Below are 144,179 nucleotides of genomic sequence, written 5' to 3'. Positions count from 1 at the left end.
AGTATCATTTTGGTCATATATCCATGAATCTATTTCTGGACTCTCCCTTCTGTTCCATTAGACAATTTGCTATCCTTATGCCAATGCCATCCTGTCTTAATGCTAAGTCTTGATATCTGATAGAATAAGTTTTCTTATCTTGTTCTTCAAGAGTGTTTTGGCTATTTCTGTTTTATTTCTCTTCTACATAATTTTAGAATTGGCTTGTTAATTTCCATATTTAAAAAAGCTGCTGGGATTTTGAATTGAAATTTCACTGGATATATAGATCAATTTAGGAAGACCTAACAACTTTACAATTTTGAATCTTCCAGTCCTTGAACATGGTACATCCCTCTATTTATTCAGATCTTTATATCCTTTCAGTAATGTTTCTCTGTGAAGGTTTTTATGATAATTTCTTAACTTAGGGTTCCTACATAGTTACATGTGGGGCAGGTTTGAAGTTTCAGTTTGATAAGATGATATATTTTCTTCTAAGAATGGTCCCAGGTTATGGCAAACTTACTCATAGCTATCCTGGGTTGGTAGCCTGTATGTGTTTGATTCCTTTTTCTTTTCCTGTTTTTCTTTTTTTTTTTTTTTTTTTGTTGTTGTTTTTGAGACAGAGTTTCACTCTTGTTGCCCAGGCTGGAGTGCAATGGCACAATCTTGGCTCACTGCAACCTCTGCCTCCCAGTTCAAGCGAGTCTCCTGCCTCAGCCTCCTGAGGAGCTGGGATTACAGGCACCTGCCACCAGGCCCAGCTAATTTTTATATTTTTAGTAGAAACAGAGTTTCACTATGTTGGCCAGGCTGGTCTCGAACTCCTGACCTCAGGCGATCCACCCGCCTTGGCCTCCCAAAGTGCTGGGATTACAGGCATGAGCCACCACATCTGGCCCTGATTCCTTTTTCACTGATAGCCATTTTAAGCTCCCAGCCTCTTGCAGAAGCTGTTCATAGCGCTTACCTCTAAAATGAGACTGAAGCAAAGGGTAGGTGGAAAAAGGAGCCCTCCATAGAGTCTTTTATAGTTATTTGTATAGTTGGATTTGTTATTTGATGACAATTAATACAACTTAAATTACCTGTAAAATTTAATAGCCAACCATTTCCGCTCCCCTAGCTTAAGCTCCCAAACTTTGGCAACCTTCTCGGTCTTCTCCTTTCTTCGCCGGCTCATCACCTGTGCTCCAGCACCTAGCTTTCTTTGATTTGTCTTTGTTCCTTGAGAGTGCCATTCTTCTTTTCACCTGAGGGCCTTTGCATTTCTTGTTCTCTAGGTCTGTAATGTTCTTCACATTTTTGCCTAGCTAGCTTTAACTCATCCTTCCGTGGCTCTCAAGTTCTACAACTCATCCTCAGAGCAGCCTTCCATGAATTTCAGACAGGGTCATGTCCCCTGGTATGTGCTCTTCTAATATCTTATATTTCTCTCTTGCACCATTTACCACACTTTTAATTAAATAATTAATTTTGAAAGTAGTTGTATAATTCCAGATGTGAGCTTCATGTTTGGTCAGGCAGTATGACTGTCTCATTTGCTGATTAATTCCAGGACCTAGCAGAGTGCCTCATACATCATAGGCCTTTGAGAAACACTTATTGAAGGAATCAACAAGTAAGGGAATAAGATTTTTTAAAGTATACGTCATACATTTGTTACCAACAACCCCCTCAACTCCAAAATTGGGCACAAGGATTGAAAATAAAAAATTCATTGCACTGCTTAGTAAAGCATTACTAGTAACTTTCATTAAAAATGGACAAACTTTGTTAAAAATTTATGAAGCCTTCAGATGATTTGGTTACAGATATTTGTAATATGTGCATTTAAAACTATATGTTAACTGATATAATGAAATATGATTTGAGGAAATGACTCAGCAAATGATTCTACAGACATCCTTGTGAGCGTTCATAATCTGAATCAAACAGCAAAATGAGGTCACCAAATGTACCAACAGGGGGAAAATAACTTTCTAATGAAGGCCTAAAGATATCTGTGAAAACTATTCTCTGAAGCGAGTTGGGAGATCTCATTCAAAATTATTGCAAGAGGGTCAAATGTAAGAATCTTGGGAAATCACATTTCAGAGAATGTATAAAAATCTAAATACACTTTCACATTTTCCAGATTTTGCTCAATCAAAATTCAGGACAGAAAGTCCTAATAGGAGATCTTGGGTACCCCCATCTGCTCCTAATGAACAAGAAGTATGTTAAAGACCAAAATTATTGGCATAATAATCCGTTACATATAAATCACATGTAGTGTAATCTTTATTTTTCTTATGAAAAAATCATGTTTAACAATGGCAAAAAAGTACACATAGGCTGTTTTATATAGCTGTAAAAGTTTATATCTGAATAGATCTAACATGATGCTGCTATACTCAGAATTCATTTTATGAGAACATGCAAGTAAAGTACTTTTTCTAATGTACATAAAGATACCTAATTAACAAGGCACATTGTACTAATGACTAGGAAAAGTAGCTTTTTCTCCCCCACCACCCTAAGAATTCTTGTCATGATTTCCCTTTTGCAGTAAAATTTTAAGAAGCAATTGGCAATTTAGGAGGTAACAGGGTATCTTTTGGTAAAATCTTGAATTGTTGAGCTCTTAGGACTGATCTCTCTTTGGGAGTGTCTTTTCTTTGCATGGGGCTCCTAGAGATGTGTGCAGATTTGCTTATTAAGTGTTTAGTGGGTATTAGATCACACATGAATGTGTTCTGATCAGCTCAGCCTAGCCACAGTGAGCAGCTTTGTGGCTAGCAAAAGAGAAAGAGCAGTTGATTTGTACCCAGCTGCTGTCACCTTGGTGATGTACCAGATAGCAAGCAGGCAGATGTTGGTTTGTTGCCTTTGTCGTCTTTCCTCCTAAAACAGTATTGGCTTTCCCATATGAACACAGCTGTGAGTTTCTTGTGTGTTGTTGTTTGTTTTTTGGTATGAATTGTCATCTTTGATTTTTTTTAACCCCCACACTCCCCCAGACAAGTCAAAACCTCCAGGTGAGTGAGTTTTTGGGGAGAATCTTGAGTATAGTTTCTGATTCCCCTAAACCTCTTCATGGAACCTTAGGGATCTTAGGCTCCTGGATTGGGAAATTTGAATTCTTTTTCTGTTTCTGTTTTGTGCAGTGCAGACAATGTGGTTCTGTAGTCCCCTATACTTGGAGTGAGTTCTGAGGATACCATCTGTAAAACTTCTCCTCTAGAATCCCCACTGCCTGAAGTCTGTAAAGGCCCTCTGCCCACGAACAAAGGAGGGACTTAATAACCCACTAAGGATTTTGGTAGGAAAAGGTAATTATTTCCCGAGATGAGTGCTGCCTGGGAGACTCTTCTGCTATCCCCAGGAGTCCCTTCCTCTATGCTCATTTCTAGGCTCCTATCATCCAACATCTTCAACTTCAGATGCAAGCTGGTCTCTTACTGCCTCCCTGGAGTTTTATTGTTGGACAATTTCCTGTCCATGGATCCTCATGAGATTATGCTGAAATTTCATTCCCAATGTCATCAGGAGTGAAACCAACCAAAATTGAACTCTAGAGAATGTGCTTTAATATATAAGAACACAGCTAAGTAATTGCTGTGTTGATCAGAGGAGGAAATCATTCACTATAAAATGCTATAGGAAAGACAACTCATTTTTAAGCAAGTTCATAACGGGAATTGCCTAAACAGAATTAAACTTTTATGGATTTTTTTAAAGAATCTATTCATCAGACTTAAATGAAACATTTCATTTCACTTAACTAAAAGGGCAGAAATTTTTGATGTCTCAATTACACAGGAAATGTGTTATGCACATGTTCATCAGAGTTTAATGGATGACTTCAGTTGTAAAAAAAGTTCGGCCATGTTGAGACTCTTGCTCAATGATCCCTGGTGAAATCCCCTTCTTGCTACTCACTCTGTAATCAGATGTTACATCTATCGACCCAATTCTTTTGAATGGTTTCTAAAAAGGAGAGGCCATTAGTTCAAATGTGCCATTTTCGCCTGTCAAAAGGCACTTTGCAAACGAACATTACACTCTAGGAAGCAGAGCTCTTCCATTCTCAGAAAAAAGTGATGATAATTGGAATTTGCATGTGTTTCTTTTTTGAGAGACAGACCACAGAGTTTGTTTATGACTATCTTTAGCACCAACGGGAAGCTCATGATGAAATGGAGGGGAAAAGAGTTAAAATGTTTTAAAACTCATAGGAAATATGTTCCAAATGATCCAGGGGCTTTTAAAAGTCCATTTTAAAAACATGAGAATGATGTAGCATGGGGTTGTTTTTTCGGTAGCAGGGAAGGGCATCACTTTGCTAACTGCACTTTCTGGCCCTGGGATCAGCTGCTCATTATTTGTCTGAAGAATAACTGGGTGGGACCAAGGCTGCAGTCTTTAGCAGTGGAAAAGGTGATTCTTTGTGAAAAACTTAACTAGTTGGTAGAAAGGTCAAATCAGGAATGCTGACTCCTTAGCAGCCTAACCCTAACCTCAACACTAACTTGGTTTTTAAACAAGGTAGGTTTTTTTTTGTTTTGTTTTTGAGACAGAGTCCCCTCTGTTGCCCATGCTGGAGTGCAGTGATACGATCTTGGCTCACTGCAACCTCCGCCTCCCAGGTTCAAGTGATTCTCCTGCCTTGGCAGGAGTAGCTGGGACTACAGGCATCCGCCACTGTGCCCAGCTAATTTTTGTGTTTTTAGTAGAGATGGGGCTTTGCCATGTTGGATAGGCTGGTCTTGAACTCCTGGCCTCAAGCAATCCACCCACCTCAGTCTCCCAAAGTGCTAGAATTACAGGCATGAGCCACCTCAACCAGCCTAAACAAGATAGTTTTTATATGAATAATCTTAGATGATAGGTAAGTGTTCACAAGCATGTTTTCAAACATTCGTATCAGCCCTTAAGGGGGTACCAAGCAGTCTTCACTCTCTTACTTCCTCTAAGTCTCAGATCTGCACTTTAAGTTATCCCCATCAGTCAGAATAGGCCAGGTTATGCTGCTGCAACAAAAAAGCCTACCACCATGTGGTGTTGGTTTAGGGACTGCTGGTGGATGAAAAGAAAACCATTACCTGAGGCAGGAAGAATGTTTTTCTTTTTTTTTTCCCTGTGCCCTGGGGACAGACAATGTTTGAGATGGTGGCTGCTCTGTCTCCTGAGCTCCTAGAGTGAGATGAGCAGCACACTCTAGCTGAACTGCAATGCAAATAAACTTAATTTTATAGCCAGTAAGATTCAGCAGCATAACGTGACTTATCCTGACTACTACAATATTTAGTGTAATTTTACAGATAAACAGACAAATTCTCATAGAGGTTAAACAGCTATCCCAAGACTCTAGGCAAGGGCAGGGAAACCATGTACAGCTTCTCTCTAACACATCGGGCTGACTCTTCCTTTGTGTCTGGCAGAGCCATGAAAGATCCGTTTTTTCCATCAGCTACTGAATTCTCATTCTAATGAAGTCATTCTGATCCCATGTGCCTCTGGGAATGAACGTGGTCTTTTGCAGACAGAAACATAACTTTTTTTTATTTGTTTGTTTAGCATTGCAGGTAGGATGACCAACCATCCTGGTTTGCTGAGGGATTTCCCAGGCATGGGAGCATCAGTGGTAAAATAAGGAAAGTCCCAGGCAAATTAGGTTGAGTTGGTCATCCTAATTGCTGAAGTGATTTCTCCTAGTAACACTTAGGAATTATGCAGCCTGGATTCCCACTGCACCTTGTAATTCTTTCCATTATAATATTTATCACATTGTGTTTTAAATGACTCAGACCGTTCAGTGTCTATCTGTACACAAAGCCCTGAACTCCTGAGACCAAGAACTATTTCTTTTCCATTTTGTATTTCTAATACCTTGTATGGTGCCTGCCACTTCAAAAGAACACAATAAATATTTATTGAATGGATGAATGAATGCTATTTCTCTGTCGTTTTTCATTCCAAAAACTGGTGTGATGTAATTAGCTTTCTCCTTTGAGAATTGATTCTACCTAGATACTAATTTAACTATAAAGAAAGGTAGGAATCTTTCTTAGCTGCAGCTACAAGCTTGCATAAAGCTTTCAGTGTGACCCATAGTGTAAAATTATATAAACTCAGCACTGGATTTCAGCATAAACTGATTCCTTTTAGACTGACTGAATAATTGAATCTCCTTGTTTGGCATTTGTTTAAAGAGAGAAGGTCATGGGACAAATGGTGGATATTTGAGGCTATGGAAACATATGTTATAAATTTGGTTTAGCTGTTTCTGGTAACTGGCATTATTGTGACTGAAGACCCAGGCTTCCCCAGTCTGCCCTCCACCCTCGGGAATGCATAACTAGATGCTTTTCAAAAACCAGAGCAGAAAGAAAATCGCCATGGGCACGCCTCACGGATGGACTGCATTCATGCCCAGTTAAGGAAAGCAAGCAGAGGACTGAGATACTTGCTCCAGAGAGTCAGACCCAGGGCTCATCCAGTTGAATCTTTTCATAACAGGCCTAAGAGGTGTGCTGAGAAAGAGCTTGGTGGTTCTTGACTCTACTTACAGATTAACTCCTCAGACATCTTTGCTAATCACCCACAGAGGCTCTTTCCTAAGTGACTAAGCTTTTCTGAGAAGTCACTTGAATTCTATGAAGAGGCCCTCCGGATTGGTGGGAAAATCATGGAACCTGTTTTAAGGGGACTTAAAAAAAATCCCCATCCTCAGTTTCCTCGTCTGTAAAATGGGTTTCATTTTACTTACCTTTCTTACTTCGCAAGATAGTTCGTGAAGGTCAAAGGAGATTACATCAGTGAAAACAGTTTGAAGATTGTAAAATGCAGAAAGAATATAAGATAATATATATTTTCTGCCTCTATTAATTCACCTGATTCTTTCCCCATCCTATAACAAACCTTTCCTAAGCTTGCCTTCTGCTTTAGAACTTCCTTTTATTTATCCCAATATTTTTCTCACCACAGAAAGAGAAGAAACGTTTGCTGTGTGCTTTGTATGTGCACTGTCTTCATAACAAACTTGTGATGCAGGTACATTATCAGAATTTTACATACAGGTACAAGTTCGTGGTGGTTTGGTAGCTTGTCCGAGGTCATGCATGCAGCCAGATCTTGGGTTTAGACTCAATTGTGCCTATCTTATAGGCCATGCATTTTCCATCCACCACACAACCTTTGAAGTTTTAAAGGGTTCCTCTCCATTTTTTTTTTTTTTTGATCCTGGATTTGGTATACAAGTTCACCTTGGGCTTGATCACAGCATTTTGATTTTCTAGAGTTTGATCATATTCTTCATCTTCTGTCACTCCAGCCTGAAATGTCCTGCTCTTTATTCTGGCAGTCCTCTCCATTTTCTGGACTTTTATACTTGCTTTTATTTGGACCTTTCTTGAGATGTAAGAGCTAAGGCTACATGTAGTAGTCCAGGTGAGGCACTCCAGCGTTGGGTACCAGGATAGGATAATGTTTCCAGATGTATTTTCAATATTCAACATGATGCCGAGATATCATTTTTCTTTTGGCTGAAGCAAGGCAATTCCAGCAGAATGTCCTCTGGCATAGCCAGCAACCATGTGGCCAGCCCATTGGGAACATAATGTTTTGAGGTTGCTAAAATCCATTCATTTATTTATTCAACGAGTGCTTTAAAATACTTATGCCAATCTCTATTCTAGTTGCTGTGGATAGGGTAAAATAAAACACCTCAAGTCCCTGTTTTCTTAGAGTGTATTAAGAAGTATGGAAAGACAGTCGATGAATACAAAAATGTATATGACACATGGCAAGGGATATGCAGAAAAATGAAACTGGGGAAAGGGAATAAAGGAGGAGTGGGCAGCAAACTTGCTTTTTAAAAATAAGATGGTTAGGTATATTCCTGATAAGGTGACATTTGGGCAGAAATTTGAACGAAGCAGAGGTCATCTCAGGGAAGAACAGCCCAGGCAGAGAACAGCAAGAGCAAAGGTCTTGGGGAAGCTATTTGCCATGTTTAAGGTTATGCCAGTGTACTTGGATCAAAGTGAGAGTGGAAGGGATTGGGGGAGATGAGGTAAGAGATAAGGCAAGAGCATCAGGATCAAAGAGAGACAGATGATGTATGGTCTTGTAAATTATGGCTAGGACTTTGGGTTTTATCCTGTGTGAAATAGGAAGCCATTATAGTATTATGAGCAAAGAACTGGCCTGATCCAACTGAATATTTTAAGAACTTACTCAGACTGCTTTGTGGTGAGAGGCATGGTGGAGGCAGGGAGGCCAGTTAGACAGCTGTTGTAATATTCCAGGTGAGAGATGATGGTGGCCTAGATCAGGATGATGGTGGAGGTAAGGGCAAAATGTGGTTGGATCCTGGATATAGACTGGATAAGAGAGAAAGAGAAAAGCCAATGATAACTCCCAGTTTTCAGCCTGAGAAACTGGACACACTGGGTGAACACAGTTACATTTTATTCAGATGAGGTATACTGTGGGAGGCACATGTTTTGTGTATATGTGTGTGTGTGTATGTTTCTATGTGGGGGTAGGGAATCAGGAGTTCTATTTTATATATTTTAAGTTTATGTCCAAGTAGGGATATCAAATAGGCAGCTAGATGTGAGTATGAAGTGTTCTGGGTAGAGGTCAGGGTTGGAGTTATACATTTGAGATCTTTCAAGTCTTTGGGTGAAATGAGATCACCTAGATAAATAGAGAAGTAGATAAAAAAGAGATCACAGGACTGAATCTTGGAGCACTACAACCTACCATTTAGAACTTGAGGAAATAGATGGAACCAGTAAAGAAGTGTAGTTTCTTAGAAAGCTGTTTTGGTGGTTGTATGGCAGCAGCTACCGTAAATACTGATGTATATATTGGAGAACTGCTTCCAAAGTGGAACAGGATCATTGTGAAAAAGCACAAATAAAAAAAGAGACTTTTTTCTTATCATTGAAAAATCTGGGCCAGGTGCAGTGGCTCAGGCCTATAATCTCAGCACTTTGGGAGGCCGGAGCTAGAGGATTGCTTGAGCCCAGGAGTTCAAGACCAGTCTGGGCAACATAGTGAGACCTGGTCTCTATTATTAAAAAAAAAAAGAAAAAAAATCTTTAGAAGATAGGCCAGTTACTCCCAGAAGAGAAAATTAGGTTGAATTAGTTCAGGTTAGGGAAATTTGCTTAACTGACTAGAAAGCAAAGGGATTATGTATTCCTGGGAATGTAAGGAAGGATAGAAACAAAGTTCCACAACTCTTGATACCACAGATATGCAAGTTATAAGTACATGCATTTATAAATTCACAAATCAGACATATCAGGATATGCATATTAACAGAATCATCTACACAATGCGTATAAATACAGTTTGGCCTTCGGAATACTTTTTTTTTTCAGTGGCAATTGGTGTTAAGTTTCCTAAGTCACACAAAGAGAGATTATTTAACTCGGCGGGGTGCGGTGGCTCACACTTGTAATCCCAGCACTTTGGGAGGTCAAGATGGGTGGATCACTTGAGGCCAGAGTTCAAGACCAGTCTGGCCAACATGGCAAAACTCCATCTCTAAAAAATATACAACAACAAAAAATTAGCCGGGTGTGATGGTGTGCATTCATAGTCCCAGCTACTCGGGAGGCTGAAGCATGAGAATCACTTGAACCTGGGAGGCAGATGTTGCAGGTTGCAGTGAGTGCAGATAGTGTCACTGCAGTATACCCTGGGTGACAGACAGAGACTTTGTCTCAAAAAAAAAAAAAAAAAAAAAAAGAAAAGAAAGATTATTTAACTCATGATGTATCTCAAGTGTGGGCCTAATTTTTCAATTTTTTATTTTTTAAAAATGCATCGCAAGCTGTTTTATTTCAGTGTATGGGAGTGTTTGACAGAGCAACATTTTTGTAAGCAAACCTTGACAATATATCGCATGAGTGTCCAATCTTTTGGCTTCCCGGGTCCACATTGGAAGAAGAAGAATCGTCTTGGGCTACACATAAAATACACGAACATTGACGATAGCTGATGAGCTACAAAAGAAAAAAACTGCACAAAAAAATCTCATAATGTTTTAAGAAAATTTATGAACTTGCATTGGGCTGCATTCAAAGCTGTCCTGGGCCGCATGTGCCAGCCGTGGGCTGGACAAGCTTGTATTAGAGCGTGTTTCTTTCTTCATTGGTACTTATTGGTAGAAGATGAGATATCCAGCAATAAAAGGCAAATGTAAGCATGGTTTCTCTAAGATGCATCATAAGCTGTTTTCTTTCAAGAACGGAAGTGTTTGACAGAGAAACAACTTTGTAAGCAAATCTTGAGAACATGTTATTAGAACATGTTTCTATCTCCATTGGTTCATATTACATGGCTTTACCTATGGAGCTATAAAAGGCAAATGTAAGTATGCTTCCTTTTTTTTTTTTTTGGAGAACTGAATCAAACAGATTTTATTCAACTTTTTAGATGAGGAAAACAAATGATACGAAATAAGTCATAAGAAATACTTTCTTATACCACTGTCTCAAACCACTTTCAGTGTTTTACAAAGTGCTCACACAGCAAATACGAAAGACTTCAATACACTCTTCCTTTGTAACTTTTTGCCATAAATGCAACACTAACAAACATACACATTTCTTCTGTATCAATCTTAAAAGTTGAATTACTAATTTTTATGATGTTACTCATAGATATTTTTATTCATATACTTTTAATGACATCATTGCCAACACATACATTATTTTCTTTAACTTTATTTTTACATTAAGCCAACATCTGTCATGCAGCTATCAAAAATCTTAGAGTAAATTACACAGGTTTGTAGTCCAATTTAGACTTTAGCTTGTTAGAATCAGCCACTTTTCTTTTTTTTTTTCTTTTTTTTAATTTATTTTTTCTTTTTCTTCTTCTTATTATTATACTTTAGGCTCTATGGTACATGTGCGCAACGTGCAGGTAAGTTACATATGTATACATGTGCCATGCTGGTGCGCTGCACCCACCAACTCGTCATCTAGCATTAGGTATATCTCCCAATGCTATCCCTCCCCCCTCCCCCCACCCCACAACAGTCCCCGAAGTGTGATGTTCCCCTTCCTGTGACCATGTGTTCTCATTGTTCAGTTCCCACCTATAAGTGAGAATATGCGGTGTTTGGTTTTTTGTTCTTGCGATAGTTTACTGAGAATGATGATTTCCAATTTCATCCATGTCCCTACAAAGGACGTGAACTCATCATTTTTTATGGCTGCATAGTATTCCATGGTGTATATGTGCCACATTTTCTTAATCCAGTCTATCATTGTTGGACATCTGGGTTGGTTCCAAGTCTTTGCTATTGTGAATAATGCTGCAATAAACATACGTGTGCATGTGTCTTTATAGCAGCATGATTTATAGTCCTTTGGGTATATACCCAGTAATGGGATGGCTGGGTCGAATGGAATTTCTAGTTCTAGATCCCTGAGGAATCGCCACACTGACTTCCACAAGGGTTGAACTAGTTTACAGTCCCACCAACAGTGTAAAAGTGTTCCTATTTCTCCACATCCTCTCCAGCACCTGTTGTTTCCTGACTTTTTAATGATTGCCATTCTAACTGGTGTGAGATGGTATCTCATTGTGGTTTTGATTTGCATTTCTCTGATGGCCAGTGATGGTGAGCATTTTTTCATGTGTTTTTTGGCTGCATAAATGTCTTCTTTTGAGAAGTGTCTGTTCATGTCCTTCGCCCACTTTTTGATGGGGTTGTTTGTTTTTTTCTTGTAAATTTGTTGGAGTTCATTGTAGATTCTGGATATTAGCCCTTTGTCAGATGAGTAGGTTGCAAAAATTTTCTCCCATTTTGTAGGTTGCCTGTTCACTCTGATGGTAGTTTCCTTTGCTGTGCAGAAGCTCTTTAGTTTAATTAGATCCCATTTGTCAATTTTGGCTTTTGTTGCCATTGCTTTTGGTGTTTTAGACATGAAGTCCTTGCCCATGCCTATGTCCTGAATGGTATTGCCTAGGTTTTCTTCTAGGGTTTTTATGGTTTTAGGTCTAACATTTAAGTCTTTAATCCATCTTGAATTGATTTTTTATAAGGTGTAAGGAAGGGATCCAGTTTCAGCTTTCTACATATGGCTAGCCAGTTTTCCCAGCACCATTTATTAAATAGGGAATCCTTTCCCCATTTCTTGTTTTTGTCAGGTTTGTCAAAGATCAGATAGTTGTAGATATGTGGCATTACTTCTGACGGCTCTGTTCTGTTCCATTGATCTATATCTCTGTTTTGGTACCAGTACCATGCTGTTTTGGTTACTGTAGCCTTGTAGTATAGTTTGAAGTCAGGTAGCGTGATGCCTCCAGCTTTGTTCTTTTGGCTTAGGATTGACTTGGCAATGCGGGCTCTTTTTTGGTTCCATATGAACTTTAAAGTAGTTTTTTCCAATTCTGTGAAGAAAGTCATTGGTAACTTGATGGGGATGGCATTGAATCTGTAAATTACCTTGGGAAGGATGGCCATTTTCATGATATTGAGAATCAGCCACTTTTCTTACTGCTTTCATGAAGTCTTCCTGTACTACAAAATCATGATCAGCACGAATTGCGAACATGCCTGCTTCAGTACAAACATTTCTCAGGTCTACTCCATTAAAGCCATCTGAAAGCTTCACAATTGCTTCCTAATCTCTCTCACCACGCTTTGTAATGGGACCTGCATGGATTTTCAGTAGGTCTAATCTTGCTTGTTCATATGGCAAATCAATATGTATTTTTCTATCTAATCTTCCCGGATGCAGCAAAGCAGGATCCAGTGTGTCCGGTCTGTTTGTAGTCATGATCATTTTAACTCTATGCAGAGTATCAAATCCATCCATTTGATTCAGTAACTCCATTAAAGTATTCTGAATCTCTCTGTCAGCTGAAGTACCCTCAGAAAACGGACAACCACCAATAGCATCTATTTCATCCATAAAAATGATGCATGGTTGATGGTTTCTGGGATAATTAAACATTTCTCTGATCAAACAAGCACTTTCACCAACATACTTGTCTACAATAGAACTAGATACAACCTTTAAGAAATTGTAGTCCGGCTGGCTAGGAACAGCTTGTGCCAAGAGTGTTTTTCCCATACCTGGTGGTCTGTGTAACAAACAGCATTTTGGAGGCATTATTCCTACCTGCTGAAATAACTCTGAGTTTGTAAGAGGTAATTCTATCACCTCTCTTAATTCCCAGATCTGTTCTGATAGCCCTCCAATCTCAGAATAAGAAACATTCCAGGGGTCCTCATGAGACATGTTATAAACCAGTGGATCCACCTCTCTTGGCAAATATCTCGTGACAGTTAGTGTAGTCATATCCAAAGCGACTCCTGTTCCTGGCTTCAGCTTACTTTTGTCAAGCTGTCGACGACAACCCACAACATATCTTGGTCCATTTGTAGCTTTAACAATGAATTTTGCTTCAGTTATCTGTTTAAGCACTTCACCCACAATCTGCCCAACACTTTGTAGGGCCTTCAGATCATTTTCAGACTTTTCATACTGCTTGGTAAGTTCTTTTAATTGTTCCCTTAACTCGTTAAGACAGCCGTCGATCTCCTTGTGCTCAAGCAGCTCTTGCAGTAGTCCTGAATGAAGCACCTTACCTCTAGGGTCCGCCATGATGAGAAGCTGCTTCGTTTTTTTAATGATATATTTAGTGCGTGTAAGTGCAGCTTTTTTACATGGATATACTGTGTCGTAGTGAACTCTCGATTGTTAGCGTAGCCATCACCTGAATAGTGTAAATTGTACCCATTAAGTAATTTATCATTCCTCACCCCCTCCCACCCCAATTTTCAATTTCAGTCATGTTCTTAAGAGTTTTTGCAATTGCAATTCTTGTCTGTGCAACTAACTCATCTGATAGATAGACAATCAAAGCAGATGTATAAGAAGAGTGAAATATTAACAGATTCTGAAAAAGCATAGTCTCCTTTTATCCTGTGGACCCTTGCACCCCCTCCCTTCCCCTAGTGCTGCATCCCAAATTTGGCCAGCTAGAGGTAGGTCTCCAGTTCCCAAGGGGAAGTAGAGTCAGAGAACAAAGATATTGTTCCCAGTTAAGTTTGAAATGTCTTGATCTTCGCAGAAGACAGATTTAAAGAACAGGTCAGGCACGGGCTCACACCTGTAATCCCAGCACTTTGGAAGTTCCAGGCAGGCAGATCACCTGAGGTCAGGAGTTGAAGACCAGCGTGGCCAACATGGTGAAACTCCGTCTCTATTAAAAATACAAAAAATTAGCCAGGTGTGGTGGCACAAGCCTGTAGTCCCAGCTACTTGGGAGGCTGAGGCATGAGAATCACTTGAACCTGGGAGGCGGAGGTTGCAGTGAACCGACATCACACCACTGCACCAGCCTGGGTGACAGAGCAAGACTCTGTCTGAAAAAAAAAAAACCAAAAAAACAAAAGAATAATAGCAGAGAGATTGAACTCCTGTGGGCTGGCTCATTGGGGAAGAATTGGAGAGGCCGAGACACTGATGCAGTGTTAGAAGGGACTCTCCCCTGCAGGCCTACTTCATTTTCTGAAGATGTGAATGGGGTGAATGTCATTTCTCCAAACATCACATATACTCAAGCTGCATCCTCTAAGTTCTAGAAAAAGCTCATTGTCTTCTCTGGCTTAGTTTCAGAGAAGCTCTATGACAAGTTTGTCACCAGCGGAACAACCAGGATGTCCAGTTGCCTATTGTGCTGAGGGAGAGTTGGGGCTTTGTGGAAGAACAGTGGTTGGGAGCCCTGTCTATGGATCACTGTCTTTAGGAGGAAGGCTCTTCTTGCTCCCCTTCCATGTGGTAGTAGGATGGGCTGAGGCTGCCCCTGCTTGGGAGAGGCTGCTGTCCTTGGCAGACCAAGAAAGGATCAGCTGAGCCTTCTTTTGGATGTCTTCATCTTTTCATAGTTTTTTGAAGGGAGCCTTCTTTGTGCCCACAAACATAGATTTAGTACCCGCTTCTTTGTGCTCCAATACTGTCTCCATTACAGGACTTACTGCACCATCCACTTGTCTCTCCCCTACTAGACTTGTGAGCCCTTCGAGAACAAAGACCAAGTTACATTTGTCCTTATATACCACCCCAGGATGGTGCCTAGGTCATGGTAGGCGAGCTATAATTATATGCTATGTTATAAAGAAAAACAAATGCATTCACTCTCTATGATGTTGAGTGCTGTGTTACCTGGTTGGGGTAACTGGAATAAGTAGAGGAGAGTGCAGGCCTATGCAATACAATGCGTTCTGTTCAACAGATGTTAAGGAACAATAACTGCAGCCACCTACAGTGTGTCTTCTCATCTTTATTTCTTTTCCTTCAGATAACAGATTGAGGCCTATTTCCCCAGAAGGATGGATAATTGCAAGATTATCCATCTTACAATCTGTTAGCTAGTCCCCTTCTTCCTAAGACTTTTCCTGTCATCACTGTGACTGTAGCCTTGCCTTAAGTACATTTTATAGTTAGTTCCCTCTTTTGGCCACATTGTGTTCTTTGAAATCATGTCTTTGTAAAATAGAACATTTTCTCCTGTAGTGACAAGGTTGTAATTAAAACTAAAGGCTGACCAAAGACTCAGTATCAAATAAAATATAGTCATGATCAATAACATGTCAAAAAGACAAACCTGCAACTACAGTCCTCTAAAACAATTTAAAATAGTAAAATCACATCCCAAGTCCTATATAAAAGTCATAAGCACACATTGGTTATACAAAGATACATGGAATTATGTCAATGTATGTAAAAACATAAAATTACATCCTACTCTATCATAAATTTTTCCTAAAACTAATACACATTAAGATTATGTTTTTAACACATTAATGAATAACAATTTATTCTGCTTTTAAATTAAAAATGGAGTATTGGAAGATGATTTAGATAGTTCAAGTCTCTTTTTAAAAAAGTCAAGTCTAAGTAAGTTTGAAGTTATGTTCCTTTTGCCCTTTGTAGGTTGTCCTCTTCAAAGTGGAGGCCTTCGAAGTGATTCAAGTGATTCCATAGTTGCACCCAAATTAGTAGGCTCAAGAAATGTTTCTTGTTGTTTATGACAATGATGGTGTTTCTTTCCTCTTCTGAAAAGCTCACCCAATATTTCTAATCTTTTTCTTTCCTTCTCTTTTTCTTTATTTAAAGCTAAAGTCATAGTTGCTCAGTAGAAGACCAAACCGGAGCTAGGCAAGGACATGAAATGGCCTTAAATCCCTCAGGCTCTGCTTCCTTCTGTGAGTGATTCTTCCCTGATTTAATTTTTATTGTAGAAGCAATAATACAATTGCTGATTGTGAGCAAACTCCACAAAAAGAACTTCAAAACATCTGGGACAAGATTTCTAAGAGGTCTGGGTGACCCTGCATAAAATTCAGTAAAACAATTCAATCAACATTTATTGAAGGCCTACTGTGTTCCAGGTCTGATGTGGGGCTCAGGAGATGCTGAGGCAAAGGGAACATAACTTGGCCTTCAAGGAGCCCCTGTGAAGCGTGGGTGTTAGGGAAACTGCACCTAAGTCTAGTTGTGAGAACTTCCTACAGAACGGTAGCAGACTTGGGTCATGTTCTCTGGGGTCTTCTCGTCATATGACTACCAGGTTTGTGAATGAAACTGATCTACAATCATGTCTGGTAAGAGGAAGGATATTTAGAAACTGTTATCCCATAAGCCTCTGTGTTTTCTTTCTTTCTTTTTTTTTTTGAGACTGAGTCTCACTGTCACCTAGGCTGGAGTGCAGTGGCACGATCTTGGCTCACTGCAACCTCCACCTCCTGGAGCGATTCTCCTGGCTCATCCTCCAGAGTAGCTGGGATTACAGGTGCCCACCACCATGTCCAGCTAATTTTTGTATTTTTAGTAGAGATAGAATTACACTGTGTTGGCCAGGCTTGTCTCGAACTTTAGACTTCAAGAGATCTGCCTGCCTTGGCCTCCCAAAGTGCTGGGATTACAGGCATGAGTCACTGCGCCTGACCAGCCTCTGTGTTTTCTAGTGAAATTTGAGGATTGGAATTTGCTTCATGTTTAATTAAGAAAACTCTCATAATCCCATTGAAAACATAAATAAGATTATCATAATGTTGGGTAAAGGCTGATAATATAGCCAGATAAAGAAATAAAAGGGTGAAACAGTAATGAGGAAATGAGCCCCTTGGTCTTGAATTGTGGAACGTATTGAGTAATTGTTTAAAGAGAACCAGATTGGCTGGGCGCAGTGGCTCATGCCTGTAATCCAAGCACTTTGGGAGACCAAGGCGGGTGGATCACCTGAGGTCAGGAGTTTGAAACGAGTCTGGCCAACATGGTGAAACCCCCGTCTCTACTAAAAATACAAAAGTTAGCCAGACGTGGTGGTGAACACCTGTAATCCCAGCTACTTGGGAGGCTGAGGCAGGAGAATCGCTTGAACCCAGGAGGCAGAGGTTGCAGTGAGCCATGATAGCTCCACTGCACTCCAGCCTGGGTGACAAGAGCAAAACTCCGTCTCAAAAAAAAAAAAAAAAAAAAAAAGAAGGAAACAGATTGGAGAGCCTAGGCTGGATTTACATAATTTAACCAATATTTTCCCTCAGAGTTTTTAAGGGTTTTTTTTCAGGAGACAGTAAGATGCATACTTCAATGAAAATAATATACATCTGTGTGCATGGTAGTTTTCTGGGAAAAACAACTGGCATCAGGGATAAGATTATTTTCAAATAATGTGTCAAAAAACAAGACATGGAAGCAAAGAATGAATGAGTGCAATTCACGTGTTAATGCTTACATGGAATTCTGTTTGTCTGGAAAGTTGTTGCTGTGTGGTAGACTTATCTGCTTTTTTTGCCTTATAAAATAATTCTCAAGTGACTTTTTGATAAGTGTGAATACAATTAGAAACAAGACCCCAAAGGTTTTCTATTTCTCTGGAGCTATATAGCCCTGCATTTGAAACCATTACTCTAAGCTTGTTACATATATATTTTTTGCACAGAATACATTTCTAAAAATAGGATATGACCTCAGCAGAAAATTAAGCAAAAACATGTGGTTGTCTTCATAAGCATAATGCTTTAGAAGTCAAAATATATGCAAATAAACCAGAAGGAGACCTGAGAGCTACCTCTGCCCCCATGTCTCCATTGCAGTCTCTTCCTAACTCTTCTACTGTCCTGCCTCTGCTCCCTCCAGTTCAGCTTGCACGTGGCCTCCCAGGTAATTTGAACAGGACAGACCTCTCCTGCACCAGCCCCTTCAGTGGCTCCCTTTTGTGCTCAGTAAAGGCCAAACTCTTTAGCATGGCATGTGAGACCTCTGTAATCTGGCCTTTGAGGCTCATCTCCCCCCATTATCCAGCACACACATCCCCTGTATTCTCATCATACTGCACCCTTCATGGAGCATGCCATGTAAATACCTTTACGCTTTTGCATAGAATATACCTTCTGCCTAAAAAGCAGTTCATATGTCACTTCTGAGACATCCTTTCTAATTCTTTCAGGAAAGGAATGAGGTCCCTCTCTGCGTAAATGATCTCTATACCATCACTTGTCAAAACGCTTTATCATTATTTGTCAAAACAGAACCTTCTTTTTATGTCTCAATTGCTACTAAGACCCTGAAGTTTGAGACTGAAAATATGGGTGCTATGTACTACCATAATTCCAACATGAAATGCTAGACCGCAAGTACTGGGATTCAAAGACCTGTTTTGTGAGATCATTATCTATTTCTGGGACATAAAAGAGTTGAAGAGTCACAGGGAGAGGGATGATTTCTTCCAAGAGCTTCGACTATAGGTAGTTTGTTTCTCTCCCTCTACCCACAATGAGGGACTGGAGGAAGAGACTTTCCTTTCTCTTTGAGTCAAGCAAGAGGGCTTCAGCAGGAGCATTCAAGAGAAAAACAGAAGTCTCATGGAGTGTGAGGGCTTCAGTTCTGTGCCTGAGAATATTGAGGTAAAAAGACTGGGGCTGGAGCCACCTGTCTGATGGCAGAGCACAGGGAGACAGACATTCGCTGGGAATAAGCTGCACTTTCATTCATAAAAGCTGACAAGACTGCATGAGTGTTTCTCATTGACCGGACATGGACTCACCAACACAAAACAGCCTGGAGCTATTTTTGGACCCTGCCCAAGAGGACAGCCAGAAGACAGGGAACTGTGACTTCAGTAGAGTAGGTATGAATGTGGATAGCTAGGGCCACAAAGAGGAATGAGAAGGCAGAAGACAGGCATTGCCCACATCAAGGGGCTTTTGAGAAGACTCCAGTGGGCATACCTCTGTGGATCCCACAAAAGCACCCATGATAGGAAGGGTCAGCTCCAACATCCTCTGAGGCCAGAGAGCACCAATGCTCGCAAGAGTGCTTGACAGGAAGAAACCTCTTGCTGTTTCTCTCTGTCTTTCCCAGCTCCAGCCCTGAAAGAGCCAGAGTGTGGTGGGTTGTGGGGAACAGAGGAAAGGAAACGCACAGGGGAAGGATATAGAGGAGAATCTGACCATGGCTCTTCTTTCCCATTGCCTTCTCTCCAGCCTGAGGCAGCCCAAGTCAGGGAGCTGAGAAACTTTAACTTTGAGTGACAATTAAATTATTAAACTGAACTGAAAGCTTACTGTTCTTGTGACTAACAGATACAAGGAATTTGCACTAAGAGTATTCAAAAGAGTTTATGGAAGCTGCCCAAGATTTCTTCCACTTTCCATGTAGGGAAGTTCACAGAATGGGATTAGACAACTAGCAGAGAGAAAGACTAGAGTTTCTACCTGCCAAACCCCAGCCCTAGTTTGGAGACCTACTTATTCAATGTACCAGTGACATTTGTTTATTAATTTGTTGCCTCTTCATACTGAGAGCTTCTTGGGGATAGAAACTCATATATTATATTCATCTTTATAAACCTTAATGAAGCAGTATCTGCCACATAGAAAATGTTTGTTGAATGAATAAATGAACAAATTAATTGATAAATGGGAGTGATACAGTATAGTGATTCAGGGTCCAAAGCTGGGCTTTGCCACTGATTAGTTGTGGGTTCTTTGGTCAATTTCTTAACCGTGAAAGACTTGATTTACTTACCTTTTAAAGTGGCAAGAAAATAGTACTTACCTCATCAGATTTATTTGAGAATTAGTTGTGAGGTACTATATTGAAAATGCTTAGCACAGCGGCTAGTACACAATAAATGTTCAATAAATGTAAGTTGTAATGTCATTTTGCTGTTGTTGGATTTGGAGTTGCACAGATTAGTATGTAATGACCACTCCCCAAACCCAGCTGAGCCTGGTGTCCTTGATCTTGATAGTATGCCCTTGACCCCAATTAGGCCTGGTGGTCTTGATGCCTGGATCTCCCTGTTTCATCTCCTCAAGGAAGAAACTTTGTTTTCTGCTGGGCTGAGGAAGGGCAGTTACTTTGCTCCATTGGGTAGCAAAGAGTTCTGGCTGGTGGACAAACTGCTCTTACATGGACACTCAAATAACCCTCTGCTTTCTAGAGATATCTGGGACCTCTCATTCCTGAGTCTTTCTGGAGTTCTATAGCACAGGTCAGCCATCTTCTAAGCTCCTCCCAAAGCTGTTTCAGCTTCCTTGGCTTTGCTAAATCAGTTATCACTGACACTTCAGCTTCTGATATTTTCTTGTTTTTGCTTCTTCTTTGTCCTTGTGTGTACCTATACCTTTAACAAAGTCTTTTACCGTAATTCGGGCAGAGGGTAGGGGAGACTGGGAAAAAGCTACAATAAATATGAGTGTTCAATCTGCCATGTATAGCCTGAAGTATATGTAACTTTAGTAATACGAAAAAATAGTGGTAGTTGTAAAAAGAATTTATTTAGAGATATAAAATGTACTTGTCCATATTTTTATACATTTAAAGTTAATAATACAAAGAAATGTGTGCTATTTTGCAAAATAAACCACGTAGAAAATAAACACATTGGTGTTTTGATGAAGTAGCAATCACAAAGAGGCTGAGGTTATTAGAGAAGGCTTCATGGCAGAGGTAGCAATTTTCCTGGGCTCTGAATAATGGGTAGAATTTGGTTTTATTAAGGATAGAAAATGGGTCTATAACTCATTTATATATTAGCAGTCATGTGTAATTCAGGGTTTTATCTACTGTAGCAGCATTGCCTTGAGCTTCTCAAAATGGCTTTTCTGTTATCCTTCCTTTTGATAAGAGACAAATCCTCATTCTTGGAGAACAAAGCCAGCTCAACAGAGGGAAGCAGAGCTTGAAGACAGAGAACAGATGACAAGACCCCAGCCAAAGCCAGAATGCCCTTTGGCTTCCAACGTGCAAGAGCCAGTAACTTATCCTTCTTCCCTCCCCCTTTTATTTTTGCTTAAGCTAGTTTTAGTTGGATTTCAGTCATTTGCATCAGAAAGAGTCCCAACTAATATGACAGGGTAATGAGACTATATTTAACTTGAAATTGTATTATTATTTATTTATTTATTGAGATGGAGTCTCACTCTGTCGCTCAGGCTGGAGTGCAGTGGCACGATCTTGGCTCACTGCAGCCTCCGCCTCCTGGATTTAAGCAATTCTCCCAGCTCAGTCCTCCAAGTAGCTGGGAGGCGAGCACCACCAATGCTCAGCTGATTTTTGTATTTTTAGTAGAGACGGGGTTTCACTATGTTGGCCAGGCTGGTGTCAAACTCCTGACTTCAAGTGATCCGCCTGCCTCGGCCTCCCAAAGTACTGGGATCACAGGCGTGAGCCACCATGCCTGGCCTTAACTTGGATTTTAGAACACAGTGGGCAGAGCTAGAACTCAATTTATAGTCTAACTTAAAATTACAGCTTGCAGATTGTTTCTCATTACATTTATTGCTGGTAGATAATTCTTATCCTTTGACTCAAGGCAGAATGGAAACAGACTTGTGTCTGCGTTTTTCCCTTTGGAGCTTGTTATTTTTCTCATAACAGATGAATTATTTGTAAGCAAAAATTAAAGATAAAAATCAATTCCCATCATCTTAAAAAAATGTGGTGAGCGTGTCCCTAGAGTTACGAGAGTTTCAGAGTAATTTATCTGCAGAGTGCTGCTGGAAGGCAGAGCCCACCAATTCCCCACGGTTCAGGGTTAAGGGAACTGATCCTTTAATGCTTATAAATCAGAAGTTTTTGCTGCAGCAACCAGGGAAAATATAGCAAATCTTTAGGTGACATGGCAAATAACTTAATTATAGATAATTAGTAAATAACTACACACTATGGGTCTACTACTGTTTTCAGTGCTGTTTACGTATTACTAAAAACCAAAGGATGAAGTACTGTTACTGTCATCATCCCCATTTGCCAGATGAGAAAACTGAAGCACAAAGTTAAGCCAGGATAGGCCCTCTGGCAGTCTGATGCCAGCATGACATGCTCTTGATCATTGCACTACACTGCTCTAGGTTTTAGTCAATTTACAGAATTTTAAGTGTATATGCTCTAGGTTTTAGTCAACTTCCAGAACTTTAAATGCATAAAAATACGGACATGTGCATTTTATGTCTCCTTTGTTGTATAGCAAGTCTCAGGTCTACACTGACAAACCAAGAGATTGGGGTTTAAGTCAAAAGACAGTATTACTCAAATAATCAGGAAAAGGGGGAAAATCAATTTCTGCCTGAAATGCATTCCTCTATTTGTTTTAGTGGTAGCCACATGAATTTTCTTAGTTAGATTTTAAATATTGTTACTACAAGGCTGGGCGTGGTGGCTCAAACCTGTAATCCCAGCACTTTGGGAGACTGAGGCAGGTGGATCACTTGAGGTCAGGAGTTCAAGACCAGCTTGGCCAACATGGTAAAAGTCTGTCTCTACTAAAAATACAAAAATTAGCCGGGCATGGTGGTACATGCCTATAGTCCCAGCTAGTCAGGGGGCTGAGGCAGTAGAATTGCTTGAACCTGGGAGGCAGAGGTTGCAGTGAACTGGGATTGTTAATAATTTGTTAAGTCATTGTAGTATAATAAGAAAGATATTCGGTGAGCTCCTAAAACCTCTGGAATTTCCTGAGTGAGGAGGGTGATAAGAGCATCTTTTGTTCTAATGAGGTGACTTTGGGAGGCCCATAGTTTCAGGATGGGAGCTGGTCCCCAGAAAGACCAAGCCTTGTTTAGAAGCCTGGAACTTTTTTAGCCTTACCTCCCAACCTCCAGGGAGAGGAGAGAGGCTGGAGATTGAGTTAATCACCAATGGCTGCAATCACACCTATGTAATAAGATATCCATAGAAACCTCTAATGATGGGGTTTGGTAAGCATGTTGAGGTGCTGGGAGGATAGCATACCCTGAAAGGGCATGGAATCTCTGTGTCCTTCCCTTCCCCCATACCTTGCCCTAAGCATCTCTTCCATCTGGCTATTCCTGAGTGGTACCTTTTACAATAAACTAGTAACAATAAGTAAAACATTTTTCTGGGTACTGAGAGTCATTTTAGCAAATTATTGAATCTAAGTGGGGGGGGTCAGGGGAACCCCTGAATTTATAGTCAGTCTAGCAGAAATGTGGGTAGCCTGGGCATTCCACTGAGAGCTGGCATCTGAAGGGAGGACAATCTTATGGGACTGAACCCTTAATCTGTGGGGTCTGGTGCTAACTCTGGGAGTCAGTGTCAGAATTGAATTGAATTGTTGGAAGAAACACCACATATTTGGTTTCTGGTGGAAAGAAACCCCACTCATTTGGTGTCAGAAAACATGGGATTTGCTAGAACAGCACTTACTAATATTTGGTTTGGGAAGAGAAAGGATGAAAGGGTGGGAATGAGGAAAACTTTGATCCCTAGATGGCTACCTAGTCACCCATGGTATGAAACTGCAGTCTCGTTGTGATCAGTTACTAAAGGTAGAAGTTAGGCCGGGTGTGGTGGTTCACATCTATAATCCCAGCAGTTTGGGAGGCCGAGGCGGGCACATCACCTGAGGTCAAAACTTCGAGACCAGCCTGGTCAGCATGGTAAAACCCTGTCTTTACTAAAAATACAAAAATTAGCTGGACATGGTGGTATGCGCTTGTAATCCCAGTTACTCGGGAGGCTGAGGCAGAAGAATCTCTTGAACCCAGGAGGTGGAGGTTGCGGTGAGCTGAGATTGCGCCACTGCACTCCAGCCTGGGCAACAAGAGTGAAACTCCGTCACCAAAAAAAAAAAAAAAAAATGCTAAAGGTAAAAGTTACTAGTGGAATTTTGAAATGGTGGTAGACCTAAATTCCAAGGAGTTGGCAATTGGATTCGTAAGACAATGCAAAATAGTAACAAGCATCCTAAATCTACAATCTCTTGGTTATTGTTATTTGTAATAGCTAAAACGAAAGTAAAAGTGTGAGTGCTGGGTCGAACTTTGATGGTGGAGTAGGCTCAGATTTTGGTTGGTCTGAGCTTCAGTTACTAGCCTCAAAACCACCCCTAAAGGGGAAACTTATGCTGAGAAAGTAACTCTAAATCCTCTGGTCACCAAGAAGGTAGACCACATGGGGGAAAGACAAAACCAAAAAACTACTTAAGCCAACGGTATGGCGTGAAGGAGTTGTCTCATTTTGTGGATCAGTTGTCATCAGCTTCCCAAAAAACCTTTACTAAAATGGATTGTGAGAGTGACAAATTTAGGGGCATTTTTTTTGGTTTTAAATGCTGCAGAGTGCAAGAGCAAGTTTGGTTAATACAGGACCTGCAGCTGACTATGGAACAATGGCAGATGGCTAGACATCATCCAGACACACAGGAGGTTATTCTTGAGAAAACTGGCATCCTGGTGGTCTGGATAAAAGCCACTGTAAGATGTAATTACCCAAAGATGGGGGACTGTTCAACTCTCTCTACAAAGGCCAGATAGAACACCCAAGATGAAGCGGCTGATGTTTTGTAGGCAAGCTATGTCAGATTGACTTTATGATGACCAAGATATTCATCCGGGAATATGCCTGTTACCCAGGACATGGTAAATACTGTGAGTAAGGGGGCCCTTCTTACATGGGCACCCCATGTAATCCTACTGCTGCAAAACTGAACAATAGTTTGAGTAGAACAAGTGTCTGGCGCCTAATGTGTGCTCTCAAATTGGTTTGAATCTTAGATACTTGTTCCAGATCCTGGTAGCAATGAACAAAACAGACAATTCATGGTCCCCATGGAGCTAATACTTTGATGTTCTATTACAGAAATGGACATGGGATGGAGATACCTGATATATTCAGAGAACTAAAGGCTCCTTCATTGCCAAAGGAATCTTGGGAATTTACAGCCGTAATTCTACATTGTAATTATGGATGGAGCTTTATATTGGGTGGAGGTCAGTAGGACTGTTGGAATGCCAAAGTTGGCTCCCTCAGTTTGTCTTTGAGCTATCGGTACACCTGTGCCACAATTTAGAAAAACTGATGATAGTTTACTTTTATTTTAAAATTTATCTTACAAGTATTTCATCTGTTATGAGAGCAAAACACATTCCAGAGGGGAAAATGCACACATTCCTGTACTCCATGTCCGAGAAAGCAAAGTGAATACTTTCTGCTGCCAATATGCTTAATTAGGGTAGACAAGGGAGACAGTACCACTTAAAATTATGTTTTTGTGAAGTCACATAAGGAAATGGACATAATATTGAGTGGTCAGAAATCTATGTTCTAGAAATTTACAAAAATGCACTGGGTCTGTTTTATAAGAAGAGGAGTTAAAAGAAACATGAGTGGGAGTTAAGTATTATTATAAAATGTTCTGTAGATTTAATAATGTGGTTCTTTAAAATTTGTCATTCCTGCACAGCAGGGAGATAAGACAATTATTTTTGGTGCTTTATGAGTATTGTTTAAATTATTCAGTATTCTCTTTTATAGCTAAATTGCTGAAGTAAAAATATATCAGAAAATTAATGTACTTTTATTTATACAATAACAATACCTTATAACTAAGTATGAGCTGATCACACTTAGGTGCTCTTTCATCAAATACTCCTAATGATTTGAAATATAAATTATAATTGATATCACTTTAGGTATGAGAAAATTATGGTTCAAGAAGGTTTTATGATTTTCCCAAGATGCAAGTCGTGTCGTTGGGACCAGAACTTTGGAATTCTGACTAGAGATTTTGAGCTGGATAGATGTAGTGATCAAGAGAATGAGTGCTAATGTCAGTTGGATCTGGGGTTGTTCCCCAGCTGTATCCTTACTAATTACTTAGCCTCTCAATCCTCCAATTTCCTCTTCTGAAAATGGGGATAATATGACCTACCTCATAGCCTGGTAGTGAGGATTAAATGAGATAATTACTAAATGTGAAGTGCTTACTTGGCACATAGTATATATATGTTCAATTAAGTATTGCAAATATTATTGATAAAGAATAAAGTGGAAAATAAAAATAATGACTTAATATTGTCTTCTTATTTGGAAGAAAACAATAGATTAAAACAGTGGAGGCCGGGCATGGTGGCTCATACCTGTAATCCCAGCACTTTGGGAGGCCAAGGCAGGAGGATCGCTTGATTCCAGGAGTTTGAGACCAGCCTGGGCAACATAGTTGAGAGCACGTCTCCACCAAAAAAAAAAAAAATTAAAAATTAACCAGATGTGGTGGTGTGTACCTGTAGTCCCAGCTACCCAGCTACTGGAGGTGGGGGACGCCCAAGAAGGAAGGATTGCTTGAGCCCAGGAGGTTGAGGCTGCAGTGAGCCATGATGGAGCCACTGCATTCCAGCCTGGGTGACAAGAATGAGATCTTGCCTCAAAAACAAACGAACAACAGCAACAACACAACAAAAGCCTAAAAAGCAAAAGAACAGTGATTCTCAACTGGAGGCAATTTAGTCCCCCACCCCGACAGGATATTTGATAATGTCTGTAAACATTTTTGGTTGTCACAAATGGAAAGGTGCTACTGGTGTCTAGCTGGTAGAGGCCAAAGCTGTCAGAAAACATCCTACAATGCACAGGGCGGGCCCCACAACAAAGAATTATCTGGTCCAAGTGTCAGCAGTGCTGAGGTTGAGAAGCCCTGCATTAAAACAACAAGAATTCATTGAGTATACTTAAAAAATTGTATTTGTTTTTGTTTTTTTGATAGAGATGGGGGCCTTGCTATGTTGCTCAGGCTGGTCTTGAACTCCTGGTCTTAAGCAGTCCTCCCTCCTTGGCCTCCTAAAGTGCTGGGATTATAAGCATGGGCCTCCACACCCAGCCCTTATTGAGTAACTTTTAATGAGCCAAGTAAACATCACTTCTCTAAGCACAGAAGAATTTGAAAATAGGAGACAATATATTATCTTTGCGAGTATAGGACACAAAAATTACTGTAAGGAAATGACATAGTTTATGTTGGACGTATGAATAGAATGATAATCTAGAGTTTTTGATAAGAAAGAAAAGTTACCAGTTAAGTTCTTTGTGGCTAAGAGGTGACAGTTTTCAAAACTGACAGTTTATAGTTTATTTTAAAAATATAAATTTTCATGTGATAGGATCACTTAAATTCATCAGCAAATGGCCTCCTTCGCTAGCTTTCCATCATTCATTGAATGCTTTTCAATAGCCAGGGCTTTAGTAACACCAGTAAGATATGATTTGATGAAAATAAATTATAGAAATTTGTATTTAAGTGAGGGCTGGATGCGGTGGCTAACGCCTGTAATCCAGCACTTTGGGAGGCCCAGGCGGGTGTATCACTTGAGGTCAGGAGTTTGAGACCAGCTTTGCCAACATGGTGAAACCCCATCTCTACTAAAAATACAAAAATTAGCTGGGTGTGGTGGCACATGCCTGTAATCCCAACTACTCAGGAGGCTGAGGCAAGAGAATCACTTGAACCTGGGAGGTGGAGATTGCAGTGAACCAAGATCGCACCACTGCACTCCAGCCTGAGAAACAGAGGGAGACTCTGTCTCAAAAAAAAAAAAAAAAAAAAAAAAGAAATTAAGTAACTAAGCGAGAAATTAACTAAGTAAGAAAGTAACTAAGTGGGAAAACAGTGTAATTTAGATGTATTAGTATTAAGACCAAAATGCACTATTCTCCTACTTAGAAATCAGGAGACTCAGTACTTTTCACAGTGATCTTAGCTTCCCTTAATTTGAATATCTTAAAACTAATTATATTATGAAAATGGAATCCCACATACCAATTCATTTAGAGGTATTGATTAAGATGAACTAATTTCTCTAGATTTATAATCTGAATAATTTATTATTATGCAATACACCCCACATTAATGGCTTCTACAAAGTAAAAGCAAAAAACTAATCTTTCACCAACTTCTACTCATGTTTGAAGAACTTCCTGTATATATGCCAAAATCAGTCACCACAGAGCCCAGTGATATCAGATTATATAATGTGCTGGTGTAGAGAGCAGATATAAAGGGGTATTTTTTCAATTTTTGTGGGTATGTAGTAGATGTATATATTTATAGGGCATATGAGATGTTTTGATACAGGCAGGCAGTATTATAATGATCACTTCATGGAAAATGTGGTATCTGTCTCCTCAAGTATTTATACTTTGTGTTACAAACGATCCAGTTATACTCTTTTAGTTATTTTAAAGTGTACAATTAAATTATTATATACTGTAGTCACCCTATTGTGCTGTCACATAGTAGGTCTTATTCATTCTTTTTTTGTACCCATTAACCACCCCCACTTTCCCTCCCACCCCCCAACTACCCTTCCCAGCCTCTGGTGACCATTCTTCTACTTTCTATCTCTATGAGTTCAATTGTTTTTATTTTAGATCCCACATGTGAGAACGTGTGATGTTTGTCTTTCTGTGCCTGGGTTATTTCACTTATCATAATCATCTCCAGTTCCATCCATGTTGTTGCAAATGACAGGATTTCATTCTTTTTTTTACAGCTGAATAGTATTCCATTGTGTATAAGTACCACATTTTCTTTATCCATTCATGTGTTGACGGACACTTAGGTTGGTTCCAAGTCTTGGCTATTGTGAATAGTGCTGCAATAAACATGGGAGTGCAGGTATCTCTTTGTTATACTGACTTCCTTTCTTTTTGGTAATATGCCCAGTAGTGGGATTGCTGGATTATATAATAGCTTTAGTTTTAGTTTTGAGGAACCTCCAAATCTCCATAGTATTTGTACTAATTTACATTCCCACCGACAGTGCATGAGGGTTCCCTTTTCTCCACATTCTTGCCAGCATTTGTTACTGCCTGTTTGGATAAAAGCCATTTTAACTGGAGTGAAATGATATCTCATTGTAGTTTTTTGTTGTTGTTGTTGTTGTTGAGACAGTCTCACTCTGTCACCCAGGCTGGAGTGCAGTGACGCAATCTCGGCTCACTGCAACCTCTGCCTCCCAGGTTCAAGTGATTCTCCTGACTCAGCCTCCCAAGTAGCTGGGATTACAGGCATGCACCACCATGCTGGGCTAATTTTTGTATTTTTAGTGGAGACAGGGTTTCACCATGTTGGCCAGGCTGGTTTCAAATTCCTGACCTCAAGTGATCTGCCCACCTCAGCATCCCAAAGTGCTGGGATTACAGGTGTGAGCCACCACGCCTGACCTCATTGTAGTTTTGATTTGCATTTCTCTGAAGATCAATGATTTTGAGCACTTTTCTTATACGTGTTTGTCATTTGTATGTCTTCTTTTGAGAAATGTCTATTCAAACCTTTTGCCCATTTTAAAATCAGAGTGTTAGATATTTTCCCGTAGAGTTGTTTAACTCCTTACGTATTCTGGTTATTAATCCCTTGTCAGACGGGTAGTTTGCAGATATTTTCTCCCATTCTGTGTGTTGTCTCTTCACTTTATTGATTGTTTCCTTTGCTGTGCAGAAGCTTCTTAACTCGATGTGATCCCATTTGTCCATTTTCGCTTTGGTCGCCTATGCTTGTGAGGTATTACTCAAGAAATTGTTGCCCAGATTAATGTCCTGGAGAGTTTCCCAGATGTTTTCTTGTAGTAGTTTCATAGCTTGAGGTCTCAGATTTAAGTCTTTAATCCATTTTGATTTGATTTTTGTATATGGTGACATAGGGGTCTTGTTTCATTCTTCTGCATATGGATATCCAGTTTCCCAGCACCATTTACTGAAGAAACTGTTTTTTCTGTAAATGGGTTTTTTTAAAAAATGAAGAATATTAAAGAAAGATGCATTGTTTCAGCTAAAGCCAGGCTTACCACCGTGATTGTACCCTGAACACTGTTTCAGGAAGGACCTCAAAGGTATCCATGTGCTCAACAAGGGGTACAGCATATGCTTCTCTGGTCCTAGCAGGGTCAGCCTGCTGCCATGGTTGGAGGTGAGGACCAGATGTGCTGCTGAAAGGAGAAGACTGGGGGTGGGGGAAGGGTGGTGGTATTATTCATTCAGTATGTATATACACGTGTGTTTATTATTTATCCAGTTTTTAAATAGTGTGAGAATACACATCATTTAATATATATTTATTGATCAACTAATATGTGCCAGGCCTGTGTTTGTGCTGGCAACAGAACGATAATGAAGGCAGAAGAGAAGGAAAGGGAGACAGCTTGACAAGGAAACACGTGGCTCCCCCAACTCTTCATAAGTTCACACGTTTATAGGTTGGTGGGGGAAAAACTTATCTAAACTGAAAATTAGACAAATTATTTATTACACATAGTACACTAACAAAATACATAAATACAACAACAAAAGGTCAAGTGGATTATGAGTAAAAGAGTAACTATAGGAAGTAACCTAACCTAGGGGGTCAGAGGAGGTAGCCAGTAGGTATAGTCTCGCTTGGTGTAAAACAAACAAAACTCCCACGAAAGCAAAAGCATGGCTTTGGTTTGATAAACAGCACAGTTCAGATATCAAATATTCCTAGTTAAGTGTGTGGTTCCAGGCCTTTAAAAGACTGAATCCTGCGGCAGGTGGTGGTTATTTTCACCATGAAGTTGGTAGAACAAACCAAAGTTGACAGGATATCAAAAATCCTGATTGGCTTTAGTCACTGAGTGACTGCTGGGAGAAATGTGGTTTTAAGAAAGGGTGAGATTGGTGTGTAGGCAAAGAGCTGGGAGAGAACTCCAGATCTAGGAGATAGTTTGGAAGGAGTAAAAAGCAAACAAGAGGTAAACAGAATGATGTGATGGGTGGAAAAGCACAGGAGCCCGTGGGGAAGACTGGGCTTTAAGGGCACAGACAATGAAACCAGCTAGAAGGCAGGAAGTGCACCCTGGGGTGGCCCTCCGGTACAGGAACCTGATCTGGACAGGAAGTGAAGGGCATCATCTGAGGAGCAGGAAGGGGAGATGTGAGGGAAATGTGTCCATTGCATAAACCTTGCTAGAGCTTTTATCCTGTTACAGGGTTGTAGGCAGCTTGGAGCTTCTCTAACAAAATAATCTGGCCTGCTGGGAGGTATTTGTGAGGGACAAGAAGGGAGACGAGAAAGGTTAGAGTGTGGGCAATTACCATGGGGTTCTGTCTTGTCTTGGCTCCCTTTTGGGTGACATAAGATATTTGTCTTGGATCCAAACAGGATGAAAATAAGTCTCATTTCCTCCCCTCTCCCAACCCCCTGCCTCCCATGATGAAATGATCTATATGGGACTCTTGGTTGACATAAATCTTTGTGCTTTAATAAAAACTAAAGGTTCAGGAGTGGGAAGTGGTTAAGAAGTTGTTTGCTGGGGATTATACCAATAATTCATCCTGTTTAGACTGAAGAATGACAATGGTAAAGAAGTTAAAACAAAAAACAAACAAACAAACCCACTAGGGTAAATGGGGCAGGGGAAACTGAGAAGTGAAAATGAAGGCAGGATTGAACATATGTGAATATAAACTTTTTTTTTTTAACCAGCTGTAAACAAAGTGATATGAGGAAAGATGGGAAGAGATATAAAAATAAACAGCATTAAGTTAAAGGGGGTAATTATAGGAGCCAAAATGAGAGGTGAGTGTTGCAAAGGATCCAGCTAACTTTAGAGACTTGAGAAGTTTCCTCAAACATTTCCTTTCAGGACACTGTGGGGCTTTCAGTCTTTCAGGATTTAACAAGACCCTAAATGAATATGCCTTAAATTCACACACACACACACACACACACACACATTTTTTTGTTTGTTTGTTTTTTCCTGTTGGGGGAGAAGAGAGAGTAGGAGATGTGTTCTTTGTTGTCATTTGGAAAACAGCTTCCGGTACATTTTATTTTCTTTTAAAAGCCCTGGAGAATAGTCAGCAAATAGAAATTGGTTTGCAGAAATAACATGGCTTCCTGGAACTTAGGGGGAAGGAAATGGGTGGTTTCTTTAATTACTATAGTATTTGTTTAGTATAGTGTGTCTTATAACTAAAGATAGAATTCCGGCTAATGTCCAGGAGGGAAGGTGAATTTGGATATTAATGAATTTGGAAGCTTTATACGGTTGTGTTGAATTTACCAGGTTAAGTAAGACAATAATGCTCTTTGTTTTCCCTATCCTGGCCAGATCAGAGTGGACTGAAGTTTGTTTTCAGATATCTAATCAGTTTAAATTCAAGTGCATTATTATTTACATATGAAGAGCTAATGACTTTAATGTAAGCAAGTAAGCTTATTTACAACAAAGAAGTGACTGGGTGACAAGAGGAGTGTTGATATTGCCTTAATTAGTTGATTTGCTAATTATTCTTTTCTGCTGGGTGAAATAGTACTTTTCCTAATGAGCAGCAGAAACAAGAATGCTCCAGCAAAAGCGATTTTAACACAGTAGTAGCAATAGCTTCTTGGCCATTTTAGGTCCATTCGTGCTGAAGTTGTTGACTTTATACAATTTTGCAGACTTCATAAGATTGAAGAACTAAGTGTATTCCTGTAGGTTTATCCTATTTATTTATCAGCTATGTGACTTAGCTCAAGTCTGAGAAGCTTAAAAGGCATTTACTGAAAGTGAAAATAAATTAGATGGCAGGTTTGAACTTAAATAAGAATTAAAAATATGTCCCACAGCAGTGCCATGCATTTATTTCTTCAGGCTTCTTAAAGACGTTGATTGGTAATAGATGCATCCACGTTCATTGGTGTGGGAAGCCCTGGGGAATGGCTAGAAGGCTGCTTCATTTTCTTTTGTGTAGGTTTGCATTTCTTCTGTATTTGAAAGTGGTGATACTGAAGAAATTCAAAAATCCCCAGGAGATTCCATGTCCACATAACAAATGCAAACTTATCTTTACTTTAATGTGTTCACTTCTCATAACTCTTCGACTGGAACCCTTCACTTCATCCAGTCTGAGAGTCCTGTAAGTTTCTGCCACAGGCATGCACATTACTGACACCACGCTTTTGCTTGGCTGTGCCTCCTGCCCAGAATGCTGTCTATTCTCTTACGCACATCCTCTCTCTATCCCATTTTTGTCCTATTTCTTCCTGATTCAGAGAGGGTGGTGATTGGTGGATATGGCTAACATTTATTAAGTATATCTCATGCTTTACATACTGTGGTGGCCATTTATGTGCATTGTTTAATGATACCGCCCTTTTACAGGTAGGGAAAGAGAGGCTTACAGAATGTCACTGGGCTCACACTAGTAAGCGGCACAAAGCCAGAATATAAATCTAGGTCTTTCTGGTCATTTCTGGACTTAATCTTATAGTGCCTTGAATTGTTTCTTAGCTATTGCATCTACTAAGGCCTTATTTCTCTAACCAGATTGTCAGTGGCTAGAGGCAAGGAGCTTATCTTTTAGTCTGCATAGAGCAGGCCCTCAATAGCGATAGCCTTCTATTGAAGTGAAAAATAACATGTAAAACGTTAAAGGATTTTTATTATTTGATTAAACACTGGAAGAAAGAAACAAATCCCAGGAAACTAATTTCTCAAAATTACTGTATGAACACAAGACACTGTGGTTCTTAGTGTGGTCGGCGCCACTCCCATGGGTGTCTGGAAATGTGGGGGCAGTTCTTAGGTTGTCAGGATTCTGAAGGTGTCTTGCAGTTAGTGTGTGGTAGATGGGGACGTCGAACACCTTGCAGAAAGTGGGACCGTTCTCCACCCTGCAGGGGCCCAATAAGGGAAGCAGCACCTGGAAAACATGGACCCAGATGCCAGATTGAGTTCCAACCTACCTCCACCTTTTACTAACTGAGTAAATCTTTCTCATGTTAACTATGTGCCCTCTCCACTCCTGGCACATGGTTAGTGCCCAACAGCGTCAGCTCATAATTACCATCCTCTAGAAAAGTGTCCCCCATGGCAAGACATGATCTTTGCAGAGCGAGAGAACTTACTAGACTAATAGTAATGTGTAAAAATCAAGGTGTAATGAACATACAGAGTGGAATAATAGACATTGGAAACTCCAAAAGATAAGAGGGTGGGGTGGGAGTGGGGATGAGGGATGAGAAATTACCTGTTGGGTGCAATGTACAGTATTCAGGTGATGGGTACACAAAGAGTCCAGACTTCACCACTACACAATATATCCATGTAACAAAACTGTACTTGTATTCCCTAAGTCTAAAAAAAAAAGCAAAACTAAAAAAAAAAAGAATCAAGGTGTGTTCCAAAACAGTGCTTCTCAAACCTTAATGTGCTTACAAATCTCCTAGAAATCTTGTTAAAATGCAGATTCTGATTCGACGGGGGGAGCTAGGATGGGACCAGAGTGTCTGCATTTCTGATAAGCTCATGATCCCAGAGCTGCTGTTGGGTACCAAAGTTCTAAAGTACTTTGAGGGAGAAGCCAACTTAATAAGTGAAATAATAAAGCATTTATTGCATATCTACTATATAACTTAAATGATAAAAATAGAGTAATGGAGGTTGGATATAAGGAGTATAGAATTTGATTTCTTCACAGAAGGAGCTTCCATCTGCTTTGCCACTTTTATCTGAGAGACAGAGAGAAAGAGAGAGAGCGCACACATTTTCCATAGATAACTATATTTTTCAGGGGAAAAAGGCAGAGAGGTATTTCTTATGTGTGTTTCCTCACACAAAAAGGCCATTTTGGGTCCCCAAATAATTTTAGAGGAGGTATTATAACTAAATAAAGGAAAAACTTGGCAGCCATTCTTGGATGCAGCGTGTAAGCCTTGTGTATCTCAGAACTAGTATGAATGGTGTGCATTTGGGTGTTTCTGTGTGTGTGCAGTTTTACATGTTGTGTATGAGCTGGAAAGTGTATCTGGCCATTGCTAGGGAATTGATTTCTTAAACATCACTAGAGAAGAGGGATATTTTCCCTGCTAAAGATTAAAGCCTCAAGCTAAGGGGCAGGAGTTTCTAAGGCAGCCTTGACTAGGAACTTTGCATATTACAGGCAGTCGATGTTATTTGAACGTAGTCATTGAGAGAAGAGACTACTCATTATCCACTTAAAATACTTCCTGGCTGCAGCATGGTGTTGTACAGAAGCCAAAGCAATTGGCTTTGCATTTGGCCAGCTGATTTAGCAAGAAATTTCGCAAATGATGCAGTCCTTACAGATGGTGCTGTTGGGTTTTTTAGAATGTTTTAAAACACTGATGGATTTGACCATGAACTGAATTTCCAGTCTCTTAGATTCACCTCCAGCCACCCCTTGACGATCTCCATGGCAACTGGAGACAAGGAGCAGACCTTTTCTGCAAACTTATGATAAATGATTTCCTTTAAAAACCACTCGCACAATAAAAATGTTTTGGTGTAAACTTGGCCAAGGGGAACTCTTGAAACTTTCAGTTTCTTTGCCTAACTCTGAGTTGCTTGAGTCACATTTTTGCATGGTTCTTGATTGACTTTCTGGTGCTCTGCCTGGAGGTCTTTGCTTATCTGTGAGTTGCCTGAGTCACATTTTTACATGGTTCTGGTGCTCTGCCTGCAGGTCAAGAAGGAGCCAGTATCTCCAGGAGGAGTGAGAGAGTGCTCTGCCAGTGTGAAGTGTAAATCCTTGAGAGGCTATGGCAAGGGTCCATGCCTGAATGTGTAGAGCAAGAACAGCTGGAGGCTGTGGCTTTCTCCAGGAAGAGGTTTCTAAATTTGCCTCTCAGAAGATATCAGAAAGTTAAAGGTACTGTACCATCTTCACAGGCCGAATTCTTGTTCAGATCTTTACAACAGGGACTGGTCCTGATCTTTGCTGTTGACTGCTTTCTTGTTTTTCTATTTGAATCATCACCTTTTATTCGTCTTCCTTGGTTCCCTTTTGGTTGTGCTTATTTCGGCTTTATGTAAGCAGCATCTCTGGATGCATAAATGAGGCAGATAAAATTCCCCAGGGTGACTGATCTGCCCTTCATCTATTTTTAGCACTGCAAAGAAGTTACCATAGCCCACAGCATAACTCAATCACTGTAAGCCAGTGAGTACATTCTGAGTTTTTTTTTTTTTTTTTTTTTTTTTATAACCTTTCCTGGAGGCATTTGGTATAAGCTAAGCTTAAAGGCACATGATTCAATCATTGATTATTCAAGACATGTCATACTTAGGCTTTTATAATAACCATATTGTCACTGTCAACTAGATATTCAGCTCTGGTTTCTAATTTTGCACTGGAAGCTGTACAAAGTCTATTGTGTTCTGTGTGTGTGTGTGACTCTGGCAATGCAGAAATGGCAACAAGGAAGTATCTAGCACCCACGAAAAGACTGATGAACACCAATTTGCTTTGTCTCAGTCAAGCCATCTTTCTTAAGAGAACCCTTGGCCTGTAGCTTGAACTGTTTAATCCTTGTATATCTTCCACCCCTTCCACCCTTAGGGAACCTCCATAAGGTAAGGACAATGTGTCTTTTTTACCACCTGCTATCATCTAAATGTTAGTATCCCCCTCAAATTCATATGTTGGAACTAATACCTAATGTGGTAGTATGAAGAAGTGAGTCCTTTTGGGAAGTGATTAAGTCATGGATCAGTGCCTTGTGTTAGTCAGGGTTCTCTAGAGGGACAGAACTAGTAGCATATATATATATATATATATATATACATACATACATATATATACATATATATACGTATATACATATATATACATATATGTATATATATATGAGTTTGTTAAGTAGTATTAACTCATACGATCACGAGGTCCCATACTAGGCTGTCTGCAAGCTGAGGAAAAAGGAAGCCAGTCCAAGTGCCAAAGCTGAAGAACTTGGAATTCAATGTTCGAAGGCAGGAAACATCCAGCAGTGGAGAAAGATTTAGGATGGGAGGCTAGGTCAGTCTAGCCTTTTCACATTTTTCTGCCTGCTTTATATTCTGGCCGCACTGGCGGTTGATTAGATGGTGCCCACCCAGATTAAGGGTGGGTCTACCTTTCCCAGCCCACTGACTCAAATGTTAATCTCCTTTGGCAACACCCTCACAGACACACCCAGGATTAATCCTTTGCATCCTTCAATCCAATCAAGTTGACACTCAGTATTAACCATCACAGTGCCCTCTTTAAAGAGGTGCCTTGCCCTTACTGCCATTTGGTAATATGACAAGAAGTCGCCAGTTTTGAAGCATAGAGCAAGTCCAGACACCAAATCTGCTGTCACCTTGATCTTAGACTTTCCAGTCTCCAGAACTGTAAGCAATACATTTCTGTTATTTATAAATTACCCATTTAAGGTATTTTGTTATAGTAGCCTGAACAGACTAAGATATCACCATACCTCTGTAGTTTAGCACAGGGCTTAAGCTTCAGGCAGCATTTATTCATTTGTTCATTGATTTATCAGTTCATTTAGCAAGTGTTTATTGGTAAACACCAACATTCCAGCTTGTCTTGGAATGAAATTTCCCCATCTTTGATAGGAATACATGCTTATCACTTCCATTTTGGCTGTAAGAGCTCCCCATACCTCCTCTACTTCTTGGAAGCGTGCTCCTCTAAGGTTGTTAGCCCTGCCCTCCTATCCAGATTTGCTCTTTTCCTTTGCATCTGCAGAATCAGCACTATTTCTATAACAAAGTGGTTCCCCCTACTTCTGAATATCACTGGTTTCTTTTATTAATTTCTTTCATTCAAGGTTAAAGAGGTAGTTATATGATGTGACCTGTGATGGTTTCATGGTGTGTCTGCTTTGGCTTGGATAAATCACATCCCCCAGAGCTCCCTTTCTAATATGTTTCTGACTAGGGTGGTCTACAAGGGAGAGTCTCCTGCAAAAATTGGAAGATGGAAGTGAGGCAGCAGCTATTTTGTAGCACACACTACCTTCTCCTAATTATTGAAACACTAATCTAGGTGCTGCTGTGAAGAGATTTTGCAGCTGTAAAGTCCCTAATCAATTGACTTTAAGTTAGTCAAAAGAGATATTATTCTATGTGACTTAATCAGTTAAAAGCTTTTTAAAAGACAGTCTGGACCAGGGGTGTCCAAGGGAGAGAGTACAGTCATGGGTTCTTAGTTTCTGTTTCTCATTGGGCCAGAAAAGCCCCTTCCTCATCCCTCTTTTCTGCTTATTACTAGAGATGGAAACTGAAAACTATGGCTTCAGGCTGCTAAAAGCCTAAAACAAAACAAAACAGAACAACAACTACAAAATAAAGTGGTTTCGATAAGCTTGATCTATACCCTCCCTGAGGTCAGATATTCCAAGTAGTAGAGCAGAAGGAAAGTTGTAGAACTTTTCTACATTTCGGGACAAAAACACTCATGTTGTTGCTGATCTGCTAATTTGCCTTGTTGGTGTGAAGCAGCAGCTAGTCTACAATTCCTTTACTTTCCAGATGTATCTACTTCCAATTTCACTGACTCTTGGGTTAAGTGTGTGTGTACAGCTCCATGAAAAAGAGCCCTGACTTCTGCATGACATCCTCATCACTGAGCTCATCCTTGTGGTAGTCTAGCCTGCTTATGACTTTCCCTTTCTGATTACCTGCCTTGTGGATGTCAGGCCTGCTTAGCCAGCTCCTACAGTTGTGTAAGATAATTCTTTGTAAAAAATAAATGGATAGATTAAAAAACAAAAACAAACAAACAAAAATCTTCTGCTGGTTCTGTTTTTCATGTCAAACCCTGACTGATACATAAACTGAAGAAGCAATTGTTGCCTTATATATCATGCAGTTGGACAGTTTGGAACCCAGATGTCCACCAGCATTCATTCAATTATCATAACTGTACCATAGTTGACAATATAGCAATAAACAAAGCAGATATGGACCCTGCCCTTGGAGAGTAGACTCTAGCAGGAAACAGATGTTATCTAATATTTATAGGATAATACATTAGCATGGAGTTGTCAGAAGGTGTAACTAGGAGACCCTGCCTAAACTTAGATGTCAGAGAAGGGAAGTAAGGGCCTGGAAGAAAGAGTGAGGGTCTGACAACAAATGAAAGTAATTCAGGAGGTTCTGCAAAGTTGTCGTTCATGGCAGTAGAAGGGATGAGGCTTGGGAGATAAACCGCAGACGGCTATGCAAGCCAAGATAACAATGTCTGACTTTACCCCAAGGGACAAATATTTTTATTTAAAAACCTTCATGTTCTGGAATCCTATATAGTCATTTTATAATGTCACAACGTGGTTATATTTTGAATCTTTGAAGATCCCATGGTGTTAGTGTGTTTGATCTAGCCATTCCTGCTCCTGTCCTCTTATTTTTTTGCACATTTTTTACAATCCTCTTGTGTAACCCATGATGCCCTTTCTATTGTACAAGCATCAGTTGGCTACTGTCATACTATTTTTAACTCGTTCTCCTGCCTTATGCTTTGAATTCTCACCCATTGAAAGGAAAAGAAAACAAAACCTGCACTTTTCAAATTAATTTACCTGACAGTTTCCTTTTGTCAACGTTTACTTTTTGTTCTATTTAGATGTGCAGAAAAGCTTCCGGAGGGTGGGCATTCCCCAGCCTCATTATTCCTGGTCTTCTGACACCACCTGCGGTGTGGGAGCTCAGCCCTTCCCTGTTAACCCTTTCTTACTGCTGTTAACCCTTTCTTACTGCTGAGCCCCCTGATGCTCTAAGGATCTTCTTAATGAAGTAATTGATTTACTTAATGAAGTAAATGCCATCCTTGAAAACTAGAGCAGTAAATACTATCAATTCTATGGACCAGAGAGGGGAAACACTGAAATGGTGCTAGAAGGTGCCTGACAAAACCAGTCACAAATCTGAATGAGGCTGAACAGTGTGAACCTAGGGTCACTTTTTTCCTTTTTTTCCCTTTTTTTTTTTTTTTTTTGAGACAGGGTCTTACTGGGCTGGAGTGCAGTGGTGCAATCCTAGCTCACTGCGTGTAGCCTTTAAGTCCTGGGCTCAAGCACTCCTCCTGCATAGCTGGAATTACAGACAAGGGCTACTGGGCCTGGCCAGTTTTTGCCTTTTTTTTTTTTTTTCTCTTTCATTATTTTCAGGTTTCCCTGTAGCTGTCTTTGGGAAAGCAGTGAAGTATAGAGGTTAAGCCAAATTGTAAATTGTAAAGCCAAACTGATTTGGGTTGGGAGTCAGATTCTACTACAGCCTATTTCTATACTTGTAACACGGGAGTAATATTACATACATGTAATAGGTAAAAAAGGTGACATGTGCAAAGTAATTAGCTTAGTGCTAGGCACATAGATGGGGCTCAGTCAATTTGGCGTATTAAGCATTATGATCTTTATTTTTCATCTCCAAATATTTATTCTGGAAACTGGAACATGCCGATAAGGTAAGTATGTGACATTGGAAATGCAAAATAAAAATGTACATTCTCTAAGCCACAAAGAGCTACATTCACACAGCACCAGGGAAGGTGGGCAGGAAGAGGATAACCTACTCCCAGCCAAAGGAGCCTTGTGACAACCTTTTCCTAGCAGCAAAGACTCATGTGTGAGGATCTCAGCACCTGAGCACTCACCAGTCCTAAAATCCTGGAGTCTTAGACCCTCAAATCTTAGAATCATCTCTTAACAAATTTTATTTTTAAATTGACACATAATTGCACATATTTGTAAGGTACACAGTGATGTTTTGATACATGCAATGTAGAGTGATCAGATCAGGGTAATTAGCACATCCATCATCTCAAACAGTTATTATTTCTTTGTGTTGGGAACAGTCAATATCCTCTCTTCTTGCTGTTTGAAAAAATATAGTATTGTTAACTATAGTCATCCTACAGTGTCACAGAACACTAGAATTTATTCTTCCTATCTAGCTGTAATTTTGTATTCTTTAACAAATTTTTCTCTATCCCCCTGTTCTGCCTATTCTTCCCAGCCTTTGGTAACCTCTGTTCCACTTTTTACTTCTCTGAGATCAACATTTTTTAGCTTCCGCACATAAGTAAGAACACGTGGTGTTTCTCTCTGTTCCTGGCTTATTTCACTTAACAGAATGTCTGCCAGTTTCATCCATGTTGCCATGAATGACAGGATTTCATTCTTTGTAATGGGGGGATAGTATTTCATCTCATATATATACCATATTTTCTTTATCCATTCATCTGTTGTTAAACATTTTGGTTGATTCCTTATCTTGGCTATTGTAAATAGTGGTGCAATAAACATGGGAGTGCTGCTATCTCTATGATATATTCATTTCTTTTCCTTTGGATAAATGCCCTGTAATGGGATTACTGGATCAAATAGTAGTTCAATTTGTAGTTTTCTGAGGAACTTACATACTGTTCTCCATAGTGGCCATAAAGAGTTTTTTTTGTAAAGAGTTCCTTTATGAAAATTAGCTGGGCATGGTGGTGTGTGCCTGTAATCCCAGCTACTAGGGAGGCTGAGACAAAAGAATTGCTTGAACCCAGGAGGCGGAGTTTGTAGTGAGCTAAGATTCTGCCACTGTACTCCAGCCTGGGTGATAGAGCAAGGCTCTGTCTCAAAAAAAAAAAAAAAAAGTTCCTTTTTCTCTACCTCCTTACCTGCATTTGTTATTTTTTTTTCTTTTTGATAATAGCCATCCTAACTGGGATGATAGACAATATCTCATTGTAGTTTTGATTTGCATTTCTCTGATGATTAGTGATGCTGGGCATTTTTTCATATATTTGTTGGCCAACTGTACATCTTTTCTGTTTGGATCATTTGCCCATTTTTTAATTGGATTTTTTTTTCTTGCTGTTGAGATGTTTGAGTTTCTTGTGTATTCTGGATATTAATCATCTGTCAGATGAATCGTTTGTAAATATTTCCTATCATTTTGTAGGTTGTCTTTTCACTCTGTTGATTGTTTTTCTTTTTTGCTACCCAGAAGCTTTTTAGTTTGATATAATTCTATTTATTTTTGCTTTTGTATCTTGTGTTTTTGAGGTCTCATTCATAAAGTCTTTTCCCAGACTAATGTCCTGAAGCATTTCCACTTTATTTTCTTCTAGTAGTTTTATAGTTTTGGGTCTTACTTTTAGGTGTTTAATTCATTTAGGGTTGGTTTGTGTATAGGTGAGAGGTGGGGGTCTAGGTTCATTCTTCTGCATATGGATATCCAGTTTTCCCAGCACCATTTATTGTAGACACTGCCTTTTCCCCTATGAATATTCTTGGTACCTTTGTCAAAAGCAGTTGGCTATAGATACATGGATTCATTTCTGGATCCTCAGAATTGTTCTCAGTGAACAATTCTGTTCCATTGTTCTATGTGTGTGTTTTTATGCCAGTACCTTGCCATTTTGGTTACTATAGCTTTGTAGTATATTTTGAAGTCTGGTAGTATGATGTCCCCAGCTTTATTCCTCTGCTTAGGATTACTTTGGCTTAGGATTACTTATGTCTCATAAAAATTTTAGTGTTGTGTTTTTCTATTTCACTGAAGAATGTCATTGCTGTTTTAATAGGGATTGCACTGTATATGTCTTTGGGTAGTACAGTCATTTAACAATAATAATTTTCTCAGTCTCTGAACATGGAATGTCTTTTCATTTTTTTGTGTCCCCTTTAATTTCTTTCATCACTGTTTTACAGTTTTCTTTGTAGATGTCTTTCACCTCCTAGATTAAATGTATTCCTAGGTAGAATGTGTGTGTGTGTACTCATTGTAAATGAGGTTGCTTTCTTGATTTATTTTTCAGCTAGTTTGTTGTTTGTATATAAAGATGCTACTGATTTTTGTATGTTAATTTTTGATATGGTTTGACTGTGTCCCCATTCAAATCTCAACTGAATTATATCTCCCAGAATTCCCACATGTTGTGGGAGTGACCTAGGGGGAGGTAACTGAATCATGCGGGCTGGTCTTTCCCATGCTATTCTCATGATAGTGAATAAGTCTCACGAGATCTGATGGGTTTATCAGGGATTTCTGCTTTTGCTTCTTCCTCATTTTCTCTTGCCACTGCCATATAAGAAATACCTTTTGCCTCCCACCATGATCCTGAGGCCTCTTCAGCCACGTGGGACTTTAAGTCCACTTAAAACTCTTTTTCTTTCCAGTTTCAGGTATGTCTTTATCAGCAGCATGAAAATGGACTAATACAGTAAATTAGTACTGAGAGTGGGGTGTTGCTGAAAAGATACTCAAAAATCTGGAAGCAACTTTGGAACTGGGTAACAGGCAGAGATTGGAACAGTTTGGAGAGCTCAGAAGAAGACGAGAAAATGTGGGGAAGTTTGGAACCTCCTAGAGACTTGTTGAATGGCTTTGACAAAAATGCTGACAGTGATATGAACAATAATGTCCAGGCTGAGGTGATCTCAGATGGAGATGAGGAACTTGTTGGGGACCAGAGCAAAGGTGACTCTTGCTATGTTTTAGCAAAGAGACTGGCGGCATTTTATCCCTGCCCTGGAGATTTGTGGAACTTGGAACTTGAGAGAGATGATTTAGGGTATCTGGCGGAAGAAATTCCTAAGCAGCAAAGCATTCAAAAGGTGACTTGGGTGCTGTTAAAAGCATTCCATTTAAAAAGGGAAACAGAGCATAAAAGTTCAGAAAATTTGCAGCCTGACAATGCAGTAGAAAAGAAAAACCCACTTTCTGGAGAGAAATTCAAGCCAGCTGCAGAAATTTGCATAAGTAGCAAGGAGCCTAATGTTAATACCCAAGAACATGGAGAAATGTCTCCAGGCCATGTCAGAGACATTCACGGCAGTCCCTCCCATCACAGGCCTAGAGGCCCAGGCGGAAAAAGTGGTTTCATGGACTGGACCTAGGGTCCCCGTGCTGTGTGCAGCCTAGGGACTTCGTGCCCTGTGTCCCAGCTACTCCAGCCGTGGCTGAAAGGGGCTAACATATAGCTTGGGCTGTGGCTTCAGAGGGTGGAATCCCCAAGCCTTAGTAGCTTCCACATGGTGTTGAGCCTGTGGATGCATAGAAGTCAAGAATTGAGGGTTGGGAACCTTCGCCTAGATTTCAGAAGATGTATGGAAATGCCTGGATGCCCAGGCAAAGGTTTGCTGCATGGGCGGGGCCCTAATGGAGCACCTCTGCTAGGGCAGTGCAGAAGGGAGATGTGGAGTCAGAGCCCCCACACAGAGTTCCTACTGGGGCACTGCCTAGTGGAGCTGTGAGAAGAAGGCCACTGTTCTCCAGACCCCAGAATGTTAAATCCACTGACAGCTTGCACCGTGCTCCTGGAAAAGCCACAGACACTCAACAACAGCCTATAAAACCAGCTGAGAGGGAGGCTGTACCCTGCAAAACCAAAGGGGAGGAGCTGCCCAAGACCATGGTAACCCACCTCTTGCATCAGTGTGACCTGGATGTGAGACCTGGAGTCAAAGAAGATCATTTGGGAGCTTTAAAATTTGACTGTCCTGCTGGATTTTTGACTTGCATGGGCCCTGTAACACCCCTCCTTTTTTTTTTGCCAACTTCTCCCATTTGGAACAACTGTGTTTACCCAATACCTTTACCCCCATTGTATCTAGGAAGTAACTAGCTTGTTTTTGACTTTACAAGCTTATAGACAGAAGGGACTTTCCTTGTCTCAGATGAGACTTTGAACTGCGGACTTTTGGGTTAATTCTGAAATGAGTTAAGACTTTGGGGAACTGTTGGGAAGGCATGATTGGTTTTGAAATGTGAGGGCATGAGATTTGGAAGGGCCAGGGGTGGAACGATATGGTTTGGCTGTGTCCCCATTCAAATTTCAACTGAATTGTATTGCCCATAATTCCCACATGTTGTGGGAGGGACCCAGGGGAAGGTAATTGAATCATGGGGGCCAGTCTTTCCCATGCTATTCCGTGATATTGAATAAGTCTCACAAGATCTGATGGGTTTATCAGAGGTTTCTGCATTTTCTTCTTCCTCAGTTTCTCTTGCTGCCACCATGTAAGAAAGACCTTTTTACCTCCCACCATGATTCTAAGGCCTCCCCAGCCACATGGAACTGTAAGTCCAATTATACCTCTTTTTCTTCCCAGTATTGGGTATGTCTTTATCAGCAGTGTGAAAACAGACTAACACAATTTTGCATTCTGCAACTGTACTGAATTCATTTATCAGCTCTAAAAGTTTCTGGTAGAGTCTTTAGGTTATTCTATACAAACGATCATATCTATAAATAGGAACAATTTTACTTTCTCCTTTCCAGTTTGGATGCCTTTTGTTTCTTTCTCTTGCCCAATTGCTCTGGCTAGGCCTTTTAGTGCTATATTGAATAAGAGTGGTAAGAGTGGGCATCCTTGTCTTGTTCCAGTTCTTAGGGGAGAAGATTTCAGCTTTTTCCAGCTCAGTTTAATGTTAGCTGTGGGTTTGTCACATATGGCTTTTATTGCGTTGAGGTATTTTCCTTTCATACCTAATTTATTTAAAGTTTTTATCACGATGTGAAGCTGAATGCTTTATCTTCATCTATTCATACGATCATGTGATTTTTGTACTTCATCTGTTGATGTGAGGTAATACTTGTATTGATTTGTATATGCTGAACCAGGCTTGCATCCCTGGTATGAATCTCACTTGATTGTGGCATATAATCTTTTAGATGTGTTGTTGGATTCAGTTTGCTAGATGTTGTTGAGGATTTTTGCATCTGTGTTCATGAAGGATATTGGTCTGTGGTATCCTTTTTTTGTTATGTCCTTTATCTGTTTTAGGTCTCAGGGTTATTAAGCATTATGATCTTGAACAAGGTGACTTCTCCAGAGGCAAAGGGGGATTTAACTGCCATTTACTCAGCAGTTTACTCGATAGTTTATCTTTTCCCTTTTTACTCATTTTCATACAATGGGAGTAAGAAGCCTGTTTGCTTTAAGAGCAGTACCTGATTTCTCAATTTCCAAATCAGGAATCATGATAGAAAGCCAGGTTCATGAGTTGTGAGGATCCTTGTAGAACTTGCCCAGATTATTTTAAAAGTGCACTGGGCCGGGCGCAGTGGCTCACGCTTGTAATCCCAGCACTTTGGGAGACTGAGGCTGGCAGATCACTTGAGGTTAGGAGTTTGAGACCAGCGTGGCCAACATTGTGAATCCCCTGTCTCTACTAAAAATACAAAAATTAACCAGGTGTGGTGGAACACACCTGTAATCCCAGCTACTTGGGAGGTTGAGGCAGGAGAATTGCTTGAATCTGGGAGGCGGAGGTTGCAGTGAGCTAAGATCGCTCCACTGCACTCTAGCCTGGGAGACAGAGTGAGACTTTGTCTTCAAAAAAAAAAAAAAAAAAAAGTGCATTGGAGTGAAACATTTTCAGAAATAGATAGTGGTAATGGCTTACAATATTGTAATTGTATAATTAATGCCACTGAATTGTACACTTAAAAATAGTTAAAATGGTAAGTTTTATGTCATCTATATTTTACCATGATAAAAAAAATACTAAAAAACCAAACCAAAAAAAATAAAAAAAAACAAACCAAAAACAAAAAAGCAAATTGGAGACAGGCCTGCTGGCTGTCTGAATAATCCCCTCCGCCCACTAGCAAATGTAGGTTAGCTCAGTAATAATGTGACCCACTTAAGAACTGTATAGGGACTATTGTTGCTAACTGATTCTAGAAGGTGAGTTAGAAAAGCCCATATCTAACCTCCTCACTTTACAGAAGTGAGGTCGGAGACCCTGAAAGTGTGACTTGCTGAAGACTGTGTAGCACCTGAATACTCTGGGAATGAGCTCACCAACGCTGCACAACACCATGCTGATTCACTGAGGCCACTGGAACATTCCAGGCCTTCTGAGCGCTGAAATGAGGCCTCTTTTAGTCCATTGTTACTCCAGGTGCCTAATCCTTGTCGCTAAGCATCCAGTTGCTCAGAGTTCTAAAATTGTACAAAGCAGGACCAAGGCATTAGGTTTCAGTCACAGCCAAGCAAGTGTGGACAGTGAGTAATGTCTGAAGATTCCATAGCTTGATCACAGCTACTTTTGTCCTGCTGTCTGAACTTCATTGTCAATTCTCGAAGACGCCACATTCTCATGATAGGGGCCTTTCATATGCTGTTCCTTCTACCTTGAATTCCTTTCTCTACTTTGATAATTCCTATTCTTCAGGTTTCAGGTAAAACATGGCTTTGTTTAGAAAGCTTTCCTATCCTCCCAGCCTATGTTAGCTCAGCCTATTGTGTAATTTCTTAGTAACCTATGCTTCTTTGTAGTCTTCGTCATACTGGTAATTATTTGTATTATGTCTGAGTTCCATGCATGAGGGCAGGATCTTGGTCTGTCCTGTCCACCACTGTTTCCCAAGAACCCAGCATAGGGTCTGTCTGGCACATTTGTGTTCATTAAAGAAAAAATATAAATTAACCCTGTCTTCTCATGGAAGAATGAAAATAATGATATACCCTTATTTGTATTAACAGGCATGTGTGGCTGAAGGAAGTAGGGTAGACACTCCCTTTAATCTGTAGGCATTCGTTGATACTCCAAAGAAATATGCAAATGAGCAGGGTGGAGGGGCTGAGTGCGACTGCTCACATTTGCATTGTATGCATGTGAGAGTAAACAGTAAATCAACAGTAGAGGGGATATAGGTTGGATATTAAGGCAACGTTTTCTGGTATGATATTAAGGATTGTTAAAAATGGGTCGGATAACAGAGGAAGGTTGTGGAAACACCTTCCCTAGCGGCTTCAGAAACAGGCCAGAGTTCCATTTTAGCCAGTTATTTTAGGCCTACTCCAGGCAGCAGGGTAGACTAGACATCCTCTTAGGGTCCAATCGTTCTGTTCCTCTGACCCATAATAAATAAAGCTATAGATGCCGTTGTTTCCAATACACACACAAATGCAAAATGCTTCTACACAGTCTTGTGCCTGTAAATGTTGCTAGTTCATTTTCTACTTAGTGTTCTGAACTCACCTTTTGTTTAGAAAATTACCTCAGTCTTTAAGCACGGCAATCTCTTTCTCTAAAGGATTTATTCTATATTTCAAAGCAAGAACTGCAATGCATATCAATTCAACGTTTGTATTGACACTTACCTTAAAATGTGGAGAATACAAGCTAGGAAAAAGGATTTAAAAAATAGCCTGCTAGTCCGACTAAGTTCCAGCATACAAACAGAGTGATCTGGACATGTTGTGTGTCATAATCCCAGTGAGGAGGCCGGGACAAATTTTCTTTCTCTGCCTTTAAAGTGAAGGAAGGGAATGGTCTTGAATATGCAAATGAATCTAATTTAATTAACTTTTACGACCACAGCTCCTTTAGATAACCATGGGAGCCAATTCAATTCCATTAAAATTCAGCCATTTCCCTAAAGCCTTGATGAGACACCCTTGTCTTTTCCAAGAAAAAAACAAAAAAAAAAACCAAAATGTGAAAAGATCTAATCAGAAACAATGAAAAAGTGTAAGTTATCTGCTGCAGTTCTTCTATTTGGTCTCACCAGAAGCTGCTCACACAGTCATTTACTTCAGTTTGTCACCCCTGAGTCTGGCGCTGCCAGCAGCAGAGTGAAATCATTCCAGGTCAGTCATGTAACTGCTGACCCAGAGTTTATCCTAAACTGGGGCTATGAAAGGTAAAGGTAATGATATTTCATGCTTCTGAGCAAAAACTCAAGCCTCGTGAGGCTGAGGGAAGAATTGCCTTGACCTCAGGCCAGAGATGAAGACGAATTTATGCCACTTCTTCCTTTGCCGTAATATTCTTTCCTTGTCCTCCCCCTGATTACAAATATAATACATATTTATTGGCCAGGTGCAGTGGCTCATGTCTGTAATCCCAGCATTTTGGGAAGCCAAGGCAGGCAGATTGCCTGAGGCCAGGAGTTCGAGACCAGCCTGACAAACATGGTGAAACCCCATATTTACTAAGAATACAAAAATTGGCTGGATCTGATGGTGCGCCTGTAATCCCAGCTACTTGGGAGGCTAGGGCAGGAGAATCGCTTGCACCCGGGAGGTGGACACTGCAGTGAGCCAAGATCGTGCCACTGCAGTCCAACCTGGGCAACACAGCAAGACTGTCTAAAAAACAAAAAACAAAAAGCACTCCATATTTATTGTGAAAAATAAAAAAGAAAACAGAATGACTAAAAGAAGCTGCTCAGATCTTGGAAGAGTTTGGAAGGCTCTTTCCCAATTTTGTTTCCTTCTTTTCCCCTTAATAAGCAGATTTTTAGAGGACTTTGTGAGTGGTGGTGGTGGAAGAGGGGGGTGCTAAGTTTGTGAAGTGGGGATGTTACATTCAAGTTCTTTCTCTTCCTTTTTTTTTCCTTAAAATTTTTTTTTATTGTGGTAAAATACTCATAACATTTACCATTGTAATCATTTTTTAGTGTGCAGTTCTGTGGCATTAATTACATTTACATTGCTGTTACCCATTGCTGTCATCCGCCTCCAGAAATTTTTCATTTTTCCCAACTGAAACTCTGTGCTCATTAACAATAACTGTCCAGCTCTTGGCTACCACCATTCTACTTTCTGTCTCTATGAATTTGACTATTCCAAGTACCTCATATCAGTGGAATCATACAGTATTTTTTTGTGATTTGCTTATTTCCCTTAGCTTTATGTCCTCCAGTTTCATCCATGTTGTAGAATGTATCATGTCAAAATCTCCTTCCTTTTTAAGGCTGAATAATATTTCATTGTACATATATATCACATTTGCTTTTCCATTCATTTGTCAATTGACAACTTGGGCTGCTTCCACCTTTTCACTATTGTAAATAGTGCTGCTATGAACATGGGTATACAAATATCTCCTTGAGACCCTGCTTTCAATTATTTTGAGTATACACTCAGAACCTTCCTTTTCTTTTAGACCTATATCCCACATCACTCACCTGTCTTGTTTCTAACACTATGCAATTACATAGCTGCCCATGGTTTCTAAATCCTGGCCCCTGAATCATTGTTCATGGTTGAAAAGTATGTGGTGGTTCCACCCATTATCCGATCCACCTGAAAGTGCCTTGAGACACGTTCAGCAATGTGCAATTGGGTTTCTGGGAGCTATGCTACCTGCTAGTTCTAGAAACATTAAATGTCACATGACTTAAATATTGCAATTAATTTTAGCATGACCAGAGGCAATATTTCTACTTCTTCACATAGGTGAACTATGTCTAAAACAAATATCTTCTGAAGAGTAGGTCACAGTGCTCTGCATTATGTGATTATATAATTGTGCAGGCTACTGATTGGAATGTAGAGTTAAAGTTACTGTAGGAGGTTTTTTAACTGAGTAGATTAAAGAACTCAAAGTTTATATTTCCTTTAGTTAGATTTTTAAAATAATAAAGTACTTAAATTCTAACAAAAGATACACAATTATAAAATAATTAGAGAAAAAAGATGATGTGATAAACAGACCACTTCTGTGGTTATAAGACAAAGGAGAAAGAAAGGTAATAAAAAACAATTAAAACCAAAGTTATTTTCCCACCAATAATTTTATCTGTCTTTCTTTTCAAGTCCCTTAGTCTCGAAATTATTCACTTTTCCATGTCCTAGTCCAGGATGAATATTCTGTGCCTGAATTATTGCAATTTCAACAGCTAAAATCTATTGAACACTTAATTCCATGCCAAACACTGTTAGCCTAAAGCATGTATCAGCTTACTTTAACCCTTATATCAATATTCTGAAGTCGATTTTATCACTCGGGGCAACTGAATATCTAATATTCATTCTCCTCTCTTCTTGCTTGCCGACAGGATGCAATTTTGCTTGGAGTATCAATGTATTCAACTAAATACTCATGTTCCCAGTCTCGTCACTGCTAAGAGGCTCTGTGATCCAGTTCTAGCAAATGGGATGTAAGCAGAAGTCTGCTGGGGGCTTCCGGGAAGCTTTTTTCTTTCCTGATAAAATGAGACACACATAGCTAGATCAAAGCTCTTGACCAGCCTCTGCTTCTTTCTGTTTTAAATCTATGACCTAAGACAGAAATGTTATGGCTGGAGCTATAGCAGCCACCTTAGAAACACAAGGCAATGAGCCAACCTGCTAAGAAAGGCAGATTTGAAAGCTAGAGAGAACCTGGAATCCTGGTGGCATTTCTGAGCAGTTGAATCATTCCCAGCAACTGCCTACCTCTCTACTTTCAGTTATAGGGGAAAAATAAACTATTTATTTAAGCTATGAGTAGATGGGTGTTTAGTTACTTGTAGCTGTAAGCCTTCCTAATCCCATGTTTCAGTTAAGGAAATAAAAGGCTAAGTAACTTACTAAAATATATATGATCCTTCAGTGGTGATATGGTGATTTGAACTTATATCATCTGACCTAGAGTCTAAGCTTAGTCTCTTAGACATGGTTCTATATCACATCCCCCTTGTGCTATACTGCAAGGTCTACTTATGAGTTTTTCAGGAAATAAACTTAGTCTTGAGCCTCTCTCTTACTTCTTCTTCTCATAGATGCCAGTGTGATACATCTAAAGCCAGATCTGACCTTCTCACTTTCTTGCTTAAAACCATCAACAATATTTCTTTCTGTAGAGCTGGGATGTAACCTCAACTGTCTTGAGAGCCAGGTAGCTAAAGTAGTTGATAGAGGCAAGTAGATCATAAGAAAATCAGTTTTGTTGGTGTATTAGTTATCTACTGCTGTGTAACAAATTGCCCCCAAAACTTAGCAGCTTAAAACAATAAACGCTCATTTCTCATATGGTTTCTGAGGGTCAGGAATCTGGGAGCAGCTTAACTGAGTGGTTCTGGCTCAGGTCTTTCATGAGTTTGCAGTCAAGATGTTGATGGGGGCTTCAATCATCTGAATACTAGGATGGAGCTGGAAGTTCTGCTTCAAAAAGACTCACTCCCATGGCGATTGCTGAAAGCTTCAGTTTGTCACCATGTGGGCCTCTCCTCACAACATGTCAGCTGTTTTCTTCCAGAGCCAAGTAATCTAAGAAAGGCAGAATGACAGCTAGCCTGGGAAATGGAATAACATCACTTCTGTCACATTCCATTGGCCAAACATATCAAACTTGATACAGCATGAGAGGGGACTGTACAAGAATGTGGATACCAGGAAATGAGGATCAGTGGGGACCAGCTTGGGGGCTGACAACAACAGGTAGATATTGGACAAAAGGGTAATATTTGCTATTTAGTTTCAGCCAATTGTTCCACTACGTGGAATACAGGTCTTATGTTACTGGATTTTCCCATTTCTCAAGTAAAGTTAGAAATACAAATTTCTGAGTTATATCCCATGATAGTAAATGCTGGCTCAGAATTGCAAAAAATCCTGTGCAGGTCAAATAAAATACAAATGCAGTTCAGATATGGCTTGTGAGTTGCCATTTTGCAACCTCTATGGCCCATAGCTTGGAAAACATATGTAGGTCCAATTCCAATCTGTGATACTGCCTGAAGTGATATTTTCGGTAGGATTTTGAAGACAAGTCCAGGCCTAGCCAGGAATGTACCTTGGTAATTTAATAATGTCTTCCATGGATAAAGGAGGGGAGAGTGATGACATATGTGCCTCAGATTGACACAGACTGCTATATAATTCATTACCTAGGATACTTTTGAGAGTAAAGGGAGGTGCTATATTAATTACGCTGACATAGTGACCATAAATTAGGACTGACTCAGGCAAACCAGGATGTGTGGTCACCACCTGCACCGCCCTTAGTGAAACCTTCCCACTTCTGAACCCCGCTGCCCACACTCCTGCTGTTCCCCCACTCATCCTATCTTCTCTTCCCCACTCATCTGTTTCCTCCTGGACTTCAACTTCTTCAGGTTCCAGTGGAAGTATCACTTTTTTTCCTGTTGTCTTCACCTCCTCCCCTCCTTTTCAGGTGAATCACTCTTTTACCAGAGTTTTGTAGTATTTTATACATATCTTTAATGCAGCATTTCTGACAGCACCCTATTCACAGGGGCCAGTGATTACTCATTTAGGATTCTCAGTACCTATCTCAGCATCTGGCTTAAAGTAGGTGCTTGATGATAATTTACTGGAATTTTATTTTGAATCTCACCTCCCCTCTTTTTCTCTAATACCTTCTGCAGGAGATGATAATGAATAGTGAAAAATGCCAAGCAGACAATAAGCAGGAGGAACAGAGGAAATCCACAAATTGGATAGTTGTTTCTTGAGTAACTGACCATCAATCTAAATAGTGGTTGCAGTAATTTCAAATTCTTCTCTTCCTTTTCACTTCAGGTGAATGAAACCTGTTTTCACTGAGAATGAGCTTCTATCTTGGTAGTAAGAATGGCTACTATCGCCCATAGTGTGTACACTAAATTCTCAGTGTATGTATGTGTTTTATAAAAGCTATTCCCTAGGAAGTTCATAACTAAGCAGTGAAAATCAATCTCAGGCATACACAGGACATGTAGGAAGATTTATTCTCTCATGTACGCATCTAACACTTAGTAATACTTGTGCATTGTCTATAAACCTCAGGGGGGAAAATAGAAACTGCTGGATAGCAATGCTCTCTATAAATGCCCATGAGTGAAATTAAACTGGAAGATGTTAAAGGGAAAGCTCCGTGGGACTGAGGTGTGTTTTTGTTGGAGATGGGTAGAGTGAATGGTAGGACGCCATTATAATCCAACAAATTATTATTAATTTTAATCCTAATGTCAGAGCGCTGGGGTGGAGCAAAGGATAACCATGTGCTACCTTTTCTTTGGCAGGCTTTCATTTGATCTCTTTTTGAATCAGAAGACCCAGAAAACTTGGATCCACTTCTGGCTCTGATCCCTCTGGGCAGTGTGATTTGGAGTAAGTCATAACTTTTCTCTGTGCTATCTTCCTGTTTAGGAAGGGGCTACTAATAACACCAATTTCACAAGGTTATATGAATAAGGTATGTGAAAAGACTTTGTAGATTGGGGTGAAGTCTACAAATGGTAATTAGGACTATTCTCAGGCTGATGTTCAGGCAGTGTGTTGGAGAGAGAGTGGAAGGGAGGAACAGAATGGAGAACCATACTTAAGCCGCCCCCAGGCCTCCTCTGAAACCCTGGTTTATCCCATGAAAGCAAGGTTAATAATACTACCCAATAAAGCAGGAACACTTAGAAATTAGTCTGGAACAAGATTAAATTTGCCAAGGAGGGCTGGTCCTGACATCACACGCTTTAAACCTGTGGTTGGCAGCCAATTGGTTGCTCTATTATTACCTGCTCTGGAGAGGGTGAGACTAAATTGGAATGCTCTTTCTTCGGTTCAAGCTGTTTCTGCTGAGTCCCATAGTGTTGATTATAGTTCTTATACTCTGTAACTGGCTGTTTCATTCTTGACTCACCTCCAGACTCATAAATATCCCACAGAAAACACAGAGGCTTTAAAAGTTGCCTATCTTTTAACCTTGTGCCGTAATATGTTTTGTAGAATTGCCAAGGCATACAGTATTTTTCCTGCCCTTCCAATACCTATTCAGGAGCAAAACCCATGATAAACTCCCTTTGCATCTTTTGTAAGAGAGATAGACAAACGCCGGAGAGCTTCTCTGCAGTTGTGTGACCTTGGGTAGTTTCTTCAACTACAGAAAGAGAGGTAATAATAACTAATGTGGAGGCTGTTGTGAGCATGAGGAATAATTTAAGGAAGAGCACCTGATACCTGGCAAATGTCCCATAAACATAATTGCTGTTGTTATTAATAATAACGTGAAAAGCATTCAGAACAAAACATTTGAAATGAGTTCTGGAAAGATTAATTTATACTTAATAGTCAAGAGACTATCTCTCAATATTTTCTATGTGCTGATTTAGGAGAAAGTCCCTGCTATAGCTGGAGAGACAAATGTCACACACAGAAATTTAAATAGTGCAATGATGGAGGACATTTCAATATATTAAAAAACTATTAAAGAAGATAACCCAAGATGGACCGAGTGTACCTACAGCGATTTTGTTGTTTTTTTGTTTTTCAGTTGAGCAGATGCTCTGGGTGCCACTCCATCATATATTGGAAACAGCATTACTTTATAGTAAATCATGACCATGGTGTATGACAATGAAGTTGCATCTGAAGCAGCCAGCACCCTATGTGCTAGCTGGCTTTTAGACCAGGAGACTGTGATTCTGTGGTCAGGATCTCTTTAGGGATGACTAAATATGTACTACTCACTATCACTCACTGGAGCTGCAGACCCTAGTCTTAGAGTTTCACTTCTTAAAGACCTTCATCCTTATTAAAATGGTAATATCCTTACTGTCATCAATCACTGACACACTGGTATGAGTGAGTTTGAGTCTGGTTTGAAGAGTAGGTTTACTGGAGGAGGAGGCTCACAGGGAAGCTGGGAGGGAACCCACAGCTACTCTGCAGAGAAGGGGAGAGGGAGGTGAAGTGCGGAGGCAAGGGGAAGGGAGGGTGGCCATACTAACAGTCTCCTGGCTAGAGAGGAGGATTGGACCGTTTTGCATTCTTTTTTTTTTTTTCTTGAGACAGAGTTTCACTCTGTCGACCAGACTGAAGTGCAGTGGCACAATCTTGGCTCACTGCAACTTACATCTCCCCTGTGCAAGTGATTCTAGAGCCTCAGCCTCCTGAGTAGCTGGGATTATAGGTGTGTGCCACCATGCCTGACTAATTTTTGTATTTTTAGTAGAGACGGGATCTTGCCATATTGCCCAGGCTGGTCTTGAACTCCTGGCCTTAAGTGATCCACCCACTTCAGCTTCCCAAAGTGCTGGGATTACAGGTGTGAGCCACTGAGCCTGGGCTATTTTGCATTCTTAAAGTAGCTTTATCGCTTTATCGTCCATGCCTCTTCTCCTCTATGCTAGCACTGGTTATACTTACAAAGATGGAGTGTGATTTTCTTCCTTATTCTTCTCTTTGTTCTAGGAACCAGAAAGAACAGGTGTTAATCTTATTAGTAAGGAAAGGAGACCTCAGCAATAGCGAGAAACTGAACTTATTTGTGAGGCTTTGCATTTTGATGTGAATTGTTTCCAGGGATTTAAAAATATTCAGTAAAACACAAAAAAAGTAATGAAAATTTTTTAATAGCCTGAGGTGAGTATAGTGTAGTTCTTCTGGTGGGAAAATTATGTAATGTTAAATCATCCTTCTTCTTGAAGATATATGTATTCATATATGAAACTGAGGTTTCATAGGTTGTTGTGAATGGTTCAAAGAGCTATGGATAGGCCGGGCACGGTGGCTCATGCCTGTAATCCCAGCACTTTGGGAGGCCGAGGTGGGGGGGGATCACCTGAGCTCAGGAGTTCCTGACCAGCCTGGCCAACGTGACGAAACCCTGTCTCTACTAAAAATACAAAAATTAGCCGGGCATGGTGGTACACACATCTGCAATCCTAGCTACTCGAGAAGCTGAGGCAAGAGAATCACTTGAACCAGGGAGGGGGAGGTTGCAGTGAGCTGAGATCACCCCAGTGCACTCCAGTGTGTGCGACAGAGTGAGGCCTCATCTCAAACAAAACAAAACAAAACAAAAAAGAGCTATGGATAGAGTGATGGGAAAACTGAAAGTAGATTTACTGTTAATTTTTGTTAATCACCATCTATAATTATTTTATATATTTGTGTACTTATTTATTGTCAGTTTTCCCCCCTAGAATGGAAACCCAGTGAGAGCAAGGACCATTTCTCTGTTCTCCACTATGTCTCCCACCACCTAGCACAGCGGTTGGCATATGTTTGAGGAATGACAAATTTGTGATCCAGTTTTATCCACTGGTTCAAAATTACCTTTTTCCTAAATTTACTTTAATATAAGCACTAAAATGAGATACCTGAAGATTGTTTAAAACATAAAAACTCAATCCTGACATGAAATTATATATGATAATCATGAATGTATTCTCTGCTAGACCCAGATTAGTATGACTCTATATTTTCAACATCTGTCATTTTAAAATAAATTATTCAACATTATTAGATTCCTTATAAATGACATCAATCAATTAGCACTGCAAGGCTGAGTCTTGAGGGATTTTATTTTTTTAGAGGCTGGGTTGGTAAATGTCTTAACTCTTCATATTCCCTAGAAAGGATGAAAGCAATCTGGGCTCCCAGCAGGCTCCCTCCCACCCATCCCTATTGAAGATTTAATTAATGTGCACATTATTTTGGGCTGCCCATTCCAACACTGCTGGACATAGATAGAGGTAAGAGTTTGAACCAGGAGAATGGGACGGAAGCCCCTGGTCCCCACCATTGGGAGAGTTAAAACTGGCACTTCCCATCGTTTAGTGGCAGTGAATCAAAGACTCTTGTGCTGACTGCTAAAGACTCGCTTTTATATAGAAGTCCCTGCCAGGCCTTTACATATTGAAATGAATCATTGTTGCCTGTGTCAGTTTTGCTCTTCATTTGCTTGATGTATTTCATCTGCATTTGGAGGTATTAAGAATCACTGTTTGACCTATTGTATTTATTGTCACACAGTTATACTTTGGGTTTTCTGCAAACCTGTAGAAAATATGCTGCTTAAAGATATTAAAGGGCCATTAGCATCCTGCATCGTCAAGGCATTTAATTCTAAGACACCTCTTAAAGTTTAATAAGACAAAAGATTTGCTTTTTCTTAAATCTCTAGATTAGGGTGACCAGCTTGTCCTGGTTTGCCAAGTACTTTCCTGGTTTTAAAGCTGAAAGTCCCACATTCCTGGTATCCTTCCAGGCCTGGATAAATGGAGGTTAGTCACCCTATCCCTACTTGTATTGTTGGGAGACCTTATCAGGACTTCTTGAAACCAGAGCATACAATTGATTTGAGTCCAGCTTTAAGGTAAAGAATAATAAATCTCCACCATGGCAAAGAAACTAAAGTCAATAAGTAGTAAACGTACACTACGGAATTGCCGTGTGCAGAGTTCTTTGAAGTACTACTCGTTGGAACCAGCCTGGGATTCAGACATTTGTGCCTTGCTGCTTTTTGATCCAAGGAATGCAGGGTCAAGTTATCAGAAGCATTTGAAGTTGTTTAGAGAATTGTGAAGAATTTCACTAGGCTAAACAAATTATACATCTGGGGATTGATTGCAAAGGGGCTTAGGATGATAGTGTCTGCATCAAAGATGCAGTGATGCCTTTGATACAATGAATCACTGCTACTAAACCATCTTAAATGAGAACCAGCTTTTCCCTCCAAACCAATCGGATTGATCTGTGCATTGAAATATGTTCCCGTCACAATCCTTTTGCTGCGTTGGAGACAAGAATGCTGCAAGAAGTGCCAGAAGCCATGCTTGCTGGGATTGAGAATATCGTATTTATGGTCTGAGCGCATTATGGTTTGACCTCTCGTCTATTGTACCTGCTAATTCCTTGAACATTACTAAAGGACCCTCTGAACTTCTCAGTCTGCTTTTCCAATCCTTTTTTTTTTTGTTATTGTGTTCTGTGTTCTCTTATGTGATGGTCAGTGGGGTGTGGCCACAAGAGGCCACACAGCAGAGGCTCGGGAAAACAAAGTTTATTATCCCCAGAGGGTCTGGAAACAGGAGGCATCTTTACTGGGGTTTTCACGGGGAAGGCAGGGCAGAGTAAACTGGAATTGGCTAGTTTGAATAATTCGTGTAAGCTTTGGGCTACAGGGTGGTCTTTAGTTTCCTGGTACGCGGCCTGGGATGATTAAGGCAGAGTAATATTGCCTCCTGGTAGAGGAGGTATGGCTCTGGACTGGTTAGTTTGCAAAACAAAGGCATTCTCCATGAGCCCTCTGCTATCTCTAAGAACTGGCTAACCCAAAAGGGGCAGTCTCTCCTGAGCTAGATTTTTAAGATGTTAAAACATCATAACAGGCCAGGCACGGTGGCTCTTACCTGTAATCCCAGCTCTTTGGGAGGCCAAGGCGGGCAGATCCCATGAGGTCAGGAGTTCCAGACCAGTCTGGTCAGCATGGTAAAACCCCATCTCTACTAAAAATACAAAAATTAGCTGGGTGTGGTGCCGAGTGCCTGTAATCCTAGTTACTTGGGAGGCTGAGGCAGGAGAATTGCTTGAACCCAGGAGGCAGAGGTTGCAGTGAGCCTAGATTGTGCCACTGCACCCCAGCCTGGGTGACAGAGCAATACTCTGTCTCAAATAAATAAATATACAAATAAAACATCATAACATATAGAAAAACATTACAAACAATACAAATTGACATTTCATTGATTCCCAGAGAGTGAAGGCAGCATGGCATAGCAGAAAGAGGGAGGTCTGAAGTGAAATTGTATGGGTTTAAATCTTGGCTTTGCCTGATATGAACTGTAAAGTGTAGGCAAGTCTGTTGACTTCTTTGGGTCTCAGTTTATCATCTACAAAATAGGCTTAACAATTCTTTTCATGATTGCTGGGAGGACTAGATAGGATGATATATGTGAAAGTTCTTAGTAGGTACAGAAATTATACTAAAAAAGACAGACAAATCTACATGCTATGATGCAGTGTGGACTATCTTTGGTCACCTACATATCAAAGGTGGTCTTAAACTGCTCTGGTTTGGTAAATGTTGGAGTAGACTAGAAGTCAGAGAGTACGGAATCCACCCTTATTTGCTCTCAGGCTTTGGTTTACATTGAGCTCAAGTGTAGGGATTGTGTCAAATGATTCCTGGAATCCTTTACAATTTGTAAAATTCTATGAATTCGTGAAGTCTGCAAAATGTGAATCTGAGGTGTACATATTGTAGAGCAACTATTAGATCATTGATCACATTTTTTATATATATATATATATATATAAAATTATTATTTTTTTGAGACGGAGTCTCGCTCTTTCGCCCAGGCTGGAGTGTAGTGGTGTGATCTCGGCTCACTGCAACCTCCACCTCCTGGCTTCAAGCCATTCTCCTGCCTTAGCCTCCTGAGTAGCTGGGATTACAAATGCCTGCCACCATGCTCGGCTAATTTTTGTATTTTTAATAAAGATGGGGTTTCACCATGTTGGTCAGGCTGGTCTTGAACTCCTGACCTCAAGCAATCCACCCACCTCGGCCTCCCAAAGTGCTGGGATTACAGGCGTGAGCTACCACGCCTGGCCCTATCACATGATATTTTACAGAAGCCATTATCCCATACCTTTGAGTCCAGCCCCAGAAAGAGCAGTCCCTTGCATACCATCCAGCATGACCTTGGGCATCCTTTCCCCACTCCCCAGCCATAGCTGTTTGGGCTAGGGTTGGAAACCTGTCCACGGTAGGCCCCTTGGAGTCTCTTGCTGGACACTTGGGATTAGAATGGAGACAGTCAAGTTAACAGACAGTAATGCTGGACCTGGACGGTCACCAGCACGTGTTGGAGGCTGAGGGCACCATCCAATGTAAGCCATGGTGGATGGTGTAATAGGAGAGCAAAGGAAGGCAATCTGGGAATGGGTTGAATGGGGAAGGAGAAAAGGTGGGGGAAAGAGAGAAATGTAAAATGAGGGAAGCAGAGGAAGAGATAACATGGCAATGAAGAAAGTAACATCTTTGGTCATTTTCTGTTCCAATCACCCACAGCAGGCCTGTCGGTTCTCTCTTACCTTCTGTTCTCTTTTACCTAAGTAGATTTTAGTGGCTTTTCTATTCTTGATCTCCAACCATGCCCTAAGACATATGGTAACACAGACTGAGGATTTTCTGATGGCAGGGCTTTGTCTCATTCCTTTTTGGAACAAGCACAAAGTAGATGCTCAATGAATTTATACTGAAATGACATGAAAATCATATGTTTGTATCTGAAGTGTCACCGATGGCATTTATATAAAAAAGGTTAATTAAAATAGATAATTATGTTTCAACAGGCATTTCCCTGGATCTTCTCATTTGGTCTACAAGTATTTTTTCTTTTCTTTTCTTTTCTTTTTTTAGAGATAGGGTCTTGCTTTGTCATACAGGCTGGAATGCAGTGGCATGATCATAGCTCAGGCTGGAATGCAGTGACGTGATCATAGCTCACTGCTGCCTCAACCTTCTGGGCTCAAGTGATCCTCCCACTTCAGCCCCTCCAGTAGCTGGGACTACAAGTTTGTGCCACTATGCCTAGCTAATTTTTCAGAATTTTTTTGTAGAGATTGAAGGGGCGGGGGGGTCTCTCTATGTTGCCCAGGCTGGTCTTGAACTCTTGACCTCAGGGATTCTCCTGCCTCAGCCTCCCAAAGTGCTGGGCTTACGAGTGTGAGCCACCACATCTGGTCCACAAGTATTTTTGAGTGCTGTGTTCACTGTGTTTTTGGGACCCACACAGGATCTAGCTCACTGTAGGGTTTATTTTAAAATGTCTGTTGAATGGAATGGCTCAGGATTGCTTTACATACTGTAGAGATATAAAAAGAAACATAATTTATGGTTGCTCTACATAAGCAGTATCCAGTGTAGTTGGGAAGATACATGGAAAAAAAAATCAAACATAGTGATTTGCAGTGGATTTCAAATAGCTGGAAGAATGGAGGTTCAGTGAGGTCTCATGTATTTAGAGAAGTTTTGTGGAAAATCAGGAAGTTGAGTTACACCTTGAGAGCTGGGTGGGATTTGGCATGTTAGAAATAGGTAGAGATAGGAAGAAGACAAAATGCTTAGCAAAAGCCTGGGGGGCAGTAATGAGAGTTTTGTTGTAAACACAACTTACAATTTAATGATTCACATGAAGAAACCTGAGACACCGTGTCCAAGTACGGGAGGCAATGGAGTGCCATGGCTAAGGGTGCTGACGATGGAGGTAGACTTTCCGGATTCAAATCTCAGTTCCTCCTTCCCCCCTCGCCCCTGCAACTGCCTTTGTGATATTGGGCAATTTACTTAACCTTTCTGTGCCTTAGTTTCCTCATCTGTAAAGTTGGGGATAATAATAGTACCCACTTCATAGGGATGTTGTACAATTGGAGAGGACGCTGTTTGTAAAGTTCTTAGATTAGTGTCTGGAACTTAGTAAGCATTTAATCAATGTTAACTCTTAATTGTTTTTGTAATGGAACTCTGGTGCTATGACCCAATTAAAAGAACTATCCAGTGAATTTTGAATTGGGTATAGGATAGCAGATCTCTTGGTCATTAAGTAAACCAGTTACTATCGCTGGGGTACTGGTAGGAACTGGTTTATGGTCAGAAGAACATTGAGTGTGTAGAACTCAGTGGAAGGCTTTGAGAGCCAGGGAGAGGAATTTGGACTTGGGGATGACGGGCAGGGCACAGTCATATCTCCTGAGCAGGGGAATGATGTGATGAAGGTGAGAACAGGAAAGCCAGGGCAGCAGGCAGTCCAATGAGCACCAGTGAGGGAGTGAGGGGGCTAGTGCAATAATTCAGGGGTAAGGTGATGAAGGCCAGGGACAGGACCGTGGCTGTGAGAGGGAAATGCGGTGGGAAATTGGAGAGACTTCAAAGGGAAGGTGTCCACTTCTCACCTCCTCTACTGCTGCCACCCTGGTCCAGGCGACTGTCACTTCTTGTGTGGATTACTGCAATGTTCCCCTAACCCTTCTGCCTCTGGCCTTGCCCCGAGGCCTAATCTCTTCACAGGTACTGCTTTGCAGTCTGGCAGCTTTCCTACTGCACTCCGAGGACAAGCTGAATGCCTCGCTTGGATCTACGAGGCCTACGTGGGAATCCCGCTTCCACTGGCTTCATTCCCTACTAGGCATCCACCCCACTCCACGAGGCCGCTATCCCTGACTTCTTCCAACACATCAGGCCTTCCTCAGGGAACTTGCCTATGCCTGTTCTTCTTCTTTTTTCTTTCTATACGGCATCTCACTCTGTCGCCCAGGCTGGAGTGCAGTGGTGCGATCTCGGCTCACTGCAAGCTCCGCCTCCTGGGTTCACACCATTCTCCTGCCTCAGCCTCCCGAGTAGCTGGGACTACAGGCACCCACCACCCCGCCCGGCTAATTTTTTGTGTTTTTAGTAGAGACAGGGTTTCACCGTGTTAGCCAGGATGGTCTCGATCTCCTGACCTCGTGATCCGCCCGCCTCTGCCTCCCAAGCCTGTTCTTCTTAAGTATCTGCCTAGGCTAAGTGTGGTGGCTCACGCCTGTAATTGCAGCACTTTGGGAGGCCCAGGCGGGTGGATCACTTGAGGCCAGGAATTCGAGACCAGCCTGGCAAACATGGCGAGACCCTGTCTCTATTAAGAATACAAAAATTAATCAGGTGTGGTGGTGCATGCCTGTAGCTCCAGTTGCTCGGGAGGCTGAGGCACGAGAATTGTTTGAACCCAGGAGGCAGAGGTTTCAATAAGCAGAGACCGTGCCACTGCACTCCAGCCTGGGTGACAGAGCGAGACTCTGTCTGAAATAAATAAATAAATAAATAAATAAATAAATATCTGCCTAGATAATTCCTTTACCTCTTTTCTCCTTTAAGTGTCTGCTTGAATGTCATCTTATTAGTGACCCTTAGCCACCCTTTTAAAGTAGCAGCCCTTCTCTACCTCTGCACTCCCTGTTCCCCTTACCCTGTCTGGTTTTCTCTTTGTAGCCCTTATCACTACTTGACCTAGGAGCTCTTTATTTGTTTATTGTCAGATTTCTGCACTGGGATGTGAGTTCTATGAGGACAGATATGTTTGACTGTCTTGCTTATGGATGTATCCCCAGGAACTAGAACAGTGCCTGGCATACAGTAGGTGCTCAATAAATGTGTTGAATGAATGCATAAATAAGAAGCAGTCAGATTTGTTGTGTTAGGCACAATGCCCAGCAGCCCTTCAGAGGCTGCCTTATTTATGCTTCCAGTGATGCTGTTCAAGGAATGTATTGTTCTCATTGTTTTACAAATGACAGCACTGAGGCAGAGACCAGAGGTGAACAGGGGCACAGAGCTGGTAAGTGATGCAGTCAGGAGTTATGTCCAGTTCCTTTGACCTTGGTGTCGCTATTCTGCATGGCTAAGATGAGATGGGGAGGGAGGAGTCAACAGGATGCCGGGGCTTCCAGGTTCTGGAAGATGGAAGAGTGTCAGAAGCACTGACAGAAATGCAAATGCTGGGAAGAAGGCCAGAGCTTCAGAAAAAGAAGTAGCTGAGGGAGGAAATGTTGGATCAAGTAAATATTCAGGAAGAAAATCCTGCTGTTAAGGAGAATGACTAAATAATATATTGTCCAAGACCCTTGTGAGAGTGAAAGTGGGCACTATTTTTTTTTTTTTTTGAGACAAGATCTTGCTTTGTCGCCCGGGCTGGAGTGCAGTGGCACAATCTCGGCTCACTGCAACTTCCACATCCCAGGTTCAAGCGATTTTCTTGCCTCAGCCTCCCAAGTAGACGGGATCACAGGCATGTGCCATCACACCCGGCTATTTTTTGTATTTTTAGTAGAGATGGGGTTTCACCATATTGGCCAGGCTAGTCTGGAACTCCTGACCTCAGGTGATCCACCTGCCTCGGCCTCCCAAACTACTGGGATTACAGGCATGAGCCACTGGGCCCGGCTGCACTATTAATAATAAGGTACAACAACAGGCATACATGGAGGCTGTCCCAGCAAAGGGGGACAAGCGGTCCCTTTGGACTCAAGTGATTGGAACATCCATGACAGTCATGTCTAGAGATTTGGGTATCTCCCTTCTGGAGATACACAGGGAAGCCACAGGGTTAGGGTTCTCATCATCAGGGACAAGGAGGAAGAGAACATGAAGACCAACTTTGAGACCCTACCTGAGATAAGTGGGAGGAGAAGAAAGAGCTTATGGAAGACAGAACCGGAAGGGAGAAGAGGCACAGAGGTCAGAAGGAGAGGGGACAGGAAGGAGGGGGAGCGGGGGAGGCCACATTTTTCACGCAATTTAAAAGTAGGTCAGTGGGAAGCTGGTAACAAAAACAAGACTAGAGAATCACTTGTTTTTTGATTTTGTAACAAAATCTTCATCTGTTTCAACACAGTGCTAAAAGGCATTTAATTAAAGCAGCTTTGAATTCATTTTGACTTGAGAACTTTTCTTCTGCAGCTCCCATATAAACCTTGAGACTCTTTGGGATGCTTTCTTTTTTTTTTTTGGAGACAGAGTCCTTGCTCGGTCACCTTGGCTGGAGTGCAGTGGCACTATCTCGACTCACTGCAACCTCCACTTCCTGGGTTCAAGCGATTCTCCTGCCTCAGCCTCCCAAGTAGCTAGGACTACAGGTGTGCGCTACCATGCCTGGCTAATTTTTGTATGTTTAGTAGAGAGAGGGTTTTGCTATGTTGACCATGCTGGTCTAGAACTCCTGGCCTCAAGTAATCCACCCACCTCAGCCTCCCAAAGTGCTGCGATTACAGGTGTGAGCCACCACTACCGGCCTGGGGTTCTTTTAAAGGCTGGATCAGGAATCGGGTTTTGGTGTCCCAGCTTGAAGTTTAAAAAAGTTTTTTTATTTTTTTATTTTTATTTGTTTTTAAGGAATGTTATTTGTTTCTGGGCAATTTATTTTACTTTTATTTTTTTACTTTAAGTTCTGGGATACATGTGCAGAATGTGCAGGTTTGTTACATAGGTATATATGTGCCATGGTGGTTTGCTGCACCTATTAACCCATCATCTAGGTTTTAAGTCCCTCATGCATTAGGGTATTTGTCCCAATGCCTTCACTTCCGTTGCCCCCCACCTCCTGACAGGCCCTGGTGTGTGATGTTCCCCTCGCTGTGTCCATGTGTTCTCACTGTTCAACTCCCACTTATGAGTAAGAACATGCCGTGTTTGATTTTCTGTTCCTGTGTTAGTTTGCCGAGAGTGATCAGCCTGAAGTTTTTTCCTGCGCCTTTGCTTGGCCCAAGGCAATAAGAGGTCCTGCATTCAGAGTGGCATTGACACAGATCAAATCTGGGCCCCAGGTGGAAGATACAGAAGCAAAGGGGATACTTCTGTGATTTCTTTGGGGTCAGAAAGGTTAAAAATTGAGCTTCTGAGCCAGCATGAGTAATAGTGTCTAAAATCTGGTTTTCCATGGCAAAGTAGAAATGTTAACATTTCATGAACAATTCAAGCAGGTATTTTCCGACCTTGGCTTCTTCCTTCAGTGGAGGGAGGGAGATGGGGCGGGGGAAGCAAGCAAGCCAACAGAACCCTAGTTCAAAACATAATTGAAATGATAGCATTAACAACAATGCTGGTGTCTAGCAGTAACGTGGTTTACCAACTCTGGTGGTCTGTCTTATAATTGGGAAAAAGAGAGAGCTAGGTTGCTGAGCGCAACATTTTTGTCTATCGAGACATGATTAGTCCACTTGGCTCCAGTCAGAAGGTGCCTTTTCCAGGTAGTGACGATGTGCGCTTAGCGCATGGCTTAGTGTTCTCAGTTTATTAGAGAGTAAAGTCTCAGGACCGAGCCCATGGAAACAGAATCACTCTCTCGCATTCTCTGAATGGGAGGATGAGTAATCGTGGCGGGTAGCAGCAACCGGCAGAGGACAAGCAGCAGGCCTTCCCTGCAGTTTCTTTTTTATCACAGCAGAAGTGTTACTGGGCAGAAATCACTGTGGCACACAACCCCTGGGCACCAAAGGGAATAAAATCTCACAGGAATTCAAAGAGAACAAAGTCATTAACACTGAGCCAAAGCCTGCTGGCATACATCGCAGAAATCAAATGGATATAGAGGGCTCCTGAGAGGAGAAAATGCGTAACTCTAGGCTACCCTGCACGAGATGCTAATATCAGTACCTAAATACTGGTTTTCACGGAAGCAGTTTGTCTGTAGCTGGTGTTCCTGCCACATTGGACGAGTGTGTGTCAAGGCTGACCTTGAGCAGAATGAGGAAGTAGGAGTTTGTTTTGGCACACCACACCGCTCGTCCTTCTCAACTCTACCCTAAAGACTGAGCCCTCTTCAACAGTCCCATGCAAGGTTTTATACTCAAAATGAGAATTTATTGGCAGTATATGGTACGGCACCAACTATGCTCAATACGCTCCTCCTTTCTCTTTTGATCACCTCCCTCCTTCCTCTTCCCCTCTTGTCCCATCTGTTTTATTTCCATGGCTTTTCTTTTCCCTTCTCCCTTCTTTTTGACCATTCTTCTTTTCTTTTCCAGAAATATAAAACAGGGAGAGAGAGAAAGGATGGGAGGAGGTGGGTAGTGTGGGGCTGGGGGAGACAGAGAGAGGAGTCAGGGAGGGAGGGTTATCTGTTATCTGTAGATTTTAAATCTGTAATGTTTGTTGGGGTTTCTTTGTTTTGTTGGTGTTTATTTTCACCTCATAGGGTTGTTGGGAGGATTAAATGTGGAGTGTTTAGCTCAGTGCCTGGCATGCAGTAAGATCTCAGTAAACACTATTTATTAGTATTGAAAAGTTTACCCTTGGAATAAACATCTTCAGATCTAGGCCATCTATTTGGGGAATGGGGGATTTCTTCTTTCCTCTTAAAAAGTTCCTTTTTCTCAAGTTCTTGTTTTATTTTTATCTATTATTATTATTATTTTTAGAGGCAGGGTCTCACTCTGTTGCCTAGGCTGGAATGTGGTGGTGTGATCAAAGCTCACCACACCCTCAAACTCCTGGGCACAATCAACCCTCTTGTCTCAACCTCTCCAGTAGCTGGGACTATGGGTGCATGCCACCATGCCCGGCTAATTAAAAATTTTTTTTTTTTTTTTAGGAATGCGGTCTTGCTGTGTTGGCCAGGCTGGTCTTGAACTCCTGGCCTCAAGCAACCCTCCAGCCTTGGCCTTCCAAAGTGCTAGGATTACAGGTGCAAGCCACTGCACCTGGCCCCTTTTTCTGAAATTCTTTTAGGATAATTACATGTATACATGCACATAGTCATATGCACATGAATGTACATATACACACACAGACATTTTCTTTCTCTGTTTTACAGAGGGAGCTCAATGCAGAAAATAAAGCCAAGGCTTCAACTTTGATCGAGTAAAGTAGCTTTCAAAAAATTTTAACCTCCGCAACTGCCACCTATACACACCCTCTATATAAAACAACACAAAAATTTTCAATAAACAATCCTTATCTTCACTGCTGGCACTATTGTGTTCAGGTCTGTTCCATTCTCTTTCATTTAAAAAAATGCTGGCCAGGTGTGGTGGCTCATGCCTGTAATCCCAGCACTTTGGGAGGCTGAGGCGGGCAGATCACAAGGTCAGGAGTTCAAGACCAGCCTGACAAACATGGTGAAACCCCGTCTCTACTAAAAATACAAAAAATATAAAAGTGCAGTGGTGTGATCTTGGCTCACTGATCACTCATCTTTGCCTCCCCAGTTCAAGCAATTCTCCTGCCTCAGCCTCCCCAGTAGCTGGGATTACAGGCATGTGCTACCATGCCCGGCTAATTTTATATTTTTAGTAGAGACGGGGTTTCTCCATGTTGGTCAGGCTGGTCTCGAACTCCTGACCTCAGGTGATCCACCTTCCTCAGCCTCCCAAAGTGCTGGGATTACAGGCGTGAGCTTTATAAATTTTAACTCATTTAGTACCCATAACCACTCTAACCACTCTAGACAGTACACTATACTATAATTACTCCAGGGGAAGAATTGCCTGTTCTTTTTTCCCAACATCTAGCCAGAATCCAGAAGACTCGCATATTATAGAATCTGGGCTAAATACTTAAGTAGAAATGAGAATAATATTATGGAACAAGCAATTGCTTTCATAAATCCTGATGGGCAAACAATAGCCAAAGATAGTGACCACAAACCTTGAATCAGCAAACCTGAGACTTGGCATATTGCTGTAGTTAGGCTGAAATTATTTGTGATATACTACAAACTTTTGTTGTAAAACATAACATAAAAATTTAGTCACATGTAAACATTCACCCAGAGAAAATTTCTGTAACATTTGTTGTTTCATCCTGAACTTAATGCAGGATAAAACAACAAGGGGCCAGGGCACCCCACCTACTTATCACCCTTTGTCACCACCATCACCACCAGCACCCACAGAAAGAACAGCCTGGTGTCTGAAATGGTGGGTAAGGAATTGCTTGTAAACTAAAAAGAGAAAACTCAAATGTCTACCTGTTTAGTTAATGGAGTTTTAAATATTTGACAACCTTCATTCTTCTCTCATTATAAAAGTAAAATGATGTTCACTGTTAAAATTCTGAAACATGCAGTGAAATGTAAAAATGAAAATATAAATGACCCCGAGTATCACCACATACACACAGCAGCTATTCACACTTGGTGTAGTGTGAGTGTGTTTAGGCCTTCAGACATGTTTTGTTTGGCTTACCCAGTGTTTTAAAATGTTTTTCATTATAAAAACCTGGATTTCCAGTATCTCTTGAAAAAATACCATGATCTGACAACACTGGGTCCACATTTTTGCACAACAGCTGCTGAGAGCTGAGTAGCTGCTGCCCCTCTTGGGCAGGGCAGGGCATATGTATTTCCTCCACCCCGGTCCCCACCATTCCCATTTTTCTTACACTTGGTCAGGTTCATTTGCTTGTTATTCTCATATTCTGGTGGGCATTTGAGTTTTCTCTCTTTCAGTTTACAAGCAATTCTTTACCCAGCATGTCAGGGATCAGGCTGTTCTTTTTGTGGGTGGTGGTGATGGTGATAGTGGTGACAAAGGGTGATGGGTAGGTGGGGTCCTCTGGTCCCTTGTTACAGAGGGTGGGGGAGCAGAAGTCTTTTATTTCTGGATTCTGCTCTTGCTTTTCTAGTATGTTTAACATTTTAAAAAAGCTCTATATGTAGAGGATTAATTTCTTTTCCTTCCTTTCTTTCTCTTTATTTCTTCTTTCTTTCTCTTTCTTTCCTTCTTCTCTTTTTCTCTCTCTTTTTTTTTTTTTCCAAGACAGGCTGGAATGCAGTGGTGTGAATCTCGGCTCACTGCAGCCTCCTCCTGGGGTCAAGAGATCGTCCCACCTCAGCCCGAGAGTGGCTGGGACTACAGGCATGCGCCACCACAGCCGTCCAGCAAATTTTTGCATTTTTTTGTAGAGATGTGGTTTCATCATGTTGCCCAGGCTGGTCTCAAACTTCTGGGCTGGAGCAATCTGCCTGCCTTGGCCTCCCAAGGGATGAGCCACTGCACCCAGCCCATCCACTAAATCCTTAAATGAAAAACTGCCACTGGCCTCTGTACTCCATACCTGGAGTTTTTTCTAGGCCACTGGCTTTTAATTTTTTTTAAAACCATCACTCACAATGAGAAGTAAGTTCTATAAAATGACTCAACATATACATGTTTACAACAGAAAAAAATGTTTCACAGAATAATCACTTGCCCTTTATGTGATATACACTGGTAAGTTCATTCTCTTCTAATACAATTAAAAAAATAAACGGGTCATGACCCATTAAACTGATGTAATAACTCTCCTACAGGTCATTACTCTTGGTTCGAAATACATCTTTCTGGGACAATTTCTGGTTTACAACTTAGGACTTCAGCTTTTCTCTTTCCCCGACCCATTCAAGTCTTGCATGCCGTTCTTCAGTAATCCCTTGAAGCCAATGACTTGTTTGGATCTGCTCACCTGGATTTGACAGTCCCCACCCTCTACATCATGACTTCTAGACTTCAGCTCAGTCATGGGCACCACCCAGTCCCTGTTGTGCCCCATCCAGCTTGTGCAGGGCCTGTCTTGGGTTGGCATCATCTCTTTCTATGCATTGTTCCTACTTGACAGGGATGGGAACTATGGTAGAGGATGAAACTTGTCATGCTGAGAAGAGCATTGCCTACCATCATCAAGAAAGGCTGTACCTAGAGTACTCTTACCCCAGATACTCACATGTCGGCTCCCTCATTTCCTTCAGCTTCTGTTCTACTGTCCCCTCCCCAGAAAGGCCTTTCCTGACTATGGCACCTCAACTAGACCCCTGGTCCCATCTGTCCCCTTGCCTTGCTTTAGCTTTTCTTTTTAGCTCTTATGGAGGGTCTGGCTGTAGGAGTCATAGAATGTAAAAGCAGGGAGAGATTTACAGACCAGCTATGATTCAAGCCTCTAATTTTATAGAGAGGAAATGCAAGTCCAGAGAGATAAGTAAAGAGTCCATGGCATCCTAGATTATTCATGGCAAATCTGAACTGGAAACCAGATCCCTGGGTACTTGTCAGTTCCTCACTGGTTATGATGAGGTTTTTGTTTGTTTGTTTGGTTATTTATTTTTTTAACTCTGTCTTATAATAAGCTCTAGGATACATGATATTAGACTGTATTATACTTAGTAGTAAACAGTGGTATGAAAATGTTCTGCTTGCAGGTTTCATTTTACTCTAAAACACACACACACACACACACACACACACACACACACTGAAGCATAATGAGGTAGGTGACATAGATACCACTTCAATTAAATAAAGTGCAATATCAAAGGGAAAATGTTGGGTACCAAGATTCAGGAGACTAACTGCATTGGTACCCAGAAATTTCATACAAGCAAAGACTTGAATTTAAGGCTCCAGCGAGGCACAAGGTTTGTTGATGAATGGTTGATGAGGAGATAGAGGCTTGTGTCACAGGATTTGATAAAGGAGAGAGAGGGGCTATACAGCAGCATAACTAAGGTACAACTGTTTGTTTTCAGAAGAACCTTCCAAAAACAAAGGGGGGAAGGTAGTTCAATCCACAGCTTGTAACTTTTGCACATGCAGGAACTGGGTGTTTTGGGGAGTTCTAGAAGCTCTTCCACGTAGTACTTTTCGGTTCTAAACACTTTGTAGATTCCCACAATACAAAAGTGTTGGGGATTAGTGGAAATTTATATTTTTTAATGTTGGCAGTCCTGGATCTAGTCACTATCTTTTGGCAATGACATTAATATTCTCCTTTTGAGGAACTGCTTCTCTCTCATTGGTTGCATTCTGGTGGGACTGTTTTGCCCTGACTACCCTTAGCCAGGTGGAAACTGTAAGACCCAAGCTAATCTAAAAGGGAACTGAATCTCAATCAGTGTGACAGAGATGGAAAATAGCTAAAGCTCACATGTCCTAGTAACACTAGACAAAGCAACACTCTGTCTAGACTATGGGAATATTCTTGCTACACAGACCCTGACATGGCCTTACTTTTTATCATCTGCTGGCCTGGTTCTCTAACCTTCCCTTTCATGTGAACTCTCCCATATCCTCCTAGTAAATTTCCTTCTGTTTAAGCTAGCCATTGTAATTTCTGATGCTGACAAAAAAACCCTTAATTACAATGGACAATCTGACCTGGGATATTCAACCACCACTTTCCACCAAATCTATATAGTAAGGGGCATCTCAATAAATATTTATTCATTGTCTACAACTTGCCAGGTGGCATGCCAGGGGCTATCTTCTAGGTTATCTAATTTAACCTTGTAACAATACCACAAAATAGGAATTATCATTCAATTTTAGATGGAAATACCAAGTGTCTTAGTCCATTCAGGCTGCTGTAACCAAATACCATAGACAAGGTGGCTTAAAATCAATGGAAATTTATTTTTCACAGTTCTGGAGGCTGGGAAGTCCAAGGTCAAGGCCCCAGCTGAGTTGGTGTCTGATGAAGGCTCACTTCTTGGTTCATAGACAGTCATCTTCTCTCTGTGGTCTCACATGGTGGAAGGGGAAAGGGTGCTTTCTGGGGTCTGTTTTATAAGGGCACTAATCACAAGGACTCCATCCTTATGATCTAATCACCTCCCAAAGACCCCATTGTCTTTTTTATTGAGACGGAGTCTCGTTGTGTTGCCCAGGCTGGAGTGCAGTGGCGCAATCTCGGCTCACTGCAACCTCTGCCTCCTGGGTTCAAGAGATTCTCCTGCCTTAGCCTCCCAAGTAGCTGGGACTACAGGCACGTGCCACCACGCCCAGCTAATTTTTTGTATTTTTAGTAGAGACGGGGTTTCACCATGTTAGCCAGGATGGTCTTGATCTCCCGACCTCATGATATGCCCACCTCGGCCTCTCAAAGTGCTGGGATTACAGGCATGAGCCACCATGGCCAGCCTACCCTATTGTCAAATACTATCACATTGGAAATTAGGTTTTGGCATATGAATTTTTAGGGACACAAACATTCAGTCTATTACACCAGGGGCAAGTAAATTGCCAAACGTTATATAGTTTGTAAGTAGCAGAGTTGGGATTCAAACCCATGTCTAATATTCTTTCAATATGTCTGTTTTTCCTTTTTCCTTTTCCTCAACTGTAGTACTTGTGTTAAGAATCTAAAGGTATTCAACAAAGCTAAATTTGTTCTTTAGAAAATCTATCAGCTATTAGGAAGATTTAGGAGCCAAAAAATTATTCTAATCAATATCATAGAAAGCATGCATCTTAGCAATAATAGATTCCCAGAAGATTTATGTGGTGTTTCATAACTACAGTGCTTCATGACTATAGAGATCAATTAATTCAAATTTCTCATCTTGTAGATAAGAAAATAGAGGCCAACAGATTTCTGTATTGTAAGTATTATTGAAATTACTATTATATTTGCCAATAATGAGGTTTTGATCCAAACCAATTTAGTTTAGTCATAAAAAAGTGGGACTGTGTACATTTATATAGCTCAATTAAAATCTGGGAGCTGAAAGAAACCTCCAGGTCTCTTACAATAATGTATCCGTCTGCCTCTATCATGGTGAGTTTAAAAAATATCACCAAGTTGTCTTTTTCTTTATAGCCTTTAAAGAAGGCAATTCAGTCACCTCCCTTGTAAAGCATTAGAATGTTGTTTATACCTCTCAACCTAACGACATTAAAAAAACTAATATATTCTATTTAAAGGTATTTAAAATTGTTATTTGAAAATTAGAAGCAGCCTTAAAATAGAAGTATTACTAGGCAACTATAATAATTAGAAATAACATAAGCCTGAGGTTTCAAAAGTAAGTAACTAGGGCGAAAGATGGAGAGGCAATGGGAAAGTTTCTTTTAATCTAAGAGAACAGTTATGGGGGTCTGCACAATATAGTGTGAACCTGTTACACTCATTTTAGGACACTCCACAGTTGACTCTCTTGTAGCAAATGTTTATTGAAAGCTTCTTGGCTGGGCATGGTGGCTCACATCTGTAATCCCAGCAATTTGGGAGGCTGAGGCGGGTGGATCATGAGGTCAGGAGTTCGAGACCCGCCTGACCAACATGGTGAAACCCCATCTCTACTTAAAAAAATACAAAAATTAGCCAGGCATGGTGGTGCATGCCTGTAATCCCAGCTACTCAGGAGGCTGAGGCTGGAGAATCACTTGAACCCAGGAGGCGGAGGTTGCCGTGAGCCAAAATTGAGCCACTTCACTCCAGCCTGGGTGAAGAGTGAGACTCTGTCTTAAAAAAAAAAAAGGAAGCTTCTTATATATGAGTTACTGAGCTAAGAGCTTTTAGAATACAAAGACAACCAGATGCAGTTCCTGACTGTAACTAGCTGGGAACTAGTTAGGGAGATACAGCAGATCCACACATACCTTTAACAATATCAAGTGAAAAGCGGTTATCAGATCCACAGAAATGCACTGCAGGTAGGGCAAGGCTACACTACACTGGGGGTCGGGGAAAGCTCTTGAGGATGAATATGACTTTGACAGTCAGAGACAGTGGAAAGGTTATGCACCCAAGAAAGTATGGCATAAAGAGAGGCCTAAAGATGAGTAATGTTCATATATAAACTTTCCATTTCAAGTCCTAAATCTACATTGGGACCTGTGCTTTCCTGTTTGGAAGCTCCTCTCTTCAGCTCTCTATATGTTAAAATCCTAACCACCAAGGACTTATATAAAGAGATTGAGTGGATGTGTTAAAAGGGTGAGGTTGTTGATACATTTATTCTCTTTTCTTATTTAGTTGTATTTTTCTTTGTAAGTAAGATTGTATTTTAGAAAATAATTATTTTTAAAAAAGATATTGTACCTACCTCTCACGGCCAACTTAAATCCTTGCTCCTCAACATAAATTCCTGACTACCTGATAACATTAAATTTGAATTGAAGTGTTAATGTGAACTCCTGATTTAAAGGGTTTGTGTGTGTGTGTGTGTGTGTGCGCGCATGTATAGGCTCTGTCCACTGTAAGAGTCTAGAAGCAATAATGGCTCACTGGCAAAGAGAACACTTACTGCCTCTAAATAGCATTTTCTTTTCTTCTTGTTCTTTTTTTTTTTTTTTTTCTCACTCTGTCGCTCAGGCTGGAGTGCAGTGGCTTGGTCACTGCAGCCTTGACTTCCTGGGCTCAGGTGATCCTCCCGCCTCAGGCCCCGGAGTAGCTGGGACTACAGGCATGTGCCAACATGCCCAGCTAATATTTTTGTGTTTTTTGGAGACACGGGGTTTCACCATGTTGCTGGTCTCAAACTCCTGGGCTCAGGAGATCCTCTCGCTTTGGCCCACGAAAATGCTGGGATAATAGGTGTGACCCTCCATGCCCAGCCTCTAAATATCATTTTCTACTAAAATTAGCCAAGGTTCTTTGGAGGTCTGGGGCAGGGAAATATAACTTAAACCAGGTAAGCCTAGACATACCAGAGTTCCAGAAGGAAAGTCCTCCAGGACTAACAGAGGCCTATCAAGGAGGCCCTTGAAGGAGCTCTCACTGACTAAATTTGGGACAATTTGGGCATTAAGAAGAAAAAGCAAAGAGAGAGAGAGAGAAAGAAAGAAGAAAAAGGAGGAGGAGGAGGAAGAAGAGGAAGAGGAAAAGGAGGAGAAGAAAAGCAGCAGTTTAACATTCATTTGACTCTCACTTTGACAACTAATATATAAAGGAGAAGTAAATATTAACTACCTCTTCTTAGGAAGAACTGTAGGTTTTCTCCATTTGAGGAAAGTTTTCCTTCCCAAATAGTGCTAGGTAATAAATATTTTCATTTGAATTATTTGAACCTTATGAAATGGTTTATATTAGACTTTTTTTTTTTTTTTTTTTTTTTTGAGACAGAGTCTCGCACTGTCGCCCAGGCTGGAGTGCAGTGGCATGATCTCGGCTCACTGCAACCTCTGCCTCCCGGGTTCAAGAGATTCTCCTGCCTCAGCCTCCTGAGTAGCTGGGATTACAGGCATGCACCACCACACCCAGCTAATTTTTGCATTTTTAGTAGAGACGGGGTTTCAAAATGTTGGCCAGGGTGGTCTCGATCTCTTGACCTCGTGATCTGCCCGCGTTGGCCTCCCAAAGTGCTGTGATTACAGGCATGAGCCACTGGCACCCAGCCTCAACTATTTTTAATGTATAAAATTTCACATGATTTTCATTCCATATTCAAATATGGGATGAAAAACTCAGAAAAATCAACATTTTGCAACTCCCAGTGAAATGACTGATTCAGGCAAGAATCATCCACGGATGCTGAAACAATCATGTGAAAAGTTATTGGAGCAAAAGCATGAATCCCCCTGGTGCCAAGTGTCTCCTGCTGGATCACTTGCTGATTGCGAAGCGAAAACACACCTTTACATCTCAGTGGGGAAATGCGGCTAGCATTGCTTTAACGGAGGGGTCAAATCGAGCTTGGTTAATGGGTGAGACAACCTAACATTTCGTTTCCCTTGATATGATGCAGTCTGAAGTTCACAGCATGACCTGTAAAGCATTCTAGCCAAAAATGTCAAAGCTGCGTGCTCATCATTCTCTATTTGCCCTTAGAAATCCATTCGGCACCTTTCACCATCCTGCCCTACACCCCTAGAGACTCACCCCTGCAGACTCCATTGCCCAGGCTCCTTTGCTTTTTGGCTTCTGGTTAGATTTGGCCAATGCAGGGGTTCCAACAGCCGTTTTGAAGGTAGAGGAGAGACATGTTGTGGTATTTGTTCTCCACCACCCCACTCCCTGCCCGGGTGCAGTTTTGGTGGTGCCTGTGTTGCTGCTACATCCATGGCTCTTGGTGGGGACCCCTCTCCCAAAGCTCCAGTTCCTGCAATGCTTCAGTAACTGCACTCAGCTCAGGCTGTTGTAGACCTAGGGCCAGCAGTCCCACAGTGCCTCACCATCGCTTGTTCCCTATGCCTGCCCACACATCTGTAAATAGTCCCTTCATTTCACATCCTTCAGTTAGACCCTTTGAGTATGCCATCTGCTTCCCGTCAGAACAATGATTGATTCTATCTGAATCAAACCTGTTCTTATTTGAACAGAACATCAAGTCTAGAAAAACAAGTTAACACCTTGAGATAACAAACAAATCCAGAATTTGGGACCATTTACTAGTCTGGTTCTTTCAAAGGTCAACGTTATAAAAAAAAAGTAGGACACTTCCAGATTAAAGTAAGTTAAAGAGATATAACTATCAAATGCAATGTATAAATCTGGTTTGTAAAATCATATTATACTATATCTTATACCATATTTATTTTTGGAACAACTAGGAAAATTTTAATATTGACTAGATTTTTGATGATATTAAAAAATATGATAAAGGTATTATGGATTTCAGGCAAATGTCCTTTTTAAAAAGGTGCATACTGAAGGAATAAGGCTGACTACCTTACCCTTATACAATGACTGCAACTTCCTTTAAAATGGGTAGCAAAATATTTAGATAGGTAATATGGCAGAATATGAACAGGTATTAAATCTAACTGATGGGGTCATGGTGTTAATTGTACCATCCTTTCAACTTTTCTGTTTGAACATTTTTATAATAGAATAAAATAGTGGAAAACATTAATTAAAAAAAAAACAAAATTGCTAACCTACCCAGGAACGATTTATCCTTTTCCCAAATGGCTATAGTTTTTTTACTTATACTGTTCATTTGCTTTTTGTATGTGCCTGTTCCAACAGATTGTCAGCTCTTGGAAGGGAAGGACTGGGCTTTGTAATTCTTTTTATACCCTACAGAGGCTCATGTAAAAGTTTTATTATTATTATAATTATTAGAGACAGGGTCTCACTCTGTCACCCAGGCTGGAGTGCAGTGGTGCAATCATAGCTCACTGCAGCCTGGAACTTCTCAGCTCAAGCGAGCCTCTTGCCTTAGCCCCCCGAATAGCTGGGACTACAAGTGTGTGACACTATGCCTGGCTAAATTTTTTTTTTTTTTAGATGGAGTCTCATTCTCTTGCCCAGGCTGGAGTGCAGTGGGGCTATCTCGGCTCACTGCAAGCTCTGCCTCCTGAGTTCAAACAATTCTCCTGCCTCAGCCTCCTGAGTAGCTGGGATTACAGGTGCTTGCCACCACGCCTGGCTAATTTTTGTATTTTTAGTAGAAATGGGGTTTCACCATGTTGGCCAGGCTGGTCTCAAACTTCTAACCTCAAGTGATCCACCCACCTTGTCCTCCCAAAGTGCTGGGATTACAGGTGTGCTAATTTATTTTTTGTATAGATGGGGTCTCGCTATGTTGTTCAGGCTGGTCTCAGACTCCTGGGCTCAAGCATCCTCCAGCCTTGGCCTCCCAAAGCGTTGGGATTACAAGTGTGAGCCACTGTGCCTGGCCATTTTAAAATCGATGTGAGCCAGTCTCATTGTGCACAAACATAGGCATGTGTGTGGTCAGAAGGTTTCTATTTCGTTTTTCATTAAAGGAAGGGAAAAGGCTCAAAAAGCTGAATGGGATGCAGAGAAGTGCAATTTAGACACTTTCTTGGAATTATCAAAGAGCAGTTTTGGGGTCCCTTCCTTGGAGCCAGTGAAGACAGATGGCATAGGGTCTGATACCTTACAATACCTTGAAAGTTTTGCAACTCCAGACAAGCCGTTGAAGAAGCTGGCTCCCAAAAAAGATTCAGGTGCATTCCAACTTTACAGTCTACTCAAGCCAGAGAGAAAATCAGGATTAGATTAAGCCTGAATAGAGAAAAATTAATTTTGAGTAAACTGCTTAATGAGATCTAGTCTTATATTTATTTAATTTAATTGAAATAGTATGTCAACACATAAAAATTAATGTGGCAGGCCGGGTGCGGTGGCTCACGCCTGTAATCCCAGCACTTTGGGAGGCCAAGGTGGGCGGATCACAAGGTCAAGAGATCGAGACCATCCTGGCCAACATGGTGAAACCCAGTTTCTACTAAAAATACAAAAATTAGCCGAGCATGGTGGCGTGTGCCGGTAGTCCCAGCTACTCATGAAGCTGAGGCAGAAGAATCGCTTGAACCCGAGAGGCGGAGGTTGCAGTGAGCCGAGATCCCGCCACTGCACTCCAGCCTGGCGATAGGGTGAGACTCTGTCTCAAAAAAAAAAAAATAATTAATGTGGCTGGGCATGGTGGCACATGCCTTTAGTCCCAGCTACTCAGGAGGCTGAGACAAGAGGACTGTTTGAATCCAGTAGTTCAAGTCCAGCCTGCAAAACACTGTGAGACTCCATCTCTAAAAACAAACAAACAGACAAACGAACAAACAGAATTAACGTAATTCTCTTCCTGGCTAACATTTAATCCTTTTTGCCCTGTAAACCTGCTGAAACCTCCATGGTGGGCCAGGGCAGAGAGAGAAGCTCTCAATCATCTGACAGAATGTGTGTATGTGCATGAGACAAATCCTGTGGATTCCTCACACAAACACTACCTCCTACCCTATTTCCAGCTAAGAAAACCCTGATTTTCAGGTATCAGGTGCCCATACTTTAGGGAAATTGTTGTCATCCTGTTCATTTGTCAATCTTTGGTTAAAACGTGGGCATGTGACATAATCAGGCCAAGGAAGTTGGGAGGGTGAGAGTGGGGGTGGTGGATTTTCTATGAGGTTTTCAGAAAAAGTTTCTCTGCTCTTAAAAAAAAAAGATATATTTGAGAAATAGACGCTTTATGTTTCTAAATGTTATTGTATGAAGATGTGATGCACCATTAATCTGCTGCTAACACCCTCTCCAAAAAATGAAAAGCCCTGATTTGTAGCATTTGTCTGTTTCCATTTCTGTGGTGTAAATTCTCTCATTATGGCCAATTTCAAGCTCTACAACTGACTGGCAAAATTCCTAAATATTTAGCAATTGGCTCTCAGGAGCCTCTGGGAACCAACTTCAGCCCAGCATGATCACTGAGAGCTGCAGAACTCAACTTGTGAAAAGAGTAGGCATTGTGGTGGGAATGGCGGAGCAGAAAGGTGAGAGACTCTAGGTCCTTAATGACACTTGAGAGCCATGAAATTAACCAACCCTGGAATCTTCCTATCTGTGGACTTCTTATTACATAAGTTAATAAATGTACTTATTGGTTTAAGGCTGGTCAAACTGGTGTGTATGTGTGGGGAATCTGGGCTTGATGTAGCCAGTGCAGATATCCATGGGTTCCCACCTAGTGGAGGGAGGGGAATGCAGCAGGGGAAAAGCTGAACGCTGGATAATGGAAATCTTCAGTTGGTCAGGAAGAAGGGGACAGCAGAGGAAGGGGGGTGGGGAGGACCATCCGGGTTGAAACAGGCCTCTGGCTGGTTGCTGAGAGGAACAGGATGGTGGCTGGGGGCCAGCTGGGCTGTCAGGGCCCTTGCCAAGGAGACTGAAGTTCAGGGCAAGGCTCCAGCGAGAGCAGGCGGCTGAGTGAGAGTCAGGAAGTCAGGCAGAAGCCCAGGTTTGGGAAGGGCTGCCCTGCCGGGTGCTGCAGATCACAGTACTGTGGGATGGAGGGAAAGGGATGCATGAGAGAAGGGGAAATGCAGAGAGAGGCAGGAGTATAATTCCAGAGGTCTAGACTACTCACTTGCCATAGGATGGGAAAGGGCTTTCAATGTCCACTAAGGCAGAGTCAGAATTCGCACAGATGCTGAGCAGCTGAGGCTGAAGGTTGAGGATGCTTTCAGCTGAGGTGGCTGAAGGTTGGGGATACCATGGATCAGGCTGAAAAATGCAGAAGAAACCAGCATCTTCTCCAAAGCTGCCTTAGCGAATTTTCTTGGTGATTTTAGAGAATTGCTGCCTACCTATCTTCCTAGACCTTCAAAAAGGGGCATCACTCCTCCCTCCTATTGTCACAATCCTTGGGGTCCTGAAATTCACTGCCAAGACTGATGTTTGGCCTTCTGAAATATGCTCCCTCCTTCCTTGTGTGAAGAAATTTGTTTGCCTGCTTGTGGCAGAAGCAATTTCATTCCTGTTGTGAAATGCCCCTTACTTGCAGTGTGATTTCTCCTGTTATTCATTCACTCCTTTTCTTTATTTTCTCTTCCCATCCATTTAGTAACCCACCCACAGGTCTATTCTTCTTTAGCCCAGTGCCATTCATTGAATGACTACCTAGGAAGGACTTTTATAATTGAATTTTATGGAGGAAGTAGGTGCAGGAAAAATGAAAGCTGATGTGTTAACAACATTCTCTGGGGATTTTCAGAACATTATTTTCCTCTCTGACTTAGCTGGGAAGCCAAAGGGCAGGAAACTTGGCTTCCTTTGCACTCTGTTACTGCTGGAAGTCATGGTTAGTGATATTAATTTATTCAGTGGGCTGAATTCTGTGACAATATCATTACCAGGGAGTAATTAAGGGTGGGATCAAACAGAAGAGGAAACCTTCAAAAGTGAAGTTTTCCCCAGTTCATGCTGCCTCCTGCCATCTAGGAAAGTTTGGCTTATTTTATGAGCATCTCCCAATTTAGTGAGATGCTTCAGAGAGTGAATAAAAGGAAAGCTTTTCTGCAATGCAAAACCCATCCTAAAAAGTCACTAGACAATTATAAAAATGGAAACTATTTGGAACTCATTTAATAGACAAGGGCTAATTTTCTTTGTAAGTAAAGAACTCCTAAAAATCCGTAAGAAAAAGACCAATAGCCCAATAAAAAATGTGCAAAAAAGTCCACAGAAAATGGAACACGAATGTTGTTTAAACATATACAGACATCCATTTTTCATGTATTAGATTGGCAATGATACAAAAATTAACAACACACTGTGTTGGCAAGAATGTGAAGAGACAGGTGCTCTCATATATGACTGGTGGGAAAATAAATTGGTACCATCTTATGGAGGGTTATTTGGAAATATTCTTATGAACATCTATATGCTTTGACTTATTAAAGCCAGTGCTAGGAATTTATCCTATAGGTTTGGTCACATACATAGAGAATGAGATGTTCACAAGATTGCACATTGCAGCCTTGTTTGTAATAGTGGAAGATTGAAAACAATCTAGATATCTCAGTAAGTGATTATTTAAATAAATTATGCATATTCATATAATGAAATATGATATAGCCATAAAAAAAGAATACTCTTTAATAAGGGAGGATACTATCTTTATGTATACACCTTGAAAGATCTCCAAGATATTTTAAGTGAAAAAAATTAAGGTGTAGAAAATTGGTCAATAAAAGAGGGGAGAAAAAATACACAAGACATGTCTGTATTTGCTTCTTATGCATAAAATATGTCCAGGAGGATATCCAAGAAATTGATAATATTTTGTACCTTGGTGAGAGGAAATAGGTGCCTGGGGCATAGGGTAGGGGAGAGAGTTTTTCCTTTTAAACTTTTGTTCATTTTGGAAATGTACTGCTAATTCAAATTAGTAAATAAAAATTGTTTAAGAGAAATGTCGGACACATTACATCTGAAATGACCTAAATTCACCCAGTCTGTTCTATGTCCTTAATTTTCAATTTCTGCCTCTTTTATTATTGACTGTTAGTAGCTTTCCATCTTCATCTTTCCATTTTCTCTGTTCCTCCAGGTGCCACACATTTTCTCTCTGCTTCTGTCCTCAGTTTGCCGCTTGATTTCCCCTGCAGTTGTCAAGAAACAGCCTTTTTAGCTGGATATTACTACATAGACCTCTTTCTGTGTGCCAGACTGGGGTAATCATCTCAATCCTTTCTTCAACACCTCCTCCCCTAGAGAGCAGAAAATAAAGTTGTGGTTGGGAGTTAAGCCAGAAGCTGGCTATCCTTGCAGGGAACCCGGCAACTGCCAGAGTAGTTAGTAACTTATGGCATATATGTTGCTAATGGTGGGTGAGGTCATTTCAAGAGCTGGAATTGGGAAGAAGGATAAATACATACATGGAGGAGCAATAGAAGTCTACCCTATGGAGCATGTGGAAGTGAGTATTGAAGTTGAGGTTGAAATCCTTGCTCTGCCACTTACTGGTTATGTAAGGCAAGTTTTCTTAGCTTAACTTCTCTCCTATGTAAAATGGGTTCTATAATGGTTAATGTGGCTAAGACTGCGGGGCTGGCAGTTAACCCCAATCCATTCTTGTTTTCTTTTGTGGTAACAGATATGTGGGCACATGGCTGCTAACATATTTCCAAGTCTCCCTTGCTGTTAGACATGGTCAGGGAACTAATTCCCTGCCAGTGGAATGTGAGGAAAGTGTGTGTCATATTCAGCTCTGGGACATAAGACTCCTCCATGTTCTTTCCCCTTCCTACAAGGTGGAACTCAGAACAACCCAACCTTGACTGTGGAGACAAGAGCAAGATCATAGGGGTTTCAGAGTAATGATTTGGGAGGAACCTGGTTCTCTAAATGAATATATGAAGCAGAGCTGCCTGTCCACCTGGAACACGTGCCCACTGTTACATGAGAGAGAAATGAACTTAGATTTTTAAACCATTCCATAATTGTTGGGTTTCCTTCTTACGGCAGAATAGCTTTACCCTAATCAATAGAGTTAAGTCTTTTTATGTTGCAAGTAATAGAATACTCAACTCAGACTAGGTAAATTAATAAGTGGTTTTACTTAGCTCCCATATAAGAGAAAACTTTAAAAGGATGGAAAATTGTAGGGTTTTTGATTTGGTATTCAGTGATATCATCAAAAATTGATTTCTCCTGTCCCTTTGCTCTTTTGTGAAGTCAACTTCACTCTGGCGCTGGTTGCCCTTATGAACAAAAGTTCTCTGAGAAGGAATTTGGAGAAAAGACTTCATCCTTGTAAACAGTTTGCAAACTGAGGAGATCATAGCCATCTGTGTGCATTTCAGTGAACAAAGAGAGCGTTCAGATTTTATAGCAAAATTTCTTGTCTGGGATCCCAGTCAGGTCTGTTTATACAAATAAAGGATTCAAACTTGCATGGTTCTGATTAGTCAACACTGCTGAGTTCTGATTGGTTGATACAGCTGAGCCCTGATTGGCTGAGGCAGGTGAGCTCTGATTGGTTGGTTCAGGTCAGAGCTGAAAGTCCCCAGGTTAAAAAGGTGTGGGTTTTCAGGGAACTCAGAGGACTTGTGTGACCTTTAGTTAGCAAATAGCATCTTGGCTCCATTTTAAATTTAGGACCAGTTAGCCACTCAGGATTCATCTGAAAGGCTGGGTCTTTCAGGTTCACATTTGTTCACTTCCTGGTGGTGGCAAAAGGGCTGTGGCAATTCCAGGCTTCATGTCAGCTCCTTCTAGAAGGAGAGAGAGAGAGGAAAAGTTTGCACAAGTGAGCTTCTTTCCTACACCCCCAGAAAACTTCTTATTGGTTCGAATTTGGTGATATCTCTTCCCTGAACTGTGACCAGGGAATGGGCTTATACCGATCAGCTTAAGCCCTAGCCACTTGTCCTATCTCTAGCAGCAGGGATAGGCCAGCTGTTCTAGAACATGCGGGCTATGTGGAGGAGGTGTGGGTAAAAATTGAAATGTATGGTAGGGAAATATCACATATCCACTACAGGAATGTATTTATTGTTTAAGGATTAAATGGAGTGAGATAACATATAAAGGGCCGAGTACAGGGCTTGGCACAGAGGAGGTGGGTACTGATTGTTAATTTACTCTTCCTTCCTCCATCTAGTTAGCTGTGCAGCAAAGTGGTATGGGGTTAAAGAAGATTCCCTGTTTAGGTTTCTCAAGGCTGTGTATTTGCAGGACCAGTGAAACAGGGTTGTGATGTGCACAGAGACATATCTTCTCAGTTTCAAGATTCCTGTCCCCCATAGCAATTATTGGCAGGAATCGCCCAGGGAGAGCACCACCACCTCACACTCAGTTCCCAAGAGAATGAATATAAGACTTGGCTCCACCCTTCCAGAAGCTCCTTTCCACAATCCTAGATGATTACTGGGCCATCAACTTTTTGTTTGTTTGTTTGTTTTTGAGACTGAGTCTCGCTCTATCACTCAGGCTGGAGTGCACTGATGTGATCTTGGCTCACTGCAACCCCCGCCTCCTGGGTTCAAGCGAGTCTCGCTCTTCAGCCTCCCCAATAACTGGGATTACAGGCGCCCACCACCACGCCCGGCTAATGTTTCTATTTTTAGTGGAGATGGGATTTCACCATGTTGCCCAGGCTGGTCTCGAACTCCTGACCTCAAGTGATCTACCCGCCCTGGCCTCCCAAAGTGCTGGGATTACAGGCGTGCGCCACTGCACCCGGCCAACTTTGAAAGACACAGATTTGAGCTTCCAGAAGGGGCTGCCTACCCAGCATCTTGTGTTACTAGTGCTTCTTCAGGTGGGATGGTAATTGAGAGACGTGCCTGGGCCAGGTTAATGGCTCCTCCTCCATTCACTTGGTTAGAGGCTGTATAATGTAATGAAAAGGTTCTGGTCATGAGTCTGAAACTTCATTTTACCATCACTATCTGTGTGATTTTGTGTAATTTAATTCTTTTTGCTTTAGATTCCTCATCTGTAAAATAGGGCCTTGACTCTTGCTCTACCAGCCATTTAGGGTTGTTGTGAGGCTCAAAGAAATATTGTATTTGAGAGGACTTGTAAATAGAAAATAAATTTTAAATAAAAAGAGTTGGCTAACATAATAATAGAAATACTTTTCTAGGACCTAAATTTCTCCGTACTAAGGGTCACCTGGGGCTTGTGAACAAAACTAGTTGAGAGAGAACAGGCCAAGTGGGATATTTTTGTTCATAGTGACAGCAGATAGGGCTAGGTTTAATGAACAATTATGTATTGATTACCTAGGTGTGTTTGTTACTGGTGTTTTACATGTTAGCTGCTAATTTAATCTTATTACTAACTCTATAAAGTAAATATTATCATACCAGTTTTATAGTGAGGAAACTGAGCCTGAGTGCCTGTGCCAATATCACACATTTAGGAAGTGGCAGGCCTGGATTTTAAAGTTAAGTCTGTTTAGCCACCAAGGCAAATGAGGCCATCAACTGATTCAGGCAGGGAAAACATGACCACCCACGATGCTGTATCCAGGTGGACTAGCTTATAAGACAAGGAGACATTCATCCAGGGGCTTATAATAACTCTTTCACTTGCCTATTCATCCACGTAATCCACAAACATTGACTGAGCGCCTCTCATGTAACAGGAACTGTGCTAGATTTGTAATAAAACAATGAAGAAAATAGAGTTCTCAAGGGTTCAAGAAACATCGCTGCAGCAGAGTGGCTTGTCAGACATCCCATTTATCCTTAGTTCAATCCTGTTAGGAAAATTGCTCCTATTGCTTGGCCAGTATTAAAGTTTTAAACATTATTGTTCTGTAGAAATGATCTGCTTACACTGCTTCCTGCCAAAGAATGGCATAAGTCCATAATAACTGAAGATCATACACCCAGTGATTTCTTTTCAGAGGCAACTGCACAATGGTTTTGAAATGGTAATAATTGCCTATTGCTCTCTGTATTATCTTACTGTCTGGCAATGGTTATGAAGACAGTGGAGTTTTAAGAGGCCATTCAGTAAGAGTGACAGAAGGAACTATTTTTTTAATTTTTCTCTGAACGACTCAAAGTGAGCATCAAATTCAGAGCCCATAAAGGTTTGAAAGAAACTGTGATAAATTCAAAGTTCTTAAAGCTGAAGGGAGACTGAGTTATAAAATAATATAGAAAACTAAAGGTGTGGCTCATACATAAATGGAGTGTTGTTGAAGGATCCTGAGTGAAATGGAGATGGGCTGGGTGAGGCTCAGGATTAAAATAGCTGCCGAAATGATGTTTTGCATCTTAATTTAAAGGTGCTATGCTCCTCTCCTTTGCCAAGTATTGTGCAAATAAGCATCCCAGTCTGAAAAAATTCTACATTTGTATATGTCCATACCAATGCTACTTGATGACAGTTTCTTTTGAGGATAAAAAGCATACTTTGTTAAGCACCTACTAAGGACTGGATACATGAAATATTTTGCTCATTTAACACTCACCACAACCTTGTGAGCTAAGTTGTGTTTTCACCATTTTACAAAGCTCTTTCCCATACTCAGATTTGTTGATTCATTCAACAAATATTTTTGAAGAGCCTACTATGTGCCAGGCATGCTTTACATGCTGGGATATAGAGCAGTGAACCAAGCTACACATATCTCTGCCTCCATGAGCTTTTGTTTTAGTGTGTGGAGATTGAACTAAACAAACAAACATAATATTCAAGGCTTTGGAGATTAGTGCTATAGAGCAAGTAATGGAGTAAGCGGGAAGAAATACTAGAATGGCAGAGGTAGGATTTTGTGAATTTATATAGGCTAGTCAATGTATTAGTTATCCATTGCTGAGCAGCAAATTACTCCAAAACTTAGTGGCTTAAAACAGCAAACATTTATTATCTCACAGTTTCTGTGGGTCAGGAACCCAAGTATGGCTTAGCTGGTGTCTCCACTTCAAGGTCTCTCAAGAGGATGCATTCAGTGTGCCAGCTGGAACAGTTGGCAGGATTCAGTTCATTGCAGCTTGTTGGACTCAGAGAACTTAGTTCCTTGTTGGCTACTGGCTGGAGGCCTCCCTCAGTCCCTTGTCATGTGGGCCTCTCTTTATGGCAGTTCACAATATGGCAGTTGGCCTCCCTCAGAGTGAGCAAGCAAGTGAGAGAATGAAAGTGTGTGTCCAAGATGGAAGGCACAGTCTTTTTTGTAACTGAATCTCAGAAGTGACAACCCATCATGGCTGCTTGATTCTGTTTGTTAGAAGCAAGTCACTAAAGCTAGTGCATACTCAAGAGGTGGGAATTACACAGAGTGTGAGTACCAGAAAGTGGGAGTCATTGGGGGGCATCTTGGAAGCTGTACTACCATAGTCAGTAAGACTTCTCTGGCCCGGCGTGGTGGCTCACGCCTGTAATCCCAGCACTTTGGGAGGCTAAGGTGGGTGGATCATGAGGTCAGGAGTTCAAGACCAGCCTGGCCAAGATGGTGAAACCCTGTCTCTACTAAAAATACAAAAATTAGCAGGGTATGGTGGCAGGCACCTGTAATCCCAGCTACTTGGGAGGCTGAGGCAGATAACTGCTTGAGCCTGGGACGCGGAGATTGCAGTGAGCCAGGATCACGCCACTGCACTCCAGCCTGGCAACAGAGTGAGACTCCATCTCAAAAAAAAAAAAAAAAAAAAAAAAGAGTTCTCTAAGGAGAGGACAGTTGAACAGAATTCTAAAGGAAGTGAGAGAGCAGGTGCTACCTCTCTGACCTCATCTCGTACTGGTCTTTCCTCAGCCTTTGCACTGGTTATTTCCTCTGCCTTTCAGCTAGTGCAAAGGCTGAGGAAGTGCTAGTACAAGATGAGGTCAAGGAGGTAGCCCTAGATTAGATGAGATAAAGTTTTATGTGGGTTATAGTGTGGAATTTGGATTTTACTTTCAATGAGATGGGAAGGCTTTGGAAGTTTTTCAGCAGAGCAAATGACGTGACTTGACTTGTGTTCTAAGAAAATCACTGTGGCTGCTGTGTGAATAGTTTGGGGGAGTGGGAATTAGCAGAAACAATGAAAGAAGTTAGGAGGCTATTATAGTAATACACTTGAATGATGATTATGACTTAGACCACAGGTAGTAGTGGAAGTGTGGGAGAGGTGGTTGGATTTTGCATATATTTTCTAGTAGAGCTGACAGGATTTGCTGATGGTTTAGATGTGGAGTGTAAAGAAAGTGAGGAGTTAATGAGGACTCCAAGGTTTTTGGACTTAGCAACTGGAAGAATAGAATTGCCCTTGATTAAGCTGGAAAATACTGATGGAGGAGAAGATTTTGAGAGAGGAAATATAAATAAGGGATTTTGTGCATGTTAATATATGCTTATTAGACATCCAACTAAAGATGTTGAGTTGGCAATTGGCTATTTTAGTCTGGAGCTTGAGAGAGTGGATCGGCTATAAATATTAATTTGGGAATTCCCAATACTAATAGGATATTTAAAACCAATGGAATAGATGAAGCTACGGCAGAAGTGAGTGTAGATTGAGAAGTGGAAAAGCCTGTGGATTGAAATCCTGGGGCACTTCAAGGTGTGGAAATTAGGAAAATAAAGTCAACAAAGAAAACTGACAAGTCACTAGAAAGAGAGAGGGAGAACCAAGAGAGATTAGTGCCTTGGAAGCCCCGTAGAGAAAGTGCTTCATGAGGGAGACAGTGATCAACTTTGTCAAATACTGCCAATAAGTCAAACAAGATGAGGATTGATAATTAACTATAGATTTGGGAACATGGAGGTCATTGGTGGCTTTGATGAGTACTGTTTCAGTGAAGTGGGAACATGAAAGGGGAGCAAGTGGAGAAGGTGAGAACTGAGGTTTCTTTTTTTTTTTTTTTTTGAGACGGAGTCTCCCTCTATCTCCCAGGCTGGACTGCAGTGGCGCGATCTTGGCTCACTGCAAGCTCCGCCTCCTGGGTTCACGCCATTCTCCTGCCTCAGCCTCCCGAGTAGCTGGGACTACAGGCACCCTCCACCTCGCCCGGCTAATGTTTTGTATTTTTAGTAGAGACGGGGTTTCACCGTGTTAGCCAGGATGGTCTCGCTCTCCTGACCTCGTGATCCGCCTGCCTCGGCCTCCCAAAGTGCTGGAATTACAGGCGTGGGCCACCGTGCCCAGCCTGAGAACTGAGGTTTTATGAGAAATTGATGTCTTTTCAAAAATTGGTTTACTGAACACATGCATTGCAAGAAGCTCCCCTGTGGTGTTTATTAGAAATATTGATTTGGGGGCTCCGCTTCAGGATCTCTGGAGGTGGCAACCTGTAATCCTCATTTTTAGCAAGTCTCACAGGTGATTTTCAGGCACATCAAAATTGGAGAACCAATATCCTGCCCCGTGCGCTTCATCTTACATCTATTAAAGCCACTGTTTGACTTAAGATATTGTAAGGATGTTCCATTTGTGTAACCCAAATGAGCATTTGGTGGATGATAGTTTGTCCTGGAGGCATTTCTACATTTTCCTTTAGTCTTTGTTGTTGTTGTTTGAGACGCAGTCTCACTCACTCTGTCACTCAGGCTGGAGTGCAGTGGCACAATCTTGGCTCACTGCAACCTCCGCCTCCGAGTTCAAGCGATTCTCCTGCCTTGGCCTCCCTAGTAGCTGGTTCAAGCGATTCTCTTGCCTGGTCTCCCACTAAGTTACAGGTGTGTACCACCACGCCTGGCTACCTTTAGTCTTTTTATTCCCTAAAGTTTTTAAGAAAACCAGACAAAGATATTCTACGACCCCAAAGAGTAGCAATAGGCAAACAAATCTCCCTTCCATAATGGCTCCTAGGAACCTCTCACATTTTGGAAATTTCAGAATCAGCATATTAGCTTCCTGAGGATGCTGGAAATAGACAAAATTCATGCAGATTCAGGAGGAATTCAATATTTTCTTGGTCACTGAAGTGCTTAATTTACTTAGCTTGTCCACCTGGAAAGACAGAGGCATTATTCTAGTCAGGTCTACTGGGAAGGCTTTGGGCACCTGGGCTTTCTTTTTCTTTAGAGCAAGGGTTGCACCATTCAGCAGTTATCTGTGGATTTTTTTTTTCTGGCCTGAGATTTTTGCCCTAGGAACAGATATGTTTCAAAGAGAATGATGCGGTGTGGGAGGAATAGAGGTGGTAAAAATTTAAACTTAAGTTTTCCATTGTGTACTACACAGAAGAAAGGCCTCATAGGATTTAGGAAAGGTTGTTCCTTCTCTCCTCAATCCTCTTTTCTTTTTTATGGCCCCCTTCCAAGGCCTAGAGACTTGTATTTTAACCCCCTTAGTCCTTTCTCATACCTTGCAAACTTTAGGACCTGGATGCCAGTGGAGGTTTTCTGCTTAGGCATTTTGGTCCCAGAAGGGAGTGGGAGGATCTAATCCCATTAATGGAAGCTCTATTTTCAATCCTTCCTTTAGTGAGAGCTGCTACTGATTTCCTCCCTAGTTTACTTAAGAAGCAAGAGACCATGACAATGTCTTTCTTAGAGGTAGACCAACGTGGCTAACAAAGGTGTGCAGAAATTGTATTCCAGTTACTCTTATATGTATTTATGTTATCCATTGTGGCCAAAGCAATGTAAAATATAACAGACACTAATGAAAAACATGACAACGGTGCATGTAAATTTAACTGTGGGGTCCGGCGTGGTGGCTCACGCCTGTAATCTCAGAACTTTGGGAGGCTGAGAACAGGCGGATCACTTGAGGTCAGGAGTTCGAGACCAGCCTGGGTAACATGGTAAAGCCCTGTCTCTATAAAAATATGAAAATTAGCCAGGTGTGGTGGTGTGTGCCTATAGTCCCAGCTACTCAGGCGGCTGAGGTGGGGTTTGAGGCTGCAGTGAGCCATGATTACTCCACTGCACAGAATGACACCCTGTCTCAAGAAAGAAAGGAAAGAAGGGAAGGAAGGAAGGAAGGAACTAGATTTCCCAAAGAATGGCTCCGTAAGAAAAGAAAGTTATCTGCTGATCAGAACCCCTACCTTCATCACCTTATATATGAGACCTGGTGGCCCTGGCATGCAGGGAATGAATGGTAACATCTGGAGTGGGAGTCACATGTGAACACATGGGCATCCTTCATTATTCCCTTTGGGAAAATCTCCATGAAGATCTGTGATCTTTGAGATTGATCTTTTTAGTTTATGACGTCCCAGCTGATGGTGTTAGTAGATAGTTTGCAATGTTAACTGCATTTTTTTCTTTACATATTTGAACCATGTGCTTCTTTAACTCACAGTGCAAATCTGTGCAAAACAATGCACAAGTTAGCATCCTTGGGGGTGCTTAAAAATAACAGACAGACAAGACTGGAACTCTAGTTCTAGCTAATGAAAAAGCTTTAAAGTCTGGAGTAATTTCTTTGCCTGATAATCACTCAGTATGTTTATAGCAAATGGGGCCAAGTTTCTTTTAAGAATATATGTGGTCTAACATTATTGTTAGACTAACAAAGTCTAACATTTTCTTTCTTTTAATGAATAGATTTGTCAGACATTTCCCAAATATACTTTTTTCTCTTAAGAGATGCAGCAGTGACACTGAACAAACAGTAATTCTTGCATAATTAATACGTAGCAGGTGGACCTAGCAATTTCAGTTTGGAATCCCCACTCCTTAGTCCTTAACTGCTTTACACTGTCATATTCCTACCACATCTCCTATCATGCCCAAGAACCTCTCCTGACCCTTGTAAATAGCACAATGGACACCATTTAATTTGCCTTTGAGGGCAGCTGTTAAATTTACTGCAAAAGTAAAGACAGGCACTCTCAGATAAATATATGTGTGTGCAAATGTGCAAACGCACATATTCATTTTCCTCAAACCTCATTCTCAAAGCTCTTTATTACCTCTTTAGTTCGATACACCTTCTCTAACATTCTGCATCCCCATCTAACACCTGCTTGTTAATTTCATTCAATTTTCAGCTAGTCTTTTACCAAGCGAAGGCAACCCACTCAAATGATATAAAAGGACTTTTCCTTTTTTTTTAATTCTCGGATCCTTTCACTAACACTAATCAAATGCCTACCATATGCTTTCCAAGATACTGGTTTTCATCCTTTTGTCAACTTCTCTTGTGTATCACCCAAGGTCAAGTTTCCTTTGTTGAGTGCAGACAATACCACAGGGTAGGGGTGGGACGATATGAAATGAGTATCTGAAAGCACAGCTTCCTGCTTCCTGGGAAGTGTTGCTTCACTTGTGCACAGGGGATGGTGTGAGAGAGGCCAGAGTGTCAGAAGTCCCCCTGCTCTTTTCAGTGTGGCATGACTGCCTTTCCCACTAAGTTACATCCCTGATGGAAGAGCTACCTAGGATTGTCTTAATTTAACTTCTTTTATAGTTTTTTGTTTGTTTGTTTTTGTTTTTTTTTTTAGACAGGGTCTCACTCTGTCGGAGTGCAGTGGCATAATCTTGGCTTATTGCAGCCTTGACCTCCCAGGCCCAGTTGATCCTCCCACCTCAGCCTCTCAGCTAGCTGGGACTACAGGCGCATGTCTGACTAATTTTTTATATTTTTTGTAGCAACAGGGTTTCACCATGTTGCCCAGGCTGGTCTTGAGCTCCTGGGCTCAAGTGTTCCACCCATCTCGGCCTCCCAAAGTGTTGGGATTACAGGCATGAGCCACTGCACCCTGCCCAATTTTACTTCTTAAGCATTTTTCTATCTCATTCCAATAGCTTTTTAATTTTTAAGTTACAGATAAAAGATCTGGTTTTTCTCGCCAGTAACTACTATAAAGCTTTGGGCAACTTATGTAACTGCTCTAACCCTCAATTTTCTCATCTGTTAAAAAAGAGAATTAGATTAAAGAAATTCTAATGTTCCTTTCAGCATGATGTTCTCTTAGTCAAGAGGTAAAACAGCTCAGGAGAAAGATCTGTGTTGCCACAGAGCTTGTCTGTGTTCAGCAGTACAATAAGAGGAATGCCTCCTTAACACGCTACCACTTATTGAGCACCTACTATATGCTGGGTACTCTGTCAGATATTTATACACATGGTGTTTCATTGAATTCCCATGACAACCCCAGGGGTTAGACTTTATTATTATTGTTACTAATCTGTTTTACAGATGGAGGTGCTAAGACTCAGAAAGATTAAGTAGCTCTTTCCAGATCATAGAGTAATTGACATAGCTGGACTTTGGCCACCAAGCACATGTTTTTAACCATGCTGCTACCCTACTTCCCAATTTACTTGCTTTTCTTCATTGCCTGCCAATTTACAAATGCCTGTTCATAGCTGCCATCTTGAAATCAGATGGTCTGGAATCTGGTCTTGGCTCTATTGCTTACTGGCTCTTTGGCCAAATTGTGTAACCTCTTCAAACCTCAGTTTTCTTGTCTGAAAAGAAGAAGACAATACCTACCTGCTATGGTCTGAATATTTATGTCCTTCCCAGATTCACATGTTGAAATTTTCACTTCCAAGGTGACTGTATTGGGGGTGAGGCCTTTAGGAGATGATTAGGTCATGAATGTGGAGCTCTCATGAATGGGAATAGTGTCTTTGTAAAAAAAGTCCTGAGAGAGACCCTTTACTCTTTCTGCCATGTGAAGTTAGAGTGAGAGCTGTCTATGAGGAAGTGGGCCTTTATTAAACACTGTCTCTGCCAGCACCTTGATCTCAGACTCCCAGCCTGCAGCACTGTCAGTAATAAGTTTCTGTTATTTATAAGTCACCTAGTCTTGGTATTTTTTTATCATAGCCTGAACAGACTAAGATACTACCTTATAGCGCTGTGGTAAAAATGAAAATATGTAAGATGTGTGGCAGTAGTTGCCTGGTTCCATATTCTGCTTCTATGTGGCCATCATTTAAGTACCACCTGCAGGCTCTGCCCCAGCTGAGGCTCCAGGATCTGTCCTTCCTACATAGGAGAAGCTTTAAAGACCTCTTGTTTATGCTGAGGGGGATTCAGCATCAACCATGGTTCCTCCCAGTCCTGATGGCTCAGATGTAGTAAGGGAGCCTTTACTCTGAATGCAGCATGGTAGAGTTAAGATGGATCCTGGTACCATACTACCTGTGTTTTAACCTTAGCTCTGTGTTACTAATGACTCGGGCAAGCTACTTTGCCTTTCTGTGACTCAAATTTCTCATCCGTAAAATGGAGAAGAATAAGAGTAGCTATTTCAGAGGGTTGTTGTGAAGATACATTAAAAAATATAAATACATATAACAGCATATGGCAAATATTTGTTATTTTTATTTTTATAGAACTTACCTTATGTATACATGTATACATAAGTGACAAAATGCATGCTTATATCATTAATGCTTTTTAGGTCCCTGCATGGTTGACTCAGGTCCTTCTTGGATCACTTGCTCGGTCTCTGAGGCTGCAGGCCTCATTGCAATCATGCACTTGGGCAGGGCTCCTGCCACTGAACTCCTCTCCTGAGATGGAGACTTGCAGTCTGCCGAGAATCTCCTTGATGCTGGCTCCCTTCCCGCATCTCTGAATATTGCTTCTCCAAAACGGTGCTCTGGAGTTGTATGTGGTTCCTTGGTGCAGACCACTTGCTACCCATGTTCCCTGGAGCTTGCGTCCACTCCCTCCTGCATCCTTCCCCATTGCTTGTGTTTCAGACCTGTTTGCTAGGTCCTGAGCTGGTATAGTATGTGTGTTTAGAAGTTACCACCTCAGCTTGACACAACCTTATCAAATAACTTTGTGAAACATTTTACACATAAAATGGTTATGAATCTCAGTACACCTCAGGTGGACAAGAGACATCACATTTCTCTACTTTTTTGGGGTCGTAGCTTTATTGAGATATAATTCACATATCATACAATTTACCCATTTATAAAATTCATTTTTTTGGGTATATTCAGAGAGTTATGTGATCAACACGATTATCAATTTTGGAATGTTTTCACCTGTCCCTGCAAATCCTCTATTCTTTAGTTGTCACCCTCTTCTCCCCTAGCCCTAGGCAACCACTAATCTATTTTCTGTCTATAGATTTGCCTATTCTGGATGTTTCCTATAAATGGAAACATACACTATGTGGTTTTTCGTGACTGACTTCTTTCATTTAGCATAATGTTTCGTTTTGTTTTTTTTCTAAGATGGAGTCTCGCTCTGTTGCTCAGGCTGGAGTGCAGTGGCATGATCTTGGCTCACTGCAACCTCCTCCTCCCAGGTTCACGCCATTCTCCTGCCTCAGCCTCCCGAGTAGCTGGGACTACAGGCACCAGCCACCACGCCTGGCTAATTTTTTGTATTTTTAGTAGAGATGGGGTTTCACCGTGTTCGCCAGGACAGTCTCCATCTCCTGACCTCGTGATCCGCCCGCCTTGGCCTCCCAAAGTGCTGAGATTACAGGCATGAGCCACCACGCCTGGCCGCATAATCTTTTTAAGATTCATCCATGTTGTGGCATGACTTAAGTACTTCCTTCCTTTTTATTGCTGAATAGTATTTATTCTTCTCTACTTTTGGCTCAGTAAGTAATTATTATTTTCTGTCCCTGTTCCATAGGTCTGGTGAGAAATTCAACTTCAGTCATTCTTGTGCTTCCCATCTGGGGCTGTGTCAAGATTCCAGGCTCACAAGCAGAGCCAAGATCTCAGAGACCCAGGAGGGCATCAGACATATGACCACACAGGTTACTGCTGGGATGTCACTGTCTCTCCCTATGTGGTCTTTAAGAGGCTCCCCTCTCCTGCCTTTGTGCTAGCCTCTGGAGTTTGAGAACTGTTGTGGCTGGGAAACCTGGGCTAATGTTCCGCCTCTTGGTGCACCAATGGCCGGCTTCTCTGAGGCCCTGCTGTGTCCTTGGGGCCCTGCGAGGGAGTAAGGCAAAATACAGGGTACCTTAAACTCTGACTCCTCCTGTAAGCCAGAGAGACTTTCATTTTAGACAGGGGGTATTCTTCCCCCAGAACTATTTAAATTCTTTTCCGTGCCCTCAGGTTTTTTAAAACAAAAATCAAACATTCCAACCTTGAACTTTCCCCCAGGCAAAAGCAGCACAGGTGTCAAAGAAGAAAAACAGAAGGGGAAAACATAAGTAAACTTAAAAAAGTTATCTTGTGTTAGGTTCTTTCCTGGTTGTTCAAATCTCTGTACCAACATAGGCCCATAATGTGTTTGAGCATTTTATCCCACTACATCTTTTCATATTTCCAGTCATGTCACTGTGGCTCTTTGCTGTACCACCAGCCCACCTGCCACTGTTCCCTGACAGCTTTTTAACTCCTGCAAGCCACTAGTTGCTGTGATGGCAACACCACAACCTGGACGCTGTTGCTTAAATTTTTACTTTAATTGCATAATGGAACTCTCTCTCTCTTTTGTGGTGGAATGAAAATATTAAATATCTCATCTATGCTGTTAGAAAGTAGGATTTGCATTTCTGTTATATATTTCTATCATACATTTTTTATTTCTATTACATATTTCTGTTATAACTATCTATTGTACTAGGTTTTGGTCTCAAGATTCCTTTATGCTGTTAGTAATTGAGAATCTCAAAAATCTTTTGTTTATTTGGGTTATATCTGTGGATATGAACTATGCTATAAACATTTTTCTTTCTTTTTTTTTGAGACAGTCTCACTCTGTTACCCAGGCTGGAGTGCAGTGGCACGATCTCAGCTCACTGCCACCCCCGCCTTCCAGGTTCAAGAGATTCTCCTGCCTCAGTCTCCTGAGTAGCTGGGATTACAGGTGCCTGCCACCACACCTGGCTAATTTTTATATTTTTAGTAGAGACGGGGTTTCACCATGTTGGTCAAGCTGGTCTCGAACTCCTGGCCTCATGATCTGCCCACCTTGGCCTCCCAAAGTTCTGGGATTACAGGCGTGAGCCATCACGCCCAGCCAAACATGCTATAAACATTTTAAAAATAATTATTTATTCATTCATTTTAAAATAACAATAATAAACCCATTGCATGTAACGTAAATAACATATTTTTATAAATAATGTATTTATTTTTCCAAACAAGAGAAACTTAGTGAGTAGCATAACATTATTTCATGTTTTTATGTTTTTTGCCTTTTAATGTCTGACAGTAGAAGACGGCTAGATTCTTATATTGGCTTTTGCATTTGGTATAGTGTGATATGTTGTTTTCATTGAAGAATATTAAGAAAACCTGGCATCACAGAGTGATGTAGGTTGGAAAACAGAGGACTATTTTAATAACCTTTTTGGATAATTTTATCTACTAACCTAAACCTCAGCTAGAGGTAGTTTCGTAAAGGTTATTGGGCAATAAATATTGCCATATATTTCCTTTGGAGTGACAGGCTCACTTTGTACATTTTCAAGAAAATGTTTGGCAAATACCTAAATCTGGATATGCTGGTCTTTCAAGTGAAATGGTGTTTCATGAGGAGAGTGGTTAGTTCAACTTGCAAATCAAGGAATATTTTATGGTAGAGACAACCATGCTACTTCAGTAGTCAGCAGAAGTGCTTTCTGTGTACTTCATAGTTTGTCACACAGAATATTACAAAGACATGTACTGAAGTGTTGAAATTCGATGAGGTTAACAGTTTTTAATGCTTATCAAGGACATTCTTAAGTAAAACTGGCTTCCTTTTTTGTTTGTTTGTTCTCCACTCCCACCCCTTTTATTGTGAGTGTGTGGTGTGAATAATGTGAAGACTGTTAGGTGCTGTTTGGTGCCACTGCTTTGACTTGTACTAAGATGCGGGCAGTTTGACCCAGGATTATTTTTGTACCATCATTGTAAATGTCCACATAGTGAAAAAGGCAAATCATTTTTGTAGTATTATTATGAAAATAGTTTTGATCTCACAGATGCCTTGAAAGGGTCTCCAGGACTTTCCAGACCACATTTTGGGAAAGTGAAAAGCAGGGTAATGAAAGGCTCCAAGGGAAGCAAGTGTTCCTTTCTTTCTGACTTGTTGCTGCCTAGGAGCTTGTATTCTGTATGTGCCCAGGCCTATCCCAGCACCTGGGGATCACAAGGTCCTAGGCCTGTAGTGGGATGGCCACGATGCAACATGACCGTGTCTTTGGGAGCCCGAGGCACTGAGCCTTTTTACTTGCTCTGCTCACCCAATGTAGTAGCACTGGGAGGGATGGTGCCATGAGATGATGTCTTTTCCCCTTTCCTTCCAACTGTAAGAATTTAGTAATGAAAATACTGGCACAACTCCATAAAATCTTCAAACTGCTGAATAAACCATCTAGAAATAGAACTGACCAGAAATGTACGCCCTTCTCCTCGTGGCTTGAAAGCATTTGTCCCTTAAAGGGGCTGTGTTGATTACCTTCAACATTTTTCCTACACACTTTAATTTCACTGGATCGTAACTGAAGAGTTTGGGAAAGTTCCTGGGCTTCTATGTTGTACAGAGGAATCGCCTGAAAGACAGCCTTTCTTAGCACTACCACATGTAAATGGATCTGGAAACTTTGAACTGTGAGTCTGTTGGGCTCCCTTCCAAACTCCTGAGGGTTTGTTTTATATAAAAACATGATACAAGTTACTTGGCAACTTGTATCAAGGGTCTAATCCCTTATTATGCTACCATAACTGAGTTAAAGAGTGTATGCGGTAAGCAAAAATACTTACCTGTGATAGAAGATAAGCAATAGGATTAAGGACATTTGGTGATTTCTGAATTAAACATGCTAGAAAAAGCTTTTATTTAGATCCAAAATTCTGTTTTCCTCTTGGAGATTTTAGACAAGAAAATTATATGTTTCCAGGATCATACATGTTGGCAGATTTCCAAGCATCCAAGACTGTGTTTTTTTTATTTTTTATTTTTTTATTTTTTTTAGAAAAATTCATCTATTTATTAAGAACAATATTTATCAAGGGCCTAATTTGTACTAATATTGTTCTAGATATGGGAATGGAGTGGTGAATAAGATACACACAGTCCCTGTACTCATGAAGCTTTTAATCTAGAAGGAGGAGAAAAAAAGTAACAAGTAAATAAGCAAGATAATTTTAGACAGACGAGCATATGAAGGAAATAACATAGGGTATTGAGATCATGAAACACAGGTGAAATGGGGTGGTCAGAGAAGGTCTCTCTAGGGAGGTGACATTGGAGCTGAAACCTGAATGATGAGGAAGAGCCAGGTGGAAAAGCAATTGAAGCAGAGTGAACAGCAAGTACAGAGGCCCTAAGATGAGACTACATTCGGTGGCTTTGAGAAATGAAATGAAAGTAGTATGGCTTGAGTGCAGTGAGCAAAAGAGAAAATGGTGCTAGATGAGATCAGACCACATATAACTTTGTAAGCCATAGTTACTGTGTTAGTCTTTTTGGGCTGCCATAACAAAAATAACAGAGACCAGGTGGTTTAAACAACAAACATTTATTTAAAAAAATTTCTATTATTATTTTTTGAGACAGTCTCACTCTGTCACCGAGGCTAGAGTGCAGTGCTGTGAACACAGCTCATTGCAGACTTTACCTTTTTGGCTCAAGCAATACTCCTGCCTCAGCCTCTTGTGAGGCTGGGACAACAGGCTCATGCTACCACGCCTGGCTAAGTTTTTGACTTTTGTAGAGACAGAGTCTCACTTTGTTGCCCAGACTTGCCTTGAACTCCTGGACTCAAGTGATCCTACTGCCTTGGCCTCTGAAAAATTTGGGATTACAGGCATGAGCCACTTCATCCAGCAAAAAATTTATTTCTCATAGTTCTAGAGTCTGGGAAGTCCAAGAGCAAGGTGGCAGCTGATTTGGTTCCTGATGAGGACTTTCTTCGCGATTTGCAGATGGATGACTTCTTTTTCCCATACCTTCACATGGTGGAGAGAGAGAGAAAGAGAGAGGAGGCAAGCACTCTTATGTCTCTTCTTATAAAGGCATTAATCCCATCATGAGGGCTCGACTCTCATGATACCCTCATGACTTATTTACCTCCCAAAGTCCCCAATTTCACATGCCATCACAATGGAGTTTTGACATACAATTTTGGGGGGACACATTCAGCCCATTGCAGCTAGGCACTTGGATTTTATTATGAGTAAAATAGGAAGCAATCGGAAGTTTTTAAAATTGACAGTGACATGACCTAATAGGTGTTTTCGAATGACTGCTCTGAATGCTATGTGGAGGATGATTGCAGGGGGTCAAGACTGCAGCAGAGTGGGCAGTTGAGAGGCTATGATGATAGGTTGGACGGCTAGGTGGTGGAAGTAGAGAGAAGAAGATAGGTTTGAAGATATAGTTTAGAGATAAAGACAGAGAGGAGGCATCAAGGACATACCCAAATTTATATTTTCTTGAGCTGCTGAATAGATGGTGATGGTAGAAACTGACATGTTTATGACTGGAAAAGAAATAGGTCTGTGAGATGGTTGGGGAGATGGTCATCAGGTGCTCTTTGAAGATGAAAATCAAAATGTTTCTTTTGTATGTTATGTCATGTGTGGTTGTGTTCAGCTGCAGAGGAACCAAAATCCTGACAAACCATATCTTAAACAAACAAGCTCTTTGATTAATCAATTAATTTATTGTCCACACAAAAAGCATGTCAAAGATAGGCAGACCCAGCTGGTATAGTAGCTCACAAATGCCACTGAGATCGCAGGCACATTCTGTCTTCTCCTTGAGCATCCTTATTATGACCTTCACTCTCACCTATGTAAGAGAGGGACTGAGTTTTAGGCATAGGGTCTGCATGTAAGACAGGAGAAGGGGAAAGCTGAAAGAAGTAGGGGTAGTGCCTATGTCAGGAAAGCAAAAGCTTTTTCAGAAGTCCATCCCCCAGACCTCCACTTTATGTACCAAAATTATATTATGTGTCCAATTCTAGCTGCAAAGGAGGCTGAGCTTTTTAGCTGGTCACCGTGGCGCACTGAACAACATTGGAGGCATTTTTATAAGAAGTAAGGGGTGAAAGTGTGTCCAGAATTGGTGGGTTCTTGGTCTGACTTCAAGAATGAAGCTGCGGACCCTCGCGGTGTTACAGTTTTTAAAGGCGGCATGTCCAGAGTTTGTTCCTTCTGATGTTCAGATGTGTTCAGAGTTTTTTCCTTCTGGTGGGTTTGTGGTCTCGCTGGCTCAGGAGTGAAGCTGCAGACCTTCGCGGTGAGTGTTACAGCTCATAAAAGCAGTGTGGATCCAAAGAGTGAGCAGTGGCAAGATTTATTGCAAAGAGCAAAAGAACAAAGCTTCCACAGTGTGGAAAGGGACCCCAGCGGGTTGCCACTGTCGGCTCCGCCAGCCTGCTTTTATTCTCTTATCTGGCCCCACCCACATCCTGCTGATTGGTAGAGCCCAGTGGTCTGTTTTGACAGGGTGCTGATTGGTGCCTTTACAATCCCTGAGCTAGACACAAAGGTTCTCTACGTCCCTTCAGATTAGCTAGATACAGAGTGTCAATTGGTGCGTTCACAAACCCTGAGATAGACACAGGGTGCTGATTGGTGTGTTTACAAACCTTGAGCTAGATACAGAGTGCCGATTGGTGTATTCACAATCCCTGAGCTATACATAAAGTTTCTCCACGTCCCCACAAGACTCAGGAGCCCAGCTGGCTTCACCCAGTGGATCCTGCACCAGGGCTGCAGATGGAGCTGCCTGCCAGTCCCGCACCCGGCGCCGGCACTCCTCAGCACTTGGGTGGTTGATGGGACTGGGCGACGTGGAGCAGGGGGTGGCGCTTGTGGAGGAGGCTCGGGCGCACAGGAGCCTACGGAGGGGGTGGGAGGCTCAGGCATGGCGCGCTGCAGGTCCGGAGCCCTGCCGCACGGGAAGGCAGCTAAGGCCCGGCGAGAAATCGAGCGCAGCGCTGGTGGGCTGGCACTGCTGGGGGACCCAGTACACCCTCCGCAGCCGCTGGCCCGGGTGCTAAGCCCCTCATTGCCCGGGAATGGCAGGGCCGGCCGGCTGCTCCGAGTGCAGGGCCCGCCAAGCCCAAGCCCACCCGGACCTCCAGCTGGCCCGCAAGCGCCGCGCGCAGCCCCGGTTCCCGCTCACGCGTCTCCCGCCACACCTCCCTGCAAGCTGAGAGAGCGGGCTCCAGCCTTGGCCAGCCCAGAAAGGGGCTCCCACAGTGCAGCGGTGGGCTGAAGGGCTCCTCAAGTGCCGCCAAAGTGGGAGCCCAGGCAGAGGAGACGCAGAGAGCGGGCGAGGGCTGTGAGAACTGCCAGCACGCTGTCACCTCTCAAAAGGATACTGTGAAGGTAGGCAACCAGTAATGCCACCAGGGACACATTTAAGTTTAAGGTCTCTGGTAAGCATTCACATGGAAAAGTCAAGCAAGGTTGAAATTATAAGCCTCAAGTTGAAAGTTCAACTTTTAAAGTTGAAAGGACGAGCAGAGCTGATAACAGTTTAAAGGGAGAGCAGAGCTGATAACAGTTTGGAAATCATTAGCATGTAGATCATATTTAAAGCAAAGAGGGCGGATGAGATCAATTAGTGACAGAGTAGAGTTGAAAACTTGTCAATTTTGTATTTATTACTGTGACTTGCTTTAATTAATTAATTCAACAACATTTTAATGTACACTTTCCATGTGTTTTAAACTGCTTTGAACTCTCAGGGCACAAAGATGAAGATGTATCTTTTGCTTTTAAGAAGCTTAGAGATAGAAAAAAGATAAAAATTAGTTTTGTTAAATGATTCACTACAATATATATTAAAAACTAACCTATTTAAGTATATTTGTGACATTTGGATAATAGTAGTAGCTCTACTGCAGATTCACTTTTTAAGTGAGAATTTAAGTAATTTATCTTGAGTAATGCAAGATTCACCTGTCTACATATGTACATTTGCATGTTTTAATTTGGGAATGCATTAAGAAAAACCTGAGTGTTTTAATGATTAAATAATAATCTTATTATTAGTAAATTTGATGCTAAAATGAACACAATGCATTATGTAACCTTAACCTAAAACTTTTGACTCCTAAGGAAGAGAAAGGAATTACTTGTCAGATGACCTGGTTTAGATTAGGACTGAAGAATGGTTTAGTGACTCATTGCTACCTATAATTTTACTTGGAAGACTCATGGGTGTCTCAAACTAATCACGTTTCAAACTAAGTTTTTTACCTTACCCATCCCTCATTCCTTTCCTAACATCATGTTTTTCTGTATTACTTTTGAAGTAAGTGGCATTACTACTGTTTTCACTCAAGCCAGAACTCCAAGTATTATTCTAGACAGTTCTGTCTCCCTCACTCCACTGTTACCAGTAAAACTTACAGATTTTACCTCATGAATATTTTTTGAATCTGCTCTGTCTTCTCTGTCCTGGCTCATCATCATTTCACATCTTCTCTCCAAGTGTGCTCCTTTAAACTCCATCTCTGTAGCTAGAGCAATTTTATGAGGCTAAACTGCCCAATTCATTACTCTTGTTAAAAGCTGGCAAAATATCTTTCAGCATTCTGTAAAAATGGTGTCCTAAAGTACAATCTATTTAAAAAATATTGAGCTAAATTGAGACAAAGAGGTTCCTTTATTGTAAGACTTCTCAGAGCATTCAACATGCTAACGCATGCACTGTGAATTACTAAAGGGGTGAAATTTAGGATGTTTCAAAAAGAAGTCACAGTGAAGCTATTATGTTGAGGAATACCAAGGAATTTTTCATGAAATGCCTCTGTGAACACTAGAAATTTCTATAAACTGTCTTAGGAAATTTGGTCTATAAGGAGGAAATTCAGTCACCTCAACATGACCTATGAGACCTCTTGTGACCTAGTCCTTATCTTCCTCATGAGCCTCATCTTCTATCCCTCCCTGTCTTGAATTTCTTGCTCATAATAGCAAACCACATCCAGTTCCTGTACACAACATGCTCCTAATGATTTTGCTCAAGCTCTTTCCCCTGAAATACCTTTTTTTTTTTTTTTTTTTTTGAGACAGAGTCTCACTCTGTCGCCCAGGCTGGAGTGCAACGGCACGATCTCGGCTCACCACAACCTCCGCCTCCCAGGTTCAAGCAATTCTCCTGCTTCAGCCTCCTGAGTAGCTGGGATTTCAGGTGTGCGCCATCACTCCCGGCTAATTTTTGTATTTTTAGTGAGATGGGGTTTTACCATGTTGGCCAGGCTGGTCTCAAACTCCTGACCTCAAGTGATCTGCCCACCTCGGCCTCCCAAATTTCTGAGATTTATAGGCGTGAGCCACCACACCCGACCAAAATAACTCTGTCCGGCTAACTCTACTCACCTTTTGACTCTCAGCTCAAAGACCTTCCTTACATTCCACGTTGAGCTAAGTGCCTCTTTTCTGAAGTCCACTTACCATCTCACAAAAAATGGGCATAATCTGTTTATGTGTCTTTTCACCCTAGTTTACCTGGGGATAAAGACTGTGAGACTATGCTGTGATGATGATGATGGTGATTATAGCTAAGTTTATTGCACATACTAGATGCCAGGCAACCGTATATGAATTACCTTATTTGATAGTCACAAACTCCCATGAAGTAGGTATTATTAGTATCCTCATTTTGCAGGTAAAGCAGCTAGGGCTTAGAAAGGCTGAGGAACTTGCATGAGGCTATCCAGCTACTGAGAGATAAACTGGGGTGTGAATTGAGAGAGCTTGACTCCTGAGGCTCCACCTGTGCCTATAATTCCAGCATGACACCTGGTAATGGGCACTCAGTAGACGCTTGTTGATCTAAACTCAGTGTGTTTGTGTGTGTGTGTGTCTTCCTCTCACATCCAAAGCTGTTAGCACTGAGGAAGTTGGGCATGGTGTAGGAAAGAGAAACCTTTGCTGTTAAATCTCATTTCCAGCATAACTGTCAATGGAAAGGTGGTATGGAAGGGACAACCAGTTCATGTACCAGATTACTCTCAGCTTGCTTGTTGTCTTAGACATATGTTCTGGGAGTGGCCAACCCCTGTTTTACATCTGTGTTAGTCTTTGCAGAATAAAAAGCAAATTAGTGTTTAATGGGGACTATTAATCTTGTCACCTAATTGAGTAGATCTAATAAATCTTTTCATTCAAAACTCAATGGGAACTTCTAGTTGGAAATGAGTGTGGGGAATATCCAATCTCAAAAATATTTTCATACACAAAGATTATATATGAGTTTGTGAAAGATGTTGAATATTCAATAAGATTTAATGAGTATGAATTGAACACTTATCCTGGGCCTAGAACTGTTGGCAGTTGCTTTTGAGAGTTACAGAATACATTTATGGTAATCACTGCACTTACGAATTTTGCTATGTGGTTTGGGAGTATCTGAAGTATCTTATAGTAGGTCTCTAAACTGGTAATAATAAAAAGTTCAAATATATTATTTCGTTACACTCCACGAGGATCAAACTTCATCATGACGTGATTATAATTTGAAATATGAGTAAGAAATATGTAGGCTCATGATCTCTATAAGCCCATTCTTTGCTTCTTAATTAAATTTTGCAGCTGATAGAAACATTGAAAGCACAGCATTAACTTATAAATAATTCAGAAAAGGGTTGGTAACTTCCATAGTATATGTTTTATGAGTTTTGTTTAAGAAGAGTCTATTTTGTGTTAAGTAAAGTTGGCCATTGTTTAGAATAAAGACCTGCATTACTTTCTATTCTAAATTAAACTGTTAATGGGAGTGCTTGCAAATGCCGTGGTGCTTTTTTTTTCTGTTTAATAGGAGCAACATCACTTTGGATCAATTATTTAATTTCCTTATGTCAGAGTTCTTTCAATTTAAAGGAAAATATTTCCTTTCCCCATTCCTTTTTCTCTGAGGATGAACCAGACATTGGAAGTTGTAGCCTGGGATTGTACTGGAGCTCTCACTGTGGTTGCATTCTTTCTTCACATTCAGCGTCCTCCTTAAAGCACACATTTTCATGCACATTATTAAATTACCTGGGAGAGAGTTCTAGACACTATCAGTCAGTAAATCCAGTTGTCTCATTTTTCAGTTTTAGCTATTGTTGGGGTCATATGCCAAGGCTTGTATGAATGAAGGGTCTAGAAAAATATCTGCTGCGGTGTGATTTTTTTTATCCTTGTATGAGACCATAGCATGAGACAGTAGACTGGCAAATTGGCAGGGCGAGGAGAGTGTTTGTGCTTACACGGGGCAAAGAAAAGAGTTTAGATTCTTCTTTAGCTAAATGTTATAAAACTTTAAAGCTTACATTTGAATAATCGTTGCAGATGGGTTAGATAAAATCCATCAACTCACAATGTTTTTCCTGTTTCCATTCGCTAGTGAGTAACAGAAGGTTAAAAGAAGGAATGTTCTATAAAATAAAATATAGAATTTGGGTTAGGTTTGAGTTCCTCTTTGCCCTGCCCCCAAATTATTTTTAGGCCCCAGGCCTCTGAAGCCAAGGTAATCTGCAGGACAGCTTTCACATTTTATCACAAGTCAGTGGTCTCTCTTCTTCCTTGTCCCTCCTATCTTGTCGGCAAATGGCTCTGTGGGAAACCCATTCTGTTTCCTGTTTAAACTGTAGAAACAATTCACTTAATTCAATATCTAGCTTTTGATTCTATTTGCAAAAATAGAGTTGTAAATAGTTCCATTCATTAGCCAATTTTTTTTTTTTTTTTTTTTTTTTTTTTTTTTTTTTTGGTCTGTTAAGCATATTTGGGTCATTTTATAGTTAACCTTGGCTGAGGGAGAGAAGTTCTTTGAAGCTCTTACTTACTCACTTGTGAATTTTTGGGTCTGATATGGAGGCTTTGCAGGTCAGAAGCGTGGCTTGACTGACCGAATGCCCATTTCTGGCTCTCTTCATCCTCGCTGACCTCTACAGTAGAGAAAGGAGAAGCTGAATATTCACTGCTCTGACCTCCCCTGAAGCAAGGGGTGGCCTTGTAACAGTTCTGGCCAATGTGGCATAAGCAGAATTCTGCTGAGGTGGGTTTTGGGAATGGCTTTTGATTTCCTAATAAAAGAGGCCAGAATTGCAGGCACTATTCCTTCCACCCCTCTTGGTCTTGAACATGGCTACAATGTCTGGATCTATAGCAGTCAGCTTGCAACTTTTGAGACAATATGCCAATCTAAAAATGGTAGAGCAGAATTATAGATGAACAGATGAACCCTTGGTTTTTATTAGATCATGGAGCCCCATATTATACAGTACTGCTTCCCTTTAGACATCATACATGAAAAATAAATCCCTTTGTGGTAGGTTTAATACAAGGCCACAAATTCTTTGACACTCTTCCCAGCAAAGTCTAATTCACCCTCCCTTGAATATAGGCCAACCTTACCGACTTGGTTCTAACTAATAGAATTCAGTAGATGTGATACTGCATGACTCTCCATGCTAGGTTTACAAGGTGATGCGGTTTCTGCCTTTTTCTTCTCTCTGACATGTGCCTTGGGAGCTTTGAGCTGACATGTTAGAAGTCAGTCTACACTGAAGCTGCCATGCTGAAGAACTCATGTGGGAGAATGCATAGAAATCGAGATGCCTGAGGAGCCCCAGCTGTACCAGCCTCTAGCTCTCTGAGTCTTCTCAGCAAGAACTGTCAAACATGAGAGTGAAGCAGCCTTCAGATGACTCTGGCCCCAGTCTTCAAGTGCCCTAGCTGGTGCCAAGTGGAGCAGACAAGCTGCCACCCACCAAGCCCTTCCCAAATTGCAGACTAGGAGCAAAATAAATGTTATTTTAAGCTACTAAATTTTGGTTTGTTATATATTATAGCAATAGAAAACCAGAACCCCTTTTTTTAATGCCAGTGTTAGTTGGATATTCTGTTACTTGTGGCCAAAAGCATCCCTATGTGAAATACTTAGTAGAGAAGATTAAAAGAAATCACTAAAACGATCCTTTTGAGTTGCTATATGTGTTGATTATCCAGTCTATTCCTCTCTTATTCTGTTAGTGGCAATCCGTTTCACTGTAGCACTGATATCATAACTTCCCATTGAAGTCAGTGCTGCTTTAGTTGTATAAAGGTTTTATTTACAAAAGGGCTGGGCTAGTAGAAACATGGAAAAAGAGGGACTTCAATTCAGGGCCTCATACTGCTGTTTTCCTGCTCTTTTGGCATTTTGATTATAATAAAGACAATATTAGTAACTTCACTAGGAGGTAAAGCTTGAGAGTTCCTAACTTTATAAAACTCTCATCAATGTTTGAAGCTGCTTTCTTAATGAAATGCTCCTAGCATTTGACAGCTTTATTTTTTTTATTGACATTTGCAGCTTTTAAAATAGATGAATATTTAATATCATGTTTAATAGGTCAGATTCTTTGAAGAAAATTTCCATTAATTAGTTCCCATTTTCTAAAGAATTGATGGTCACTCAGTATTGTTGGAATTCTTAAAAAAGGTTTTAATCATAAATTTATTTTTAAGTCTGGCGTATGGAAACTAGCAAGGTTGTTCTAGATTAATATACACATCCTTACATGGGAGCTACACTATAAATTAAAAATCTTTTATCCCAAAGTAACATAATACTATTTTTAGTGATGGAAATTCCTAAGCAGCTTTGCAATATTGTTTGGGCAGTCTTCTTATCCTACTGCACTGAAACTTTAAACCTGAAAGAACAGAACTGCAACTCCTGAAAGCTAGTTGCACAAAAGCCAACTTCAATTTTGTGTCTTTGTTTACTCAATGTCCACATCCTTAAACTGTTGGCAAATTCGCAGCTGGGTGGAGCAGCAAAAATGTCATTGTGCTGATGATATGGGGAGGGATGGGTGTGGAGGTTAGATTGGGGCACGAGAGGGGTCCTTGCAAAGAAAAGTTACATAAGTGATATCATATGCAGAAGCAGCCTCTGGGTTGAAAAATAACTGCACAGGGAGTGTCAGCCTTTCTTGGATTTCACTCCCTGATTTACTATCCTTAAGGGTCAGACCTATATTCCTGGGTGGGCTGGAGAGTCTAAGTGCAGTGAGTTCCTAATAGCAACCCTGCACAATAGCTTAAAAAGCCTGGCAATGCTTTTTTGTTTTTTGTTTTTAAAATTTTGTCTCAAGGCAGCAAGGTGCTGTATGCAAAAGCTGAACGAACATCTCAATGAGAAGCCAAAACAGGACAGATGTTTCATGCTGTGCCTCAAATCTGGTTGCTTCCAGCATGATTTCCAGGAAACACAGAAAGACGGAGAAGACAACTCGTTTTCCATGGCAGCTCCAAAGCAGATTAAAACAAACACTAATTTCCCATTCTGTCCTTCTTTCGCCCATCCATCTTTTTTAGGAAACTGAATTATTAATTCATGAGACAATTTCTTGTATTCATGACACCTGATATTTTTATTTTTGTAACCTGTGAAAAATAAATTGTCATTGTGTGTCTCTCCTGTGTCAGAGATTCCTTGGGGGCCCATGTCATAATTTACTTGGTACCAAGCCCCCATCTAGCACCTGAGGGAAATTATATATATGCAGTCATATAGACTGTGCGAATGGTGGGAGTAGGGATGAAATGTAACAAAACTGAGACAACTGCAAGTACATATGAGATCTGCCACCTGCCTAGGGTGACCCTGAACTCTGAGCACCCTAATATGTTAAGTATCACTTGAGATCTTCACATCATTAGGGAGAGGCAGATATTTCTGTTCTTTGGCCATTGTGTGCTCCACATCTTACTTGATGGCATTCTTTGGATTAGGACCTAATCCAAAGACACCTCCTCGGACACCTCTCTTAGCTAATGCCTTTCTGCGAGTTTCTCAGATGCCTGCTGCATTCTGCGTGCCCCCAGCTCATTAGCAGATAGAGCCTATAAATTCCTCTCTAATGCCACTGCCTCTTCCTGAAGTCCTACACAGCTCCAGAAAACAGAAAACCTTCACCCATATAAACGATTGCTTTTAGAAGCATCACCTTCTCAAGCTGCAGCTAACTCCTTCCAGAGGCTTGAGTTCTCTCATTCACAGAGGCAGCGTTTCTCAAAGGATCGGAATTATGTAGCATGCTTGTTAAAATACAAATTCCCACTGAATCAGACTGTCTCAGGGTGGGATTGGGAGTTGGCATATGTAACAAGCTCCTTATGCAGGCAGCTACAGCTTCCATTTCAGGATAGAGAGCTAGTTAATTTCATCCTTGTACACATCAAGTTTAGCATTTCCTCTTAGGGATGAGAATACTTTTCCCCCTCACAGCTTGGAGACATTAGGAAAAGTCTGTCAATTTCAACTACGTGGATACCACCCAACCTTTCAGCTTGCAGCAGCCTTAAGAAAATTGAGGCTTTGTGGGCAAAAATTGAGGCTAAAGCCTGCACTGATCTTTCATCCTTGGCCTTGGCCAGACTTCCACGCTTACCTTTGAGGAGCTGCCTCCAAAGTCATACATACTCTCCTCTGCTCTCATGTTTTCATTGTTTTGCCTCCTCACCCCTGCCTTACCACACCTCATGTTCACCCCCATTTCCTCTACCCTCTGGACTTTTACCCCATGGTAGATTCCCTCAGCCCCGAGGCCTCAGCTGAAATCTGGGTCTCACTGGGATGCTCTTTCCCTCTTAGTCTTCCCACATGATGGTTGCCCATTTTTCCACTTGCATTCTGAACCATAGAGCTGTGGGTGACAGATGAGGGATACAGTTAGAAAGGGGTCGGCCAACTTTTCCCATAAACAACCAGATAGTAAATATCTTTGTGGGCCACACAGTCCATCATAACTACTCAAGTCTGCTGTTGCAGCACAAAAGAAACCATAGACAGTATGTGAATAAATGAACTTGTTTCAATAAAACTTCATTTATGGACATTGAAATGTGAATTTCATATAATTTCCACATGTTACAAAATAGTATTCCTTTTCTGAAAAATTATCAACCGTTGAAATGGTAAAAACCATTCTTAGCTTCAGGGCAATACAGAAACGGAGTGGGGGCGGGGGGCAGCTAGAGTGGCCAGTGTGCTGTGGTCTGCTGATTCCTGATAGAAACCAGTGCTTCTCAGACTTCAATGTACTTACACGTCACTAAGGATCTTGCTAAAATGCAGACTCAGATTAAGTAAGTACATCTGGGATGGAACCTGAGATCCTGCATTTCTAACAAGCTCCCAAGTGGTGAGCGCACCTGGTGAGCGCACCGCACTTTGAGTAATAAGGCACTACAGTCAGTCATGTGTAGAAGCTTCTCCTTTATATAATAAAGGCATTAAAAATAGCTTAATGACATAGGAAAATGTCCTGACTGTAATGTGTGTTAGATGGAAAGTGAGACAGTCGAGAGCACAGGCTTTCAAGCCAAACACACTCCCACTTACCAACTATATGCATCTGGACACATTTCTTAACCTTTCTCAGTTTCTGTTAATTCAACTGTAAAATAAAGTAAAAATTATCTTTGCCTCAGGTGGTTGTTTGGATTCTAACAAGACAATGCTTGTAAAACACTCAGCACCTAGCAAGGCCTCAATCCTAGCTCTTATTATTTTTAAATTTAAAAAGCAAGACATAAATCTGTATATAACAAACTAATAGGAATGTTAATTTTGAGTGTCTCGGGATTTCCTTGCCATCTTTTTTAGAAAACATTTGCAAGAGTCATGCCCATTCATTCATTCATTCATTCAAGAAACATTTGTTGAGTTCCTACTTCTGCCAGGCAATGTGTTTTGCTGGATCTGCCAAGACGAGTGAAACGTAAGCTCACATAAGTTGGGGGGCTGGGAACAAAAACAATCTCAGCATAGAAGAAGGGCTGTATGGGAGTGTGCAGGGTGCTAGGGAACATAGAGGAAAGAGTGTTCACTCCACTGGGAGGAGAGGCCAGAGGGATTCCACACGGGGGCCACTGTTAAGCTGGGCTTCAAAGGATGCATATGGGCTGCCTAATGGGGGAAGAAGGAAGAGAGTATGCAAAGGCGGTGGGGAGTCCAGAGAACCTAGACCATAGGAGTGTGTGGGAGTGGCCAAGGAGAAAGCCCTGGCTAATCAGAACAGGTGTAGGCCTTTACGCAGCAGAGATTTGAACTGGCTGGGTATCAGTTCTGGATAGGCCATTATCCCTTTTGGAAAACATCCTGACAATTACAATAACATGTGCTAGCAGGGACTTCAGAAAAGACAGTGCCAGAAAATCCCTCACCACTTTTGCAGGAGTCATCTTCATAAGTAGTTCTCTGGGACCATACTTGACTCGATAATTGCCTACCGAGTGTCTGTTACAGGAGGGAGGCTTTGCATGGGGCTGCAGGGATGCTGCAATGAGGTCTGCCATCTGCCACAGGAGAGGTTAATCACTACACCACAGGGTGAAGGGAGCCAAAAACAACACCTCCTAGAGCTTAATAAGAAGGAGAAAAAGATGAAGGAGTATGGATCTGAAAGTGAGAGCTCCAGATGGGCTTCACGGAGCAGGCAGCATTTGAGTTGGCCTTGGAGATGGCCCATTCTGTCTCTGGGCATTATCTCCAGGATCTCCAGCTTGATGGGGGATTTGAGTCTATTTCTGTAAATTGCTAACTTCAATCAAGGGCATGGGAATTAACAGTAGCTTCCTGAACTGACCTTCTAGAGCTGAGAAAGGGACAGAAGGTGTCATCTGAAAGGTCCCTTAACCTGTCTCTCCAGAGGAAAACCTGCTATTAAAGAAAACTTGGATTATAACTTACAGAATTAAAATTTAGAAATGGTTCCTGGCAATCTCTCTTCTGTCTTCCATTCCTGGTTCTCTGAGGCCTTCTGTCCTCTATAGCAGTTCTAAGACAGAGGGTTATGTGTGAGACAGACTGGACTCAGCAGCATGGGGAGGAGGTACCTATTTGGGTCGGTCCATTTGCATTCTGATTCACTGTGTCCTGAGTGGCTTAATGCTGTTTCCAGCCTGCTCTCTTCTCTGTAAATTCCTCCTTTCTCAGTGGTATGGGATGGATTTTTCTGCCCTCATATTCTCCTAAACCTTGCCTGATCTTTTTAAAACTGATTTTTCTCCATCCTGTTTGCCTTTAATTGAGATTTAGCCATGCCCAGGCCTGTCTGGTGACCCCAGGGGAGATTTGTGCCTGGGGCTTGGAGCTGAGAATGTGGAGAACGCACCATGAGGCTGCTCCCCAGACCAGCCTGAGGACTAGATTCGTGCTCAGTAGAGAGGGGTCTGCAGTCGGAAGCTGAAGGTGCTGATTTTTACAAGGAACTCCCTAAGACAAAGATTCATAAGCAGCATTGCTCAGGGTAAACCCAGACGTTAGTTGCTTCTAGAGCTAGTGCTTAGAGTCCTAACACTTGACCTGAACTGGCTCAGCTCGGTCTTTCCACAGTGTTAGGGGAAAGGGATACTTTCTCCACAGAAGAGAGTTTTTCTGTCCCCAGAGCTATAGTTTGGGGGATTTCTTAAATTGCTTCCTGGGCAAGAAAACAGAATGCCTACATAGGGCTGGGCTGAGAAGCTGCTCCAAATGGCTATTTCTGTAGCAGGGTTGCTAGAATATAAATAAGAAGGGTGTTTGTGAACACACGAGATGCCCTTGGATGCTCCCAAATATAAGCATGGGAGAAAAGATTGCAAAGGTCTCCATTTATGTGGTTGGGAGAACACATTACTAAAATGTGTGCTGTTATTTTAGCGTAAGCTCATTTGTACTCACTGGCTGGCCAGATCAGGCGAGGTTTGAGTTACATTTGTAAGTGTACATAGGTACATACGAAATCGATACTGAAAGCCCTGTTCTAGAAACAGTGTTACCCAACCCAGCCAACCCAGTCACAAATACCATGGCACGCATAGGTCTCTGTTTACAGGTGCCACATTTAGTATGGCTATGAGTCATCAAACCTGTAATTACTTCTCAAAGTTTCCTAAACCACTCTTGTCAGTAAATAGCAGTATGGCATGCGGCTCTACCTCTTCAAATGAGGGAGGGAGTACAGTTAGCTGAATTTTTATTCATAGATGGTCTATCTTATTTCCTAGAATGTGTAACTAGGACTTTGTCATTTTGTTTACTTCTGTATCTGCAGCGCCTAGGACAGTGCCTGGTACACAGTGGGTACTTAATATTTGTGAATAGATAAATGAATGAATGAACGCTTGGATTTTATGTATGAGTTGGAGGCCACCTCTCTTCTCTCTTCCCACTCAGTTGCTGTTACATCTGCCAACTTCTGCTTTTTCTTGAGTCCCTGGCCTATGGAAAATTACACCCTCTCCGTGTAGACTGTGGGCAGAACCTAGGACATTATGGGTCAGCATGTGGGTGTGAGTTCTTGTACAGACACAGAGGCCCCCGGCTTAGCAAGTCCCAAAGGCTCTGAGGGACTTTCAGGCAGAACACTTTAAGGCTCATCTTCCTTAAACCATTATTTTTTTCCCATTATGAAAATAACACATGCTCATTAAACAAAGTTTGGAAATCCTAGAAAATATGAAGGTAGAAAAACTACCCACAGTCCGCCGGGCGCGGTGGCTCACGTCTGTAATCCCGGCACTTTGGGAGGCCGAGGCGGGCGGATCACGAGGTCAGGAGATCGAGACCATCCTGGCTAGTACGGTGAAACCCCGTTTCTACTACAAGAAAAATACAAAAAAATTAGCCGGGCGTGGTTGGGCGCCTGGAGTCCCAGCTACTCGGGAGGCTGAGGCGGGAGAATAGCGTGAACCCGGGAGGCGGAGCTTGCAGTGAGCCGAGATCGCGCCACTGCACTCTAGGCTGGGCGACAGAGCGAGACTCCGTCTCAAAAGAAAAAAAAAAAAAGAAAAAGAAAAACTACCCACAGTCCCTTTACCCAAACACAAATCCACCCTTCTCTTTCTCCTGGATTATCAAATAGCTTTAAACCTGCACCATTCTCTCCAACCTTGCATCCAATCCAGTCACAGTGCCAGGAAGAGACCTTTCTAAAACACAGATCTGAAAACACTTCAAAGGCTTCCTGTTGCCTTTAGTGTCCAAACTGCTCCACAGGATTGGCTCTGCTTATGTCTTCAGCTTCCTAGCCCCACCCCGACCCCCTATCATATTACGCTTGTGCCAGATGGAATTTCCTTCAATTCTTCAAACAAGCTGCACCTTCTCAGGTTCACTCTGCTTGAAACCCTCGCCACCTTTCTTGGGTCTATTCTTTCTCTCTTTTACTGTTTCCTTGTCTGTGTTTATCTGTTTTTTCATACATTTTCTCTTTGATTCAGCATTTAGATAGTATTTCCCCTAAAAAACTTTTCCTGACTGTCCTTCCCCTTTTCTCTACCAAATCTGAGTTTGGAGGTCCTCTTGTGTGCTTCAAAAACCCATAAATTTCTCTCATCATGTAGCTCATCATGCAGTATTTTAGTGCTTCCTTGTGAGGGCATCTTTCTAACCTCAGTGCTTAGCCCAGCGCCTGGCTCATGGCACACAGCTCAATAAACAGTGGTCAAAGAGAATTTAGATTGACCATTATTTATATTTTAAAAATATTTTCTTTATTAAAATTTGTTTTTAATTGACAAAATGGTATATTTTTATGGGGTGCTAGAAACATTTCCTCTTAATCTTTGCTTTAATCACATTATTATTATTTTTTTTTTGAGACAGAGTCTCACTCTGTTGTCCAGGCCGGAGTGCAGTGGTGTGATCCCAGCTCACTGCAACCTCTGCCTCCCGGGTTCAAGCAATTCTCCTGCCTCAGCCTCCTGAGTAGCTGGGATTACAGGCACGTGCCACCACACCTGGCTAATTTTTGTATTTTTAGCACAGACTGGGTTTCACCATGTTGGCCAGGCTGGTCTCGGAACTCCTGAACTCAGGTGATCCACCCGCCTTGGCCTCCCAAAGTGTTGGAATTACAGGCATGAGCCACCGCTCCTGGTCTATACTGTGTTTTCTATTTTACATAGATATAATAATTGTGCAAATGTAATGTTATAGATCAGATCATGTAAAAATACTAATCTTAATTCTTTTTACTTAACATTATATGAAGTATTTTCACTTTTACCCAATCTTCATATACTTCATTTTTAATAACTGCATACTATTCCGTCAAGTAGATATACTCTCGCTTACTAATCTTCTATTGCTGGACGTTTAGACATTTTAGGTGGTTTAGCTTCTTGCAAATTCTGAATAATTTTGCTATAAATATCTGGATATCTTTGGGCATAAAGTTTTTTCATGTTTTGAAGTATTCCCTTACAATACCTAAAGTAAAATTTCAGAGTCACTCAGCATTTGAAATTCCTAATGCTCAGTGCCTAACTGCCTTCTCAAAGTGTTATCAATTTCTATTGGCACCAGCAATTTATGAAATGCCCATTTCACTTAACCTCACCAAGGTCACTTCCTTCTCAACCACTAAAATCTCTTGAAGAACCTGGACCTCCCAGAGGCAGCAGCACTGAGTACCCAGGCCAACACTTGCCCCTGTTCTCACTCCCTGACAAGGGCAGTGTTTCAGCTCCAGTTTGTGGAGGGCGAACTTTCCTGGTTCTCACCCCCTCAGGCTGTGCAACCTTGGATAGCATATTTAATCACTCTGAGCATGTTTCCTCCTTTTAGGGGAGTGAGACAACTCTTCGGTTGCTGTTTATTCTATTTCAAACTCTTTAAATGGACCTGGGGCAACATCCACTTGCATTTCCTACCCTTCCATCAACACACACACATGCACACATGTGTATGCACACACGTGCATGTGCCTGCACACACCACCCTCTGAGGGCTGTCCACCAAGACCATCTTCCCACTCACCTTGTACTTTTCTTGGCTCTCTGATTTCTTTGCTTCTCCCTGTAGTTCTCAGCCTCTCCCTCCGTCCCCGTCTCCCTTTTTCCCTCCCTCCCTCAATTCCTTCCTGCTTTCCTTCTTCCATTCATCCAACAAATTTATCAAGGACCTACTAGTCCAGCCATAAGTGCTGGGAAACATGGAAAAGAAGGCAGCAGTAGTTCCTACGTACGTGGACTTTATATACTAGTGGGGATGACAGATTAAAAACAACAACAAACAAACCCATACAATAGAAAGTTACACATTGTGATGGGCATGAGGAAGGAAATAGATGAAGGCTAAGAAAGAGAACCTCGGGAAAGATCTTTTGATAAGGAAGTAGTACCCCCTCCCTCACCCTTGCTTACCCCCTTCACTCCTTGCTGTGCTTTCATCTCCACAGTACTTACCACCAGCTGACAGACTATTATACTCTTCCCTGGTTTATTTGTTTATTTCCAGTCTCCTCCAACTTGAATGTAAGCTCCACAAGGGCAGGGCTTTGCTGTTTACTGCTGTGCCTGGGCACTGCGGGCCTCCATAGCATTGGCTGAGTGACTGAAGGAGCAGAAGGCCCTGGGACATGTGTGCAGAACTGGGGCTGTTTGTGAGGATAGGTGGTGTCGGAGGTACAGGCAGAGGGAACGTCATGTGCAGAGGCTCTGAGAAAGGGAAAAGGGGTGGAAAGGAGCCCAGAGGGGCTGAGTCAGGTGAACAAGGGGGCAGCAGCACCAGGAGAGGTTTGCCAGGCTTTGCAGGCCCTGGTCATGGGTTTGGATTTCACTCTTAGGGCAGTGGGAGGCCCATGATAGTTTCGCTTCGATGGGACACCGGGATAGGCCTCCCTGCCCTGGCAGAGTATGTCTAAAATATTTGTGAGTGGGAGTGGAGTTGGGAGTGGGGAATCCACATGGTGAGTTCTTGTGCATGGTTTTGTCTTAACCCTATGACCGAATACTCCCTTCTGGATGTGGGGGACTAGACTCCTTCCAAGCCTGTTGTTTTGGGACCCTATGATTATCAGGCAGCAAACATATGACTACACTCCCCGAGTTATCATGTTTCCTTGTGTTTTGACATCCAGCCTAGTGGCTGACCCAGATGTGAAACCTCGCTCCTGAAACAGGCAGGCTCCGGAGCTGCCATTTTTAGGATGACAGTAGATCTGAATGACATCTGGTGGTTTATGGGAATATCTTGTCACCGACCATTTCAAGTGCAAACAACTTCCTTCTCACCCACCTGCTTGCTGCCTGCTTCCCTTTCTTTGCTTTCCCTTCCCACTGGGGAATGCCAGCCATTTGATCAGCATTTGTCAGTGCAGTTAAGCCACATCATTGTCTGCCCAGCGGGACCTATTTCCCTTTGCCCAGTCTGGGCCCCTGAGCAAACCTGGGAATTTATGGGATCCATGGAGCTGGGAGGTTTGTGAGTAGCACGGAGTAATACAGAAAAGTGCAAATGGGGAGCTGGACAACTCAGGAGACTGTAACATGAGGCATGTTAGTGATACCGTTTCTCTTTTTCCTGGAAGGGGGATGAAGGGTGTCCTTTTTTTTTTTGTTTTGATGGTGAGCAAATGGCCCAGCATAGATCCAGTTGTTATAACTGAATTAAATTTACAACAAACTTAGTGTGGCACATTTTGAATACAGCACCTAATTATTATTGGGTTGCATAGCAATAAGGAACACCCTATAAACAATTTATTGATACAGTATAGCTTTCATTCAGCCAAACCACACTTTGTTTCTCTCATCTCCCTTTGCCTCTCTAGCATCTATAATTGGTATTCATGGTATTCTCTGACAGTGCTAGATTAATATCATATGGGCACACAGTACTTGGTAGCAATTATTATCCTGAAGAAGAAATTAGAGTCCACTCATATCATTAACAAGTGGGAGGCCCAGCACGGTGTTCCAGTCCTGGGATTCAGACTTCAGCCCATCATTTATTCGGCAGTGGTATGCGCTATGGTGTAATCACTGTCACCCAGCACATCTGAAGGTCTTAGGCTGTCCTTTGCCAAGAGTAGGGGCAGGTAGAGTGGCTGGGGGCAGGGTAAAGACATTCTTGCAGCAAAGTTCTCTGGATCCTGGGGGCTGTGGTCTTAAGGCAGATAGGGGCAGAATAAGGTTAAAGGAGGTAGGGCTGGCAGCGTGATCCAGGGACTCTACATTTCCTTTACCCCCACTCCACCCCTGCATCAAAAATATGTAGAAAGAGCGGGGAGGGCGTGGTGGCTCATGCCTGTAATCCCAGCACTTTGGGAGGCCGAGGCGGGCTGATCACCTGAGGTTGGGAGTTCGAGACCAGGCTGACTGACATGGAGAAACCTCGTCTCTACTAAAAATACAAAATTAGCTGGACGTGGTGGCGCATGCCTGTAATCCCAGCTACTTGGGAGACTGAGGGAGGAGAATCACTTGAACCTGGGAGGCAGAGGTTGCGGTGAGCCGAGATTGCACCATTGCACTCCAGCCTGGGCAACAACAGTGAAACTCCATCTCAAAAATAAATAAATAAATAATAAAATAGAAAATATGTAGAACGAGTTTGGATCAGGATTAGTCTTATTATAATATCAGAAAAATTCACTAGTCAAAGGATGGCTTTCCCACTTGCATATCCACCAAAGAGACAGAGTATTTTATTACAAAAAAGGCATAAAGGTGAGAAAATAATATAAAGGATCCAACCTTTGGGGGTATCTGAAGAGGGGAGGCAGAGAATGCCTTAGGAGGGTGGGGAGCAGGTGGAGCAATCAATGGGAGGGTGATGTGTATGTGTGAGGAGAAGGAAGTCAAAGCGGGGACTGAAGAGAAGACAAACTTCTCCAGTTGCTGATGTTGCCACGTGGTCCTGTATGTTACAGAAAGGAATCTGCATGACAGTCTTTTCTGTTTGAGAGCACCACACCCATTCCTTTGGGAATATGAGTTTTCTCCACTTATTTCCTGCCCTAGGAGTTTCATGAATTGGCTTGCCAAGGACAGGAGTCAAACTATCTCTGACAGCAATTAGAATTGCTTAGTGGCTTATGGAGTAAGCAGCTTACTTCAGACGGATGGGACAGCCATGGAAATTTGAATTCCGCTTCGTGGCGGTCATGTGGATACTTCATTTTTCTTGGGCATTGAACCTGTGTACAACCGCAGAGAAGGGAACAGCAAAGTGTGAAAAGATGCTAAAGCCAATTGAGCAATCTGTTCTTTGCAGGCTTGGGAGTCCTTAAAAAAAACTACTTCAGAATAGGTCAAATGGACGGGTGGCAGGCAGTTCATGGTTACTATGGTGACCAAAAAACATGTTTGGCTTCTAGAGGCCCTGCCCCTGAAGAGGATGATGGCTTTTGTTATGAAATTTGTGAATGTCCCTTCATCTGTTTCTTCACTATTTATTTTCAAAGTTGTCAGTAGTAACGGACTATGCATCACTTGTGGGCCCATCTCTCTCCAGGTTTGGTGCTATCCTTGGCCCCTACATTTATCTCTGCTGTGATATGAGGTTCTGACCTCTCTCAGAGCCTGCAGAGGTTTATGGGAACCACAGAAAAGCACAGGGGAGTGTGGCCATGAGGAGACCAGGGCTCTGCTGTGTGACTTTAACTGTCATGGTCCTCAATTCTATTAAAAGGGGGGTAAAAATATCTGCTCTTATTAGGAAAAATGGCTAATGCATGCTGGGCTTAATACCTAGGTGATGGGTTGATAGGTGCAGCAAACCACCATTGTACACGTTTACCTATGTAACAAACCTGCACATCCTGCACATGTACCCTAGATCTTAAAGTAAAAATAAAAATTAAAAAAATACCTGCTCTTCCTACCTTCTGAGGTTTTGTGAAGGTATATGAGATTTTAGATGTAAAAGTAACTTGAAAATATTGAGTGCATTACGTTCATTTATAAAGGAGCATAATAATTTAACTCCACAATCCTGGGATAGAATGCTTATTACAGATGGTAAATATGTAAGTGTCAACCCTAATTGAATGATAGCGGCTGCTTCTATGTTAAGAAGGATGTGAGGCTGCATCCAGTCTCAGCTGGCAATGGTGCCAGTCATTTAGTGATGTCTGTTATGTGTATTCGAGGCAGAAGTGGCATCACAAGTGCCATGTATTTGCTGCCTTGGTTTAGGACATTCTTCCTTGCTTCTTGCTGCAGCCTTTGGAGGTTGGGAACTCATTACTGCTCTGTAGCTTGCTTGGTATTGGTTTGTCAGGGCTGATTCATGGGAGCTAAACTCCTACCCTATCAGCCTGAAACCTGTAATTTTATTTTTTTTCAAAACAACATTTTGATTTCTTACTGGTAAAAGTGAAATGTGTTTATTGTTAGAAATTTGACAAATAGTAGAGAAGCAGACAGAATAAAATAAGAACAGCCCATAATCTCATCATTCCTGGATAACTTTTAACATTTTGTTTATAGGTTTCATGCCTTCCGATGTAATTTATTTTATAAAAGGATCATTAGTTGCTTTATGGAGAACAGATTGTAGGCAGGCAGTGTGAATTCAGGGAGACTAATGGGGAGGCTCTCATAGAAGTCTAGGGGAGAGATGCTGGTTGCAGAGGAGTGGGCAGTGCTGATGAGGAGAGGGGCTGGATTTGGTGCGCATTTTGAACATAGAGACAACAGGACTTACTACTAATGGGTTGGATGTAAGGTATGAGAGAAGAAGGAAGGCAACAAGCATATGATGCCCTGGTTTCTAGTCCCATCTCTTGTGAAATGATGATCCATTTACTGAGATGGGAAACAATGAGACAGAAGCAGGTGTGTGTGTGTGTGAGGGGGAGGAGACAGTAATGGAAATCAAAAGTTCCATTTTGGATATAAGAAGGCCAAGTAAGAATTTCACACCTGAGCGAGGATTTCTAGTCGGGAGCTTAGGGGAAGAGGACAGGCAGGGAGATTTTATCTGGCGGATTATCAGCATAGAGAGGATGTAGAGGAGATGGTCTCAGGAGTGACATGTAGATGGCCAGGAGGTCTGAGGACAGAGGTTGAGCCCTCCAATATGGATTGGTTGGGAAGAGGAGAAGGATGCAATGTGGGAGAACAAAGGAGCAGCCAGTGGACTAGGAAGAAAACTAGGAAAGAATGCAGTGATTGGAAGCCAAGGGCAGAGAGGGTAGTTCAAGAGAAAGGAAGTGCTCCTTCTCTCTGTGTACACAGAAACACTCACATGCATATATACATATGCACACACATATTTTTATGTGAGATTATGTCCATTTTTATATAAATGTAGGGCTTTTCATTTATTACAGTGACTTTTTTATCCCCTTAAAAACCTTCCAAAAGATTATTTTGAATGGCTTTAAATTAGTCTATACTTGTAGATGTAACCTTAGAAGGAACAACCTTGTATATACATTTTACGTTTTTTTAAATTAAATTCTTTGAAGTGGAATTACTGTGGATATGAAAACCTTTAAGGCTTTTGATATCTTGTTGTCAAATTGCCTTTCAGAGAGGTTGTACCAAGGTTGTACACTCCACCAGCAGTCAACTGAAACCAAGCATTTGGCAAGCATTATTAGCATTAAAATTATATATATGTGTGTGTGTGTATATATATATATAAAAAATTTAAATATATGTGTAAAGATAATTGCACACACACATATACACATATGTATGGATATATATGTGTCTATATATGCCTGTGTATGTATATGTGTGTGTGAAATGCTATCTAGTTTTCTCCACTTGCATGACTTGATTACTGGAGGTTGAACAAGTTTCAACATAAGGCTTCTTGTGTGCGGTCTGAGTGGTGAGCAAGTTGATCTGGCACCCACACCCCCTTAAGTATGAAAAAAATGAGTGTAAACATCCCCCAAGTCAGCCATTCAGGGCATGAGGGCTGCGGAGGAGGAGGAAAGCTGGTTCTGAGCTAGTTTCTCGGTGGGGGTGGAGTAGATCTTTGTCAGCAGTGAAGGAGCCGGTGTGGTTCCCACAGCTCGCAGTGCCTCCTCCCTTCCCGGCCCGACTTCCTGTGGGCCCAGCCTGGGAAAGGGCGTGGTCACCGAGAGGCAGAAGCAGCCCTCCTCAGCTGCACCAGCCCCGATGTGATAGGTGGTGAAGTCTCTGTTGCCCTGTGAACCGCAGCCCACATTGCCCAATTCAGCAACAAACACAAGCCATGGAGCCCAGGCGGACTGCCCCACATACAGTGTCCTTTCCTGCCTGGGTGGAGCCTTCTCGGTCTGAGAGGCCGGGCCTCTGCAGAGAGACCTTCGGAATCCTCTCTACGGCCTGGCTGGGCCTCTGTCCAGCTGAAGCGGAAAGACCGGGTGTGCTGTGAAACTGCAGCAGGGCAGCATCCTTCTGTTGGTCTGCGGCGTCGCAAAGGGCGATTGCACCACGTTGTTAGGCTGTGGATGTGGAAATCGACAATACTGAGGCGATAGAAATCTTAAAAGAATGTATGGGACACAAAGATAGACCAAAAATGGGGATTGTGGCAATCTTGTGTGTAATATTTCTCATTTCATAACTGTGCCAGTTGCAATGTAACTCAAAGTAAAAAAGAAAGCACCACAACCCTTTGCTTTCTGGGTAGCACAGACACCTGTAATATTTTCTATGGTCGCCAAGGACGATGAGTGCAATTAGCACAGGCTCAGAGGCCTCAAGTCCAAAGGAAAGGATTCTGTGAGAAGTTAAAACTGCAAGATGAAAAATTTTCAATAGAAATGGCGCTGATAATTGAGTTTCTTCAGATGTTTTTCTTTTTGTATTTATAAAATATTTCCATTGTAAAGCATTCAATTAATGAAGAATGGTGTAAAGTAAAAGCTAGTCTTCTCTCACTCCCTCAAACCTCACTCCCACACTTGCTAACAGTTTGGTACGTGTTTTCCAGTGCTTTTATTATGCAATTATGAACATTTATATAAGAGTATAGTACATAGCCCATGTATAGTCCATTTATTAAGCTGCTAGCATACAGTTAGTGTTCAATAATATATACCCACACATACAATTTAAAAACTGAAAATGAGATTATACTATGCAAATTCTGCAACTTGTTTTAAGTTTTATTTAAATGCAATTTCTCTTTGTCTTTTTGGCAGGTAGTTTAGTTTCATCTTTGCTTTATAAAGACAAAAAATCAAAAACTTTTTCCAGCCAAGGACTACCAGGTAGATGAATTTATTCGACTATTATTTGTTGCATGCCAAAGATGCATCAGGCATTGCTCAAGGAGCTGGGAATGAGTGAAATAACAATCCTCACCCTCATGGAACTGACATTTTGGTGGAGGGAAGCAGGCAATAAACGTGTTTAATAAGTGGATTGTCAGATGTTGATAGCAGATCAGATAGCAGAGCATGTTGGGGATGGTTAGGGAAGGTCTCCCTGAAAAAGTGACACTTGAGCCAAGGTCTAGAGACGGAAAGGGTAATGCCACATGGATATCTGAGGAAGGGCCTGTCAGGGAAAACAAACAGAATGTACAAGAGCCCTGAGGAGGGAGGTGCCTTCCTCGGAAACAGTAAACAGGCAATGTGGCTGGGTAATGGTGAGAGAAGGGAGGACAGATGGGGTGGTTGGAAAGGACCAGTGGGGCCTTGCAGGCGATTTGGAGGTCCTGGGCTTTTACTCTGAGGGGGATAGCCTGTTCCTGGGGGCATGGAGCAGAGCAGCCTCATGATGTGATGCATGTTATCACATGAGCACCCCGGCTGCTGTGGAGAGTAGACTCTCTCAGGCAAGGGCAGAGGTAGGGATGCCAACTGTGAGGCCATGGTGGCGATGAAGCAGGGGAGTGACGGTGAACATTGGGATGGGGTGTTGGCAGTACAGGTGGGGACACTGTTGGATTCTGGGTACACTTAGAAGGTAGAGACAATAGGATTTGCTGATGGATCAGATGTGGGATATGAGACTAAGTGCAAAGCCAAAGATGACTATCAGGACCTAGCAATGCATGGAGTGTTCCTAATGAGAACTTTATTCATTAGTCAATGCAAGAAACAAACAACATGAGAGTACGGATGACAACAGACATCAGAACATGGAGATCTGGAGGGCCATTGTAGACCCACTTTTCCTCTCTTTTTGCCTCCACAATATCATGTGCTATGCCACATGTGTGTCTCCTCCACACCAGCACCTCTCAGTCCTCACCCTGAGAAACCCCCAATGGGAGAGGAGTACAAACTATGAATCCCAGCTGTCTGGGCCAGAGCTCATGGGGCCCATTACAAGCATGGCATTTACATTAATACCTTGTGCTAACAAAATCCATGTTAATGCTGGATTCCACTCCAAAATATCTATATGTTCATTTTAATATATTCATTACCTATAATTAAGTAAAATTGTTGGTTTTGTATGATGGGCCACTGACATACACCAAGAATCCCTGCGAAGATATAAGGCTTGGAGAAGTTTGGCCCATGCCTTTCCTATTGTATGCGCAGGAATACTGCCTCCCAAGAAAAGCTCACTTATTCATGGGTTGGCTGGTCCCTGAAGCACCTCTGCACTTCCAGGACCATGCTGTATACTTGTGCTGAGATGAGCAGGTAACCCGATCAGGCACAACACTGAATGGTCGTCTCACCAGCTTGGGCTCTTCCATATCTTCACTGTAGTACAGGCACTTTCTTACAAATGGAAATAGATTTTTCTTCCTTCCTTTTACCTTATAACATTCTACTCATCCTTGGGTTTTTAACCCGTTAAAAGCTTTTCTCAAATTTCACATCCTGTTCATGATGCCTTATGTTACCACTCAAAGTGATAACTGTTTCAATTAATCCTTAGAGCACTTATTTTCTATGGGGAGCGTGGTACATATTGGGAAGACAAAGCTTGAGTCAGAAGAGCAGGGCCTTGGAATCAGACTTACTTTACTTTAAATGCAGGCCCTGCCATGATCATCTGTGTGATTTTAGGCAACTTTCTTCACCTCCAAGTCTATAAAATGGAGTTCAAAGTGGAACTGGAAGGATGATTAAGTGAAATGGACATGTGAAGCACCTAGCACAGTGCACAGCCATTTGATAAATATTATTGCCTCTTCCCCCTTAACCTCTTAATTTGGTACTTTTAGTATTCTACTTGTGTGGTTCCATGTTTTGAATTTTTATGTGTTTTAGTTCTCTAACTAGACGATACACTCTTAGAGTTTAGAAACCACATTTTATATTTCTTGACATCCCTGAAACATCCATCACAGTACCTTGAATGTGGGAGATGATTTATAAATGTTTGCTGATTGATTTATGGAATTTTTTTTTGACAGGTTTAAACCTGAAGGACATACTCCTCTCTGGAGTTGAGAACATAGCAATGAGCCTCAAAGAAGAAAATGGGCCTCAGTGTTCATGGAGGAAGGTCATTGCTTAGCACCTTGGGGAGGCACGCAGCTGATGGATGAGGAGGATGCTGGATGGCTATGCTGAGTTGGCTTTAGACTCTGCTCACCAGCTTTGGAAATGGTTACCCAGACAGAGGACAATATCCTGATAACCCCTCCATGACCAAATTCTTTAGCAAAGCATTTCAACAGGCCATCACCGTGGCATGTGGACTGGTGGGTTGCACAGCTGTTATTATGTGCTTACAAGGAAAATTAGGAGTAATTAATGGACTGGGATCAATAACAGTATTATATTGAAGTGAATGATTTAATTTTCTAAGTGAAGAGGTAATCACACAGATTTCACATCATTAACATAGATGTGAATCAGCATAGCAGGTCTGAAGAAACTACTCCATTTTTTGTTGTATATAAAAGTTTAAATTTTTAACTTCTATTTACTTTTTGAAAAGGTAATGCATGCATAAGGTAACTTGAACAGTTCAAAGCAGTATTAAATGATTGCTCCCCAGAGACAATCACTATTGCTAGTGTATGGAGTGTTCTTCCAGAGGTGCCCTATATATTTGTGTGTGTGTGTGTGTGTGTGTCCCTTAACTGGAAGTAGTTTCGAGAATCCAAGAACTTCCTGTTGGTCTGCTGTATCTGTTTGGTTCATCCATATATCTCTGGTTGTTACCCCAGAGGCCAGCCCATACAGCCCAAAATTTATGGTCAATAATTATACATTGATTGAGTAGATCTATTTTAGTCAGTGACTGATTTAATCTGTTTTAGCAGTTTTTAGAAAATGATTGGCATTTGCTTGATACATCTTTATTGTGAATTAACAAGACATATAATTTGACATGTCTAGATAATAGAGCATCTTAATGAATTCTAATGTAGTGGTACAATAATTTTAAACCACTGATACAGAAGATGCCTCTCTGAATATTCTTCACTGACTGGAGGGAGCTCTTTGGAAAATAGTGCCATCTGAGTTTAAATAAGAATGGGTTAAGAAACAAAAAAAGAAGATTAAAAATATGTCAGAATACACATGCAAATTGGTGCAGTTATTGAAATTTGCTAGTTGGGAGGCTATATATTTTAAAAATTGCCTCCTTAAGTTTACAAGCCACATATTACTGTGGCTGCTGCCACTTCTACTATTATTGCTGTTGCCACTACTAACATTATTACTATTTATTTGGCATCTGCCCCTATACAGTACCATGTATACTTACTTACCATGTATACTTACAGTACCATGTAAGTATTTTATATGCATTATGTCATTTAATCTCGTAGCAACATTATCAGGTAGGTATTATTATCATCTGCATTTTATAGATGAGAGAACCAAGGCAAATAATGATTTCATAACTTGCTTATGTTCACAGAGCTAATAAAATGGTGGAAGAGGGATTGTGGCCCAGTGTGATACTAGAGCACATACTTCTGAGTCATGCTTCATTTTTTACCAAAAATGGAACATTCTTATTGATCATCCTTTCTGTTTGGCAAATTTAGCTCCAAATGACTTTTTCAAAATTTTATATTTTTTATTGAGATGGGGTCCCGCTATATTGCCCAGGCTGGTGTTGAACTTCTGGCTTCAAGCAATCCTTCCACTTCAGCCTCCCAAAGTGCTGGGATTACAGGTGTAAGCCACTGTGCCAGGCCAGTGACTTTTTTTTGTGTGTGTGGAGATAGGGTCTCGCTATGTTGCCAAGGCTGATCTTGAACTTCTGGCTTCAAGCAATCTCCTGCCTTTACCTCCCATAGTGTTGGGATTAAACGGGTAAGCCACTACCCCCAGCCAACTTTTGACTCTTTCAACAAATGAAATCCACTTTCAGAAAGAATGCTGTTGTGTTAGCACTGGCTTTTCAAAAGATATGTGTCAATTTTAAAAGAGGAGTTTCCAAAATGGTTTGCATTATTAAAATGGGTGAATACTTTGAAAGGGATAATAACTCATTTGTGTGTCTATACATGTGTGTTTGCTTAAAAAAATCTGCCCTTGTATTTATTGTCACATCTCATATATTTAATTTATTTAAATATAGGAGAATACAGGGAATTTCCTGTTACATAGCTGGGAAATACCAAATTGTCTGTATTTCTTCACATTTCATCACTAGGCATCCAGATAGTCCTAGGCAAATCTATGAATTATGCAAAATGTGTCTTGCCACATCCCTTTCTTTCAGCACTTCCCTTTAATTATTTCTCCATCTACACTCTCCTCTCCTCATTCAAAAATGCCAAGAGCTTGGTGACCCTTTGCAGCCATATGCAGAGTCCTCAAGTTCAAGGCCCTACCCTGTCCTGTCCTTTCTGGGTACTCCTTTCATGTGCTCTAAAATCATTCCTCTCTTTAGCCATTCAACTAAAATTTTGTTCTTGTAGAATAACCAATAACATGTAACATTCCGGAGAAAAGACAGCAGAGAAAACTAATCCACATTAAGGTGTAAATGACTAACAGCTCTAGCTTAATATAGAGATCCTGACAGTAGCACTGATATTTAGAAAGAGAAGATTATTAGGTCAAAAGGAATATATTCTTTCTGGCCTGGGTCCCATTCTTGTCCTTTCTTGACCATAATAGATCCTGTGTGGGGAATTTCTTGTCCTACTTCAGCTCATGCAAATCTTGTATCTATGGTTGTACATTATTCTTTGATGACATCAGATACCTACTTCTGCTTTTGGAATATGATAGGGGGCACTTGTTTATTTTGGTTGGGAAAGGAGGAGATGGTTATAGGCACTGATAGGGGCATGGGGGCCATGTTTCCCATGGGGATTCCAGGATGTGTCCATGAGAAACACATTTAATATATTATTTGGGAAAGGAGTGTTTGTTATTGTTACAGTGGTTTTGCTTGATGATTTTTGTTTTTAACAGTGAGAAACTGAAAATCTTCTATGATCATCTCGTTGCCTCTAACAGTGCTTTTGACTTATAGAGTGTGTGTGATTCCCTGAGATACCAACTTTTCTGCCAGTTTCAAAGTTTAATAGTATTTGGGGCATGCCACCTAGTGGTGATAGCTTTTGGTTTATTGCTTATTGGAGGAGAATAAATCAAAACCCTAGTAAATCAGTCTTCTAGACTTGAAAGCCACATGGGAGGCCATCTAGGTCATCCGTTAGCTTTTGCGTAAGCAGGCAAGTAAATCACCCTTTCTGTGGATCTGAGACAGAAAAAGCAGGGCATCTAAAGCCTCCTGGGCTCAGAATTCCTCCGGCTCCCAGTTCCCCCAGTGAACTTTGAATGTTTGTGGCCTGCATGGCTGAGACGCGACCCTGTATCTCCATAGGCATTTTGGCAATCTCAGCAACAAACACTTGGAAGACAAGGCTTCTCTGACTTGGAGCCCTGACTTACCTCATCCTCGCTCTGATCTCTTTTCTCCCTCTCCCTTCCCCCACTCTTGGCTTCTCCTTACCCTCTCCACACTCCCCGCTGCTTTTAGTGCCTTCCTTCCATTGTCACGCTTGATGGACCCACCATACAATACTTTCTTTTTTTTTTTGCCATAGCTCCTTTTAAAATTTCTATTTTAATTTTCTGTCCCTAAATAGAAAAGGATAAATGCTTAGTACAGAAAAGTTTGGTAAAAACCCTTTTTGTGTCTGTGTGTGTGTGTGTGTGTGTGTGTGTATGTGTTGAGTGTTTTTTAAAAAACAAAAATAATATAAAATACTATTCACTTAGTAATAGATCATGAGCATTTTCCCCATGTTAATAATGTTCTTTTACTCTAAGATTTTAGTAACTGCATCACAGGATATACCAGAATTTACTTAATTACTGTTAAATTCTAGGAAAGTGAGAATGATAGCAAATATTTTTAATTCATAGTCACATTCAGTTCACACTTTATTGAACATTGATTGTGTGTTATGCTCCTGTATAAGCCATTTTTACATTCATAAGTACTTTTAACTTTCATAAGATCTCTATAAAGGCCGGGAGCAGTGGCTCATGCCTGTAATCCCAGCACTTTGGGAGGCCAAGGCAGGCGGATCACCTGAGGGTGGGAGTTCAAGACCAGCCTGACTAACATGGAAAACCCCCCGTCTCTACTAAAAATACAAAATTAGCCAGGTGTGTTGGCGCATGCCTGTAATCCCAGCTACTTGGGAGGCTGAGGCAGGACAATCGCTTGAACCTGGGAGGCAGAGGTTGCAGTGAGCTGAAATTGTGCCATTGCACTGCAGCCTGGGCAATGAGCGAAACTCGTCTCAAAAAAAAAATTTCTATGAGGTAGGCATTGTGATGCCATTTTACAGAAGAAACTTGAGGATCTGAGAAGCAGCTTACCTAAGATCACATGGTTTGGAAGGAGGAAACACAATAAAATTTTGTTCTCTGGATTTATAGTCCCTCAGCCACTTCCTGAGGTCCCAACAGATACTGAATGTGAACATAGCTTTTCTGAGCATTCTTGCTCTTTGTCTTCAAGATGGGAACAGAGAGAGACCCCTGAAAGGAGATTAGTATTAAAAGGCTTTAGAGTCAAGTTGGGGATTGCAAAATAGGGTATGAGAAAGTGGAAGGAGAGCTACCTAGATAGGGACGCCTGTGTTTTCATAGCCTCAGGAATAACTCTTGCTAAATGCTCTATATACATTATCCAATTTTATCCTCACAACAACCCTGGGAAATACATACAAATATAATTTTACTTTATAGATGGAGAAAACTAAGATCAGAGAAGTAGTTGGTCTAAGGTCACTTTGCTGGCAAGTGGCAGAGGCAGGATTAGAACCCAGCTCGTCTGATTCCAAAACTTCTTCAAATGTAATATGAATTTCCTCTCTAGGTTAATGAGTGTCCTAATCATTCTAAGAATGAGTAGTAATAAGAATTTTATAGTGATATAGTCGTAGGCCCCACCCCTGGTTTTGAGGATGTGTTTGAAGCGGGGGTTATGGAACAGATGAAGTGGGGAAAGGGAGGGGGAAGAAGAGTAAAGTGAAACAAAGCCCAGAAAAAAAATTGAAAAGCCTGAAAGAATGCCAGTTGCAATAAAAGCAACCCATGGGGAAGACAGACAGGTAATCTTTGATGCAAAACATTTGGAAAACAATGCTCAGCTGTTGAAAAGGTTGAAATTTCTGTTTTCTCATGTTTTATAAGTAAGAAAGAAATCTAAGAACACTTGTTAGAAAGTTTTTTCTCCAGTGGTCCAATGTACATTTCCCAAAAATGGTTAGCTCAAAAAACTCATCATATTACTTAGCATAAGCACCAGTGAAATAGTCTTTATGTCAATTATCCTACAAGTTTATAGTGCAGGGTGAGAGATTAGCAGCAATATACTTTTTCAGGCATTGTGGCCATTTCAATTGCTTCTGATTTTTTGATCTCTAAAATAGGTAATACTCCCTAATTCATGGGTGTTGTGAAAATTAATGAGTAAATACTAAGAGCTTTGGGAGGGATTTAAAAGGGAGATGTTAGTGTATGCTATTATTATATCCTCATTTCTATTCTGAAGTCGTAATGCTCTGATAGTGACACTGTCATCATCACCATGGAAACCCATGATATATGTCACTTTTTTCTCTGGGGCCTTTCTCCATCCTCCAGGCAGTTCCAGATGCTGCCACAAAAATGCTTAGCTCCCTTTTCTGGTCATCTTTAAGTTCCCTCACTGGTTTGTAAATGCCTTTACTACTAAGCTTTTCCTTGAATATGTCCCTGTCCCTTCACCTACATCTTTCTTCTCTTTTATTATCCTGTACTCATTCCTGTGATTCTGGACACATAGCTTTCCATTCATTTGTTCTCTTTTAACTTGCTCTTCCTTTCCTCCTGTGTGTGGGAATAATCTTTGTTGATTCAACAAGTTGTTCTTTATCCCTATTAATGTCTACATGGAGAAGCCAAGGCAACTTGATGTTATCAACTTTATTACTGAAGTTTCAACATCTATGTAGTGTTTTGCTTCAGTTATTAAGAAGTTGGCTGGACACAGTGGCTCCCACCTATAATCCCAACACTTTGGGAGGCCTAGGCAGGAGGACCACTTGAGGCCAGGAGCTCAAGACCAGCCTGGGCAACATAGCAACACCCTGTCTCACAAATTTTTTTTTAAAAAAAAATCATCTGGACAAGGTAGTACATGCCTGTAGTCCTAGCTACTTGAGAGTCTCAAGCAGGAGGGTCACTTGAGCTCATGATTTTGAGGATACAGTGAGCTATGATTGTCACTGCACTCCAGCCTGGGTGACAGAGGAAGACTGTCAAAAAAAAAAAAAAAAAGAAAGAAAGAAAAAGAAAAGCAAGCAAGCAAGAAGGCACCAAAAGTAGATTGCTCTAATCCCTGAGGATGAGTGAAATCAGATCAATAACACTAGTTACCCATCTATGGGGAATCAGGTGGATATTATACCAGGTTGTTTCTAGTAGTTAACAGTTTGTAAATGAATTCAATCAGATTTTTAAAACTCTGATATTCTTCATTCTTTTGAGAGATATTTGGCACATAAAGAGAAGATATCTTTATTACAACACTTAATCTGAAGAAATGAAGCATATTAATTCTCGAATGAATATTTTTAATAAGTTTTCCATGTTACCAAGTAGTGTTCAGTTATCAAAAGAACATAATGAGATCTGATGCTGTGTAACAGAAAGCAGTACTATCTTGCCTAGAAGAGAACATTCAGACATTTGCTTACAGCTGTCAGTGATTATTTCTGCAGTGTTGGATTGTCTTTCCCTTTTCCTCCCCTACTTTTGAGTCATTTAAAATGAAAAATGGGAAAAAAAGCATGCTCTGATTTAATGGTTTCCCCATTCTTCAAATGCTCTCCTTTTAAACATTTTCTCTGACATTAGTTTCTCTTTCCTAGCAGGAGGCTAAGTGTTTAAGCTCCTGACATATTCCCGCCGAGTGGCTGTGAGTGTGAGAAGCACTGCAGTACCGTAGGAGTGACTAGTTAAGCCTCTTGGATAGGGAGAAAGAACTGGGAGCGTGGCTGTGAAGTGGGTACCCTGGGTACAAGTATCCCTGTCTTTAGAATCTGTGTACCTAGTGTGGCTCTAACTCCAGTTAAGGGCCCAGTTAAAGTGGGCCTGGATGTCTCATGAAGTCCTGGATGGCCCCCAGTTCAGAGGGCCCAGTACTCAAGGTGCCACCTTTACTTAGCTCCTGATCTGGGCTGGATGTGAAGGCCCCTGAGCTGACTTCTGACTCTGGCTCACCTCCGGACGCTTATATGCCCCTCTCTGCCCTTGCCAAATGGTCTCCCTCTCCCTGCAGGTTCTCACGCCAAATACAAACCTGAAGATGAAATAAGTCATTGCTGTGCACTGCTGAACACTAGCCTACGCAGGCGGCAGATGACTGATGCCAGCCCAGCTAAAGCCTCACTTCATTCTTGTGATTTTGCGGGCACAAAGGAACTTGAATGAGTTGAATCTAAAGTTAAAACTAAACCAGAGGACGGTAAGCTATTTGCTCAGCAGCCTCTATAGCAATCGCTCTTACAGAATAAGGGACAGGGGAATGACAGTGGCCCCCATGGCTCCCAGTGGCTCGTACTTCTTCGGCATTTCCTACATTTCCCTTCCATCTTCCTCACTGGAATGACACTTGCAACCCTTCAAGCCAGGCACTATATTAAGTGCTGTACATACAGTACTTCACTGCATACATACAGTAATACTATTATTATTGTGTTATTATTATTATTGTGTTTTTGCAGATGATGAAACAGAGGTCCTATAAGCATTTCGTAGCTCTGGTGCTGAGCTCAGGACTTAATGTATATCAAGGGCTCGATAGTGTTTATTAAGCTGGAATTTGACCAGTTCTAAGGAGTTAGTCTTATCGTGATAAAAACTCTGGACTTGGGGACAAGGCAAGTGCTTTTTTTTTTTTTTTTTTTTTGAGATGAAGTCTTGCTCTGTTGCCCAGACTGGAGTGCAGTGGCATGATCTCACCTCACCTCAACTTCCACCTCCAAGGTTCAAGCAATTCTCCTGTCTCAGCCTTCTGAGTAGCTGGGACTACAGGTGCATGCCACCACACCTGGCTAATTTTTGTATTTTTTTTTTTTTTGAGATGGAGTCTCGCTCTGTCACCCAGGCTGGAGTGCAGTGGCACAGTCTTGGCTCACTGCAACCTCCATCTTCCGGGTTCAATCAATTCTTCTGCCTAAGCCCCCTGAGCAGCTGGGACTACAGGCATGTGCCACCATGCCTGGCTAACTTTTGTATTTTTAGTAGAGATGGAGTTTCACCATACTGGCCAGGCTGGTCTCAAACTCTTGACCTCAGGTGATCCACCTGCCTTAGCCTCCCAAAGTGCTGGGATTATAGGTGTGAACCACCGTGCCCGGCTGGCAAGTGTCTTCTTTAAGAATATGGAGATATTGACTTATCATCATTAGTCTCTAGGATTTCTGTGGGGGCTACTTTTCTGTCTTTGATTCCACAATTGGGCCAGTCTTCCTGGTTGACTATATAGCTGCTTGACTATAAAGCGGTTGAAAAAATTCCCTGTGATTACTTGATTATGCTCAGATTTGTTAGATTTGGTAGATACCTACCAACATGTTGATAGGTATAACTTGTAAAGAGGGCTGGTCCAATATTGCCTTAAAGCAGGGAAGAAGGTTTCTTTACTGCAGGGCTTCCTTGCACCTTTAATGTGTTAATATGCATTGATGATCGCTTAAAGGGGGAATAAATATTTCATCAATTCTAAGTAGCACTTCCCTCTGTACTTTATTATCTCTGAAGTAGGATGCTTCTTACAGTCAGTGGTATCTTATAGCAGTTGTTGGTCAGGCAGCAGTTTTGCCATGGTTGTCATTACCTGGGTACATGCGATGTTGGCCATAGCTATTTCTGTTGTCACATCAACTGAATTAGGTATATTCATAGCACAGCATAGAATGATGTTTCATTGCTCTTTAAAGTATCTTCATAAAGATCACACTATGAATTGGTATTGAAATGAAAAGTTACCGTATATGTCAAAAGGTATGGAAACAGAGCAGTCGGGTGTATATAAGATGTTAGAGCAGCAGAAGCTCATCATTGTAGGTCAACCACATGTCTTAGTCTACTTGAGCTGCCATAACAAAATGCCACAGACGAGTAGCTTACAAGCAACAGAAATTTATTTCTCGAAGTTCTGGAGGCTAGAACACCCAGGGTGAAGGCACTGGCAGATTCAGAATCTGGTAAGGGGACACGCTTTCTGGTTCATGGATGGTGTTTTCTCACCATGTCTTCTCATGGTGGAAGCGTCAATGAGATTCTCTCAGGTCTTTTTGCTGTTGTTGTTAAAGTGAAAGCAAGTTTATTAGGAAAGTAAAGAAACAAAAGAATGGCTACTCTATAGGCACAGTAGCCACATGGGCTGCTTATAGTTATTTCTCGATTATATGCTAAACAAAGGGTGGGTTATCATGAGTTTCCCAGGAAAATGGTGGGCAATTCCCTGACCTGAGGGTTCCTGTTCCTCCCCTTTTTAGGCCATACAGGGTAACTTCCTGACATTGCCATGGCATTTGTAAACTGTCATGGCACTGGCGGAGTGTCTTTCAGCTTGCTAATGCGTTATAATTAGCATATAATGAGCAGTGAGGATGACTAGAGGTCACTTCCATCCCCATCTTGGTTTCAGTGGGTTTTGGCCAGCTTCTTTTCCTCATCCTGTTTTATCAGCAGGGTCTTTGTGACCTGTATCTTGTGCCAACCTCCTATCTCATCCTGTGACTAAGAATGTCTAATCTCCTGGGAAAGGAGCCAAGTCGGTCTCATCCTTGTTTTACCCAGCTCCTATTCAAGATGGAGTTGCTCTGGTCCAAATGCCTCTGACATATTTTCCCCTCCCTTTTTACAAGGGGACCCTTAATCCTAACGGTTACAGAGGGATGAAGAGTCACCTTCTGTAACTTCTTCAGGCTGAATAGGGTCTGAATATTCCTGTCTCAGTCATTTTTTTTAAGGGCACTAATCCCACTCATAAGGGCTCTGTCCTCAGGACCTAATCACCTCCCAAAGGCCCCACCTCCTATTACCATCACCTTAGGGGTTAGGATTTCAATGTATGAATTTTAGGAGGACACGAACATTTAGCCCACAGCACTACAGTTCCTTATCTTCTTGCAAAGCAATAACCAAATGCTTGATAGAACTTAAGAAAGGAAGATACCCAGTAGCTAGGGCTATATTTTGTTACCGAGGTAGGCTCACAAGGAGTGGCTACCACTCACCAAGGGAGCAACACAACTGAAACCAGGAAAATCGCCAAACCCCTGGGGAAAGCATTGTGTCCTAGTTTAATTGGCATTGCTTTTTCTTTCCTAGTGGTATGTAATCAATAACTTTGTAGATTTGATGACATATGTTAGTGTGAAGCATTTTCAATCTTACTTGACCACAGGCTCTTGTTTCCCTAGAAACATCTCTTGGAACTACTGTTCTGTAGAATTGAATAATGATAATATTTAATACTTACAATTAGCCAGTCACTATTTACATTTTTCACCGATATTAACCATATTAATTCTCACTACCATCTCATGAAATAGGCACTATTGGCCGGGCGCAGTGGCTCACGCCTGTAATCCCAGCACTTTGGGAGACTGAGGCGGGTGGATCACCTGAGGTCAGGAGTTCGAGACCAGCCTGACCAACATGGAGAAACCCTGTCTCTACTAAAAATACCAAAAAAAATTAGCCAGGCATGGTGGCGAATGCCTGTAATCTCAGCCACTCGGGAGGCTGAGGCAGGAGAATTGCTTGAACTTGGGAGGCAGAGGTTGTGGTGAGCCGAGATCGTGCCATTGCACTCCAGCCTGGGCAACAAGACGGAGTGAAACTCCATTTCAAAAGACAAAAACAAAAACAAAAAACAAGCAAACAAAAAGAAATAGGCACTATTATTTTCCCCATGTTGCATATGAGGAAACTGAGGCACATGGACATTAAGTAACTTGCCTAAACTTACACAGCTAGTGTAGTAGAGCAAGGATTCAAACCCAGGCAGATTGTGTGTTCTTTAGCAGTAGGGCCCATAGTTTGGAAAACGCTATTCTAGCCACAGACTAGGGAGGAGAATGCTGCAAATCCGACTCATAATTAAAAAATGAATAAGTGGCACAACCACCACTGCTTCTTGAAATAGTCAGCAGGAATCTACAGGGAAATATAAAGATTTCCTTGCTCTTTGTTTATATTATGAATGTGTTGTTACCTTTTGTATATGCCTTGTTCACTCCCTCCAGGTTGTGAACATTAAGAAAGAAAGTCACTGTCAGTGCAACACTGAAGTAGTACAAGTTTAACTTGAAGAAAATACCAGAATAAGCCGGATAAATATCAGCGCCAATGTAGGCCAGATCTGAATGCCCTGAAACAATCCATTACCTTACAGGTTGCTGCTGCAGTGAAAGGGAAGCTGTTGCTTTTTTTTCCCCCACAAAGCTGGGGGGGAGGGCACTTATAGAAACTAGACCACTTTGTGCCACTCTTCCCATCTTTTGAATTGCTACTCTTTGTGAGATAAATTTCAATGAACCAGATGGACTTGCTGAGAGAGGTACCAATCTTCTATTAGCTCAGTCCCTAGGGAAGAGGCAGGTGACAGAAGGAGTTAGGCAGAAAAATAAACCAGAGAACAAAAGATGGTGTCATTGCTTGGAGCCGTGGTGATGTTCAGGTGCCAGGGGCTCAAGTTTCCCAGGCAGCTGAGCTGGGAGGATGATTTTGCTTACTCCATCTTAAGAGGTTTCAAACTCTGCAACATGGTTTCTCCACATGCGGGTTGCTTCTGAAGATTTGTTTGGTCTCCCTGAGATATGTCTGGCCCTGTACAAGCTGCTAGTGAAAACAACACTAGTACCTAATGGTAATTTAAGGAAATTATACTCTTCCGGAGACAAAATGCTGTTCAGTTGCTATGTATCTGTGCCAACTGGGTAAGAAAGGAAAATGATTCACAGCCCTGTCCAGTGGGACCGGTGAAATGCTTCATTACACCTTGGTTCCAGGCTGTTTTTTGGGGCAAATGCTTTGGCATTTGTGGATTCCAGAAGATTTGTAATGATTAGACATAGACCAAGGTTTAACTTGAATATTAACTTTATTTTTTTATTTAAATTTTAAAACGTGTACCAAGCTGAATTGGGTATTAACTTTTAGGAGAGAGAACACACAGGTGTTAGACCAGTTGTATAGGATCTTTCATGTTCTTCACCCAAGGTGGATAAAAGATATAGATTTAACCTTAATACATGAATTGTAGCCCCAAATGAATCAGATGGAGATGGCTATCTTCATGGCAGCTGGCTAAATGGCAGCTATTGAAATAAAAACAAAAGCAAAATGACTATTCCAGGGCTGAGAGACAGTTAACAAATGGAAAGTTCCAGTGTGTTGAAATAAGTCATCTTTGTATACAATAGCCACTCCACACATATATTATGGTACAAGCCAAGTGGTAATACAATTCTGACAAGGTTCATTACACTCAGTTTATAAATTAAGCTTCTGGGCTTAAGCCTCAGAGACACTCTTTGTTCTGGGAAGCTGCAAACTATGAGGCACTTGATAAGAAACCGCTAGAAAGAATCCAGCTGTTAGCCATTGTCATGTTTCTTTTGAGCATACTGTACATGGTATGCATAGGTACAGAGAGAGTATCCGAGGAGATTAAAAACCATGGTTACATTAATGCACACCTATCTCAGGGGAACTGCACTGACTTTTCTCTCACAATGTAGGGATGCTTCCTGCAGTTTCTCTGCTTAATCTGGCAGGCTGCCTTTGGAATCTGTAGTGCCTTGAGTCACTTTCAGCGGGGTTGGAGGATAGAAGCCACTAAAGCAGAATAGATGCTAGGGCAAGACAGCTAATAATCCATTTAAATGTCAGTCAGAGTTGTGTGCGACAGCTGAAACATCCTGTCACGCAAATATTTTGCTGGATGTAGAATGACATGTAGGTTAACTACCTTTTCAGAGTCCTGTTAATTATCTTTGATACAATTAAAATCTGAAGTCTTTCACCCATATGGAAATCATCTGAGCTTAGGAAAAAAATATATTTGAATACCAATGAGGTGGTATAAAACATTCATTATATAACAAGGTTTCTTAATTCCTTTTCATTTTAAAGATGCCTACTACTGTAGGCAAGCATAACGATTTTAATAAATTTTTAGTCAGATTTGCAAAATCTCCATGTGGCAATCAGAACAGAAGAACTGGCCTCTCACCGGGCAGAGTTTTCTGAGGTAACAGGCCACTGGTTTTCTCTTCTCAAACTAAAAGCCAAGAGGTACAACTTCCTAATTAGGTCAGAGGAAAATGACTGATTAGTCCAACTCTACTTGCCACCTCAGTCTGGAGATGGGCTGTAGTCTTTCCTTCACACAAGGGAGGTGATGAGTGTTGGGGCAAGAGCCCAGCGTTTGGGGCTGTCGCTTTGAGTGTTAGGGTGTTGGCCGCTCAGCCAGACATCAAGGGATCACCCAGCCCCTTCGCACTCCCTTCTGAGGACGGACAGGACCTGGAGCTCAGGTAGGTGAAGACTAGCTGCTGTTTTGGGGGATATTTGACTGATTTCAAACAGATGCAAGCTAGTATAGCACTACATTATTTGTGAACAGCCAGAACTGTTCCTTTGTAACAGGGCAAAGAAAGTGCGGCTTTCAGAGCACACCACATAACACTTGTCCCTTTTCGGGATAGGGCAGTTGGGTAGTTGCCAATTTACAGGGATACTTATTTCATAACAGACTGATGGTTGGGTCTGAATGAGCTCTCAAAGCAGTCCTATTGACCTCACCTAAAATGGGGACAGGGGGACCAGTTCTTTTTAGGTTTCTTCTGTGATTCATTTAGAATCAGATAAATAAAAAATGGCAAACTGCATCTTAAAAAATGTGACTCCTGGCTGGGCATGGTGGCTCACCCCTGTAATCCCAGCACTTTGGGAGGTTGAGGTGGGCAGATAGCTTGAGGCCAGGAGTTCAAGACCAGCCTGTCCAATATAGTGAAACCCCATCTCTACTAAAAACACAAAATTAGCTGGGCATGGTGGTGGGCACCTGTAATCCCAGCTACTTGGGCATCTGAGGCATGAGAATCATGGACCCAGGAGGCAGAGGCTGCAGTGAGCTGAGATCGTGCCACTGCACTCTAGCCTGGGCAGCACAGTGAGTCTATCTCAAAAAGATTAAAAAAAAAAAAAGTGACTCCTACTTATTCCTTCCCTTCACAACTCAGAAGTACAGAAATTTTGTATTATTGAAGTGAGGGTGAGGTTTTGGATTTCTCTTCCTTGGGTCTTCAGTGTATTTTTTACAGTATAATCTTCTTAGATTGTATTTTTGCATTCCTTCACATATCTCCATATGTGAAGATTACTCTGAGTCAGTGATCAATCATGGGCAAGTTACTTAGCCTCTCTGTGCCTCAGTTTTCTCAGTTGTAAAATGAGGATAATAATATTTCTACTATTTCTAATATAGAATTATTGTAAGGATTAAACAAATGAGTATATGTAAAGCTCCTTGGCATATAGTATAGTGTGTATTATTAGTAGTATTTTTATATTTTATCAATTTATGAGTCTTTTCTATGGATTCATGGCTTTCCCAGGTGTGGAGTAGGGAAGGGTGGGGCAGGGACACTGAACTTTAGAAAACAGATTTTATAATCTAATACACACAAAAAATGACTTACATTTTGAAACTACATGGAATAATATGCCACAATGTGTCATCGGGGTCAAATGTTGGTTCCAGGTGCTACAGTAATAGGAAGAATGAGGTCAAGTAATAGGAAAAATGTGCATCTCAGGGAGGAAGCTGAGATTGAGCCAGGCTGAATAACAAGTAGATTGAGGTTGGTAGAGAAGAGTGAGGAGGGAAATTTAGGCGAGAACAAAATGCAAGAAGCAGAGACCAGAAACAATGTGACGTGGTCTTGGTGCAGTAGGGAGACAGGGCAGGCAAAGTGGAAGGAAATAAGGTTGTACAGAGTGGAGCCATATTGTGGAAGTTCTAGAAAGTGCTCTCTAGCTGAAGGATTCTGCACTTGATGGGAATGGAAACTGGGAATACTGAACATTTCTGAGTGAAGAAAAGAACAATGTTTGGGATCTACAGAAGATTTCCATTATTGGGGCTGAAGAGCTGAGTCCACGGAGACTCACAAAGAGGCTGTAGCACTGGCTCCCTTGGTGTGAGGAGCTGGGGCTGTACTGAGGCATAGCAGAGGGCAAAAGAGGAAAGCAAAATATTTAATGACACATCAAAGGAAAAATTAGTAAGAAAATTAGCAAGACCTGGCCAGGCACGGTGGCTCATGCCTGTAATCCCAGCACTTTGGGAGGCTGTGGCGGTTGGATCATGAGGTCAGGAGTTTGAGACCAGCCTGGCCAATGTGGTGAAACCCTGTCTCTACTAAAGATACAAAAAATTAGCTGGGCGTGGTGGTGCGAGTAATCCCAGCTACTCAGGAGGCTGAGGCAGAAGAATTGTGCCATTGCACCAGCCTGAGTGACAGGGTGAGACTCCATCTCAAAAAAACAAAAAATAAAAATAAAAAAGGAAAATTAGCAAGATCTGTCTGTTAACTGACTGAATAAAGAAATTGAAGTAAAAGGCAAGTCGGAGATTATTACAAATGTTCAATGATGTGGATCTGAGAAATAGAGACACCATGGAAAAACAGGAGGACAATTGATTAAAGGGAGAGAGAAACAAATGAGGAGTGTGGTGTTGTATAAATTGAGTTGGTGGTGAAAGTGTGATGTCCAATAATGATAACTAACCTTTATTATTTACTATGTGCCAGACACTGGGTGTTTTACACATGTAAATGTATTTTATCGTTTATTTCATCCTCAAGGAAACTGTTTGAGACAGATACTCTTATTATCTCCATTTTATGAAGGATGAGAAGTTAAAGATGACCCCAAGTTTATACAGTTAAATTGGGATTTAAACCCAAGCCATCTGAATCCAGTGCTTATTCTAGACCATCACTTTGCTTAACTACCTCTCAGGAAGTCCAAGCTCTGACAGGAAGTCAAGACTGAACATTATGGTTGAGAGTCATCAGTGCAGACGTGTTCACTGCAGTTATGGGGATGGATGAGCTTTCTGAGGGAGGAAGCACGCAGATAGGACAGCAGGTGACCAAGGATGAATCCCAGAGGAGGCCTACAATGAGAAGTCAACACAGGGAAGGGTGCAGAGGCCCCCGAGTGTGAAGGAGACTGGAGAACAGCCCAAAGGCTTGGCCTTCAAAGGATTGGTTTGGTGATGGGTTTGAAGATGGAAGTCAGGGTTAAGAAGTGAAAGCTCAGGCTGGGCGTGGTGGCTCATGCCTATAATCCCAGCACTTTGGGAGGCCAAGGGGGGCAGATCACTTGAGGTCAGGAGTTCAAGACCAGCCTGGCCACATAGAGAAACCCTGTCTTCACTAAAAATAAAAAAAATTAGCCAGGCGTGGTGGCATGTGCCTGTAATCCCAGCTACTCGGGAGGCTGAGGTGGGAGAATTGCTTGAACCTAGGAGGCGGAGGTTGCGGTGAGCTGAGTTAGCACCACTGCACTCCAGCCTGGGCAACAGAGTGAGACTCCATCTCAATATTAAAAAAAAAAAGTGAAAGCTCTATCCATGATTGGAGGGGGAAGCGACAAAGCTTAGTCAGGGAAATGAAGAAGAAAGAACAGAAAGGCCAAATGAAGGGTTTGCTTGTCTTCCCTTTACCTCCCCTGCAACACACACAAAATAAGAGGGACCTATGCCCCAAGAATATAGAGGAAAGAGGGAGGATGTAATGTGGAAAAGGAAGGGTGCACATGTGAAAGAAAAAATCCTGCAGGCACCGTAAAAGGAGAGAATCAACAGCTTTTACTGTAGCTGTGAGGAGAGGACTACTGCATTGTCAATGGTGGAAATGAGCCTTAAAATCAGATCACTCATGTGGCCCTTGAGATAGACACACTATATTGAGGAGGATAAACCTGAATATGCAATTTCTTCACCAATTTATTTATTTAGCAAAGAAATACATGTGGCATTTCCACTTGTCATTTAGGCATCTCAAAACCAGTAAATCCAAAATAACCCTTAACTTCTCACCTTGCAACTGGTTCCTCTGTTTCCCCCTTCATCCTCCGAGTTGTTTAGGTTAAAAACTTTGGTTTCATCCTTAACTTTTATCTTTCTCTCATGCATAACATTTAACTAATCAGCAAGCCTTGTCTACTCTGCTTTAAGATCTATCAATAATAGGATCACTTCTTCACTGATACTACCTTACTCTTAGCCACTGGTAATATTTGCCTGGACTGGGAGGGTCTACCTGCTCCCATCCTTGTCCTGTTGCCATCTATTTTCTTCACAGATGCAAGGGTAAGTTTTTTAACAATGTGGATTGTATTGTGAGACTATGATGTTCAGAACTTTGCAATGGATTTCCGTGTCTTGGAATAAAATCCAAAGTTCTAGCCACAGCCTCCGAGGTCATCACCTACAATTACCCCCAGAGCTTCCTCTGCTCCAGCCACATTAACTTTCTTGTTCTTGTCTCAGGGTTTTTGCATATGCTGTTCCTTATGCAACAGCATATGGAACAGATTCATTCATTCAACAAATGTTTGTTGAGTACCAAGTACACTCCAAGTTGTTGGGATATGTCAGTAAACAAGGTGGACAAAGAACCTTGCCCTTGCTGGCCTTACTTTCCTAGCATACTTGCATCTCTCACCCCCTTTGCTCAGATGTCACTTATCAGAGAGGTCTTTAACAGTACGCTTTCAAACAGTGATCCCTCCCCCACACCCCCTCATC

The 144,179-nt window shown here is 41.5% G+C and overlaps 1 protein-coding gene and 1 long non-coding RNA gene across 3 annotated transcripts; one reads left to right on the top strand and one right to left on the bottom strand.

Annotated features, from left to right (window-relative positions):
* Positions 1–10,030: 10,030 nt before the first annotated feature.
* On the bottom strand, positions 10,031–13,613 carry LOC129010733 (26S proteasome regulatory subunit 10B-like). Its single transcript, XM_063647231.1, is given in 2 exon segments — positions 10,031–10,143; positions 12,461–13,613. Coding segments are annotated over 2 exon segments (1,263 nt in total). The 5' UTR covers positions 13,611–13,613.
* Positions 13,614–35,626: 22,013 nt separating this feature from the next.
* Positions 35,627–126,913, top strand: LOC129009943 (uncharacterized). Of its 2 annotated transcripts, none has more exons than XR_010122625.1 (4): positions 35,627–35,930; positions 45,046–45,124; positions 53,793–53,880; positions 126,265–126,913. It is a non-coding gene; the product is annotated as an uncharacterized LOC129009943 (long non-coding RNA). The 2 variants fall into 2 exon arrangements; XR_008492885.2 differs by lacking the exon at positions 126,265–126,913 and adding an exon at positions 62,564–63,280.
* The last annotated feature ends 17,266 nt before the right edge of the window (positions 126,914–144,179 follow it).

This window comes from Pongo pygmaeus, chromosome 10 (assembly GCF_028885625.2).
Source record: "Pongo pygmaeus isolate AG05252 chromosome 10, NHGRI_mPonPyg2-v2.0_pri, whole genome shotgun sequence".
Lineage (NCBI taxonomy): Eukaryota > Metazoa > Chordata > Mammalia > Primates > Hominidae > Pongo > Pongo pygmaeus.
This window is presented reverse-complemented; position numbering and strand designations above follow the sequence as displayed.